General features: G+C 45.8%; 1 protein-coding gene across 1 annotated transcript; it reads left to right on the top strand.

Annotated features, from left to right (window-relative positions):
- Positions 1 to 37,041: 37,041 nt before the first annotated feature.
- EPAS1 (endothelial PAS domain protein 1) lies at positions 37,042 to 127,551 on the top strand. Its single transcript, XM_033175812.1, has 16 exons — positions 37,042 to 37,596; positions 87,918 to 88,108; positions 97,279 to 97,430; positions 97,849 to 97,933; positions 101,737 to 101,855; positions 101,982 to 102,187; positions 110,956 to 111,062; positions 116,715 to 116,862; positions 117,568 to 117,782; positions 118,900 to 119,090; positions 119,663 to 119,773; positions 121,200 to 121,690; positions 122,560 to 122,686; positions 122,855 to 122,969; positions 123,309 to 123,482; positions 125,369 to 127,551. Exons 1-16 carry the CDS (start codon positions 37,571 to 37,573, stop codon positions 125,518 to 125,520), a joined length of 2,610 nt encoding a protein of 869 aa, XP_033031703.1. The 5' UTR covers positions 37,042 to 37,570; the 3' UTR covers positions 125,521 to 127,551.
- The last annotated feature ends 16,628 nt before the right edge of the window (positions 127,552 to 144,179 follow it).

Genomic DNA, 144,179 nt, shown 5'->3' with positions numbered 1-144,179 from the left:
GTAGATGCAAAATAATTTTGAAAATTAAAACATTACAGCTAAACTGGACTTTTAGAAATAATATCATACTATCTACTCTACAGATGAGGAAACTGAGGCCCAGAAGGAGTAAATAAGTGGTGTCTTCCCATTGTAACTATAATTGAGCTTATACCTAATTACTTTGCATGCTGTCCCAAGTATGCTACTACAATCCAATGTGCCCAATATATATAGCTATAGTTCAGTGTAGCTGCACTTGAGCTATGTCTACACTAGTTTGTACACATGCTTTGGAGTGACAATGCTCTGCTTTTTATGAAAAATACAATCCTCACTTCAAATGATTATAAATAGCCCTTGGGCCCAGAAGCCAACAGCTTGCAGAGGCACTGGGGATTCCAATGCAGCTGGTCTCAGATTAGTGTTTGGGAACCAGGCATCTGGTTACTGTTGTACCATTGTCTCTTTTTGTGTTCCCAAAACACCTACAAAGGTGCTAAATAAGCCAAAGGTGACAGTCTCTAAATATCACTCCACAGATTGCTTATGAGTTAAAAAGGGAAAAGGGTCACTCTACAATGGATAAAGCCAGTGGAACCCACCTTAACAATGTGGACAAATTTGACATCACCAATCATGAGACAAACTGACATATTTGCCCCTGATGTGATGTACTGAGAAGGACATGAAATCACCTCTGTAATATTCTTCCCAAAAATGTCTGACCTTTTATCATGAGGATACATAATCAGGCAAATCCAGACTTAGTCTTCAAACAACTGGCCTGGGCTCTTCGAAACTGGCCATGATATGAAAGACAAAGAGGGCAAGGGAAATCTTAAAGATGAGATGATAGTAGAGGGGCTTGACATCTAGTACAATGTGTGATTCTGGACTAGATTGGGAATTTTAAAAAGAAAAAGGAAAGTATTATGACAATTGGGGAAGTCTGAATATGGACCATGCATTAGATAATATTATACAATGTTTAGTTTCTCGAAGCCAATTGTGTTACAATTATGTAGGAACATGTCCTTGTTATTGGGAGATAGACGCTGGATTATTTAGAAGTTAAGGATCATCATGTTTGTAATTTACTCTCAAATCATTTAGCCAAAAAAAAGTGTGTGTGTGTGTGTGTGTGTGTGTGTAGGAAGAAAAGGAGAGAAATGAAACGTGTAAACGTGTAAAATGCTAACAATATGTGAGTGTAAGGAATACAGATGTTCATCTTACTTGTCTTTAAACTTTCCTGGATTTGAAATTTTTTAACATAGCAAAGTTTGAGGAAAAATAAAATGATATCTAGCCCATAGAAATGTACTGTTTTAGCTTTACAGTGTTTAAAATTTGGAGGGACCAATATTTAAGCGTCAAGGAATTTCACTTACAAATCTAATTTTCAACTTTTTAGGGAAAACTATCAGATCTGGCCACACAGCCCACGTTTTTGGTAGGTGCTACTAAATGGTCTCTTTCTGCTTTAAAAGGTCCCCTGCCCCCACTACAATCCCAGGCTCTTACACCCATGGTATAGGAGCAGCATTTGGACCGAAAAGCTTTGAAGGTGGAGAATTTTACAGCAAGCTCTATATAGGGAAGGAGAAGGTTCTGGATCAAAAGCCCTCAGAAACCTATAGAGCAGGTTGGGTTGCCAGTACGGCCAACCAAACCAGCATGACCTAACAACTTGACCACATTCCTCCTTCCAGACAGATGGCTTGCTAGGATGGGGGCTGAGCCTCCTCCTTCTGAGTGGGGACTACCCCAGAGTCTTACCCTTATCAGATGAGGGGCTTCCTGAGAGCAGAGACTGTAGACTTCTGGCCTTACTCCAGAAGAAGGTGTTTGTTAGGCACGCATCTTTGACAGCAGACACTCAAATAACATTTTAGGAATCTTGACCACACTAACATCCATAGAGTACTCCTAACAAAGTGTTTCACTCAGAAGCATGTGGGTTATTGGTGACCAACCTATCACCATGGTGTCCATCATGGTAGCCAACCAATCATAGATCAAAGCAGGCTGGGGCAAGAGCAACACCTCATGTCTTTGCAGAAAATTTTGATACTTAATTGGCTAAGATGAATCCAATTAGGAGACACATACACTTGACCAACATGACATCATTTTAATGGGATAATGTCGTCATTGGTGGAGGAAAAGAAAATGTCAATTTTGGTCTCAACTTCACCACTGACTCACTCTACAAGATTGAGTGAGGCACTTAACTCATCTGAACCCTCAGATGCCTCACTGATCAATTGGAGACAATTGTCTGTGCAGGCCCTTTTCACTGGGATGTTGTGATGAGGTAATAAGATATGTAGGAAGGATAATATGTTGAAAAATATTTAAAAATACTGAAATGATATTAATGTACGATTTGGGGACGGTACTGTTATTTTTCCCCCCAGAGATATCTTCCCTACTTCAAGGTCATCTATTTTTTGTTTGTTTTGTTTTGGTTTGCTTGTTTGGTTTTTTTTTGTCTGTTTGTTTTGTTTTGTTTTATCTCGCTTTACTTCAAACTTTCCCTCACCCTATCCTGGAGTTCTTTTTTTTTTGAGACGGAGTCTCGCTCTGTCGCCCAGGCTGGAGTGCAGTGGCCGGATCTCAGCTCACTGCAAGCTCCGCCTCCCGGGTTCACGCCATTCTCCTGCCTCAGCCTCCGAGTAGCTGGGACTACAGGCGCCCGCCACCTCGCCCGGCTAGTTTTTTGTATTTTTTAGTAGAGACGGGGTTTCACAGTGTTAGCCAGGATGGTCTCGATCTCCTGACCTCGTGATCCGCCCGCCTCGGCCTCCCAAAGTGCTGGGATTACAGGCTTGAGCCACCGCGCCCGGCCAACCTGGAGTTCTTAAAGCTCTCAGGAATGGCTTTTCTTGAAGACTCTGGCACCAAAACATACACAGATGAGGCCTGGACACTCAAGCCACCGGACTCCCACAGGAGCAAGAATGGGCCTTATCTATCTCTGTCACTTTTGACAGATACGAAGAGGCTCTGCCCTGGATCTGGTGTTAAATAGGAGCTCAGTTTGTGTTTGTTGAGTGAATAAGTGAGTAACTCAGGAATGTGGGATGGACTGTACCTGAGGAGGGCTCAGTTGGGGAAGGGAGGAGGTGGGATGGGTACCAGCAGCCAAGTTTCTCTGCACAGCACGATGGCCCAGGGAGCAGAGAGGAGGGGCCTAGGTTTGGGGCTAAAGGAGAGAGAGACCTGCTTGATTATGTGGCGGAACTTCTGGCTTGGGCAACGTCCCCCCTCTCTCACACCTCAGTGATGTAGGAGCCAGTTGGGTAGTGTAAATGGATTAATAATGGTCTATAGCCAGCAGGGCTGAGACTCCATGCCTCACCTGCCACCTGGCAGGACAGTCTCAAAAGCCTCTGCGTTCTCAAATTCACCAGATGAAAGGAAAACAACTTCACTTTAAAGCTGCCCAGTGTCACTCTCTGGTTTTGTTTTACATTTCTTTGGTGCAGGAAGGCTTTGGTGTTCTACCTAGGTACAAAAATCCAACTAACTGGATTCAGCTTTGCAAACAATAGATTAATGGCCAGGTGCAGTAGCTCATACCTGTAATCCCAGCACTTTGGGAGGCTGAGGCAGGAGGATCGCTTGAGCCAGGAATTCAAGATCCTGTCTCTCTAAAAATAAAATAAAATAAAAAAAATAAAATCTGTTCGTGGTAGAGTCTGTCTGAAGTCCTAGCTACTCAGGAGGCTGAGACAGAAGGATCACTTGAGCCCAGGAGTTCAAGGTTACAGTAAACTATGATCATACCACTGAGTTCTAAAACAGGCAACAGAGCAAGATGAAAAGAAAAAAAAAAAAGAAGAAGAAGAAGAAAGAAAAAGAAAAGAAAACAATAGATTAAGGAAGGTGAAGTGGCCCACTGCTCTGAAAGCAACCATTCTCAATCCTGTAAAACTGGGTGTTTTTGACATCCAGAAAATGCCAGGCACTGTGTTGGACTCTAGAGACAGAGATTAAAAAAAAAAGACTTTCATACCCTCAAACCACTTGTAGTGACAAAAAAAGAGGCAAAAAATGGACGAGTGAATGAGTGGTCAGGGTGGGGCTTGGAGAAGAACCAGGTGCTGCAGGAGCCCGGTGAAGGCAGTCCTAACCCAGCCACCAGAGGACAGCTGGAGGCCTGTGGGAGCCGTGGAGGAGGGGAAAAGGGCATTAGACAGTGGTTGTTCAAAATCAGCCACTTTTTAAAAAGAACCATTTTTGTGTGTGTGTGTAGATATATATCCATGATAAAAATCATTACATAACACAATTGTTGCTTCTAATCCTAAACTCAAATGCTTCAAACACACAAGGAGTTGGGAAGATGTGATAGAAAGATGTGATTTGTGTAGGTATGCACGCAGAATTACAAAATAAGTCCTTCTCTCCTCAAATTATGACAGCTCCCCTCCTCCTCCCCTCCCTTCCTCCATGAAGCCCTCTTTGACTCCCTCCAATGTGATCCCTTCTCTTCAGCAACCCTAGCAACCCTTGTCACATTCTGCTCCTCACCTGTGACAAGAGGTGTTAGTCATTTTTATATTAGTTATTTTTATCATTTAGCAAGTACTTTCTAAGAGCCTGCCACGTGCCAGGTGCTGTCTCTAGTGTCTAACACAGTGCCTGGCATTTTCTGAATGTCAGAAACACCCAGTTTCACAGGATTGAGCACGGTTGCTTTCAGAGCCACTTGAGAAACAGTTTGGCAGTTTCATATAAAGTTAAACATGCACTTACCAGATGATCCAGCGATCCTACTTCAAGGTATTTACCCTGGAGAAATGAAAATTTGTGTTCACACAAAAACCTGTGTATGGATGCTTGTAGTAGCTTCATTTATAATTGCTAAACTAAACCCAGATGGCCTTCAACCAGAAAATGGACCAACAACAGTGGCACATCCACACAATGGATGAAATGCTACTCAGCCATAAAAAGGAACAAAGTATTGATTCAAACAACAACATGGCTGAATCTTAAACATATTTAGTAAACGAAAGAAGCCAGAACCAAGAGGCTCCATATTGTGTGATTCCATTTATGTGACATTCTGGGAAAGGCAAAACTTGAGGGGTGGTGAACAGATGAGTGGTTGTCAGAGGTCGGGAGGAGTTAATGACAAAGAGGCAACATGAGGAATTTGGGGGTGATGGACCTGTTCTGTATCTTGGCTGGTGGTGACACACTATTCTATGCATTGGTCAAAACTCTTAGAACTATACATTAAAAAGAATGAATTTTACAGTACGTAAAATTTAAAGATCAGTTAAGGTGTGGAGTGAACTCAAATCAGGACACAAACTAACAAATGAACCTAACTATAAGTGAATAACATTACCACACTGATGGGGATGGTGAAGAAAAGAACTGATCTAAGTAAGCGAGTGGTGTTTTGACTGGGAATTGCAAGGTTAAAGAAAAATGAACTATGCACAAATAATGTAGTCAGTAAATTTGTTTCTCATGAGGACACGTATTAGTAATTCTGAAAATGGATATGCTTGGGTTGAACAATAAGTAAATATACTATGAATAAGAAGAGCCCAATTTCCCCCACCAGAGAAAGAAGTTACAAATAAAAACAAAGGGAAGGGTAGAATGAACTCTATTACTGGATTGGATGCAAAAGTGTCACCATGAACTCATGTTTGTTTACGGTAAAATACACGCAACATAAGATTTACCTTTTTAACCTTTTAAATCGAACAATTCAGTGACATTAACCACATTCACAACATTGTGCCACCATCACCACCATCCAGTTTGGGAACTTTTTCATCATCCCAAACACAAACTCTGTAACCATGAAACAGTAATTCCCCATTCCTTGACCCTTCCCACCCCTCAGTAATCTCTGTGAATATGCCTATTCTTGTGCTTCAAATAAGTGGAATCTTACGCTATTTGTCATTCTGTGTCTCACTGATTTCACTTAGCATACTTTCTAGCTTCATCCATGTTATAGCATATATCCAAATTTCCTTCCTTTTTGAGGCTGGATAATATTTCATTGTACTATATATCACATTTTGTTTATTCATCTGTTTATGGACCCTGATGGTCTTTTAATATATATAGAGAGAAATAGCTACAAAAATAAATATAGATACATGTATATTTACATATTAGTGCACATACATAAAAATCTTATCTTGGCTGGGCACAGTGGTTCATATCTATAATCCCAGCACTTTAGGAGGTGAAGGCAGATGGATCGCTTGAGTTCAGGATTATAAGACCAGCCTGGGAAACATGGTGAAATGCTGTCTCTACAAAATATACAAAACTTAGCTGGGCGTGGTGGTGTGCACATGTAGTCCCAGCTACTTGGGGGCTGAGGCAGGAAGATCGCTTGAACCCAGAAGGTTGAGGCTGCAGTGAGCCATGTTCATGCCACTGCACTCCAGCCTGAGCAACAAAGTGAGACCCTGTCTCCTGGAAAAAAAATAATTATATATATATATATATATATATCCTATCTCTGTCTGCTGAAAGAGCCTAGAAGCAATAGCATCCCAGTGGCAATGAGCACACCAACTCCCACAGGTTTGTTTAAAATATCATTCTCCAATAAGAGAAACGAGGGAGAAGTAGATGATTCCAGGTCAGGGGCAGGGAAAATGCAAGATGATCCTGAAGTATCTTGTGGCGCCAGAAAGATGTGAGGCAATATGAAAGAGCTCCCAATAGCCAAGGCTGGAACAATGGGAGGAATACGATAAATAATGGTAATAATAATATTATTAGATTATAACCATATAAATATCCATAAGTTTATTCTGATATAAAGAAATAATTGGAGAAATAAATAAGTGGGAAGGAAAAGAATCTCTTCCTTTCAGAAGAATTTCAACTAATAAATGTGGAAGGAATGAAGGAAATAGAAAAATCACCATTAGGACACTACAGTAATAATATCAAAGGCAAGATCCACAATAGATATTAAAATTAAGGGGCACAAATTTGGGACGAAAGATATTTGCAAAGTGTCTTTCTCCAAATATTTATGAACTACAAAGGTTAAAATTGTAGCTTGACAGTAGGGAAACCCAGCAGACACCACCTCAACCAATTACCAAAGTTAACATCATCCTGTAGCTCCTGGTATGACAGACTCAGAAGAACGCATTGGCTCTATGCTATTCTTGCCAAAAATCTATAACCACAATATAAACATCAGAAAACCTTATACAAACCCAAACTGAGGGACATTCTACAAAATGTTCCAGTCATGAAAAACAACGAAAAACAGAAACTGTCACAGACTGGGCCAAGAGACTAAAATGACAAGACAACTGAATACAATGTGGGATCCTGGCTTGGATCCCAGAACAGAAAAAGGATATTAGTGGGAAAACTAGCGGAAATCCAAATAAAGGCCATAGTTTGGTTAGTAGTATTGTGCCAATATTACTATCTTAGTTTTGATCATTGTCGTATAATGATTATACAAGATATTAACATTAGGAGAAACTAGAAGAATGTATGAACACTCTCTTTTTGCAACTTTTCTATAAGTTTAAAATTATCTCAAAATAATACGTTTTAAAAAGAAGGCATAAATGCTTTGCTGCTCTCTGTATGTTTTTCAAATATACATAGTACATTAGTAAAGTGGTATAAATGTATTAATTTATAAAGTAATAACTATGACATACTGGTGGTATGTGTGCTAAGATATTTAACAGTGGGAGTTCATGGTTAAAAAGGTTTGAAGACCACTCTTCTTCAGCACAAGCAAGAAGTTCTAGACATACTTAGTGTAGTCAAGCTCACATACAGCCAGAAAGTAAAATAGTGGCTCCAGGGGCTGGAGGAGGAGGGAATGGGGAATTATTGTTCAGTGGGTGAAGAGTTTCAGTTTTGCAGGATGAAAAGAGTTCTGTAGATAGAGGCGGGTGATGTTGTGCAACAATGTAAATATTCTTTTTTAAGACGGAGTCTCGCTCTGTCACCCAGGCTGGAGTGCAGTGGCGCAATCTCGGCTCACTGCAAGCTCCGCCTCCCGGGTTTACGCCATTCTCCTGCCTCAGCCTCCCAAGTAGCTGGGACTATAGGCGCCCGCCATCTCACCCGGCTAGTTTTTTGTATTTTTTAGTAGAGACGGGGTTTCACCGTGTAGGCCAGGATGGTCTCGATCTCCTGACCTCATGATCCACCCGTCTCGGCCTCCCAAAGTGCTGGGATTACAGGCTTGAGCCACCGCGCCCGGCCTAACAATGTAAATATTCTTAATGTCACTGAATTAGACACTTAGAATGGTTAAAATGGTAATTTTACAAGTATCCTATCGCAATTTTAAAAAGAAAAACAGGGCTGCAGAGTTTATCACTCAGCTCTGCCCTATCTCAGTTTTACATATTTCTTGCAGGTTAGATTTTGCTTCCCCCAGGCTTCACATGATCTAGGTCTGGAATACACCTTGTTCTGGAAGGCATGGCACCAGGCTGATATCAGTTTATGCTTAGTCCATAGATAGAGATTGATAGGAGCTGGGAAAGGTCAGAGTGCACAAAGGAAAACTTACCACTTGTGTTCATTTGGGGGAAACTATTAACAAGGTTTCATTGAAGATTATCTCAATCTCCCAGAGACAAGACAAGCTTCCCTCAGGTCTTTGAAGCCTGGCGACTCCAGGCTCAGATGTAACGTGGGAGACGCATGCTCCTTCTCCATCCTCCTTGACCATCTTCCTGAGGGCACTCAGCCCAGGCTGTAGGTGTTCCTTGGTTCTGTGATATCTTCCTACCTGATTTATGTTTAACTGATTTGTATTTGTCATGAACCCATCTGTAGAGGCAAGGTTATGCCATGGTAATGAACAATCCCCAACATCAATGGTTTCAAACATCAGAGGTTTATTTCTTGCTCACTCTGCACATCTACCATAGGTTGGCTGGGGGTTCTCTGTGCTGTCATCCCTGTGGATCCAGGATGATGCCACAGCCACTTTCCAGAATGTTGTGGTGACCATGGGAGCTGGCTCTTGGAGTCTTTGCCTGGAAATGACCCAGGTTGTTTCTGTGCACATTTCATTGGTTAAAGTGTGTTACAGCCAAGCATGATTTAAAGTAGATAAGAATTTCTAATCCTCATGTTATCTATTATTGGTGAACAATAATATAGTCCACCACTCTTGTACTTTCCCCACAACATTTCCCTACTCCCAAGGGGAATAAGTTTTGGGGCTGGAGAGAATGGCATCCCCACTCCCAGCCCACCCCCACCCCACACACCCTATATCACTGAAAAAAATCCTTAGTGCCTCTGCCTCCTGGAGGTAAGGCCACAAAGTCCAATTAAGATCATTTGTTTTGGGTTTAGAGGTCTCTGTTGCTACCCTGGGAGCAACAGAGACCTCTAAACCCAAAACAAATTTAGTTCTATTTGCATGCTCCAGGCTGAGTCCATCCAGATGGTTGTGAGGGTCCCACCCTACTCCTTCTGGGAGAGGACTCATGGCCATTGATGAAGAGCACTTGTGGGCTGCCCACCGTGGCCCCGTGTGACTCACTGGTTTCCCAGAAGCTAATCAGCCACTGGTGATTAGTGATTCTCCAGCCCTTTTCCCCTCTACCCCTACTGGGAATCCGTAGCTGAATCAGGAGCTGCAATCCCGGAAGATTAGGAGAATCCCTATCCATTATTTGCATTTTTAAAGGCAACAGCACTAGTGAATTTTTTCCCCTTGTTTTTCTTTTAAGATAATGTAATGTAATCCTTATTTTAAGATTGAACCCTTAGCAACAGAACACATGGGAGGGTGCAGTGGGTGCAATGTGTCCGTATGTATGCATAATTTCTGTGGTTTAGCTGGGTTTTACCTTACACTGATTTAACAAATTATTCACTTCCTATACAACTTCACTGCATTCTTAAAATAACCAATTCACATTGTGCATTTAAAACACTAAATTGTCTCATAAAAATCCAACTTACACCCAACTTTTTGGGAGCATTGTTCCTTCATAAAGCAAAACATTACTTTGTTGATGTTTCTCAGCAAATTCCTAGAACTACAGACAATATGGAAATGGAGAGTCTTGGATATAACAATTGGAATATTTGTGACTTGCCCACAACTTGCTTCCTTTTAGGATAGGGGATTTCTAGCACGGAGGAAACAGATTCATATATTTGTTTAACAGACGTTTGTTTGACTGAGTGTCTTCTAAGAGCTGAGCACTCTGCTAAGTACCCTAGAAGATAGAAAGAGTGATTAGCACCCATCTCTCTCTGCTAGGAGTTTACAGTGTGGATGAAGGATCACATTTCACTTGCAGGACATCCTCCCTAGAGAAGTATTTTCCTACCCAAAGACCCAGTGAGGAAAGTGAGACCTAGAGAGATTAGGGCTCTGGCCCCAGCCCACACAGCCCCTGGCTGAAACCTCCTTGTGTCCAGCTCCATACTTATTCCACTGGACAGGTCCCTATGCAGGTGGGAGCTGCAAATGCAGCCCTTACCTGACAAACAATCCCTACCCTTTTGTCCCAGGCACACATCCCCTTGAAAGTTATCCTTGGCAGGTATGACTCTCTCCATCAATCCTGTGGCCTCCCAGGACCCAGCCCTGCCAAAGGACAGGCTGTGGCCCCAAATCAGTTAGACACATGGAGCATCTAAGCTCAGGTTTCTCTATTTGCTTAAATTAATCCTTTGTTATTGTTCGACATTAATGTCTTATTAAATCAGGGTGGGCCTTCATTGGCATGTGAATGCTGGTAAGGGTTGGCAGAGCTGAGCATAACTGTGCTCTGGGTACAGAAGTCAGCATCTTAGTTTGCCAAGATGGGTGTGGTGGCAGCGGCAGTAGCCTGGAGCAGTCTTTCAGGATGTGGGAGATCTTGTCCATCACATAGCCAGGAGGTGATGGGACTGTCCTGGCTGAGAAAGGCTGCTGGAAAAATTGGTCCCTCCTTTACAGTCAAATCACGTTTCCCACAAAGGGAAGGCGATTCTAATGTTAATGGCGCGATACTAATGAATTGAGAAATTTCTCCAAACCTGACCTGCCATTTGGTGTCAAGACCTCTTCTGTGGAAGTTCTAAGAAGGAGTTGGGAAGATAAGCTGGGCTCCCCTGGAGGCTGATCTGAGGCCCTCAAAACTTCTGCAAGAACCCTTGGGGAGCCAATCATCTTAGAAAGCCAGTGAGAGTGCACACACCCCCACACACGTAGGGGGATAATGCCTTTTGAATCCCTGCAGAAAGCAGCCACCTTGAGCGCAGAGGTGCTGGACGAGGCAAACTGGCTGATGTGGTACTTCTGTGGGATTGCTGTTTTACTCCTTGAAGGGTTATGGCTCTAAACATAAACACCCCTGCAGTTATAGTTTAGAGTTTAAAGAAGTGGTCTAACCAGCGTAGTCCCCTGGGCAGGATGTTATTTAAGCTACATGGTTTTTTCTTTCTTTCTTTCTTTCTTTTTTTTTTTTTTGAGACAGAGTCTCGCTCTGTTGCCAGGCTAGAGTGCAGTGGTGCGATCTCGGCTCACTGCAACCTCCAACTTCCTGGTTCAAGCAACTCTCTTGCCTCAGCCTCCGAAGTAGCTGGGACTACAGGTGCATGCCACCAAACCTGGCTAGTTTTTGTATTTTTAGTAGAGACGGTGTTTCACCATATTGGCCGGGATGGTCTTGATGTCCTCACCTCATGATCCACCCGCCTCAGGCTCCCAAAGTGCTGGGATTACAGGTGTGAGCCACCGCACTTGGCCACTACATGGTTTTTCTAATGCTTCCATGTATTCCCTCTCATCAGGCCTCCGCTGTGTCTGCTCACCTTCTTTAGAGTGTCTCCCACAGAAATACTGTCTCTCCTCTCTTTCTGTACTTTGTTCATTCCTCAATTCCAGGCAGCACAAACGACTTGCCTCTAGTTGAGAATGTTGAAGGCATTCTCTTCATCTTGCATTTCTCGTTTTAAAGTAGATAAGAAATTCTAATCCTCATGCTATCTATTATTGGTGAACAATAACATAGTCTACCACTCTTGCACTTTCCCTGCAACATTTCCCTACTCCCAAGAGGAATAAGTTTTGGGACTGGAGAGAATGGCATCCCCACTCCCAGCCCACCCCCACCCCACACCACTGAAAAAATCCTTAATGCCTCTGCCTCCTGGAGGTAAGGCCGCAAAGCCCATTGCACAGATCATTTCCAGATGGTAGCATAGTGCCAAGCACCAAGTGGCTGCTCAGAGGGTTTCAGAATTGACTAGAATGCTTCCCCCGAGAGATTCGATGGACTCTGTCAGTGGCTGCTTTCCAACTCCCCTGGGAGCCAGTTCCTAATCCAAATTCTTTACCCCAGATCTCAACCTTCTTTCCCTTAGAAATAAATTACTAGAGATGAAGGACAGCTTCTTCCTTAGTCTTTGGTTTCAATGAGGAGGGAATTATCTGTGCACTCCTGGCAGTTTACTCCACCATGCCTGACACCTGACAGAGGTGAACTGTGGTAGTGACTGAGTGAACAGTTTGGGAATGGATCAGGACCCAGTTGGGTGTGCCTCACAGCAGGTAGTTTGCACTCTAAGCTGCTCTGATAGGGGTAGGGGTAAAGGATGTACCAACTGAGGGGGGGCTATAGCAGGTTGGGGGTCTGCTGAAGCTGGTCTTCTCAAGGGCCTCCTTGGAAAGTCCCTGGTCCTCAGCAGCTCAGTCCATAACAGAGCCAACATCTTTCCATCCATCCGCTGATTCTATATTTTAGAACTTTGGGCCTGGCACAGTGGTTCACACCTGTAACCCCAACATTTTGGAAGATGCAGGTGGGAGGATTGTTTGAGGTCAGCACTTCAAGACCAGCCTGGGCAACATAGTGAGACCCTTGTCCCTATAAAAAAATTAAAAAATAGCCAGGTATGGTTGGCATGCATCTGTAGTCCCATCTACTCAGGAGGCTGAGGTGAGAGGATCACTTGACCCCAGGAGATAGAAGCTGCAGTGAGCTATGATCATGCCACTGCACTCCAGCCTAGGCAACAGAGTGAGGCTCTGTCTCCAAAAAAAGAAAAAAACAGAATTTGGATGGGGAAAACATGATTGTTATGTATCAACCTCCTCAGGCTCCAACAGGCCCAGAAAGAAACTTAAGAGGCATTTTTAAGAACTGTTTTGGGGCCCAGAGGCACATGGGAAGCTGGGTGCCCAGGGTCTGGAAGCCTGTTTTACAGAGTGGTTATCTGGGTCTCTAAATCTGTTCTTGGTTGCTTTTTCTCCTTAGGGCCTCTTGACACATACAGACACTTGGCTGAGTCCCGGAAGCTGCAGTGTTGACTTAAACACTGTTCTCAGCCCAGTGTAACTACCCAGGGTCAAAATGAGTCAGCAGGCACCCCAGGCCCTCATTCATTTTCCACAGTCTCCTGAAGGAAATCTCTGGGCAGACAGGGAGGTATCAAGGAGCCACCAGGGAGCTGGACTGAATTCTGGGTAAGGCAGGAAGGATGATGAGGTATCTCAGGAAGAAAGTCAGGACACCCCCAGCACCCATTCTCCCTTTGTAATTAGAGCCCCCACCCATCTAGCTCTCTGGAGATCAGGAGTACTGGCCAACACTTCCTGTTTAGAACAAGCATTTGCTATAGCTGAACTTTGTCTCCAATCCCTGAAATGGGTACATAGGAAGGGCACCCTGAAGCTGAATAAAACATGTATCTTAGGGATTTAAGTCAGGCTAAACTTTCAGTGTGTACTTCCTGAGCCAATTGTGGAGAATTCTTAGCTTTCCATTTCCCTGAGGAGTTAACACTTGACAACTTTCAGAACGGAGGAGTGATTGGAAAAACACTGCTCTAAAGAAGTCTTGAAATTTCTGGGCCCAGTGTGAGCCCCAAATTAAACAATTCTAGTAGGTCACTCTATCTTTAACTGGCTCAACTCTATGACCCAGATGGAGGGAGGGAGCTGCCTACCTTGGGGACGTTCCTGCCTTATTCAGAATTTAGACCAGCTCCCTGGTGGCTCCTTGATAACTCCCCGTCTGCCCAGAGATTTCCTTCAGGAGACTGTGGAAAATGAATGAGGACCTGGGGTGCCTCCTGACTCATTTTGACCCTGGGTAGTTACACCGGACTGAGGACAGTGTCTAAGTCAACACTGAACTTCTAGGACTCAGCCAAGCGTCTATACATGTCAAGAGGCCCTAAGTAACTGGCACTGGGTGATATTACAACTTGGTTAAACCTAAGTTGTCACTTCCATGGCTAGTGGATTGATCATTTACCAATCTTTAAAGAACAGTTCTGTCAAGCAAACCTAACCAATCCTTCTCTGATGTGTCAGACGTATTTCAGGATCTCTTGGGGTTTCAGAGTACTCTTGGAACTATCATTCCCATTGCACAGATCTGTCCACTAAGAGAGTAGGAAGTTTATGGGAGGAGCTAGGGCATTTAGTCTAGAGAAAGGATGACTCAGTCTACAAATACAGGAAGGGCCAGACAAATTTGGTCTCTCTCAGAGAGCAGAACCATGTCCAATAGATGGAGGGAGGGAGCTGCCTGCCTTGGGGATGTTCAAAGAAAGACTGTATATGCATCAGCCAGAAAGCAGAGAGGGAGTGTTTATGTCTCCCATGAGGGCTGGTTTCCAAGACACTCCCACCTGTTATGGACTGTGTTCCCCCAAAATGTATATGTTGAAGCTGTAACCCTCAATGTGATGGGGTTAGGGAGCAGGACCTTTGGGAGGTGATGAGGTATCAATGAGGTCATGCGGGTGGAGTCTCCATGATGAGGTTAGTGCCCTTATAAAAAGAGGATGAGATACCAGAGCTTCCCAGCCTCCAGAACTGTGAGAAATAAATGTCTTTGGTTTAAACCACCCAGTCTAGGGTATTTTGTTACAGCAGCAGGACTGGCTAGGCTACCACCCATGAGTGATGGGGCTGAGTCTACACCAACCTTATGAGATGACCTGAACATTATAAAAAAGAAAAAAAATGTGCTCCTTTGTCTCCTCCCAAAAGCAGGCAAAAAATTCCTGTGGTTTGTACTTTCATTGAATTATGGATAAACAGGAATCTGACAAATCTTCATGTGCTTTCCTGGGATCTGGAAGGTGCTATTTAGCGATGGCCTGGGGGCAGAGGTATTCTGGCCTTCACTGTATCTTATGAGTCCATGAGTATCCTCAAAAATCCCCCACTTGGAGATTGTAGTGACAGGTAGAAACCCAAATTACCAGGAGGTGACATTGGCTGGACCACTACTGCCAGAGACCACCTCTCAGGTTTTCTTCTTTTCTGTTCATGCAACTTCTCCACCATCTAATTCGTGTGGCAACAATTGAGGTCTAGGTCAGAGGCAAAAAATAAAACATGCAGGAAGCCAAGGAAGAAAGGCAGGCCCTTTATGTGGGAAGAGCAGGTGGCTCTCTGCATGGTGAGCCTTGAGAGACACTTAAAAGTGCCTTTGTCCCCACTCCCACCCTATCCATACTCCCTGACCCCTCATTCTGCAAAGCTCTGCCCTACCACACTGCCATGGTGCTTTGGTTTACCGACTGGTTATACAGCAACACCAAGGCTGGATCCAGGGTGTTCATTAATTCAGCAAAGTTCCAAGTAGTCATCATAGAAAAAAATATATGAATCTTGTTGATTCATATATTTATTTGCATTCTTCCTTATGTTCTTTGTTATGTTTCCTTTATTTTTAACCTTGAAGTGTTTTAAAGTTACAGAAAAGTGAAAAGAACCAGCATCCATATTTTCACCATCTAAAACAAGCCTTCTTTCTCTCATTTGCTTCTAATCACTTTATTTTGCAATAAATAAACATTTCAGATAGAGCTAAGCGTCCTTGTGTTCATGCCCCAATCCTACTCTTACATATCTGTTTGTGTCTCTTTCTTTTTATATAAATAAATATAAGTATAAAATTATGAATGGGTACCAGGACACTGGGATATTTTCAGTGCTTGGGACCCTGTTTAGGAGGACTTTGGGGTCCAGGAGAGACCTGTCATTCAGCAGTGAGGCGACCCGCCCCCTGGGTTTGTGCCCAGCAGCCAGTAGGGCCTTGTGAACTCAAGTTCCCTCTCCTTCTCCAGGCAGGCAAAGCAAGGCAGAGTAGGGCTGCTTCCTAGAAAGCTCCGCCCAGGCTTCCCTGGCTGGCTGGGGGGAGGTGTTTCCCGGATGCAAGACCCCGGCAGCCTGGCAGGGCCACCCCGCGGAGGAAGTGCTTTATTCTCCGAGTGGCACGTTCGCCCCAGGCCGTGCCAAGTGCCCCGCTGGGCGGCAGGGAGTAAGTGGAACCCGCACCACTCTGGGGGGCCCAACTAGGCCTTGGGGTTTGCAGGGAAACCCGAGGGCACTCACTTGCTGGCGCCCTAATGATGGTAGCGTTTCTTACACACATGCATACGTCTTACAGCTCTGTGCTGGGCACTGGAATTACAAAGACGGGTTTTTCCTTCATTCATTTGTTCCACAGATAGTCATTGAGCCTCTACCTGTGCCAGGCACAGTTCTAGGTATAGGGGAAACAGCTGGGGAACAAAATATATAAAGATCTTTGCTGCCCTGGAGTCACATTCCCCAGAGACAGACAATGAGTAATAGACATAAGAAGTGAGCATATTCTACTGTAGATGTTAAGTGCTATGGAAAGATAAAAAGAAAGGAAGAGGATAGCAGGGTCTGGGAAATTAATAATGGAGGGGGGAGTGGGGAGTGGGGAGAGAGTTGCCAAATTAGGTCTCTGGGGGAAGAGCATTCTAGATAGAAGAAACAGAGCATGCAAAACCCTGACAGGGGAACCCCCCTGGTAGAATGTGGTTTATGCAGAGATGGTTTTCTCCCTCAGACACTTGTGCCTCATCTGGACTCCCTAAGCTCCCCTAGAGGAAAAAATGTAAAACTTCCCCAAGGCAGGTCCAACAGTGAGTGGCCACATCTGAGCTCCAATGGCTACTATGATCTACAGGATAAAATTTATACACCTTGGGAAACCCACAGGTATCCTCATTACCTGGACCTTGTGTATCACTCCAGTTCCATTTCCCACCCGTTTCTACTTTCTCCCCTACAGCTTGACCCGTGACTTGTGGTTCTGTAGTTGCACCATGATGCTTTAGTCCTTGGCTCAGAGCATCTCCTGGAATGCAATAAATGTACTTTGCTCCTACCTGCATTTACCCGACAAGCCCTTTCTCTTTCTTTAAGACTGTTCAACATCACCTCCTCTGTGAAGCCTTTTTTCATTTCCCTCTGAACATTCCAGCCCCATCCTCTGCTTGTTTGACACCTGGCACAGATCTCAGCCGGCAAGTGTCTGACTACATTGCAGCCATGTGTTGACTTGTCTGTGGCCCCACTGGATGTGGTTCTGTCTCCCTCACCTCTGTGTCCTCAGCATCCAGCACCTGCCTCGTGCAAAGTAGGTCCTCAAGAAAGACATGCTAGGTGACCGAGTGGGCAGTGCTTGGTTGCTTTGGGCCCCTGAGAGGGCCCTGGAGGCCTGCACCAGGCAGCACCTGGCCCGTCTTGAGCTATTTAACAGACTGTATTCACAGCTGTAAACTCCCGGGACACGGATTTCCTGTGGGTGAGGGACTGGCGGGGAGAAAGGCCCTCCTTTTAACCACAGAAAATGGCAGGCTTGGGGGCATTGTTATCCAAGAGAATAGGAGGAGCCGCCCTTCTCCCTGACCCCACCCTTGCCCTGGGTGCCAGTCTGTACTGGTGCACAACTCCTGGAAACCCTGGTCAGAAATGTGCTTCCTCTCCCTCCCCCAGAGACTCTGAGCACTCCTGGGGCAGTGGCGCCTCAGCTGCTGAGACCAAGGTATACAAAGAGTGCACTGGGCTGGCAGATTGGCCACCACTCAGCCCCCAAGGCCTGCCCAGTCTTCCCTTGAAAGTCCTTTGCCACTGGTCCTTTTCTTCCCATTCCCACCTCCACCATCCTAATCCATGCTCCTGGCATCTCACCTGGATGGTATGAATGTCTCTGACTCACCACTTTGTTTATAATCCCTACCAGTTCCTACTATCACCTGCCAATGTTTAGAATCACCTTCAGATACCTCTTTTCAAAGTCACCTCTTTGTTTGGAAATTTGCAGGTGCCTCTCATTGTCCAAAGGACAAAGTCTGGACACTCAAACCTGGCACCCTTAGTCCTTTGCAAACTGACCCCAACTCCCTTGCGTGTAGTTTTCCCTACTCCTCTCCTTCACCAACATCCTTCCAACAGTCTACACACTGTCCCTCAAATGTCCCAGCTCTGTGCTTTACCTGTCCTGAAAGCCTTTCCCAGTCCTCTGTGGCAGTCCAGCTCTAACAATCCTTCTGCACTCCCAGACAGTCCTGGCTCAACCCATGTCTGAGCTCTGTGTCCTTTGTGATTACACCTCTACAACAGTTATTTGATAACCAATTAGAAGGTCAATCTTGAAAACTTTTAAGATCCTTTCAGTCCTGCAGTTCTATGCTACCATATGTTTTTGCTGTTATTTTTCACAAGTCTGTCTTAGTTCTCCATTTACAGAGTAAGAAACCTGAGGACCAGACCTTGTCTCATATTGGTCTGCATCTTCTGTGATATAGTAGTGTCTGGCACAGGGTAGCCTCAGTATGGGTTTACTAATGGAAAATTCCAGACCCCCATCCCCAGGTATGTCCATTCTCAGTAGTTCCCTGTTCAGTTCCCTTATGCGGGGGCTCTCACATACATGCCTTCTGAAGGGGAGCTGATAAATATATACATATCAATATGTGCATATTAATATATTTGTCCTCCAAAGGGAATCTGCATCATGAAAGGTATCTTGAAAGAACATTCAGCTTTACTGGTGGGATGCCAGTTATCAGCGAAGGCGAAATGCTTGGCGTAGGAACCTTCCTTAGAGCCATCTCCCTACCTTCTTTCCCTGGATGTTCTGCTGGCTTTAGACTGGGGGGATAGAAAGAGGAGGAAAAAAATCATTTACAAGGAAACTCCCTCTCACTCCTTCACTCTATGCAAACTTTACCTCCTTAGATGTCATCCTGAGAAGAAACCCTTAATATGGGTTGTCAGGGTGAAGGGAAGGAGAGATCATCCCTGTTCCTCCATCACTAGTCAGCAAGGCTGCCTGAGCTCCAGCTGGCACCATGCCTTGAAGGAAGGAGCTAGCTCAGTCCTCCTGGGCCAACAGACTTGCTGAGAAGACAAATGTTACTCGAGTAAAAGTGAGTGAGACAGACTGTCAATGGCACATAGGGTTCAGAGCAAGAAAGATGTGTGCAGGGAAGAAGAGGGAGGCGGAAACAAACCTGCATTTATTTGAGCATCTGTTATATGCCAGGCACTGTGCTGGTCACAATCATCATCTAATGTTCTCAACAATCTTGATAATTGTCCTTAGCTCCATTCTCCAACATAGAAGTTCGTTTCTTCTCAGACTCTTTCTCCATTGTTCTTTTTTCTGTTTTTTTAAATAAGCTCATGAAGTATTGATAGTCGTTATAGATATGGTATATAAAAGAATATAAAAGTATATGGAAGAAAATAAAAATCATATATAATCCCATGCCCAAGATAAATCATTGCTAGCATTTAAGTGTGTGCATTCCAGGTTTTAAAATTCATTTTAAACATATATTTAAAATATGTATATACAATTTTCCGTTCTTCTTTTAATGACTTTTATAACACAAATATTTCCATGTCATTAAAATTTCTAAAAAGCATCTTTAGTGCATTCACAGTGTCCTATTATGTGGAGATACAATTAGTTTCTTAACTGTTCTCCAACTGCTAGATACTTTGTTTTGCTATCTTTTAAAATTATTAGTGGTTTAATCACCATTGATTCTTGGCTCTTTATACCAACATGTTTCACTGAATTTCTGATTTTTTAAATACATTTGAAGAAGAGGAATTACTGGGTCAAACAGTGTAGTTGTGATTTTAAATAGTAGTTTATTTTTTCATTTTAAAAGTAGGCCGGGCGCGGTGGCTCAAGCCTGTAATCCCAGCACTTTGGGAGGCTGAGACGGGCGGATCACGAGATCAGGAGATCGAGACCATCCTGGCTAACACGGTGAAACCCCGTCTCTACTAAAAAATACAAAAAAACTAGCCGGGCGAGATGGCGGGCGCCTGTAGTCCCAGCTACTCGGGAGGCTGAGGCAGGAGAATGGTGTAAACCCGGGAGGTGGAGCTTGCAGTAAGCTGAGATCCGGCCGCTGCACTCCAGCCCAGGGGACAGAGCAAGACTCTGTCTCAAAAAATAAATAAATAAATAAATAAATAAATAAATAAAAGTAATGCTTGTTTACTGTGAAAAGCTTAGAAAATATAAGAAAACGTCATGTATGACCTTTCAAATTACTATTATTAACCTTGTGGGGTGTTTCTCAGTCTATTTTCTAATGGTATACTTAATATATAAGCATAAATATTAGCTGCATAAAATTGAGATTATACGTTATGTATGTTATTTCCTGCTTATCAGCAAATATTGTATTGTAATCACATATCATCAATCTATAAAAATATTTTTATTAGCTATATAATTCCACTTTAAGAATGCATTATAACCAATTTAAACATTCTTTTACTCATGGCCATTTAGATGTTTTTCCAAAAATTTCCTGTTAATAACTCTGTGATGAACATCTGAACATCTATGAATATTAATCTTTCACCTCATCTCTGATTATATCCTTCAAACAGATTCCTAGAAGTGAAATTACTAGGTCAAAATGCATGAGCACTGTTAAAGCTGTTGGTACATATTGCCAAATTGTGTTCCAAAAAGCACTCATAATAACCAAGTGGGGGCTCTCCATCTTATCACACCCTTGTCAATACTGATTATTATAGATTAAAAACTATAGTAGCTTTTCATAAGTGAAATGTGTCTCATTTCTTTAATTTTCACTTTTATTATTAAAGATGCTAAACATGTCTTAAAACGTTATTAGCTACTTGGATTTCATCTTTGGGAATTATCTGTTTGTGACTCCTATCCGCTTACTGTTTTTGTCTTATATTTCTTTTCAAAATTTATTTATTTAATTTTTTGTGACACAGTCTCACTCTATTGCTAAGGCTGGAGTGTAGTGGTGTGAGCTTGGCTCACTACAGCCTTGACTACCTGAGCTCAAATAATGCTCCCACCTCAGCTGAGTAGCTGGGACTACAGGCGCATACCACCACACCTGGCTAATTTTGGGGTTTAGAGACAGGATTTTGCTATGTTGTCCAGGCTGGTCTCAAACTCCTGGGCTCAAGCAATCTGCCTGCCTTAACCTCCCAAAGTGCTGGGATTACAGGCATGAGCCACTGCTCCTGGCCCTTAGTAGACTTCTTGTTGTTTTAGATGAACTCTTTGTATTTTAAGGATGTTAACTCAGTGCCCGTTATATTCATTCTTGAAGCGTTGTCCAAAAAAAGAAGAAAATAGCCCCATTTTTATAGAAGAGGAAGCCAAGACTCAATGAGGAAAGTGAATATCTAAGGTCAGCCAACTGGCAAGTGGCCTAGCTGGGATCTGAACTCAGGTATGACTGGCTCCAGGGCTCTTCATCAGAAAAAATAATAAGAGAAGGAGCAACAATAGCAGTAGCTGTGGAAGCCTCAGTGGTAGAACTTGAGTATGTTCTGTGGGATGACTAGAGATCAGCTGTTGGAGGGGTTGGGGACACATATGGGGAAGGAGAAGGAATAAAATGCTGTAGACTTGGGAGCCAGAAAGAGACCTGGCTTGGTGCCAGCTATGCATCTTTCTACCCATTGCCTCCAAGCTGAGGAACATGCTCTTGGCACCCCTCATCCCTTCACAACCCTTCAGAGGATTGTCTCCAGCTACTTACCCACGTGTTCTCCAAATCTGCCACGTGTACAGCACTGCAATCTTTGACTTGCCCTCAACTGTATATTCCCAAGGCTTTGAGGGGGTCCCTTTTATCTCTTGCCCCATTATTTAGGGATGAGAGGGGCCTCAGAGGCAATATTCCCTGCAGAGTTTAGAATCTAAGGACTTCTTTGATCAACTTTTCTTACCCAATCACGCTTATTCCAAGTCACAGTTCTATGATCCTTGCTAATTGGCAGGGAAAGAAAGGGGAAGAGGAGGGAGAAGAAACAAAAAAGAAGATTGGATTGATTTCCTTAGGAGGGGTGCCCATGCTCTCCCATCTAGTCTATAAGCTCCTTCACTTCCCTGCAGCCTCTCCACCTCTGCCTTTCTCTTCCCCTAGCAGAGGGTCTGCACCAAGAAGGGGGCTTAGTAAATACCTGAGGATAACTGAAGGGGATCAGACTGCTGCTGCAAAGGGCTTGATGCTCTCCTCCCTGGCCCGGGAAGGAAAGGAGGTAAATAACAATAATAACCATCATCATCATCCAGTAGTTTACTCTTGCATTGCAGTGTCAGAGAGGTTCCCTTTGGGGAGTATGGGGAAGGTGACGTAGGAAGGAGGAAGAGGAGAGGCTCCTGGTTACTTGCCCTCTCTTCTCTTTCATGGCTCCATCTGGGCCTGTCCTTAGGGAGTTTGGAAATGCCTAAAAATTTATCTTGGCATTTAACTGCACTGTGGGAAATGGTTGGAAACTTGCAGGTTTTGGAGCCGTATGGAAGTAGGGATGGAAGGGTAGAGAGGCTGTGGTGTCCCTGGTAGGGGAAGAGAATTGTGAAGTTCTGCAGGTTGAAGGGAAAGAAAACAGAAACATGACCTACAGAAATGAATGAAGAGCATCAATGACCTACAGAAATGAATGAAGAGCATCAATGACCTACAGAAATGAATGAAGAGCATCAGAAATTGTTAAGTGTAGCGGTAACTTTAAAAAAATACTTTTTCAATTCTTAATGTCTTTAAGACATAACTATCTAAAGCAATAACAATAACAATAATAGTGGGGCTTATGACATACGCAGTACTTAGGTATATGATAACAGTAGAACAAAAGATGGGGGTTATAAAAGGGAATGACACTGGTTTAAGTTCTTTTATGTGATTTCAATGTAGACTATGACAAGTTTAAGGTACATATTATAATCCCTAAAATAAACCCAAAATTGAAACAAAGAGGTTTAGCTAAAAAGCAAATGGAGGAGGCAAAATGGAATACTAACTAATGCTTGATTGATCCAAAAGATGGCAAGAAAAAGGAAAAAAGAACCAATGGGGCACATAGAAGATAAAAGATGGCATGTATTCATTGCAATATTATCCCTAAAGGGAAGAAATTCGATTATCTCTAAGGTCTTTTCTAGCTTTCAGTGTCACCAATTTTAGTCCATACCTCCCCCATCAGTTTCCACTCAGGGAAACTGAGGCAGATCTAGTTAAGGTTCAATATGGCAGGACTGGGATAACAGTCTGGCCTGCTTATGTCTAGGATTCTTATGGATCTTATGTCTAGGATTGGCCCATTGAGTAGAGGGGACTGTGCTTATGGATTTGGGTTTGCCATTGAGATTAGAGTGCCAAGTTAAGGCGGTTATTAGGGACAGGATTAAAGTTAGAAGAAGGTGTTGTTTTCACAGTCAGGCCTAGGGTTAAGGCCACATTTAGAGTCAAAGTCTGCTCTGGAGTTACTGCTGGGTTTGGCTTGTTGGTCATATTGGAGAGGGGGCGTGAGCCTAGGGCTTAGGAGCCTTAGATCAGTGGGGATGGGGTGACCCAGTAGAGCTTGTGCAATCTCTGATAGCAGCTATTCACTCATATTGGGCATATCGTTTCCCATCGTTAATAACTTCTTTTCCTTCACTCTCTCCCAGGACTTTTCTCTCTTTCTTTTATCAATACAGTGCAATATCCATTCATTCAAAAAAACCTTCACTGATTACCCTGTAAGTGCCAGGTACTAATCTAGGTACTGGGGATGCAGCATCAACAAAACAAAGGCCCTGACCCCATGGAATTGATGATCTGCTGATGGGAGGCAGGAAACAAACACATAAACAGATAAATGAGATGATTCCAGAGAGCGAAAAGCAGGCAGTGGGACAGAGTGATTTGGAGGACGAGGAAGCCCTGGGATTGAGGAGGCAGGCTGTGGAGAGTCAGTGGGGGAGAAGCATGATGGCAGCCTGGTGTGAGAGATGGGGAGGAAAGCAGCTTAAAGAAGGTGAGCCACCTGCACTGTGCTCTCTCTATTGGGAAGCCACGAAGAGTGTGAGCCAGGAGTGACATGGTCTCATTTGAGGTTTAAAAGATGACTCTGGTTGATGTGTACAAACTAGCCTATGGCAGAAGAGAAAACCAAACAAAAAAAGAATAATGGACTAAGAGAGAGGAGCCCTGGATCCCTCAGTATGCTGTGTGATCTTGGATATGCCACTTAGTCTCTAAATAAATGCTGATAGTAACATCTGTGTTGTTGATGTCCAGAAATAAGGCGGGAATCAGTGCTAGACTGTTTAAAAAGTTACTTTTAAAGAGCAAAGGGCTATATGAAAGCTAAGTCTGTGGTGATTTCCCTCCTCCTTGGTATATGGACACTTACTAAATGCAATTGATTATGTGGGGTGTGTATAATAATAATTTGAGTTAATTTCCTCCATGAACATTGGGGCATCTGAGACATCACTTGCACAGCGGCTGGTTAGCTAATTTGGTTAATGAGGCCAGACTCAGCTGTGTAACCCTAGAGCTAGCCAGATTCTTCCCCTCCATTCCCAGGCCAGGAATGCTCAGAGACCTTGATCGACAGCTTTTAACTGGATGTTGCTGGTCACTACCAGCCCCACTGAGAGAGTGAAGATTATTTCCTGTGCCTTCACTGCTGAGGCAGCCCCTGGTGCAAGGAATTCTCACTCCTCAACCTCTGGGATTGACACGAGCTTCAAGTCTGGTGGCCCCACATCTCCAAGGCAATTGTTGGGGGTGGGTGGGTGGGAGGATTCAGGGTCAACAGAAACCCCTGGGGAGGTGTCCACATGTTCATTGTGTTGTTGTTGATGTTGCTGATGAACGCTTCCCTGTCCTTAGTGAGAAATAAGAGAAATAAAAGCCTGTGGCACATCAAGAAAGGTTTTAGTGTTCCTCCAGCGGTGTTATCTGTGTCCAGCCCTGGCCCTGCAGGCCAGATCTCAGTGATAGGGCATTTTGTTTAACTACACACATGCACAATGCAGAAAACAATCAACTAAACAACAACAACAAAATGCAAGAAGCCAGACCCCGTCTGCACATACACTTTGAGTGGTGCTATAGGTGATTTGTGTGTCTGAACACTGTAGAGGCCTTGGAGATTATTTAATCCTTATAGCACCCTCTGAAGTGGATAACTTCATCCCCATTTTACAGATAAGGAAATTGATATCAAGAAAAGTTAATGGATTTGTCCAAGACTATAGGATGAATTACAGAGCGGGGAGGCTGACCACATCAGTCTGATTCCAAGACGCCGTGTTCTCCGATCCTCAGGCTTGGACAGTCCCAAAGCATTTACTGTACCTTTTCTTTCTTTCCATGAAGCCCAGAGTTCCCAAAACCCTGGAAACTCCTCAGGCCAGAGATGATGGAGGACAAGCTAAGACCTCATAGGGCTGTTTGTCATTCAATCCATCAAAAGACAAATGCTCAATCAGCTGGGCTGCATTAATTGAGGTCTGTGAGGGGTCTGGCAGGACAGGCAGGAGGTATGCATCCCTATAAATAATTTGAAAGCAAGATGCAGCCATGTCTGCACCCAGTGGAAGGGTAGTGCTGGCCACTGGGAAGGAGCTGACCAGGGGTTAAGGGTGAGGCAGAGCCAAGGGATGCAGGGTGTATTTGGAAGAGGGAATGCCATGGGCTCAGATGCCACCATGGTTAAGCCAGAGGTCTGACTGCTTCCCTTCCTGGGGCCTGGGACTCAGGGTCCAGGATTCCTCTGGATCCTAGGAGAGGCCAGGCCAGGGCCACTGGGAGCGCCAAGCAAAGCCTGCACCCAGATCTCAGGCTTGCCCAAGTGGCCCAGGTGCCAACCCTGGCCCCTGTCCTCCCCTCCAGAGCCATCCTTGGCACTGCCAGCTCCTAGCTAATGTCTGGATGAGTGATGGAGGTTGCCAGGATCTAGATACAGGAACGGGGCTAGGAGCAGGTGTTTCTTTCTATGTGCAAGGAGGCCCCAGGAGAAAAGGGAAAATCAGGGGAAGGAGAGGTTCTCATGGAAACACTGTGTGGGGCCAGGGCCATGCAGCACCCTCTAATTTGTGGGGCTGGGCTGACAGCTCCCCTGGGGTGACAGAGTGACTGGGTGTGGGGCAGGTGGGGAGAGAGGGCAGGAAAACCTGTCCTTCCTGTCAGGTGAGCCTCCCTGCCTGCCTGCCTCTCTCTCAACACTATTTTTAAAGCATAACCAGAGGCTTACCACACTCCCACCCAACTGCTCAGGGGGAAGGGGAGGGAGTTCACCCAAAGAGTCCTACACTAGTGGGGTGGGAAGGGAAAAGGGCCTTCTCCTCCAGAGGCAGGCCAATTTAGCAATGGCAAAGAGCAGGAAAAGAGTCTTTCCCAATACTTAGAAATGCTTCTGAATGTTAATAGAAACTGATTTTTAAATGATCTTAAATAGAAACTAAGTTTTAAAATGTACTGAATTTATATTACCTTAGTGTACAAAATTTAGTTTCTTTGGTTCCTTCTGAGGCTATTTTATCTTGCTAATGTTCTCCCTTTGGAAATCCATTACGGTATAAGAAACACCAAGATATTAATGAGGATATTAATAACCACATTTGTATTGTAGTTTATACAGTGACTTTGGGCTTAGTATTGCATTTGATTCTATCCCTAAGTGTGTGAGGTGGGATTAGAATTCTCGTCTTGCAGATGAGGAAGTGGGGACTCAGAGATGTTGTTCGGGTTGATGGAGACCTAACCTGGGCTCCAGGATTCAGGCTTCAAGCCCCGCTCTGCTCCCCTCCCCTTCTCCCACAGTGAGCTCCACAACATCATCTGATCCAGGGATTTCTAGGCCCACAGGAGAAAAGGGCAAGTGAAACTGCTTCCTATTCCAAGTCTAGCCCAGCTCGGAGCAGCTGAGCCCACACAGACCCAGTTTAGAGGGTTCAAACCCTTATATTTATATTGAGCTTTAGACTTTTCTTATCTTATGTCTCATTTATTTCTCCACCATATGAGGAAGATATGTTTCCTTTAATTTGGCAGAAAAATAAAGTTAGGAATCAGTGGGAAATGGGACTTCATTGCATGTCCTAATACCTTCTCTCAGGTTCTCTCTGCCATACCTCTGTAGCATTCCTTACCCTCAGGCTACCCCAGGACCACCCCCAAGGCCCAGCACAGTGTTGGGTTCTTGGGTGCTGGCCTGAGTGACTGAAAGCCATTCATCTTTCCCTCCAGCTCCACATAAGCAGTCTGGCCAGGCCTGCAGAGAGGAGCCTCTGCTGTCTGTCATCCAAAGACACTGATGGAAATAGCCTTCTTATCTCTGTAATCAACATGGTCATTGAAACCTTCAAACTCAGTAGAAACTTCTAGAAAAAAAGATATATTTACTGAGAAAGAGGAATGGGGAAATAAGAGAAGAATTGGAGAGGAGAAATAGAAGAGAAGGAATACGTACAGAGAACAGGTGGGGGCAGTGCCCAGGGTGAGAAATTGAATGGAAACTTGCAGGGTCCAAGGACTCCCCACTAGGTCCACTCTTTCCAACTCTGGAGACCTCTCTCATGTTCCCTATGCCTAAGAATAACTCCTGAGTTGGGCCATAAGGAGTCTGATTTGCTTTTGACCCCATTTAACATCCTCAAGATGCTGTGGCCTCCACAGCCATCCATCTGTACTTCCAGACCATAGATACTAATCAGTGTCCCCTCCAACTTCAGGGCTGCAATAATTGGCTCTTTGCTTAGAGTAAAGTACTCTAGGAGATTCCGGAACTCGTGGGAATGTTGCTCTGATGCTAATGGCTACTGTGCAAAATTTCAATTTTAAGAGAACATTAAGGTTTTATAAAAATTGGGCTGAACAAGAAAGATACATCTTCTTGGGAAGAACTTGAAGAAGGTGCCTGGTAACCTGAGTCAACTGCTGCACAGGTCAAAGGCATCTGCACTTGGTTCCACAGATGCTCCTGGAGTTTGCAGAAGAACACTCACTACCGTGCTTTGGTGTCACTCCTGCTGTGATGGCCACTTAATTATTGGGAACAAACCCAAGGTAGGAGAGCTGGAATGTCATGACTAAAAGATGAGGGTCACATCCCATTCACCTCCAGCACAGGCATTACTGTCATCCTCAAAATGCCCTATCAGGCACTAACTTAGGTGGTCTAAGTACTGCACAAAGTCGGTAGCAGCTGATAGTCTAGCATGGGCAATAATAACTAAATCTCTGCAAAAGGTCTTTGGAGTTGCTCCTGTATGACCTGACATTTGCTTTGTGGATTATAAGAGAAGACTCTGTCCTAATTCTCAACCCAGAATGCTCTTCCTTCCCTGTTGTAACTAGCAAACTCCTGGTCACCCCTCAAGATGCAGCCAAAATGTCACCTTTTCTAGAAGTCTTCCCTAAGTTCTCCTCCCTCCCACCTCCATCCCCAGGCAGAGTTATTTCCCATTCTGAGCTCCCAGAAAAATGGGGTTTTCTCTTTGGAGGCATGGTATTTTGTTTAGAAGTCTGTCTCCAACAGGAGAGAGTGAGCTTTAGAGGGTAGGGCCATGTGTCATTCAGCTTTCTCAGCTGAGTTTCAACCACAGCCATGCATATGGACTGCACAGTCAATAAAGGCCAATGAATAGAGGAATTAATAGACGAAATTTATTCAACAAAGATCAGAATGCATGCAGTCAAAGAGGATGGTGCCTCAAGCACAGTGGAATTTGAAAAGGAAATTAGAAAGCTGCGTTGTGTAAGCACTATCATTTTATTACTTATAAAATGAGTTTTCTACTCTTAACAGGCAAAGCTAACTTGGAATTGTGTATGGCTCTTTTCAGTGCTCTTATAATTAGGCTCTCAATTATTCTTTAAAACCTTGGGCACATGAACTTCACTCTGTAATTCTTTCATACACAGTGCACTCTGGGCTCTCTGCCTTGAGGTCATCTACTTAGAGATTTACCCCTGACAGGTTTTTAGGCCAGAAGGCATCTCTTCACCATAAATTACTATCTGATCAGGATGCATTTTAATCTAGCCTAAGATGGAAGTAATTAGGAGAGCTAATCTGGTATCATATAAAATTAACAATTAAAATTAAAATTAACATTTTAATCTAGCCTAAGATGGAGGTAATTAGGAGAGCTAATCTGCTATCATATAAAATTAACAATTGAGATAGGGCATGCTGGCTGGGTGCGGCAGCTCACATCTGTAATCCCAGCACTTTGGAGGCTGAGGTGGGCGGATCACTTGAGGCCAAGATTTCGAGACCAGCCTGGCCAACATTGTGAAATCCTGTCTCTACTAAAAATACAAAAAGTTAGCCAGGTATGGTGGCGCATGCCTGTAATCCCTGCTACTCAAGAGGCTGAGGCACAAGAATCACTTGAACTCAGGAGACGGAGGTTGCAGTGAGCGGAGATTGCGCCACTGCACTCCAGCCTGGGAGACAAAGTGAAACTCTGTCTCAAAACAAAAACAAAGAAGATAGGGCATGCCAAGACCCATTGCCTAAAGGTTTTGAAATGTCTGTGTCTCATCTTCCTTCCACTGGGTAGATCATTGAGCACATAGGGGCCAGATGGCCTTGAAACCCCAGGATTCATGCACCACAGACTACAACCCTCTGAGGAAACCAAGAGAAAATCTTCGGAGTTTAAAATCTGAAGTATTTACAGTCACATTCTCAGCATTGCATCCCTGGTTTTCTTCAAAGGGCAAAGACAGAGGTATGCACTTAAGAGAAATGAAAAGTTTACAGGGAGGTTTGTGTAGAACCCTATTTCTGAGCTTGGCGGCAGGGAGGTATATGAGCATGTACAAGTGTGTATGTGCAGGTGCATCTGGGGACATGTCAGTGTATGCTTTAGACATCACCCCTGTATCTCTGTTCTATAACACCATGACATCAGAAGGACCCACATTCAGTCCCCAGAATGATGCAGATATAGAAGGGCCTTACAAAGTCACTGGGAATCATAAAGGGGCAAACATTTTCCTCATTGTTAGTATATTATTTATTGAGTGTCCATTTTATGCCACGTGCCCTGCTAGGCATTGAGGATGCCAAGACATTTTCCCATCTAGCACCTCTACCCCATCCCCTTACTGGCCCCATCTTGGCCCCTGTAGAGTAGGAGGGAGAAAAAAACAAGGAGTAGGAGAGGCCTCCCTGTCTGCCTTCCTTCCTTTTTTCCTTCCTTCCTTCCCTTGATCCTTCCCTTCCTTTCTCCCTCCCTGCATCCTCCTTCCCTCCTTTGTTTCTAGCATGGATGAAATATCTCTTTGATCTTCCCTGGCCATGGCTGGTACTTCCCTCTTGGGTATCTTTGTTACCTTGCATGTAACCCTCCTGGTCCCCTGGGACCGCAGTCCTCATGGCTCCAAAGGGGCCTCTCCTTCAGCTGGTCACTTATGGTCCTCCTTCAGCCTCTATCTCTAGTTGCACCTCCACCTTTTTCTGCCAAGGTCTTTTTGAAGAAGCCCATGTGGACAGAGTCCCCTTAAAAATTGCTGGGCACAGTGACTACTTGGGAGGCTGAAGCAGAAGAAGTGCTTGAGCCCAGGAGTTCAAGGCTACAATGTGCCATGATCACACCTGTGAATAACCACTGCACTCTAGCCTGGGCAACATAGCAAGACCCTCACCTCTAAATTTTTTTTAAAATTCTAGGTGGTTATTCTTTTCTTTTTTTTTTTTTTTTTTTTTTTTTGAGACGGAGTCTCGCGCTGTCACCCAGGCTGGAGTGCTGTGGCCGGATCTCAGCTCACTGCAAGCTCCGCCTCCCGGGTTCACGCCATTCTCCTGCCTCAGCCTCCCGAGTAGCTGGGACTACAGGCGCCGCCACCTCGCCCGGCTAGTTTTTTGTAGTTTTTAGTAGAGACGGGGTTTCACCGTGTTAGTCAGGATGGTCTCAATCTCCTGACCTCGTGATCCGCCCGTCTCGGCCTCCCAAAGTGCTAGGATTACAGGCTTGAGCCACCACGCCCGGCCCTTTTCTTTTTTTTTTTAGGTGGAGTCTCTGTTGCCCGGATAGAGTGCAGTGGCGTGATCTTGACTCACTCGACTCACCGCAACCTCTGCCTCCCAGGTTCAAGCAATTCTCCTGCCTCCTGAGTAGCTGGGATTACAGGCACCCGCCACCACACCTGGCTAATTTTTGTATTTTTAGTAGAAACAGCGTTTCACCATGTTGGCCAGGCTGGTCTCGAACTCCTGACCTCAAGTTATCTGACTGCCTCAGCCTCCCAAAGTGCTGGGATTACAGATGTGAGCCACTGTGTCTGATCCTAGGTGGTTATTCTTCTTGCAGGTTCCACATCTGGTACCCGCATGCCATGTGCCATACTGGACCCTGTGATCACTGCCCAGATCTCCCCTTAGGAATGAAGGACACATTCCCCCAGATGCTGTTGCTCAAGGTCACAGCCTTTCCCCAAGCTCAGCCAGAAACAATGATCGATCTATGGCAGGGGTAGAAAGGTCCCTTGGCTCTGTCTTGGGACAACTCTGAAGGGCCATCCCAGCTTCAGATCTGGGCAGTGGGGGTTCACTTCTTTCTACGATCCTGCTTCTTCTCTTTTCCTCCTCTGGGTGCTATCCCAAGAGCACTCTCTAAAAAACCTTCCTCACACTAATCTTCCCCCTCAGAGTCATCTTCCAGGAAACTCAACCTGCCACACACTCCCTTGCCATGATATAGGCAAGAGGGAGTGACTTCCAAATGGAAACATCCTCTACAATAGGCGTCTTCAGCCAGCTGTTCACCAGTAGGCAGTCTCCTGTGTTCCACAAGCTCCAGGGACACACATCAAGCTCTGTGTGTAGTCTCAGGTAAGCCCTAGTCACTGGACTTAAGAGACAGGAGCAAGGCATGTCCTCTCTCCATGGTATGGGGAGGAAAACTGATCACAATGTTGACAACTCAATCCTAGAACTCCAACTTCGAGTCTTCTTCTGTATCAATCCATGCACTCCCTTGAGGTGGACAGTGGCTGGAGAAGGCATGCAAAATCATTTTCAAGGAGCTCTTTCTTGTGTTCTACATTTTGGAAGTGGGAGTAGTTGGCATTGATTGTCTTGGGAACTCAGCTTAAACTGAAGTAGGAAGAGGCCATTTTAACATTTTGCTACAGGCCAAAGCAATGCCACAGGATAGGGAGGGTGTCTCTGACTATGCCCCCACTGGCCCTGTCCTCTATGCTTGTCTTAGCCAGGTGCCAGAGAAAATTGGATGCTTCGGGCCCAATGTCATCATTTTTAGCGATATAGCACCTTCATTTCTACTCATGCCTTTTTCTAAGGTGGGGCTGGCATGTGCTTCTTATCGGCCATTCCTTCCACACGGGTGTTATTTTATCACCTCAGAGGTCCCATTCATTAGCCCGGCAGCTGGGCCAGTCCAGGCTAGGCTTCTCCGGGTCCTAGCAGTGGACATGGCTGGGACTCCAGATTTTCTGGTTGTTCACCACCACCAAATTCTTACCACTCCTATTGTTTAGGCTATAAGATTTTGCTCTCGAGTTTCACATTAAACAATTTTAAGAGCATATCAATTGTATATATTTACCAATTTAAAAATTGGGGGAGGAAAAGGAATTACCATGTCAAAAGATACCTGATTTTGGAAGCCTTAAAAAGTGTGTATTCAAAATCTTGGAAATGCAGTGTGTACCCAACTGAACTATGTTGTCTTGGAGAGAAGAAAACCACCAGTGCTCTCTTCCACAGACTAATGTCTTATGCTGTGGCTGGAGGCAGCAGAGCACATTGGCCCTGGACCAATGACTCCTTCACCATTGGTTGAATGACAGTTGTAAACGCACAAGCCCCTTCATAGGCAAAACTTCATCCCTAAGCCTAGGAATGGAAGATGTTAGTCTCCAAGTCATCAATATATAGGTGTGAGGAATGGAGAAGCTGGGGTTCTTTAAAACTGCATCCTTCATACCAGTAAGTACTTAGGAATTCAAGTGGAAAAAAAGGTTTGACTCTTGCCTCAAAAAAAAAAAAAAAAAAAAAAAAATCACAGAACTCTTTTTGAAAGATGACAAATTCTAGATTTGTGGAGTCAGAAGTCACAACATTTAAAAGAAGATACAGCACATGTCTGTGTGGAATATCTCACAACATTGGCCTAAAGCCAAACACAGGGGGCAGAGTTTTCTGGACCTGGAGTTCAGTGACAGGGAGTGTGAGGATAGATTTTGTAAAGTCACAAAAGGGGCTGGTTTCGTTTGGAAGGAGTAACATGCAAGTGCGAGGGAAGGAGTGACTCAGGCAAGGCTTTTCATAGAGGAGGAGCCTCTGCCAGCTTGTCCTCTCTCCCATCTCTGCTCCCTACCTCCCCTGCTCTCTCTACCCCCAAACTAACGAAATAGACAGACAAGGGTCAGTTGGGTATTACGTGAGATAACGCATGTGGCAGGACAGAGGCCAGTGTACTTGCAAGGCCTCTCTTGCCTCACCCTGGTCCCAACTCCAACATGTGACAATGCATTGGAAGTTGTAAGGTACTAATGAGAAAGCCCATCCTTCCAAGAGCTCTTCCTGTTAGATCCCACTCATTCCAACCTAATTTCCAACCGCATCCTGGAACATACTGTTACTTCGATGGGACTACTGAGGCCATCTTTCTTCCACCAGCCCACTGCATCCCAGGTGCTTGCTCTCTGCCAGGTTTGTAAGTTCATACTTTATTCTATCCCATCCTCCTGAGGGCACACCCTACAAAGAAGAGAGGAAGCAAGAGAACCAGATTTGTCCCTTGTCAAAACAAATAGGTGTTTCACTGGTGCCACAGCTTTTGTTCCCAAACCACCCAATCCAGAGCTGTGGGGCAGGTAGGGAGATTTGCTGGGAGGTGGGCAGTTTGCTCCTATTTTAAGCAGCTTGGAAGCTTTGCTTACTGGTGTCCTCTGCTGCCCTCTGTGGCCAAAACATCAGTGTCTCTAAAGACACCCCTCTAAATCCGGGGACCCAGCTCCCCATCCCCCACTCCCTCCCCCAGTATTACCTTTCAAAGTTTTTCTCCTTTAGTTCTCTACAGGCTCTAAAAAGTAAAATTGGATGTACCCTAGCCACAGCCTGCATCTGGTTTACACGCTCAGCTCCTTCCTGCAAAGGTTATTGAGCTGAGTCCTGGAAGAAATCTTAGGCCACCCAGCTCTGCTCTAAGCAAGAGCTTTTGAGAATTTATATACAGTTTTTGGTGAATCTCAGACACTGCCAAAATCCCAGACTTGGCAAGGCACAGTGGCTCACGCGTATAATCCCAGCACTTTGGGAAGCCGAGATGGGTGGATCACATGAGGCCAGGAATTCGAGACCAGGCTGGCCAACATGGCAAAACTCCATCTCTACTAAAAATACAAAAATTAGCTGGGTGTGGTGGTGCACATCTATAGTCCTAGCTACTTGGGAGGCTGAGGCACGAGAATAGCTTGAACCCGGGAGGTGGAGGTTACAGCGAGCCGAGATTGTGCCACTGTAATCTAGCCTGGGCAACAGAGTGAGACTGTCTAAAGAAAAAAAAAAAAATCCCAGACTCAGTGCCAGCTGTTTGTCTTAGCTTGGGGAACTTTCACTTACAGGGTACAGCCAAGAGGAAGGAGCTATATAATATGGTTGATGAAATTTCCAACCTTTAAGTTCAGGGGTGTGCAGGTTTGTTACATAGGTAAACGTGTGCCATGGTGGTCTGCTGCACAGATCATCCCATCACCCGGGTATTAAGCCCAGCATCCATTAGCTATTCTTCCTGATGTTCTCCCTCCTCCCACCCCTCACCCTCTGACAGGCCCCGTGGTGTGTTGTTCCCAAGTGTCCATGTCTTCTTAGGTTGATGTGGTCTTGAGTGACCCCTCCTTGCCTTTCCTTTTTAAAAACAAGATCTAAAAAGCTATGTTCTCTATGCATTGGAGGTGTTGCCTTAATCTGTCAAGCACAGTCCAGGATGAAGATGCTGTTGTGGTGAACTGCTGTAGGCACCTGGAAGCCACCAAGGTGCCCTTTTCCCGCAGCCTAGTCCCAAGTAAGGGAAATAAGCTTATGGTTAAGGGAGAACTGTCTACCAATTTGAATTCATTAAAATACATAAATGTGTCCACTAGAAATGGCTGGCTGGAGAAGCCCAGTACGAAATCACCCTATTCCTGAAACCCACCAGCCCCATGAAATAGTTCACTAGAGAGCGATTTGCAATCTTTGAATTCGTTGTCTATCAACCCGTATAGGTGCTCCATGGCCCCGAGATCTGAGAAAATGACAAAATACGTCTACTTCCCGGCCGGGCACAGTGACTCACGCCTGTAATCCCAATACTTTGGAAGGCCAAGGCGAGCAGATCACTTGAGGTCAGGAGTTTGAGACTAGCCTGGCCAACATGGTAAAACTCTCGTTTCTACTAAAAATACAAAAATTAGCTGGGGGTGATGGTGGGCGCCTTTAATTCCAGCTACTCTGGAGGCTGAGCTACAAGAATCGCGGGAGGCAGAGGTTGCAGTTAGTCGAGATCCGGCTACTGCACTCCAGCCTGGGCGACAGAGAGACAGAGTGAGACTCAGTCTCAAAAAAAAAAAAAAAAAAAGTACTTCCTAATTCTTCGTCCGTTTTCCCCTGTCCCCACTTTGCCTTCTCCAGGTTCCTGAAAAGTATCTCCCCCAACCCTTTCTGTGTACACGGGGAAAATATGCGTTCATTTTTGTTGGGCCACTGAAACCTACCCTTCTCTTCAAATCGTTTACATAGATTGTTCTAGCATAAAATGTGGCAAGAGGTTAAAGGGAGAGATATAGACCAGTTCTTTGGCCCTCGCTTTCCCTTCAAGTTACACCTGTGAAACTCATGCGTCCTTCCACAGGCTTCAAAACCTAAGGGCGTCCCCTGTCCTCTCCCCAGATGTCCCTTCCCCATCGCCAGTAGCGAGTGGGAGACAGCTCAGCGCGGCGGAGGGGGGCCCGGAGATTGAAGGCAGCGTCAAAAGCGCTGCTAGAAAATCCCAGAGCGCTAACCGTTGCCTGCGTAAGCCCTTAAATCTACGAATTTCCAACACCTGTAGCCTTTGCGTTCCCCAGTGCTTCAATCGACCCTGGGCAGGCCTGAGATGCAGTGACTTGAGGGCACATGGCCAACCTGTCACTCCAAGATCACACTGGGGAACCAGACTGACTTCTCCAATTCTGAACTCGCCCCGGCCCGCGCAGGAGCGGCGGGGTGCCGAGAGCAGGGACAGAAGATCGGGCGGCTCAAAGGGCCTCCTCGCCCGCATCCCCGTCAAAACCAAACCGCCTGGCACAAGCCCGTAAGCAACCACTGTACTGGGAGGGGGAAGGAACGGCAGGCGCAGCCCTAGATCAATTTCCTTGCGCTGTTTCTCCCAGACAGTCAATTCAGCTGCGTCCCACCGAAAAGAGCGCATCGCCCACGCCCGAAACGCAGCCGCTGGGGCCAGAGAAATCATCCCCACCTGGCCCGAGGGCCACGTCACGGGGCCAGGGACGCGGGAGCGCAGCAGCGTGAAGGGGCTCCCCGCCGGCCAGGCGCTGCCCGCGGTCCTGCCCTCGTTCCAAGGGCACAGCGCCGGTAGGAGGACAACGACGCTGTGGCGGAACTGCCGCCCCGCAGCAATCCCGGAGCCCGGCTCCCGGCCGCCCCTCAGCCCCGTGCAGGCCGTCTCCCTGACGCGGAGTCCCACCCCACTACCCGCCGCCCAGACGACCTCATAAACAAGTCCTGGAAGTGCGGAGGCAGGAGGCGGGGCGCAGCGCGGGGGCAGGGGGCGGGCCGGGGTCAGGGCAGAGGCTGCGGCCGCGCCTCCCCATTGGCCGGGACGCAGAGAGCTGCCCGGAGCGCGGCGCGGGCGGGGCCTGCCGGCGCGTGCCCGCCCCCACCCCTGCGCCGGTGCCCGCCCCCCGCCCTCCGCGCCCGCCCAGTGCCCTCCCCGAGCCGGCCGACGGAGTTTTTAAAGTGGGCTGGCGGCCGCGGGAGCCTTACACTCGCGAGCGGCCCGCCACACAGCTCCGGCGTCCGCCGCGCTCCCGCCCCAGCGCTACTGAGGCGGCCGTACAATCCTCGGCAGTGTCCTGAGACTGTATGGTCAGCTCAGCCCGGCCTCCGACTCCTTCCGACTCCCAGCATTCCAGCCACTTTTTTTTTTTCCTTGAAAACTCAGAAAAGTGACTCCTTTTCCAGGGAAAAAGGAACTTGGGTTCCCTTCTCGCCGTCCTCTTTTCGGGTCTGACAGCCTCCACCCACTCCTTCCCCGGACCCCGCCTCCGCTCGCAGGTTCCTCCTCGTCACCTTTCTCCACCCCCACCCCCGCACCTAGCCCGCAGCGCGCCACCTTCCACCTGACTGCGCGGGGCGCTCGGGACCTGCGCGCACCTCGGACCTTCACCACCCGCCCGGGCCGCCGGGAGCGGACGAGGGCCACAGCTCCCTACCCGCCAGGAAGCCCAGGTGCTCGGCGTCTGAACGTCTCAAAGGGCCACAGCAACAATGACAGCTGACAAGGAGAAGAAAAGGTAAGCGGGCATTGGGGCCGGTCGGGGGCCGGTCCGAGGCCAGTGCCGGGCTGCGCTGGGCAGGCGTGACCGAGAGTGTTTGGGAGAAGAGTGCGGAGAGGTGTTCGGAACTCGAGGCTCGGTTTGGAGGGCTGTGAGGGGGAGAGCATGTGCCCGGTTTGGGGGCGCGGAGCAGCAGCTTTGCAGTGGAGACTTCTGTGGCTCGGAGGAGTCGGGGATCCGCGCGCGCAGCGAGGCCAGGAGGCCGAGGGAGATGGCCTGGAGGTCGGAGGTGCTTCCGCGGTGCCTTTGAAAATCTCCCAGCCACCCGGCACCAGATTACCGTGGCCACTGGCGCTTGGAAATGTTTGTGGGTGCATGTCCTCGACTTTCTCTGGTCTCTCATGTTGGGACAGCATCCACGTCTCTATTTTTCTCTGGATTCCCGGGATCCTTCCAAATGCGCTCCTACGCCCGCGCCGTGGCCCAAATAGGCAAGGGGGGCGGGAGGCGGAGAGCGGCTCAGGGACAGGATTCCACCGAAGAGCCAGGACCCTTCAGAGCGCCCCACTGCCCGGCTCCACACCCCACCGAAGGTTGGAGAACCCACTTCCCTCGTGGCGCACCTTAACTCTGGGGATAGTAGGTAGTGAGTGACCTGGATTGCCCTGCGGGGGCAGGTGGTTCGGTGTGTAGGGAGCGGACGGCAACACTGGACGTCCCTGGCAGGTCTGGGTGTCTGTCTCCTAAGAGGACAGGGAAGGGCAGCCACGATCTGCCCGCCTGGCCTCGCGAACCTCTCGGCACTGGGTGAGAGGCAACTTCGGCCAACTCTTGCTGCCCTCTCGCCCTCTCCCGGCCGCTCCCAGTCCAGCCGGGCCTGGCGCTACCCGAGCCAGGGTTCGAGCCCTCTGCGCGGCCGGGCAGAAGCAGGTAGGGCCTCATCTTCTGCATATGTGTGCGGCTCGCCGCCTGTCCCCTTTCTCCTCCTGTCTCCACCCCTGCGGCCCCAGTGGCCTGGAGCTTCCCGCCCTGCGCTCGGCCGAGGCTTGGCGAGGCTATGCTGCGGGAAGCTGGAATCCAACGCGCGGCCAGCTGAACCGCCTGAGCCGCGGGAAACCAGCGGCGGGGCGGTAGTGAAGAGGTGCGAGGATGAGGAGGACCGACCTGCGAAGGAAGGGAGGTGACTGGCCGGGAGGGCTCACTGCCGATGTTGTTTTGCTCTTGGTCCAACTTCCATTACGGGACTGGAGCCAGAAACCGTGTATCCTCCGGTCGAAAGCGGCGGTTCCCACCTCGGGGCACCGATAAGGATTTGATAAACGGGAGCGAATCGCGCGTGTCCTGGCTCGGCGCCCGGGCCCTTCATTGCGGGATCGCCAGGGTAGGGGATTGGGTCCTGCTCCCCTTTCCTGGCCGCACTTCCCCCTTTCGCGTCACCGTCGCGCCCTCACACCCAAGACAAGTGAGGGAGCCCTGAGACTGCAGCCGGCACATCCCCAGGGCCCTCGGAGCCGTCCTGGGATTCCGTGTCTTTTGAAGGCAGCAGAACAAGGAAAAGACTCTAAGATTCCAGTGGGTTTTGTGAAAACCAATCATAATGCTAATAACGACTGAACCATCGAAAAGCAAAATTATAGACAGCTCCTCTGCAGGCGCTCTCGGGTCCAGAGCCGGCGAGGGAACTTGTGTATTTTACAACTGCGATGCCTATCGGGAATGTGCCAATCGCCAAGGTGGGGCCTGATAGTAATCTTGACAAATGTGTGAAGTGTCAGCTCCTCCTGCGCGCCTTAGCGCCGGGTTTTGTGCAGTTTTGTACCGTATATACCGAGAAACTTGGGAGCAGGGGAAAAATTATTTCGACACACCCGGCTACAGTACCTGCTTCGTTAGCGGGCTGTTGGAGAGAGAGAAGGAGCGGGAATGGGAGCGGGAAGAACGCTGACTCCCAATTATTGGCGAGAGCGGCCGCTTTAAGAACCACTGTCGGGACTGCCTGCGAAACCCCTTGGAGGCCGCTGTGTGAGCTGCGGCTCCGGGCTGGTGGCCACGCCAGGGTGTCCGCCCTTTTCGACCTGCCTGGATTTTTGTGCTGCAGAATGGCAGGGCAAACAGCGTGTCCTTCACCATCTAGAGCCCCTTAAGGGGCTGTCCAATTCCTGTTGGACTAATCATTTTGAGACTCATTTACTTTTCGTGCCTGGGTCTGTTTGCTGGCTGCAGCTTCTTTAGGGACTAAGATGTAATTAAAATATGTGAACCAATGCACTGAAAGTTGGTGTTGTTATGTAAGTGGCTGCTGTAGCTTTCCTGAGTGCCTCACAAGGGCGATGTGACGGTGAGGGGGCTCTCGGCTGATGATTCTGCCCACTAGTTCTTACATTTTGTGTTTCTTTGGTTTAGCAGAGCAATTTCTTCCCCCAAATGCAATATGGGCAGAACATTTGGAATATTCCTTCTAACAATGGCCCCTCAATAAGTGGGCAGATGATTTTGTCCCAAAACGTTCACGCGTCGATAAATATGTTAATGTTTAATAATAAAGAGTTTGCTTTCTAATCGGTAGTTGGCTGGCTGGCCTCCATAGTACCAGTTTTGGTGGTAGTGGGCATTTGCGATGACATCACAAATGTCAGAAACAAGCCTGGTGGGTGGGAGTACTGCACTTTCACCTTTTTGTGCATGCATCTATCAGGAATGCCCAAGTCCTTTCACTGGGAAAAAATGTGGAAATTCTGGGGTGCATGGCGTTTGGGGAGTGGTTCAGGCAAATGTAAATGAGATCCTTGGATAATCAGGGATCAAAGTCCTGTCCCAAAGCCAGACCTAGGTCCAGACACCTCCCCAGAGTGCTTATACAGTAGTGCTCAGTACAGGTCTAGCATGGAAGGGGAATTGGGGACACCTGGATCAGAAGTTTTCAAGCTCTCTCCCCGTCCTTCTGACAGCTGGACTTAGTTGTTCCTCTCCTAAAATCAAATCAAACTCCATCATTGTTCCAACTCTGAAGGGAAAAAATATTGCTGGACAGTTTCTCTCAATTTAAACATATATTTTAAATAAATATTGCCTCAACACTTGATATGTTTCCATTGTATTACCAGTAGTGCAGGATGATACAGAATTGATGTAACACATTGTTGGCTTGAGTATTTAAGTTTTAATTCATACAGCTTTCATGAAGTTCAAAAGAATGCCATCATTTCAAGTTTTTTCAGTGGTGCTTATAGGGAGCCTAGAAATATTTTATAAGAGACCATGGAAACCATCTAGTTAGACTTTTCTCTTTCTGGATAAGGAGACTGATGCCCAGAGAGGTTAAAAGACTTTTCCAGTCATAAGGAAAATTAGTGCTGATAAAAGTCAGGGCTGGTAGTGGTGGCTCACGCCTGTAATCACAGTACTTTGGGAGGCCCAGGCGGCGGATCACCTGAGGTCAGGAGTTCAAGGCCAGCCTGGTCAACATGGTGAAACCCCGTCTCTATTAAAAACACAAAAAAATTAGCTGGGTGTGCTGGTGGATGCCTGTAATCCCAGCTACTCTGGAGGCTGGGGCAGGAGAATTGCTTGAACCCAGGAGGCGGAGGCTGCGGTGAGCTGAGATACCGCTGCACTCCAGCCTGGGCAACAGAGTGAAATTCTGTCTGAAAGAAAAAAAAAAAAAGTCAGAACCCTGGTTTATTACTTTCAATTAAGTATGTATGTTCCTATTGTTCACAGGAGAGTACCTCAGCCCAGAAATATCTCTAGATAGTGAGGATGATTTCCAAAGGATTGCCCTCCCCATCACAACTCTCAAACCATTGAACCTTATAGAAAGGAGATTTGCTTTTCTAGATGATTAACACCTTTAGGCTGCAGTAGAAGTGATTCTGTTTGCTTTTTGTGGGGAAAAAAAAAAAAAAGAAGAAGCAGAGTTGGAATTGATGCTGTTCCCAGTGTCTGTAAACTTTGGGAAGTATGAATTCATTGTTTTAGTTAGAAAAAATCTACTTATATAGGTAGACCTCATTAAACAAAACCAATGCAAGGACCACTCCCCAGTGGAGCAGATTGCTGTGGGAGGTAGAGAACATTCAAGCAGCTGCTAGATTGATTTTCGTACTGGGTGAGTTGGCATTTTCACTAGGAGTGAAAACCATGAGACTAAAACAGTTTAATTTACTTAGAATGTCCCTCTTTCTTTCTCTGCGCGTGTGTGCGCGTGCGGGAGGGGGGTGATTCTCAACTTTCTAGGAATTTATTAAGTGAAGTGTTTAGAAATGGAAGGAACCAATTAGATAATTCTCAGTGCTCCAGGATTTTAGGCTCATACATTTGAAAATACTTGCTGTCATTAATTGTCTTGAGATTTAGGCTTTTCTACTTTTCAGGAAATCTATCTAGTAGTTTTTTGGGGGTTTTGTTTTGTTTTCCCTGGTTCTGCCCTATGCCAACCTGCTAGTTTCCCTTTTCATTTTAGCCTGATGAATCTTCCCTTTTGCTTTCAGTACTGACCATCGCTGGTAGTTCATAACAGGTCTTTTACCAATATCGTCAAGTTAGCAATATTGGCTCCTGGGGCCCTAGTACTCTATACTTCCACCGCCCTCCCCACCAATACCATGCTGCCTGTTCACATGATGTACACCAGCTCTGATACTCTCCCTAAGATATAATCCATAAGACAACAAACTTGTATTGAACACCTACTCCTAATCTGGCTAAAATGCTGAAGAGAATACTAAGAAATAGGGGACATGGTCCTGGTTATCAAGTTGCTTAGTCTGATTAGGAAAAAAAAAAAAAAGATACAGGGAAGCTTAAGTGAAAATATAAGGGGTTGGGCACGGTGGCTCATGCCTGTAATCCCAGCACTTTGAGAGGCTGAGGCAGGCGGATCATGAGGTCAGGAGTTTGAGACCAGCCTGGCCAATATGGTGAAACCCCGTCTCTACTAAAAATATAAAAAATTAGCCAGGCATGGTGGCACGTGCCTGTAGTCCCAGCTACTCGAGAGGCTGAGGCAGGAGAATTGCCTGAACCCGGGAGGCAGAGGTTGTGGTGAGCCGATATCACACCACTGCACTCCAGCGTGGGTGACAGAGCAAGACGAAAGAAAGAGAGAGAGAGAGAGAAAGAAAGAACATAAAGAGCTGACAGCTTACATGCTTTTCTGTAGAAATCTATTATTTTGAAGCAAAAGATAAGCTCTGAGTAGCATTTCAGGTAATAACCACCCCCCCACACACACACATAAGCACACACGATTATTTAAGAGTATTATATGTATTTAGAGGTGGAGAAATTTGTTCCTAGGGTCCCTGGAACCACACAGGGTAGGTGCTGACCACCAGCTTAAAGACTGGCTCAGAAGGAAGGTCAAATGGGAGAAGGCAGTGTTTGGGGGATAACGAGAAGAAAGAAAATACACAGGGCTCCCTGTGATGTATTCCTTATCATGTACTTCGACACCATACACAGAAAGGCCCCTGAAATGGAATGTTTCCTGTTCTTTACACACTTGCTTTGGGTGGGGACATGGAGAGGGAGCTGGTAGGGGTCCACAGATGACAGGGGTAGTAATTTCTTTTCCCCCGAGAATATCAGTGGAGACAGCTATGACTCCAGGAAGGCCAAGAAGGCAGAGGGAGCTTCTTAACTAGGCTTTGTGAATGGGTTTCAGAGGCTGGCGTGTAAATCTCTGAAACTGTGTGCAAGGCATTATGTATAGAAGCAACTTGTTCTGAAGGAAGTCTGTTCAGCTCTCAATAGCCTTTCGAAGGTTCTAGGATAGGGAAAAGGCAAGCCCTTGCTCTTGGATGTCTGATTTGGTGACTGCCTTATGTTTCAGAATCTTTCTATTCAGATCCCAGACAGTTCTTGTGTTTCACTGCCATTGCCGCTCCCTGTGGCGGAGAACAGGGAGGAGGATGGTGTATCTAGTAAAGGTTCTGAGGTGCCGCCTAATCTTCCCTGTCCCTGGCTGGTTTGTCTGTCCACCTACATGTCTGCCCTCAGTCTTGGAAGGACGGGAAGCTGAGTGCCCTGCACAGGGTAAATACTAGTATGATTCATTTTGTTAATGCTTCTGAAAAATGACTGTGAAAACAAATTTATCCTCAAATATTCCATCATCCTCAAACAGTTATCTGGAGGACCTTCATGTACTAGGAATATATGTGTTCTTAATAGAAATTGTATTTTGCGGCTAGGCGCGGTGGCTCACACCTGTAATCCCGGCACTTTGGGAGGCCAGGGCGGGTGGATCATGAGGTCAGGAGATCGAGACCATCCTGGCTAACATGGTGAACTAAAAATACAAAAAATTAGCCGGGCGTGGTGGCGGGCACCTGTAGTCCCAGCTACTTGGGAGGCTGAAGCAGGAGAATGGCGTGAACCCGGGAGGCGGAGCTTGCAGTGAGCTGAGATCTGGCCACTGCACTCTAGCCTGGGCGACAGAGCGAAACTCTGTCTTAAAAAAAAAAAAAAAGAAAGAAATTGTATTTTGCATCAGGACAAAACAAAAAACTGACAGTCTTATTTGTGCCAGTGCCGTCCTCAGAACTTTATATAGATTAATAATCCTGTGAGATAAGCCCTGTTATTATCCCCACTTCATTGATGGGAAAGCTGAAGTCTAGAAAGGTTAACTGCCCAAGGTCATATAGGTAGCATGGGCAGAGCTGCATTCAATCTGAGTAAAGGAGGTCCCCAGAGTCCATACTCTCAATGGGTGTTCCATATATCCTTTCCTTACTGAAGATATCTATAAAGTATGTAATACCGCTTCTGACTCACAATAAGTGCTCTATAAGTGAGAACTGCCTTTGTTGTTTTCCTTATAATTATTATAATTACTTTTCTTTTTGTGATTTATCACTTGCATCAAACCTCACAAGCAGATAGGGATGGAAGATCTGAAAGGCCAACATGGAACTCCTGGAATTTCTTATTTTTCATGGGTTTTCCTAGACCCTGACAAGAGGTGGTTCTCTCCTGCCCCAAGAAGTTCAAAGCTTTCCACCTCCCACCCTTCGCTGGTGGCAAGACTTCAATAATTACTTCAGCCTTCGGACTCCATTGTGCAGGAGAACCTGTTAGAAGTTCTTCCTCTGTGCCTTCTGAAGAACCATCAAGATGCACAGGACTTCCTGTGGCTCTTTTGATCCTTTTGAAATTGCAAGCACAGGAAGGAAAGAATGGATAGGGGGATAAAGAATAGCTATGATTATTGTGATAATAGCATGTTGCATTTCTATAGAGCCCTTTTGCTGATGAGTCCTGAGCCTTCACAGCCATCACACTGTTGGCCTCTGCACTGTGAACGTAGAGGGTACCTTGAGTTTTTCCAGTGCTGTCAAACAGAATTGTATTGACACATACCTTAACCAAGAGAGAAGCAAGCCGTGTTGGCAACCGTGCGTCACAGTCCATGTGGTGGTCATCCATGGGGTGCCCCTAACAGCATCTGTAATTTTCAAGTAGATGTTGGGTGTAATTTGGTGATCATTGTCTGTTCCCCCTGTTGGAAGCCACAGAACTGATCTGATGAAAGCATAAAGTGAAGAAGAGTGGCGAGATCCTTTATGAGATCCCTGGAGCTGAAGAGTCAGGTGTGGAATGGACAAGAATGTTATCCACTTCTAAGTGACCTTGCTTTTTCTAATTTCTTAAGAAATACCTGTTTGCTTGACTGCCTTAGGCTGTTTGCAGGGGCCACTTGTACGTCAGCAAAACTCTTACTAGATGACATCACTGCCAGAAGTTCCACGTTTCCAGGAGGTACATTTCCCACTGCCCCCACTCCCCCGAACTTGGAAAGATTCCTCAGTTTTAAAGTTGTAAGTAATTTCCATGCCAGACAATGATCCTGTGAACAGATCCTTTTCTCATGTGGAAAAATATTTCAGAAAGGGTGTCTTGTCAATGAGAAAAATGACCCCATTAAAACACGTTTATTTGCCATGTACTCATCTGACATTTTCTGAATTCTACAAAGCCATGGACTTGGATTGTTAGAAGTGTCTTATACACCCCTAGTGACTTCTTGAACTGTCCCCCCCATCCCCAGCCATGGAACTCTCCAATTAAAAAAAACTAAGAGATAAGTGGTTGCAATCATAACAAATTAGTGATTTTATCTGGTTAGGCTGTGTAATCAAACACATGGTCAGGAAAGTGGGTCCAGTATGTTGTACTCTTGATTGTGGTGCTGAAGGTAACCCCCATTGCCCTATAGGCTGCCCCCAGAAGCAGGGGGTACAGCCGATAGTATTCTTACAAGTTAATCCATTCTGTAACAGCTTTAGTTTTTTGGTCTCATTTTTAGTCCGAGGTGCCCTGATGTTGGCCTGCAACTATGGGGAGTCAGTGGCTTGTTGTGAATAAGAGGACACATGAGCTGAATCTGAGAAAGTTCAGAAACATTTTATACGTTGTTTAAAATACATCTGTTAAAGTATATGATTATTTTTTGGTAATCACTTAAATCATTGTGCTGTGTGTCTACCCAGGCAGTATTTATCTGTCTCTCCATGTTGTATTAGTATAGTATTAAAAAAAACACATATTTTACTCTCGATAAAAACTTTGCATACTGTCGCTACTTTGTATAAGATTTTTCCTGACTGCCTCTGGGTAGGGGGCAGGGAGCAAGAAGACCATCATTCTTTCCTTCCTTTATATTTGGGAAATGGAGGTGCTGAGAGAAACAAGCCACACTGTCTGAAGTAAAACCTACAAGTGGACCTGGGTGTCCATGGTGAGGGAAGGCCCATATGTACCACCTTGGGCTCCAGTTACAAGGTAATGAGCCGTGAGCACAAAAGGGTGACTCAAAATTCAATGCCAACCATTCTCATTACTAATGAGTAATTACAGCAAATATTTACAGGCCTCCTTCCTACCTTTACGACTTCCTGTTACTGAAGCACTTTGGAGTATTGAGAAAGATTGTCCTGGAAAAATACGTCACACACAGTTGCAGGAAAGAGTGCCTTTAAGCACACAGAAAAGAGCGGTTACTTGGCTTTGTTTATGAATTCCACATAGAAACAACAGAAAATTGTGCCTTTTGAGGGACTGCTTAAGAATCCTTTCTTCTGCATTTCAAGATAAGATTTTAAAAATCACATATATCAAATATATGGGGAAATGAGAAACAATGTTTTTAGAGAGTGTCTAGAAATAATAGGACTGTGCAAGTTAGTACAGCAAAATTTGGGATCAAAGCACGGGTCATTTGATAAACTCTCTTTTATGAACATTACCTCTACAATATTTTTCTAAATGAAAACAATCACGCTTAATAGAATTAATCAGGATGGGAGCTAGAAGCATCTAATTCACTTTACACAGATTGGAGTAAATCCTCATAATGCCCCTTTCCTGTATATTTAGTTAAAAAAGCACTCCAGTGAGATTGCTTTTGCAGTAAGTTTCTGTAAACCACTGTACCCTTGTATTTCTCTCCTGTGTTTCCAAGAGTTCTCAGATGCTATTTTCGAATGGCAGCGTTCACTCCAGTGCTGGCTGAGGTCGACGAAGCTAATTTTGGTGCCTTGGTGCCCAGGGTGAAGGGAGAGAGAAGTCCTCTGCAGAGCTAAAAGGACTCTCTGGGGCCTGGGTTTGGAGCAGTGTGGTGTTGTTGGACACACCACATTTCACCTTTAGAACCTTTATTTGTGTGCTTGCACAACAAATGTTTACCCAGATATTAAGATAAGGAAAGTATGAAGGTCACATTTCACTGGTGACAAGAGAGCTTCTATAAATGTAACCATATTGTGCGGCAGGAGTCTGTCTTTTATTCTGTACCTGGGACTTAGGGGGAGTTATTGGTGGGTGGGGCATGGGAGTTGAGGCTCTTCTTGGTTTTTTGGTTTTCTTGCCATCACTCTGTTTGTCTTGCCTCAGCTGACGTGCCCCTCCCATTTGGTGAGGGCCTTTGTCATGGCCAAGACGTCTAAGGAAATCCTAGTCGGTGTAGCTGGGCACTGTGTGGTCCCCTGACTCTCTAGAGTCTTCCGGAGTTCCATGGAAATTAGTGCCCCCGTGCATTTCCCTGCTAACTGACTGGAAGGCACCCTGGCTGCTGAGATTGCTCTCCTAGTCCCCCAGAAGAGATCTGCGAGGTGCTGATCCTGCAGCTGTTTTGGGCCTCCTCAGCAGGATTGTCCTGTCCTCAGAGAACAGAGAATCCTGAGTGGGACAGGGGTTTCTTTTGTGGATTTGGGTGTTTCTCTTAGGGATCTCCAAAGACTAGCTAGACACTCAGGGCCTCAGTGAAAACATGGGTCCTCGGTCTAGTTTTCTTCCCAAGGGCAGCCACCATGGCAGTGGGAGTTCACCTTGTTAACTACAAGGGACCCTACCCCACCTCTGTCGCCCATTCACCATCATTCACTGTGCCTCCTAAGTTCCTAATACACAAGCCTCCTCCCACAGCCTCAAAGGCAGTGCTTCCGTACCCATTCCCACTTGTGTTCCCTCACACTAGCTCCTCCATTTGGATGCTTTTCCACTCTCTTCCTATTCAAATAGCTCCTACTTTTATATTGTGAGCCCAGGCTTCCCGAAATCTTACACAAAATCACTAAGGGAACGTAGAAATTTCCACAGTGGGACTCCCACTCCCTGCATTACTAGCTTTTGGTTGTTTGCCAAAGAGCCTGCTTATATTTCCTTGTTATCTAATGACACTTTATTTGTTTTTGCCTTTCTAACAATATAGCATGTTCCTGAAGGCCAAGGATGTCTGATTTTCTGATGTGCCCTAATACCTTACTTTTTTTTTTTTTTTTTTTTGGCTCTGAAATCGTGCTTAGTTTTTTTTTAAAAAATAACAGAATTGCTTTGTTCATGCCCCTTGGGTTACTTGGAAAGCTTGCCTCTTGTGCTCTGCTTTCTTCATTTATGTAGATTTGACCTCTTTACTTATTTCCCTTTAAAAAGAAAAAAAAAAGGAAAAGAAAAAATTGGGGGGACCACAGTCAGGTCTTATTGATATATAACTATATCAGATGCCAACATCAGGCTAGTATTACATTAGTTCTTCACTTCAAGAATGCCTTATTCACTAAGGTGAGTACAGCCAAACAAAATACTCCAGCTTAATCTCAGAGTTAAAAGCAAGATGGGGAAGTTGTGCAAGAGGGCACTAGCTCTCAGTTCAGAGATCATCTTCCCTGGGAAGCCTTCCCTGATTAACTGCACATTGGTTACCCCTGTGTTTGTATATGGTCTTCAGTCTGTTTTGTTATTTGTATGACGCTTTTACAACTTGCTTTTGAAGGCTGGGGGTGGCATATGTCCCTGATCACCACTTAAGTGGTAAGCCCTTCAAGAGCAAGGACCTAGTCATTTTTTCCTGTTCTTTTTTTCCCCACAGAAGTCAGAATAGAGGTCTCTTTAGGTGCTCAGTAATTATTTGTAGACTGAGTAATTCTGTCTGTGTCAGGAACTTTGGGAGTTTGGTGTAGAGAACTGGAAGCACAGGTAGACACTTTGCTCACATCAACCTAACTTATCCTCATTGGTTATCCACCATCCATATAGCAGGGTTTGTGGGGATCATCACTGTGTGTAGACATTTATAGGTTCCCTCCCAAATTCAGGTGCTATGCTGTACGGTGAGGTTACAAAGAGGCGTTAGATGGACCCTGAACTCAGGATGTCCTAAAATGATTTGTTTAAGCAATGTAAGATGGTTTATGTTAATGGATGTCCAAGCTCTGGCTTTACAATGTTGCCATCTTGTTAGGAAGTCAAAACCAACTCTGATAAAACATTGAGCAAACAATGGAAGATTGATAGTAATAAAGTGAGAGTAAGGGTAAATAGATCTTGTGTGCTGGGAATAGTTAGGGAAGTGATTAGTGGAGATTAGAGGGAGGTTTCCTGGAGGAGCATGAAGATCTAGGTCTGTCTTGAAGATTAGGTAGAATGTGGATAGGCAGATGAGTATCGGGCATTCCATTTGAGGTGAATTGCATAAGTAAAACGAGGAGGCAGGAATAAACAGAGTGTGCAGGCCAGGACTGGTAAGCCAGTTCCTTCCAGCAGAGACGAGATGAGGACCAGGCCTGGGCTGGCATTGGGAAGTTTAGGGGTTGCCTTCCTGAGTCATGTTGTGATGGAATCTTTGGGTTGCCTTGGGGCCATGGGAGCAGTGCATGCCTCTTCTGGCACATGAGAAGCTGCTCAGGACATCTCCATTAGCCCTCCAACCAGAAGCCTGGCTCTAGTGTGAGCACCAAGTGGGTGGCTGGAGGAGGCCATGATTTGTCTTCTATAATATTGACCTCAAAGCCTCCCCTGCTAGCCCTTAGTAAATCAGTCATGTGTGAATGTGCCCAAATCACTCTGATACATGTTTCTTTTTGGCCTGTACCACTTCTCAGGGTAATAAACGCCATGTCTGAGTCTCCTAGTCTATGGAGTGGGAGCTGGAAGAGGACAGCTTGCTGTATCCTAAAATAGCAGTGACCCTCATCCCCATGTTCTCTTTCTGATGGTAAAACCTTTGTCCCTCTCATTATTTGATGAGGCTCTCATTTTTTTCTCATTCTGGATTCTAGGTTTTTGAGTCTAACCATTATGGAAAGATAGAACAGTCCCTTCAACATCCCACTATTTGTAGGGCACGAAACAGCCAAATCCAAGTCAGACCATCCCTTTTATGAGTTTCTACCAATAACTGTTCATTGCACACCCTGTACAGAGCACTGTGACCAAGTTGTTCCTTGACTTTCTCCTTTCCTAGTGTTGATCACAACATTCCCTAAAGCCCTAACTCAAGTTCTTGGGATGGTACTGCCAGAAGAGGGAAAAAAGGAGCCGTCTTCCTGAAGTCACCTGGGTAGAGCAGCTGGGGGGTTTTCCCTCCTTGAGCAGGTGTAACCTTTTCCCTAGAGGAATTTAGAAGCACTTAAAGTCACAGCCGAACACTGTGGGCCAGGCCTTGGCCAGAGATCCCAAATCACTGGAGAAGATTCTATTCCAGGGACCAGTAGAGGCCAGCCGGTCTCATCCAAGTCACTTTAGCTCACTCTGTCCACTGGTACTTCGAGGGAGGCTATATAACTCCTGAGTACTTTTGGCTTGGAATTTAACCTCACAATGACAGCTGCATGTTTGGTCTTTTTTTTGGGGGGGGGGGACGGAGTCTTACTCTGTCGCCCGGGCTGGAGTGCAGTGGCGCGATCTCGGCTCACTGCAAGCTCCACCTCCTGGGTTCACGCCATTCTCCTGCCTCAGCCTCCCCAGTAGCTGGGACTACAGGTGCCTGCCACCATGCCTGGTTAATTTTTTGTATTTTTAATAGAGACAGGGTTTCACCGTTTTAACCAGAATGGTCTAGATCTCCTGACCTCGTGATCTGCCTGCCTTGGCCTCCCAAAGTGCTGGGATTACAGGTGTGAGCCACCGCGCCTGGCATGTTTGGCCTCTTATTCCTTTTCTGTCCCTCTAGTAATAAATGCCTGTAGAACTGGGAAACTGCTGCCTGGTCCAGGCAGGATTGGTTGGTTCAATCACCCACTCCACAGTCATTCTCTGCTCATTGCCTACTCTGTGCAGGCTGCTGAGCCTCAGGTCTGAGAGCAGGGAAGGGCCCTCTGCAGTTAGGTGGAAAGGAGCCTGGACTGTCAGAACCAGGAAAGGACTGCAGGTCCTTTCCTGCACTGGAGCACAGTGCAGCCCAACCTAGGGAACTAGTCTCAAGAATCTCCTAAGAACTCCCCTAGGCCAGAAAGTGTTGTTTACCCAAATCTTGCTATGGCTAGAAATTTGAGTCTAGTCGGGCGCGATGGCTCACGCCTGTAATTCTAGCACTTTGGGAGGCCGAGGCGGGCGGATCTCGAGGTCAGGAGTTCGAGACCATCCTGCCTAACACGGTGAAACTCCGTCTCTACTCAAAATACAAAAAAAAATTAGCCGGGCGTGGTGGTGGGCGCCTGTAGTCCCAGCTACTTGGGAGGCTGAGACAGGAGAATGGTGTGAATCCGGGAGCGGAGGTTGCAGTGAGCCGAGATCGTACCACTGTACTCCAGCTTGGGGGACAGAGCGAGACTCTGTCTCAAAAAAAAAAAAAAAAAGAAAAGAATTTGAGTCTAGCATCTACCTTCTCACAGCTCCAGGTGGACCTCCAGAAGGAAAAGGAAGATGTCCTACCAAGCTAACCTGTGACTAGATCTCTGTTAGGGTGTGAAACCTATGAACATATCCATGTCTATTCCATTGTGTTCCTTTTCTCTTCCTTTTTAAAGTAAAACATCCTTTTGAAAAGTTCCAATGTTGCCTTTGCTGAACTCCTAGGAAGTACTTTTCCCCACCTTGGCTAGTGAGATGTTGAGACACGGGCACACCTGAGGGTGGTGTGGTCACTGTGGCCATCAGCCAGCCCAAGGCCTTGGGAAAGCCTGGTGAGCAGAAAACCCAGGCAGAAAGGAGTCTGGGTGACTGTGAGCATTGATTCCTTTGTTCCTGAGCCATCTATTTTGAGCACATTTGAAACCATTTTCCATACCCAAATCAACATAAGCCTGGTGATTCCAGGCCACCTGTATCTCCTTGTATGGCTCCAAATATTACCAGGGCAATGACGACAACTTAATTCTTCTTGAGTTAGATCTTCAGGGCCAAGGCAGAGTACATGTTTATTTTGGAGAGAGACAAACTTTCACCCACTTGAATTTCTTTGCCTCCAAAATTAGCGTTGGGATGACCACAGGGTTCTGTGTTTCTTGGCTTTTATCTTGCCAAACGGATTGTAAATGCTCCCGAGTCACCTTTTCTTTTTTTGTGTCCCTGGCAAAGCCTACCTCCACATGGGGTTCAGAGGAGCTCTCAAGTCTCTAGGAGTTCGAAAGACTTTTCTAGATCTTTCTATGATGCGTGTGACCTAGGACAGGTAATTTAACCTTTCTTTCTTTAACCCCTTTCTAAATGGGGTTAGACATATTTGCTGCTTTCTCGGAGTACTATTATGAGTTTGAAATGAGCTAGAGTTTCATAAAAGCATGCATTTTTAAAGTCTATTATATTTTAAAAATCACTTTTGCAACAATTATCTCAATGGAACTTTGACAAGTATAAAGGGCAGACCTTCAAGGCATCATTATTAACAAGCACAGCAATATAATCATTAGGTACATTATTGCCTGTTGATGTGATTCGGCTGCAGTTGGAAGGGAGCCTTAGGAAAAGCTAGGAGACTCTTGCTCTCAGGCCTTTAAATTTCTTACCTGGCTGGGATTTTCAGAATTATTAGTTTTTGCTAACAATGATTTTTGGGTGTAAGTTCTATTTTTGCCCATACCCTGAGATGTGAGGAAATCTGATTATACCAAGAGACCAAGGACACTTCCAGGATTCTGGATAAAGGGTCTGACCAGTTATGCTCCTTTCCACATCTGACCCGTTTTTCCCTCCCTTGTGGAGATGGAGATGGTTTGTGCCAGATGTGATTCTGTCGAGAATGGGAATATCCCTTCAACTCAGCACACCCAAATCGCTAAACCTAAAGAGCTACATCTGTACCATGTCTGCTCAGGTCCTACTTGTTGCTTTGCATCTTATAAGCAAGACCTAATTGTGGGCTCCCAAAGAAAGCAGATGACTTGCCCACGGTCTTTAAGAGGTCAGACGGCTACTAGCCAATAGAGAAATAGAGTGAATGCTGACACCTAAAACACACCTTGTCCTTCTGGTGTTTCTAACAGTGGAAAAAAGGCTTTGAGTGCAAACGTCTGGCTGTGCTACATACTGACCATGAGATGTGACAGGCCACTCAGCTCTGGCCTCTGATCCTTCATCTGTAACATCTCTGATGCCCCTAATGCCTAAGCTTGCTCATCCCTCAGCCCCACCCATGAGCCTGGCCAGCTGACTTCGGCTTTCAGGTCTCAGCTTAAATATCACCTCCCCAGGGAAGCATTTTCTCACCTCTTTTAGTTAACCTCCCTCCTGTTTGGTTGTGTTTTGTTTTGTTTTAACAACATTTCCCACTTATTTATTTATTTATTTATTTAGAGACAGTGTCTCACTCTGTCGCCAGGCTGGAGTGCAATGGCGGAATCTCAGCTCACTGCAACCTCCACCTCCCAGGTTCAAGCGATTCTCCCACCTCAGCTTCCTGAGTAGCTGAGATTACAGGCGTGTACCACCATGCCATATTTGTATTTTTAGTAGAGATGGGGTTTCACCATGTTGGCCAGGCTGGTCTTGAACTCTGACCTCAGGTGATCTGCCCACCTCGGCCTCCCAAAGTGCTGGGATTACAGGCGTGAGCCATAGTGACCAGTCCCACATGTCGTAATTGATTTGCTTATTATCTGTCACCTTTGCTGCCCCCTAGTTTGTAAGTTTCATGAAGGCAGGGACCGCACATTACGTACTTACTGCCATATCCTCTGGGTTTGGGGCGGCACCTGCACACAGGAGGTGCTTCTTAAATGTTTCTTAAGTGAAATAATCTGGGGTTGTTGGGTCTTTGTCTTCAACATTATTATTTCCTTTTTTTTTTTTTTTGAGACGCAGTCTCACTCTGTCACCCAGACTGGAGTGCAGTGGCCGGATCTCGGCTCACTGCAAGCTCCGCCTCCCGGGTTCACGCCATTCTCCTGCCTCAGCCTCCCGAGTAGCTGGGACTACAGGCGCCCGCCACCTAGCCCGGCTAGTTTTTTTTTGTATTTTTTAGTAGAGACGGGGTTTCACCGTGTTAGCCAAGATGGTCTCGATCTCCTGACCTTATGATCTGCCTGTCTTGGCCTCCCAAAGTGCTGGGATTACAGGCTTGAGCCACCGCGCCCGGCCTATTATTTCTTATATTTGTTCAGTGCTTATTTTTTTTCAAAGCTCTTTATATAGATTGAAGCTTTTGTCATTTTTTGTCAAATAGATGAAACAACTGAGGTACAAAAATGTGATCGCAAAACCAGAGAGTGGCAGTGCCTACCTGAACAGCTCCCAGACCCAGACTCTTTCCACATACCCCTGCTGTCTCTCTTGGCACCTTCTTTTTCTGTCGTGGTGATGTTATTGTTTGTCTTATTTGGCACTGTTTACACCAGAGGAGTAGAGGCCATTGTGTGTTGGTGGCGTCTGGAAATACACAACATAGTCCCAGGAGAATGCCACTGTCAGTTCTTACCACAATTAGCAATTGTCAGGCCAGGGGCAGTGATTGGGTGGGTGTCACTCTCTACATGGCTGGCTCTGCATGTTGAAACGCCACCGCCTGCCCCTCCACAGATGCCAAAGGGATTGGAGGTCCTAGGACTACAGCCCCATTTCTACCCAGCCCTGGCTATCCGTCCACTCAGATCTAGGTCCTTTCTGTTCGGGAAAACATCCTATTTGCGTGTCTATTCCTGTGGCCTGCTAGTCAGCAAAGGCAAGTGCTAACCAGCTGGATGATATCTCTGGGCCTCAGTTTCCCCGTCTTCAAAATGGACTAGTACATGGGAACCAGTCAAAATTGGCTCAGAGATCCCCAGTAGGGTTCCAGCTCCATTGTGAAGTAAATTTCAAGTGGAGCCTGGTCCTGACTCCTGTTTTCACATGCTCCCTTAGAGGGAAGGAAGGTGGATGATTAAAGTTAATTGGTGGGAGGTTGTAGGAAGGAACTCCCCGTTCTCCAAGAGGAGGTTCTGTTGTAGAGGGGCAGAGACTTGGAAGTCACTGTTGGGCATGGCCCAGCCCACTTCCATGACAGCAGCAGGACCACCACCCTCAAGAAGGAGGTGGGCTAGGGTATGAGAAGGTGAGCTGCCCAGTGGTTTCTACAAAAAGGGATAGTTGTGCTTGCAGGAGGGGTAGTGTCTCCATCTCTCGATGCCAGGGAGAAGGAGGCAGGCTGCTGGGGTGATGGAGAGCACCCTCAACTAGGTCACACTGCACTCCCTCTGTGCCTCAGTTTCCACTTCTGTTAGATGGTTGATATGATCTCTGCCCTGCCAGTTAGATTAGGGCTTCCAATATCAACTACTGCAAAAGAAGAGGTTGTGGCCACTGTGACTCATGTACACGTACATGAACGTATCTGAGGTTTTCAGCGCTGATACTGATGTGAGCCACCCCCTGCAGGCAAGCCGGAGGAACTGTGTCCCTCACTCTGAGACAGTGAGAGAGGACTGAACTGGAAAGCTGGTGGCTGTGAGAGGAGCAGGTTTGAAAATCACTGAATGAAGTCATGTTGTACAGAGGGGGCGGGGTGCGTACTGTGGGATGGAGGTGAGTCACAGTGCATAAGTGTCGGGGAGTCACCTTGAACTTGGGCCAGAAGAGTAGAATATTGAGACTTGGGTTTATCTGCCTCACATCAGGTACATCAAGTTCTGGATGGCTGCCCACTGGCCAGAGACATGAGGTGGACGGCTCCCTTTTGCTGCCCTGGGAAGGCTTTCTGCTGGCTTCGGCCCCACTGAGCAAAGTCTGCTTGTTCACTGGAGTTCACACAGACTCCTTGCCAGGCCTGCCCAGAATCCTGTCTCCTCTGACTTCCTGTGCTCTTGCATAATATTTCCTTGCTCCTTGAATGGCTGGCCCCAGTGCAGGAGCAGCTCACTCACACGGCTGGACTGAGGGCAGGATGTAGAGGGAGGACAGGGATCTGCAAACGTCACCCAGGGGTGCTCTGGGCTCTGAGGGTAAAAGGCAAGAGAGGCAGAGCCCCCTCAAATTCTTTGGAAGATTATAGCACAAGGGGAGTTAGGGAGGCTCTGGGACCATGTGCACATACATCCATCTCCATGAATTGTCTCTCCTGTAAAATTATTTTTAAAGTTGCTACGTTTTCTTCTGATCATAAAAAATACACATGTTGCCCATAAAAAGTCATAGTAAAAGAAGGCATGGAGATAAAAATAAAAATCACCAAAATTCCACCACCCAGAGATAACCACTGTTAACTCTCTGGTGAACATACTTTTCTCTGTATCATGAATATTGATATATAATTACAGAATACAGGCATACTTCTAATATATTGTAGGTTTGTTCCAGGCCACTATAGTAAAGTGAATATCACAATAAAATGAGTCACATGATTTTTTTTGTTTCCTTGTGCGTATGAAAGTTATGTTTATATTTTAGCATTATGTCTAAAAAAAGTATGTACTTTTTTTTTTTTTTTGAGACAGTTTCACTCTGTTGCACAGGCTGGAGTACAGTGGGGCAGTCCTGGCTCACTGCAACTTCCGCCTCCTGGGTTCAAGCGATTTTGGTGCCTCAGCACCCCCGAGTAGCTGGGATTACAGGCATGTGCTACCACACCCGGCTAATTTTTCTATTTTTAGTAGAGATGGGGTTTGCCATGTTGGCCAGACTGGTCTCGAACTCCTGACCTCAAGTGATTTACCTGCCTCAGCCTCCCAAAGTTTTGGGATTACAGGCATGAGCTGCCGCGCCTGGCCAACAATGTCTATACCTTAATTTAAAAATATTTTATTGCTAAAAGAAATGCGAACAATCATCTGAGCCTTCAGCGAGTCATAATCTTACTGGGAGAGGTTCTTGCCTCCATGTCGGTGGCTGCAGAACTGATTAGTGTGATGGTTGCTGAAGGCTGGGGTGGCTGTGGCAATTCCTTAAAATAAGACAGGAATGAAGTTTTTTACATTAATGGAGTCTTCTTTTCGTGAAAGACTCTGCAGCATGTGATGCTGTCGGATAGCATTTTTACCCACAGTAAAACTTCCTTCAAAACTGGTGTCAGTCCTCTCAAACCCTGCCACTGCTTTATCAACTTAGTGGATGTAATATTCTAAATCCTTTGTTGTCATTTCCACAGTGTTCACACCATCTTTACCAGGAGCAAATTCTATCTTGAGAAGCCACTTTTCTTTGCTCATCTGTAAGAAGCTCTGACTCATCTGTTCAAGTTTTATCATGAGGTTGCAACAGTTCAGTCACATCTTCAGGCTCCACTTCTAGTTTTCTTGCTATTTCTTCCACATCTGCAGTTACTTCCTCCACTAAAGTCTTGCACCCCTCAAAGTCACCCATGAGGCTGGGAATTAACTTCTTCCAGACTCCTGTTAATGCTGATATTTTGACATCCTCTCACAAATTACAAGTGTTGTTAATGGTATCTAGAATGGTGAACTCTTTCTGAATGGCTTTCAATTTACTTTGCCCAGATTCATCTAGGAATCACTATCTATGGCAGCTGTAGCCTTATAACATTTCTTGAATAAGACTTGGAAGTCAGAATCACTCCTTGATCCATAGGCTTCAGAATGGATCTTGTGTTAGCAGGCATGAAAACAACATTAATTTTGTACATCTCCATCAGGGCTCTTGAGTAACTAGAAGCATTGACAGTGAGCACATACCCATATGTGCTGTCATCCAGGTTTTGTTGTTCCACTGATAGAGCACCAATGAAGTAGATTTGGCATAATTTTTAAGAACCCTAGGATTTACAGAATGGTAAATGATAAGTGGCTTCAGCTTAAAGTCACCAGCTGCACTAGTCCCTAGTAAGAAAGTCAGCCTGTCCTTTGAAACTAGGGATTGATTTCTTCCCTCTTGCAGTGAAAGTCCTAGATGGCCTGTTCATCCAGCATAAGGCTCTTTCATCTACACTGAAAATCTGTTTAGTGTAGCCACCTTCATCAATGATCTTAGCTAGATCTTCTAAATAACTGGCTGCCGCTTACATATCAGTACTTGCTCTTTCACCTTGCATTTTTATATTATGGAGATGTCTTCTTTCCTTAAATGTAACGAACCAGCCTCTGCTAGCTTCATACTTTTTTTTTTTCTTTCTGAGACGGCGTCTCGCTGTGTCACCCAGGCTGGAGTGCAGTGGCTTGATCTCAGCTCACTGCAAGCTCTGCCTCCCGGGTTCACATCATTCTCCTGCCTCAGCCACCCAAGTAGCTGGTACTACAGATGCCTGCCACCTCGCCTGGCTAATTTTTTTTGTATTTTTAGTAGAGATGGGGTTTCACTGTGTTAGCCAGGATGATCTTGATCTCCTGACCTCGTGATCTGCCCGCCTCGGCCTCCCAAAGTGCTGGGATTACAGGCGTGAGCCACCTTTCCCAGCTGCTTCATACTTTTCTTATGCAGCTTCCTTACCTTGCTCAGCCTTCATAGAATTGAAGAGAGTTAGGGCCTTGTTCTGGATTAGACTTTGACTTAGGGGAATATTATGCCTGGTTTGATCTTCTCACTAAGCTTAATCATTCCTTAACTAAAGTGAGAGATGTGTGACTCTTCCTTTCATTCGAACACATAGAGCCCATTGTAGAGTTATTAAAATTGGTCTAATTTCAATATTGTTGTGTCTCAGGGAATAGGAAGGATTGGGGGGGTGGGGGGATGGGGAGACACACACACACACACACACAAACAATCACTGGACCATCAGAACACACACAACATTTATTGAGTAAGATCACTGTCTTATATGGGTGCAGTTTATGATGCCTAAAAACAATGACAGTGGTAACATCAGAGATCACTGATCACAGATCATCATCATAATAGCTATCATAATGAAAGTTTGAAATATTGCAAGAATGACCAAAACGTGACGCGGAGATATGAAGTGAGCACGTACTATTGGAAAAATGGCATGGATAAACTTGCCTGACAAACCTTCAATTTGTAAAAAGTGCAATATCTGCAAAGTGCAATAAAGTAAGGCATAATAAAATGAGGCATGCCTATGTTTCTTAACCACTTAACATGTATAAAACTGTGCTATCATTTTTATCAAGTTCCCATCTTTTTGTGTTGCTGAGAAAGTTTTTGAGTGTTATACTCTAACCTCTTCTTTCCCATAAGCTCTGTGGTTTTTATGTTTGCATAGTGTAGTGATTTTTAGAAGCTCATATGCCATGTTGTAGCAGAACTACTTGTAAATTCACATGACCTGTCTCCTCTAAATTCACCATTAATTATTAGTTATTAATATTATTAATTGTGAGTAGGCCTGCATTATGTTATATGCTATTGTGAAATGCATTTTTTATATAGCAATATATCAGAACTATCTCTTGCTACTAAGTTACAAAGATTTAATACATAGTTGTATTAAGTTCCACTTATAGAGGTATCATAGTGAAACTCTTACTCATTGTCCAGGCTCAGAAAACAAGCTGTAACCAGCCCAACATTATTTTCAAACCTGAAAAGCAGCATCTTTTCTATGTGTCTGACCAATGTGTTACCTGAAAAGTGGCATCTTTTCTATATTTCTGACCAGTGTGTTAGCTATGGCGCCCCAGAAATAGCTACAAAATAAAAGGTTAAGTGCCATGTAGGCCTTTCTCTAGACTTAGAATAATTCACTTGATTACATAGGAAGAGGCTGTAATGATGACAGCTTCCAGGGCTGGGCCAGACCTTATTCTGGGTAAAATGATCCTCCAGTGTGGCCCATATGTATGCTTTGAGCCAGGAGCTGCTAGCTGGGAGAACAAGTTCTTCTTCAGTGGTGTTCCTGTGACCAAGATTTCAAATAAGCTCCATTTTTAATTTTAATTAGTTATTGTCCTCCTGAAATTTTATGACACAATCTTTAAAAAGGCACTCTTTCTTCTTTATTCAATTGTTTCCATGATATTGAAATCTTTAAAGAAAGTATCATTCAGATTTGCTGACAGTTGGAAGATTATTTTTAAAACCCAACTAGTTTAGCTGAAAAAGGTGCTATCAGTGTTTATATCTCATCCTTGGACATGGTATATTTTTAAGGGTTGTGATTAGCTTTTTCTCCTCCATTGCTGATCGTGGTTGGAAGTGTGGCATAGATTTACAATAAACTTTGATATTCTGGTGATTCCTCTTCATTTGGGGGCCAGGTGTGTGTGGTATTTGCTTATTTTCTTTGATTCATTTTTAAACTGAATTGAATGTTTGATTTAATCAGAAGTTATAGTATGAGGCTGGGGACGATCGCTTGTGGTTGGGAATTGCTTGTAAAGTTTACTGTTTAGTCAAGACAAATCGTTTCCTAAGCTCTCTTTTTCAGATTTTTTTGTCTCTGTGGGAAAGCATGATAATGCCAGTCAGTTTAAACATATTTAAGAGTTCCCAGGCATCTTGTAAAACAAAAATTTGCAACAAAATTTGGCAACTGCAGAATGCGAGGATTTTGCCTCATTTTGTTTATAGTTGTCTGCTCTTCAGGCAAATGACTTATTACAACAATTTGAATAATTATAGTCTCTCCTTCAGTTTATTCACCCTGGACTCCTTTTTGTAGAATTACTGGCCAGACTCTCTCATTACATCAAATTCCTTGACTCTGTATTCCCGAGGAATGAGGATGGGAGTAGGAGTACAAGTTAAAGAGAGGAACTAATTGTTGCCTGCTTTTAAAAATTTTCGGTGTGCAGACATTTGCTGATTTTGTCATTGCTCCCTTAGTTGGTCATTACCTGATTCTGGTGGGGTCCTTGCCATGTGTGCACATTTGGGGAGTGCAAAGGGACAGTAAGACTGAATTGGTCCTGAGAATTGTTGAACGGGACTTTGTTGAAATGGCTACTTCTGTACAATGCACATGGAGCAGCTGTTGGCATAGCAACTCCTACGTGGAAAAGTGCACGCCGCTTGCAGATGACTTTTGCAGTACTCAGTGTTAATTTGATAAATGGCTTTTCTAATAGTAGTTTGTGGGCTAATGGAAAGATCGAAGCAAACCTTCATTAATGGAAAGGAGAATAGGGATTTTGAAGCCACTGGATGAACACACTGGACAGCCAGAGCTAAATCTCCATTTTCAGCTGTGTCTCTTTTTTCACAGCAGATATGCTTGGAGTGTGGCAGATGAAAGTACATTAAGAAAACTGTCTGCCCGTGCCATTATCATCTTAGATTTCAAGCAGGGAGAGGTTTTGAAGTCTTTTCTATTCAAGATACTTACTTCATGTGAGAGTTTAGTTTAAGAGTACTGTAGAAGCTTTGCATTGTGTTGTTGTTTTCCTTTGCTGGTAGTGGTGGGGTTAAGGTGGTTAAATCTTCTTTTTTTATTGTGGTAAAATATACATAAAAAATTTTTTTTACCATTTTAACTATTTTTAAGTATGCGATTCAATGGCATTAAGTCCATTCACATTGTTGGGCTACAATCACCACTGCTCATCTCAATAACTTTTTCATCATCTCAAATGGAAACTCTGTACTCATTAAATAATAACTCTTTATTCTTCCCCACATGCTCCAGTCCCCGATAACCACTATTCTACTTTCTCCATGAATATGACTATTCCAAGTAGATTGTATATATAGACATATAAAATATTTGTCCTTTTATGTCTGGCTTATTTCACTTAGCATAATGTTTTCGAGGTTCATCCAAGTTACAACATGTATTCAACATTTTATTTCTTTTTAAGGCCGAATATCCTATTGTGTGTAGACACTATATTTTGTTTATCTTGTCTTCTGTCAAGGGACATTTGAGTTGTTTCCACCTTTGGGTGTTGTGAATCATGGTGAACATGGTGTACAATTTGAGTCCCTATTTTCAGTTTTTTTGGGTGTAGACCTAGAAGTGGAATTTCTGGATCATATGGCAATTCTGTGTTTGTTTTTTTTCAGAAACTGCTGTACTGTCTTCCATAGCAGCCATAGCATTGTACATTTTCATGAGCAATGCATAGGAGTTCCAGTTTCTTCATTTCCCTGCTAACACTTGTTATTTTCTGGGGTTTTTTTTTTGTTGTTGTTGTTGTTGTTGTTTTTAAGATATCAGCCATCCTAGTGGGTGTGAAGTGGTATCTCATTGTGGCTCTGATTTGCATTTTCCTAATGATTAGTTATTTGTCTTTAGAAACATATTGCCTGTTTTCCCCGGCACCCCCACAACAGCCTGTGCAGGAATGGAAACAAAGACTATATCAACATCATGATATTTGGGAGTGAAGGGTGTCAGGGAGAGAAGGATGGAGGCACCATAAGTTTATTATATATAATACCTGGTATATAGGATATAGTACAGGCATCTCAGTAGACCTATTTTCAGTTCGTCCTGTGGAGCATGTGAAACTATTTTAAATAGAGGCCTTTGGGACTTAAGTAACTTCAACTCTCTGAATGAGGTTTAAGGCAAGCTTACTATGGGCTGGATCTGTCCTACATAATCCTTCCTGATTTGGGTGATGTATAGGTACCCTTCCCTGAAATTGTTCCCTGAGAATAATTATTGTTGTCAGCTGCTACAGAATCCTGGGCCCACTTACTTCCTTCTTCTTGGAGGGGGAAATCTCGCAGACATCTTGCCAAGCATTTGCTTAAGTCTTTGAACCACCACACTAGCTAATTTCTCCACCTGAAGCAATATACAAACCCCTTCTCTTCCCCATCCGCTAGGTTCTTATGCTGGCAGCTCATATTTTTACAGGAAAAAGAGGTTAGAATGTATTGAGCACCTGCTATAAGCCAGGCTTTGCTAGTCACTGTGTGGCAGATGACTACATCAGTCATGACTGATAAAACATAACTTCTATCCTTGTAAGTACTGCAGGACTTATTTGTGACTCTTTACAACTAGGGTTCCAAGCCTTAGTGTGCATCAGAACTGCCTGGGGCTTATTAAAACTCAGACTGCTGGACCTCATCCCCAGAATTTCTTACTCAGCCCGCAGGTCTGAGGTGGGGCCTGAGAGTGTGCATTTCTAACAAGTTCCTAGATGATGCTGATGTTGCTCGTCCCTGGACCACACTTTGAGAACCACTGCTTTCCATCAAGCCTGTGAAATAGATATTCCCATTTATAGATGAGGAGCTGAGATGTAGAGAGGCCAAATGACTTGCCTCAGGTCTTGTAGACAGAGCCAGAGCCCAGATTTGAAGCTGAGAGGCCTCACTCCAAAGCTTCTGCTGTTTCCATTATATCGGGGATGGCAAATGCATGGATACCACTTGTGCTTCCCTCACCCAGTCCACCCCCAAAACAGGCAATATTAATCAGTCACAGCACCTCTGAGCCCAGAGAATCTTTCACACACTGCTCCTGATAGCCAAACCTACCTGTCAGTGGGAGCTGAAGTTTGCAATTTCTGTACTAACCTGTATGGCCTTTCTAAAATGGAGACATTACCAAGGAATCAATCTATTAACAGCTGAAAACAAACCTTGCGTGAGCTCCAGTCCTGTCTGCCTAGGAAGGAAGTGGGTGGCAGACTGTGGGCTGTGTGAAGCACAGCACTCCCAAATTGTATGGCAACCTCACGGATCATAACTAGAGTCTACACTCAGCACACAGGCAACATGGGGCCGTTACCCTTGAAAAGTTTAAAAATCTAGACGAAGTTAATGAGGAGACTTTTTAAAGCTGCTATATTTTGTCTAATTCATATATGCTACATTTTATTCTAAAAATAGTTATTCTACTATTTGGTGCTAAGTTTGGTGATGGATGTAAAAGAGTGCTCAATAAACAGTTGTTAAGAAAGGTAAAATAAAGTAGGTGCCAGAGGCAACTGTGTCCACACCTGATGAGGTCTTTTAACAAATGGATGGAAGGAATAAACAAGACTGAATAGGGAATAACACCTTGAATTTACAGAGTCATCCACAGATTGATGTCTTGCTTCTCTTCTTATGGCATAAGAGACTGGTAGAAAACTGACCAAACTCATCAAGAGAGTAAGATTATTTTTTCCTCTGAAAGTTGTGAATTGTATCAGATATTGCCACTATTATGCCCCTATGTCACTTGCTCATCTGTTTTCCACAGGGAAGTCAAAACAGAATTTTACAAAGATACACATGAGTAATCAAAGGAAACTGACTATATCGGGTGTGATTCTCCTGTCTTCTGAAATAACCCACCATGATCTTTTGCGTGTTTCTGCCAGCCCATACAATGTCTGGTCTCACCACCAACAAATATTTAGTCTATGGTTACTGTGTATACAGGGCAACCTCTTGTCTCATTTGCTGTTTGTGCAGCTTAAAAGCAAGGGCAGGATGAATTATGGGGTTTTTTTGTTTGTTTTTGAGATGGAGCCTCGCTCTGTCACCCAGGCTGGAGTGCAGTGGTGCAATCTTGGCTCACTGCAAGCTCTACCTCCTGTGTTCACACCATTCTCCTGCCTCAGCCTCCTGAGTAGCTGGGACTACAGGCACCTGCCACCACACCTGGCTAATTTTTTTGTATTTCTAGTAGAGACAGAGTTTCACCATGTTAGCCAGGATAGTCTTGATCTCCTAAACTCATGATGCACTCACCTCGGCCTCCCAAAGTGCTAGGATTACAGGCGTGAGCCACCACACCCAGCCTGAATTACGTTTTTATATGTCTCACGCCCCCCACAGTTCTTAGCAAGGCCCATGGGCAGTAGATGCCCAATAAATATTTATCATCTGAAACTACAAATCTTGCTTGTGAAAATACAAAGCATAGATGCATGCCGGAGGTAGGGAACAGTAACCCTGAGAACAGACTGGTTTAAGGCCATCTCTGGCCAAACCAAGACACAGTTAGGGGGAGCATTTTTGTCCCCATTTGGCTGTGATATGCATATAGACTGGGGCAAGACTGTGGCAGCCTGGCCAGGATGAAAATGCTCATCCTTGAGCTGACCCTAGATGCCAAACTTTTTCCACGTAAGTTTTCAAGGCACGTATTAAAAGCAGTTATGTAAGTGGGAAACTAACTGCACCTTATAAAAGGCTTAACAGGAGAGACAGAGTTCTCCGTTTGGAGCCGTTATGTTAAATGTTGAGAATAGAGAAATCCAGAAGTGGTTGGTGTTTCTGCTCTACACTGAAAATGAATTGGGTTGGAGCCCATCTCACAGCCTTCCTTTCTTTCTTCTATCTCACTTAGCTTGGGCACAGGCTTTCGCTATACTGTTGGATTGGGCAGTTCCCCATTGATAGAGATGTTGTTTAATATTTAAGTATGTTGTGTAGCTCTTAACATCAAAAGAGAAGAAAAAAGGTCCAGTTTATCTTTAGGGTGAGCTGACCTTTCCAGATGGAGCAGGGAAATCTCCTAAGGACAGGACCCTGGGAGGAATCCACTTCTCTGCTTAAAAAGCACAGCGAGGAAGGTTCCCTTGGGCCTGTTGGATCCAGTACTCTCTAGTGGGCAGTGCTCTGTATGTTCTAGGTTAGAGTCTTAGATAATATGGGATTTGAAAACCAGTATTGTATTACATTAGAATATTAATGCCCTTGGGAATTTTTTAAATAGTTCCTTTTGGGGAGAGAACTGTTTTGTCCTACCCATTTGGAGATGAGAGCAAGAACATACAAAAGAGCATAAAGAAAAATTCTGCCACTGTGGGCATTTCCTTGAGGCTGAGGGACTAGGAGAGGCACCAAAGGGTGTGCTTCATTCATGGTAAAAGCCCTAATAGCCTCGGTGTAAGAGTATCCTGTAGGCAGGCTAAGGATGACATGACTCACTTTGGTGGTGACCTCCTAGTAGTTCAACTGAGAATCCAGGCGGGATAAGATCAGTGCAGGGTAATTGCATGGTAGCTAGTCAACCTTTCCATTGCTTAGCAGGAGAATTCTGGCTTTTGTGCTGGTGATGTCAGGCAGGTGTTGGAGGAGGAGTTCCATAACCATTTTCTCTGTTCCTGCCAACCAGAAAGCTCCACTGGGACGTGCATGCTCACTTCCAGGGTGTTTTATATTCATCCATAGCTGCTGCATGGATAACAAATTTGGTGAAAAACTTGAAATCCTATTACCATGATGATCATTAGAACTCATGTTAGGGCTTTTTGTTTTTAAAACAGGGACACAAAGAAGAAACAGAAGGCTGCTATATACAAGGTTAGTGAGAGCCCCTTACCTTCACCCTATTTAAATCCTGAAGAGAGAAAATAGCTAAGCTGTAGTGATTACTTCCTGCAAAGAAAACCATAATTATGGCACCCAGTTATTCTTCCTAAGGGGCAGCCTTGGAATAGTGTGGGTGCTATTTTGAATATTTGAGAAAAGAATGGCATTCAATATGAAATGGAAATGATTCTGTGCTGCTGGGATTGGGTCAGTTCCTTCTAGGCATCAGTTGCCCCTGGGGTTAGCCTAGTTCCCCCTCCTGTGTGAATCTGGGAAACACTGGACTCTTATAGTTGTTGCTGACTCTCCCACCAGCAGGGAACCAACTTATGCTCTTGGGAGAAGTAGGGGGAGTGGAGAATCTGCTTTTCTGTTTTAAGCTTCCAATCTCACCTGCCTAATAACAAGGGAATTAGACTATCAAGATTTCCTGGAGTGACCTAACTTAAGTATGGGAGCCAGGATGAAGTCTTCTATACAGAGTGAAAGAAAATGGGGGTAAAAACCATGATGAATAGGTGCAGAGAGGAGTGGCTAGATCACCTGCCTGGGGGATGAGCCTCCCACGTGACTTTAAGGTTGTGCAAGAATTGGGCAACATTTGGCCAGGGTGGAGAGGCCTTGGCAAAGGCATTTGTACTCCCAATAGATTCCTATCTCCTCCATGGGGAAAAACAAGTATTTAAAGTTCTACACAGTGTTTTAGGAGGAGGAAATGGATTGCCTTCTACCCTAGCATACTTCATCTGTACATATTTGGAGTTCTATTCACTAAGCACCCACTGTAGGAAGGGCACTGGGCTGAAGATCCCAGAAAATTAAAGGAGACACCTTTGTTCCTGCCCATGGGAAGTATAGTCTAGTGGGGGCCAGGTAGGGGTAAGACGAGCATATAGGTGATCATACTGAAGACAGGAGATAGTAAATACCCTGATATGGAAAAAGGGGAAATGGTTTAGGGGTTCCAGAGAGGAGAAGTGAGAGGGAGGCGGTAAGCCTGCAGGCGCTGGAGCCAGATTGCCTGGGTTCCAGTCCTAGATTTACCACTTACGAGTTGTGGTATCTTGGAGAAGTTACTTAAACATGTTGTACCTTTGATTCCTCAACTGCAAAACGTGGATCACTGTTGTACCTATGTCAGTAGGTAATGGTTTACTGCCCGTAAACATTGGTCTCAGCTTCAGGACCAGGAGGGGCTGTGCTGACCTTGAGCTCGTGACTTCCAACCTCCAGGTCTCAATTTCCTCATCTGTACAATGAAGGGATTCGACTGGATAAATGCTAACATTTTCTTTATTCTAAAGTGCCATGATTTCATGGTTGAATATGTATTAAATGCCTGCTGTGCCCAACACTGTGTTGGCATAATGAAAAAGAGAAAAAGTAGAATATTGGTCCCTGCCCTCAAGGAGCTATAATCTAAATGAGGAGAGGACATTAATATACAGGAGAGTATTAGAGAATTAGAGAATATTAGAAATTAAAAGCTAGGTGGTATGGGCAGTGAGAAGATAGGAAGAGATTTCAGAATGGACCAGAGTAGTGAGGAGATTTGACAGCGACCTATCTACTGTTTAGAACCACAGAGACTTTAGATAGGAGCTCAGACTTGTTTACAAAATCCATGAATTCTGAAGCTTGGAACACTGCCATTAATATTTAAATTAAAGTTGAACTGCAGAAAAACAAAAGTTACCTATTTGGAATGTAAGGTGGGACAAAGTTTATAAAACATGTCTAAAACCGGCAGTGTGGATGGAAGCTATAAAGAGGCTCAAACCAGCTTCCCATATGTCCTTGGGTGACAATTCCATTAGAATATAGCCCCTGGCACAGAGTAGGCACACACAAAAATTCATCTGTTGAGTGACTTGTGGGAAAACAGTGTTCTGCCCTATTCAGCTTTGAACAGCTGTGGGCACCCTAGTGGTGGTCTCAGCTCCACCTCCAGAGGGCAGTGCACAGAGGAGACCCCGCCAGAGCCCTCCTGCCAAGTCTTTGGGAAGAGCTTAGTATTGCCTCATGCCTCCTGAGCCAGCCCTCTATCAAAGGTGAATTCTCTGCTCCCAAATGTTAACCCACCTACAGGGGGGGCTACACGTAATCCCTCCCCACCATTGTCTGAACTTAGGTTTTGAGAAAACTTGGCAACAGCCTCAAATTTTTCTTCCAGTCTAACTATCCCATGGTCCCCCAGGGTCCATATGCAGATTGGGCTGTTAGTGACCCTGGCTTACACGGGTAAAAACAGACTTAACGAAACTTGGCAGAGACTGCTAAGTGCCAAAAGAGTGGTGTAGATAGTAAGTGAGGTCACCCCGGCCAGGAAATTGGGGGCACCTCCTGGAAGAAGGGAGAGCTAAGAGTTTGAGTGGGTCTTGAAGAATGAGTAGAGGCCACGCTGGCAGGTAAGACAGGTGGAGGCATGACATACTTCTGTCCCCATGACCAGTCCCCCCCATACCACTCTTCATTAACCAAACATGGGAGGTGGCAGGCTGTTTAGATGTAGATCTGCTGCTTTATTCTAGGGGAGGAAATGAGATGGAAATGACAGATGAAGTGCAAACTTGAACTCCCTGGCCTCAACCTGTCACTGAGAATGGCTGCCCATCACCCAGTCAGTGATGGCCTGCCTTGATGGGCCAGTTTATGACCTCCTCGCTTGAGAGCAGCAGACCACAAACCTTCACAGAGCTCTCTGCTGGATTTCCTTCCCAGTACAGAACCCAGAAGTCCTGGTTATACATGTCACTACACTTTATTTATGTAGCATCCTCTGTGAAAACACGAGTATATATCATATCTACCATCAGAACACACCTTCAGCACTCACTCAGAATAGTGGGGAGGACAGGGTGGGTCTTGGAGGTTCAGGAAGGTGAAACGTACAGTATCTTCCCATGGTAACTCTTCAGAGCAAATCAGAGGTGAAAATGTTCAGAACACAAGTCTGCCTTCCAGGCCAGTCTTCTAAGCACCTTTTTCTTCTCTTTCACATTTTACCCTTGTCTCAATCCCTGTTCCCTCCTCCTTTTTGTTCATAAAAAAGTTATTTTTTTTCCAAATAAGCAAAATGGAATCAAACTTTGCAACCTCAAAATGTATGAAGTAAACATTATTCCTAATGAGCCTCTGGGAAAGTGCTCACCTTTGAACTTGGCCAAGGATTATGGAGCAAAGAAAAAGTCTTAAGAACTTGATAGAGTATTAGAGCTTCCTGGGTTTTTAAAGTCAAGTTGCATATTACATTTCTTTTCCTTAATAGGGGCAGTTCCAGAAACCCTTCCTAGTTGAGTAGGCCAGTGTCTCAAAGTGAAGCGCTGGGGTTGGTTACTGACTCTGGTTCAGGGATTGTCATCTAGGTGCCAGGCAACCACAGGGTAGGAGGCACCATTTCTAGAATGCTTGCTCTTTCCTAGGACTCAGCACCTATGCCGACAGTCCTTGCAAGACAGGAGAGGAATGTGTGGCTATCCTATTTATGGTAAGGGGAGTCCTAGGAAAAAACAGGAAGATGGTCAAGGGAAGCTGGCAGCAAAAAGGCAGTGAGACCAAGGAGTTCTCCCTCTAAGATAAGCTCTTTTCTCCTTGGAGACTTTGCCTATTCATTGGCCTGTGCTCATCTCTGTAGGCTTTCTTACTGAAACACACACAAGGCCAGGTGCGGTGACTTGCGCCTGTAATCCCAGCACTTTCGGAGGCCAAGGTGGGTGGATCATGAGGTCAGGAGTTCGAGGCTAGCCTGGCCAAGATAGTGAAACCCTGTCTCTACTAAAAATACAAAAATTAGCCAGGTGCTATGGTAGGTGCCTGTAATCCTAGCTACTTGGGAGGCTGAGGCAGGAGAGTCGTTTGAACCCGGGAGGCGGAAGTTGCAGTAAGCCGAGATTGCACCACTGCACTCTGGGTGACAGAGCAAGAGTCTATCTCAAAACAAGCAAACAGACAAACAACACACACACACACACACACACGCATCCTTCTTAAAGACAAAAACACCACTGGCTGTCTGCATAGCTTCTGCCTGCCTCTGTGGAATATTACACATTTTAAATTCCCCAACTATTGCCTCACAGCCAAGAAGTTCACTTATAAGCATTGAGATGAAGCATTCACAGAATGACTTAAATCCAACTAAGAATGTGTAACTGCTGAACACATTCTGATTGAGGTTCCAGACCGTTTATGCCACATGTTTGTTGTAACACGTAGAAGCATCAGTAATATTTTGTTTCTCTTTTCTTGAAACTTTCCCTCCAAGTATCCATCTTAATGCTTTAAATCATGACCGAATCAAACAGGCTCTGTGCCCTCTGCCCCGGCCCCCCCGTGATGGCATGAGCTTCACCAAGCACCCCCATTCCCACAGAGATCTGGGATAAAAGGCTTTACAGAATCCAGAATCCAGCTCCGTTTCTGAGCTGTTATGGCTTCATAGCACAGGCTGCCTTTTTCTCTTCCCTCAAATCCCTGCACATAGAGCTAGCCCCACACAGACGTGTAGTGCACTGTCCCTGAATTGAGGCTCTCTCAAGTCCAGGCTACCATCTGCCCAGCACCTACTTAGTGTAGCTTATCTTTTAAAATAAGCCATCCTGCAAAGAGCGGGGTTCCCAGTGGCCTTGAGGTTTGTCAGAGGTTCTCTAGAATTGGCAACTTAGCTGTGACCTCAGAAGTCTTGGCTCTGGCAAAGCAAGGTCTTTGCGCTAAAACAGGCTCAGTGCCCATGGAGATAATCACCTCTTGTAATATCCACACAATCATCTCATTGTCAAGGCACAAGGAATGCAAAAATAGAAGAAATGCCACAATAGGGTTGCCCCAGGGTTCAGCTAAACCAGGATTCTGCTTCCGGCTGAGGGCACCTTGGGACACCTCAGGAGGGACGGTCCGAACATTGTTCTGGAGTTTAGCCCCTGTTGGCAAGACCTGTGCTCCTACAACCATAGCCTCACCAGGCCTGATTTTGCCCCATCTTTTTGGGACTCCTTTACTACTTCCTTGTCCTGGCTAACTCTCCTTTGTCCTTAAATTCACAACTGGGGAAACCCTCGAGGAATCTTTTTTTTCCTCCCCACTTTGGGTTATGTCATCTTTCTTGCTCCCTGGAGCACTTGCTCCTGACTTCTGTGGCAATGGCCTCAACACTGTTGAGTGTGTAGTATGTGTTAGACATGGTTCTCAGCGTGTTACATGTATATATTATTTATTCCTCACAAGGGCTCTGTAAGGCAGGCACTCATAGAGTAACTGTTTTTATAGGATGCTGAGGTTTAGGGAAACTTAAGTAACTTGCCCCAGGTCATACAGTAAGTGCCCAAGCCCTCAAGCCCAGGCAGTCCAACTGCATCTGCATGGCACATGCCCTTGGCCTGGTCTGCTCAGTGTGTCTCCTTGACTGGGCTCTCAGCTTCTGGAGGGTAGGGATCTGTCTTCCCTTCTCTGTCCCCAGTGCCTGGCATGTAGTAGACACTCGGTAATTGTCAAATAAATGAAAGCCATAGCTCATCAAACAAAGACCAGATGTGATTTAAATTCCAAGGAGCCATACGTTTTACAAAAATGTTAAATTGCCAAGAAGTACTTTTTCATTAAAACAAAACAAATCTGTTTTAGCTATGTAAGGGTGGCCTTTTAGAACTCTGATTGCTTTAGATCTTTCCTCTAGGTGGCATAGAGTGGTGGGGTTTGGCAGACCACCATGGGAAAAGAACAGATGCATTTGTCAGAGTCTCTGTGGCCATCAGACATCCCTCCAATGAAGCCAAAGCTCCAAGGCTTAAAAATAATTAAGGGAAATAACTAAGCAGAGAGAAAAGACCACTTCTTAGTTGATTCTGGAAAAATGAACCTTTTCTTTCTACCAACCGGCACCAAAATTCAGAGTATCCTGGACACAGCTGAGAGACAACTCAGGGAGAGCCACTGTAGTCACACCCCACCTCCACTTAGGTCTCCCTACAAGGCTAATCTTCTAAATCGTTTAATCGAACACGGCGCTGCCTCTGAGGCTTCAGGACTTTCAGGCTGTTTCTCCCCCGGGCTTAAAGTCTTTCTCTGCTGCTGACTCACATGTTAATTATTGCTTTGCACAAAGTAGAATTAACAGTGCTCCTGCACTCACCTGCCTGGGTGTTATACAACTGTTTCATCTGCTGGGCAGAACTGAGTGTGCATGCCAGCCGGCCGCGGTATCACCAGCAGCCCCTTCTTGAGCTGCCAGGGCAGTGAGCATCACGAACACAGAAACCAACCATTGCTTTAGAGGCTCTGGGGAAGAGGCTGTAGGGTGTGCTCTGCTTGTCCCAGGAAAAAGAGGGTTAAGTACCAAGTTTTGACCAAAATCTTAGAAGAATGGCCCAGGAGTTCAGTTGCCTGTCACCTGCCAGTGTTAATGGACAGAACTGGTGTTTCACAGAAGAAAAATATATATATATATAATATATATATATATAATTATATATATATATATAATAATATATATATTATATATTATATATATATTATTATATATATATTATATATATTATATATATATTATATATATTATATATATATATTAATATATATAATATATATATATATATTATATTATATATATATCTCAACTTGTTCTCTCTTTGACCGCTGGACTGGATAATGAAGTAAAGATGACATTATCTCTAATAAAAGTGATTTGCAGAAATCACTGACAGGACCTCAGTAGCAGAGATTCGCCATTAGCGGACTAGCCAGATAAGAGGGGCAGCTGGGTTCTGTTAACCCCCTCCTGGTCTGATGTGTGTCTTGCAGGGAAGTCAAAGGCTGGGGAGTGGAGTGGAGTAGACTTTTTGAAGTTTGGGCTAATGGAGGGTGTTTTTTCCAAAGTGTGGGCTGTTCTTTAGCCCTACTTGCTGATCTTTAGGGTTGTCATTGGGTTTTTAATTTTTGTTTTGTTTCTTAGGATTTTTGTGTTAGTGGCTTTTTCCCCGGGGGCTTGGCCCATTTTCTCACCTCCATGTTATATCACCAGAAGGGTGGAACCCTGGCCAAGCCCTGGCATCCTCTCTGCCAGAAATCGAGTCCAAGCAGGGCACCTACACATGTGAGGTGAGGGCTCTGGGCCATGGGTGTTGGGCAACAGATTGTTCTGTAGTGTTGAGGAGGTGGGATCTGAGGCAGAAACCTCCCTGGCCTCTTAAGGATGGAACCGGTCGGTGGGGGAGGGGTCTGCCCTTGTCAGGACTTGTTCACCTGTGTCAGTGAGAGCTGACTAGTAGCTGGCTCATGAAACACACCCATGATGTGGACAGCAGGCACAGCCAGCTACTTCTGTGTGAAAACATCCTTAGGGAATAGGGATTTGTTTCCTGGGGACAGTGAGGAGTCATGGGGTGTTAAGCAACCTAATGATGAATATAACCACCATCACTCCCCTTTAATAATCCACTTTCTACTGGAAAGCACTAAAGTATTGGAACTCTGCAATACTGATCCACAGCTGGGGGACCATGACTGATTTAATCTTCATGTCAGCTCACCATACCATAACTGAAAGGGCCATATGACACTATTATTGTTGGAATAAGGTACTTGGATACATGAGAAGTTTGACATTTTGCCTGTGCCCTCAGAGAACCTTAAAACAAGGACTAACAAGGTGACGGTGACTTGCAGTCAAGTAGCACAGATTGTCTAAGTGTTCCAGGCAGGAGTGAGGAGGAGACACCAGTGTGGGCTCAGTGAGATGCTCAGAAAAGCCTCTGTGGAGCTGACAGGCCTATGTTGGCTCTCAAACTATGGGGTTTAGAAGGTCAGAAAGGAAGAAGCATTTCAGGTGGAACAAATCAAGTGGGGACATGGCTGGGCCGCAGAAAGGGGTGCTGAGTTTGGGGGTGGCAGGGCATAGTGCAGTCTGGCTGGAGTAGGCATGGAGCTACAGGATTTTAGGAGCTAAGTTTGGAAAGGGCTGGGAGACCTCAAGGAGCATGTCCAGCTTGAACTTCATCATGAGGATAGTCAGGAGCAATTTTCATTTTAAAATGGGGGAGTGACAAACTGAAAATGGTTTGAGGGAAAGAGTGGTGGGCTGGCGAGCTGTTCCTTGCTCCAAGGTCTGACTCAAATTTTATTCTTGGTCAGTGGTAAAGAAAGTGAGGGGCAAGGGAAACAGAAGATGGGGACTAAGGTCTGTGGAAAGAAAGAAAACACCACCGGAGCCAGAGGAGGCGTGTGCCCTGGGTGAAGTTTGTTTTCGTCCCATGGGTAACATTTATGAGTTACTGTTCAGCAAGAAGGCCTTGCGGAGGTCTCTGTGGACTGAGCTGAGGCTCCAGCCTGTGGCAGCCCAAGGGTTGCTGCCATATTTAGAGCTTCCAACAGAGGGTTTCATTTTCCTTGGCTTTGGTGCCAAGAAAAGAGGGGTTCTCACACTTGCTGTCCAGCAGGGCCAAAGCATGGCTAGCAGGAGGAGCAGGGAGGTTGGGTTCTGGCACTGCCCACCACCTGGCACCTTAGCCACTAATCAGACAACAGGCTAGGCACTTATCTGGGCATCTGACTTTAGCTACCTGTCCTTTTGTTTAAAGCCATTTTTTGTGCTTGGCACCTTATGGATACTCAACAAGGGCTGTTTAATGAATGCGTTCTCCCCACCCCTGTCTTGCTCTGTGTTCTCTGGCCTGTCTCCCGATCACTGGCACCTCTGCTCACTCCTACAGTGTGTCTTTGTCATCCCTCTGCCATCCCGATTGCCTCCCCATATCCTGCTCTTCCTTCAAAGCCTACCTCCAGCAGAGTTCTCCCTCTCTTCTCCAGTCTTGCAGGCTTTCTCCTCCCAAACTCCTAAAGCCCTGACTATTCAGCCCATTCTTCAGGACTTGATTCTTCACCTCTCTGCAAGCTCCCTGAGGTCAGGGATAGTTGTTCCACATTGCATTCTACTGCTCACAGCCCCAGCATAGGAAAAGGGAATCATTAATATATGTTGAATGAGCAGAGGGAATAAGCCATTGCTGGGGGAAAAATACAGTTTTATTTCCCAAATTGCTCAATGTTATTTGAGAGCATGATAATAAATTTGGAAAAGACTTTTAGCATTTCCTGTGGCTTTTGATGACTTCTTTACAAAGGAATGGAAATGTGCACAGACATCTCACTTCTCATCAGAGCAAGAGGGGGCAGAACTAGGGGAAAGCAAGTGTTTGCGCTGTGGCATGAATCAGATCCCACAATGCTGGACATGTGACCATGTGAACAGGCCTCAGATCAGGGTTCTTTATAAAGGAAACCCAGGAGAGATTTTCTACCAGCTCATTCCTCTTTCACTTTTCCTTTTTCTTTGCTTTCCTTTTTCTTCTTTTTTTAATACGGAGGGGAGAAGGGGTTATGGGATGGGGGTAGGAGAGTGAGGGATCTGTGTTTTTTCCCCCTTCTCTTGCTGTTTTGAAATACTTTAAATTCCAGGAACCAGAAGTTCTGGCAACATGTTGGGATTAGTAAGGCAGATCCTAGGATATTTCACTATTAGCATGTGATCAAGCACCAGTCCTGATTAAAAGGCTAAACAAATGTTGTTTTCTTTGAAATTAAAGTGTCTGAAATAAAGAAGAGAGAACTGACCCTTCAAATCATATTCTGTACTTGAAAAGAGTCCCTACAACTGTCTGTCCCGGTTATGCGCACCCCCACCCCCCGCCCGTCTTTTTCCATCCAGAATGTTTGACGACACTGCCAGGGGAATTTCTGCCCCCTCCTTCCTGTATATACCCAGTGCTGGCCTCTGAGGCCGTCCAGCTCTGTTTTCTCATGACACAGTGATTATTTTTGGCATTGCAGATATTTTCTCTAATGTTATTACCCACCCCCCCCCTTGGTTGCCTTTTGTGGAACAATCTTTTGGGTAACTCCCTGTAAATCTGAGGGTTAATTTTAGTTCAGTGTGGTAGAGGAGGCAGTAGGAGAGAGGAGGAACGACTTCTACTCCGAAGCGCCCCACCCCCACCTTAGAAGAGCCGGAGAGGTCCTCTCACGCCCTGCTCATGAAAGAGCTTGCTTTCACCAGCTCTATGCTCACCATTCATCCTTTCTGCCGGCGGGCTTGAGGATATGGATATCCAGAGGTGACGCTGGGGGCTGCACCTCGGGGATGGCATCTTAATGACTTGACTTGGCGGGTGTTAGAACAGCCCCATTCAGAGTGAGTTCACTCCCTGCGCAGTTGGCTCACTCAGCCTCTGTCCATAGAGTTCTCTTGTTCACACTGCAGGAGGAAATGGAGATTTCCAAGTGGGAAGGAGCCTTCCCGATGCTTTAACTCTTCACTGAAGGGAAGAGGAGCTGCAGAGAGCGAAATAAAATCTAAGCCGCCCCAGCTGCAGCGCCTGGGAGAGGAGCGAGGCTGGGCTGGGGATGGAGCCCAAGGCAGCTGGGATCACTTTTTCTTGCCTCCTTGAGAGGGAAAGGAAAAGAGTAAAGGGCATTTTTGATTGTCTTTCAAAATCAGCAAATATTTACGCAGTTTGTCTGCCCTAGCCCAGGTTCCAGGGAAGGATACACAAAAGTGGAAGCTGTTGTGTCTGTGCCCTTCCTCCAGTACTTATAATCCAGTTATAGGAGCAGGACGTTTGCATAGAAAAGCCACCAAGACAGGGAGGCCTTTAATAACGGCCTGTGAGTAATGTGGGCAGAAATACCCTGGAGAATTGCTAAGGGGCCAGGGACACTGCTGGAAGAAGTAGGGCTTGAGCTGGTCTTGAGGGGTGGGTTCTGAAGAAATAGGAAGGAATAAAATGATACAAGTAAGGAAGACGTGAAGGAGGAGAGGGACATTAGTGTAGGGCTTAGTAATTGGCCGGGCGCGGTGGCTCAAGCCTGTAATCCCAGCACTTTGGGAGGCCGAGACGGGCGGATCACGAGGTCAGGAGATCGAGACCATCCTGGCTAACACGGTGAAACCCCGTCTCTACTAAAAATACAAAAAAATTAGCCGGGCTAGGTGGCGGGCGCCTGTAGTCCCAGCTACTCAGGAGGCTGAGGCAGGAGAATGGCATGAACCCGGGAGGCGGAGCTTGCAGTGAGCTGAGATCCGGCCACAGCACTCCAGCCTGGGCGGCAGAGCGAGACTCCGTCTCAAAAAAAAAAAAAAAAAAAAAAAATCTCATAAAGATACAAAGAGAACAGGATTCTTCCTGGCAAGAGAGAAGATTGGACTTGTTGGACTTTACGTGCCTCAGATTAGGATGGCAGCAGGCAGCACTAACCCTGCCAGGTGGCATCTTCAGTCTCAAGATCGCATGTGTTCCTGGGTCTCTTTCTACTCAAAGTGTGAGGTCACAGACCAGTAGAATCAGCATCATCTAGGGGTTGTTAGAAAGGCAGAATCCCAGGCTCCAGCCTAGATCCTACTGAGCCTGCACCTTAACAAGATCCCTGCGTGATTCCTGGCCACAGCAAAGGTTGGGAAGTGCTGCTCTGGGTGACCCCACAGGCAGCTGTCAGCAGCACTAGTTCAGACACCAGATTTGATTCACAGAGGCGAGAAAACACCGACAGACACACACACACCTTGAGTGTCTGCAAGGTGACTCTTCCCAGATGGAAGCCGCCTATTCTAATTAAGAGCTGAATTAGAATTCTTAGGAAAGATCTAGAACAGTGAGTAGCTTTGAGGAATCCACCGAACTGAAGTCATTGAAGTGGTTTTTATCCGATGTCTCCAGTTGGTACCACTTTGTACTACTGATGCTTTAGAGGACACCAAAAGAACAGGTGCGGGATTCTTTCCCTGAAGAGTATGTGGTCTCCTTAGGGAAAGAGAAGCCACGGAAGTGAAATCAAGGGAGAGCAACACAGGGCCGAATCGTGCGTGTGTAATCTGTGAAGTGGGACTTGGAGGAGAAGTCAGTGCAGGTGAGGCGTGAGGCCTTCCTAGGGAAACGGATGCATGGGAGACCTTGAAATATGAGCCTAGTTCAGACAGGCCTAGGACATGGAGAGAGTATATTCCAGGCAGGGAGGGGGAGGGGCAGCAGCAGGAGCTAAGTCCCCCCTAGAGGCTGAAGTGGGGTGGGAAGCTGCTCCCCACTTGTCCCACGGGGTTTCATGCCGAGGAATCCGTTTTACATCTCAGGCCCTTTCTTCTTGATTCTACTGCTGTGCAATTTCCTTGTCAATTTTCTTAGCTGAAGGCAGTGTTGTAGGAACAGGATGGCAGCACAGGCAGAAGGGTTTGAGCCAAACCACAGATTGTGCTGTTGGAAGCTTGTGAGATCCAAAGGAAGAAGGCTGCTGATGGGTAGATGCCCTAAGGAAAAAATCTAAATCAGATCTGGTAACAGCCTGGGTGTGGGGAAATACCTTCAAGCCCAGAGAGGTGGCACCAAAGAAAACAGTCTAGTGAAAAGGAAACAACCTGTGGCAGCTGAAGACTCCGCAAGCAAAGCACAAACCTTTTTTTTTTCTTTTTCTTTTAAAGGCAGACTTCTCCAAGCTGAGAACTATCCCAAGGGGGCTGGTCTGCCAGCTGAGGGGCTGACCTCAGGCAAAAGGGTGGCCAGCGTGTCTCACTTTGCTGCTTCCCAGACCCAAGTGTATATCTCAAAAAGCTCATCAGATTTAGTATCCTAGAAGGCTCCACCCTCAAGATGCCCAGCTCCCCTAAATCTTTTGAACCTGTAAGAGGGACTTGCTTATTGGCCTTGTAGGGAAGGTCACCCAATTACAATCAAGAATATGGGATTTAGGGTCAAATGATCCAGGTTTGAGTGCTGGCTCCATCACTGGGTGATGGCTGGGCATGCCACTAATATCCGTGGGGTCTGTCTCCTCATGTGTAAAATGCGAGTGATATACCTGCTCCGCAAGATTGATTCAAGATTAAACAGAAGCAATATGCTGAGAGTTCTTTACTAACCAGAAAGAGTCACATGTGGTTGTTTCCTGGTTGTATAGTCAGTATCTCAGCTTGTGGAGGTTAATTAGTCCCTTAGCTGAAGCCTGTATGGTGTCAAGGGTCGGGCAGTGGCAGACATCAGAGGCCACAGAGAGCAATGGAGAGCCAGGCAAATGCCTCCTGCATCCGCTGGCTTTCTCCCTGCTTTTTCATGAGTGAAGACAGCACCAAGTCTTTTCTATACATCCCTGCAGTGGATAAGATGAGGGGTGGGAAAGATGGAAAGAACACTTTATTTTACACTGGGGGAAAAGGTCCTGCTCATCAACAAGGGTGACCCTCTTCTCAGAACTGGATTAGAGTCAAAGGAAGCCGCCAGTTTTAGCACAGCTGGTGTTCTCTTCAGATGCTTTGACCTGTGTCTGCATAAGGAAGAGAAGCAGTCTAGAGAGAGCTGGCCATGGGGAAAGGAGGCTGAGCCTGGTTCCAAGGCTGAGACTGTTGCATGTTCTGTCTTCTTTCCCTCTGATACTGCCCTCTGAAGCACCGCAACCCATGCTCTGTGCTCAGTAATGCTGGCCGTGGTCCTGAGGATGCCAGTGTTGCCAAATCTGCCAACTCAGCTTTCATGGGGTGGGGGTGGGGTCACTGTGAGGTGGCTATGGGGAGCTGGCAGCAAGCTGGATACATATCTTTTATTGTAAAAAAAATAAGCAATACCTGATGCCAAGGTAGTCGCCATGGTGTTATTTATAACAGCTAAAAATTAGAAACTATAACTGAAAAGCAATCAGGGAATAGTAAAATGCATTGTGGTTCAGCCACATGATATGATATTGCCGGCTATTATGAATATTTTGAAAGAATTCTTAATGGGACATCCTGTTAGTAAAAAGAGCAAAGTATTAATTTATAAATCCAATGAAATCTCTGTTTTCTTCATACCTTTTTGTATTTTTCAAGTTGCTTATGCTAAATATGCATTACCTTTATCTTCACCAAGGCATTTTTAAAAAGGAAATTATGTGTTGGGAAAAGCTAGGTTATAGATGGACAGATAATGAAGGTCTGTTTCTAATCGTGCCATATGTCCAGCGCTGCTTGTCAGCAGGCGCTCTGTTCACAGGTCCTTGAAAAAGCCAGAACTCGGGGCTTTTGTTCTAGTTCCACATATTCCCATTAACTTTCTAAACCTCAGTTTTTCCTTATCTCTAAAATGGGAATGATGGTAGCTGCTCTTCCTATCCTACTGTGTGAAATTTACAAGGTTAGTTATAGATTTCCAGATTCACTCACAAGTGTTTTACAGACTGTAATGTGTGATCCAAATGTAAAGTGGTATTATTCACTAATATGTACAATAAAGAATGCCCCACTGTCTTAGCCCATTTGGGCAGCTACAACATGATACCATAAACTGAGTGGCTTATAAACAACAGAGTTTCATTTCTCATGGTTCTGGCTGCCAGGAAGTCCACTATCCAGGTGCCGGCAGATTCAGTGTCTGGTAAGGGCCCACTTTCTGGTTCATAGCTGTGTCTCCACATGGTGGAAGGGGTGACAGCGTTCCCCTGGGCCTCCTTTACAAGTGCAGTAATCCCATTCATGAGGACTTCACTGTCATGACTTAATCACCTCCCAACGGTTCCACCTTCAAATACCATCACATTGGGAGTGGGGATTTCAACATAAGTATTTTGAGAGGACATAAACATTCAGACCTTGGCACCTACTAAGGCTTGGGCTTGAGGAAGCTCAGCACAGGGACAGTTCATTATGATTATTCCTGTGTATGCACAGCTTTTCTCAGCTGGGCTGGGGAGTCCATGTGTTCTCTGGTTACGTAAGGAGCTGGGTTATCTGGAGCCCCAGATGGGCTGCTTAGTAATTGAATCTGCTGCTTTCTTCTACAAGGCTGCCTGGGGCTGAGAAGGCCAGAAGATAAGTATCTCCAGTCAGCCCAAGCAGAATTGACCATTAGAGGGCCACGCTGGGTGAGCCCCAGACATTACTGTTAGCTCTGAATGCAGTCCAGGCTCTCTGCTCCAGGGACACAGACCGTCAGAGTAGGTCAGAGAGCTGGAGGCTCAGCCCCAGTGGAGGGGAGGTTGGGAGGCTGAGGTATGAGACGCTTTCCAGGATTCCTCTTTCAGGGAAGTGGCAAGTGAAAGCATTTGTCCCTGTTTCAGCCACTCCAGTCTCATGTCTTCTCTCTTCTTTGTCCCCTCTTGTAGACTTCTGATATACTAGTCTGGATTATTAGTCTTATCTGCCAGATGGTCTGTGGTCTCTTTCAGGATAGAGACCATGCCCCTCAGGAGAGGTGTGTATATTAAAGCATATTAATGCCTTTTTTCTCTTGTCAAAGTCTGTGTGATCTGGCCAGCTCCTCCTGAATTTGCTAATTTAATATTTTCTATTCTGAATTTGTAACTTTTTGTTGTTTTGCTTTGAGATGGGTTCCCACTGTCACCTGAGCTAGAGTGCAGTGGTGCATGGCTCACTGCAGCCTCGAGTTCCCAGGTCAAAGGATCCTCCTGCCTCAGCCTCTTGAGTAGCTGGGACCACCGGTGTGTACCACCATGCCCAGCTAATTTCTAATTTTTTTAGAGATGGGGTCTTTCTGTGTTGCCCAGCTGGTCTCAAACTCCTGGGCTCAAGCAGTCCTCCTACCTCAGCCTCCCAAAGTGCTGCGATTAATAGGCACGAGTCACTGTGTCTGGCCTATTTTCGGTGTTCACTATCTATCACTGATACCTTTCCTCCCCTTTGTGATAGATTCCCCTACTGATCACTGCAGCCATTGGACATCAGAGTATATCTAGAACACTGGCCACTGGAACACTGCCTGCATCTCAGACATTTTTGTCACTCCTTTGGAATGGCCCTCAGAGCCAAGACCATTCTTTTCAATACCTTCAATTGTGGCAAAGTCTTATCTTTTGAGGGCACATTTTATCCTATCAAACAACCACAATCCATCCATAGCTAAGTCTGGTGAATAACGGGGTGGGTAAACTGGATAATATTGTTTAGGGTTTGAAATGAAGTGTGTCCTTTGAAGAGTTGTGACTGATTTTCTTATATGGCTCTGAAGTTAATTGTAAAAAGACTTCCCAAAAGAGCAATGGCCACCAACCAGCATAAAGTTACAGGCTTCTCGCAAGGTGGCTTCTTTGAAGGGTAGCCACCTTCTGTGTGGCATCCATTTCAGATGTCTCATTACTTTAATCTCCCTCTTCCTATTAGCCATAGGGCCTGGTACAGTGGTGATCACACCAACTCCTAGATAAACAACTATTTGGCTTGTGATGGTGACTTCAAATTTGCTGGACACAGTGCATGGTAGAGGGAAAGAGTGTGGTTAGGTTTTGGAAGTGGATCTCGGCGTCGGTATTCCAGACACATGATCACAGGCCCAGAAATCTATGTATTAATAAGTCCTCCAGGTGATTCTGATGCAGGCTAAAATTGAGAACCACTGCTCTGCAAAAATGGGGCCAATAACACTTCATCATTTAAGTGAGGATCAGTTGAGACTGTTTATTAAATGCACCTGGCCCCAGTGCTAAATAAAGGTGTTTCCTTTTCTTCCTACTCTTTGAGAAGGTGACATAGCTGTTTGCGTCTCCAAAAACATTTAAGTCCAACCCCATCTGCCTCTCCCCACCACACACACCCACCCACCCACCCTTCCTTTAAAAACTGGCTGCTTTGGAACTGTGGTCCTCAGCCCTGGCTACACATGGGGAGCTTTTAATACTCCCATTGCCCAGCCCGCACCTGAGACTTATTAAATCTGAATCTCAGGGGTAGAGCCCAGACATCTGTTTTTTAAGGTTCCTCTGGTGACTCCAGTGAGCAGCAAAACTGAGAACCACTGACTTTGGTTCTGCCCCAATAAGTATGGGGACCAGTGACTCTTCCTCATCTCTGGAACCTGGAGCTGGGTGTGTTTCTCCCATCAGGCAGCCCCTGTACAGCAGCCACAAGCCTCATTGAAGTGTCACTAGACCTCTCCCAATTGCATTTAACCTTTATTTCCTCCATTCTCAGCTTCTTGCAAATTGGCAGCAGCTTAGAATTTCACCACCAACCAATAGACTGATCCCAGCTGGCTTAATTAGCTTCAGTCATCTCTACCTGCTGAAATCCATTCTGTTTCTAAGCCATTTAACCTTATAGAGTAATAGGCATATTGTTCCGATACCTGAATGGCCACAGGCATTAGGCATGTGAGTTCTAATCACTCTAAAAGTCTAGCTCATTAGGCAGCCAACCCCTCGGTGTTACTGGTGACAGACATCTTGGGGCCTCACTGCAGGCTATGTTCATATGAAAGTCAGGAACCAAGATCATCGTGACCAAGAACAGATCATCCTTAGATTCATGACTTAAGTAGGGATCCCTAAGCCATGCTTGGAGCAATGACCTGAAAGAAGATGTTTTTAAGATAATGAAGCTCTGGGCAAAGAGGTTTTTCCTGGATTAATTGTAGCATATCTCTGCTGACAATTTTTGGATGTTCAGTATTGTTTTATCTTTTGACTGGCTGCCTGGTGCTTACGTGGTTGTTAACTTTAGCTGGGATCGAATGTTTCAGAATGTGAGTTTCCACCTCAGGGAGACTAACTATAAATTTGTGCATATTAAAATGTCCAGGGAAAAAAAACCAAACCCAAAACAAACAAACAGCTTGTTCTCCACCTGCGGCATAGATAGATACTGCGGCAGGGTTGGAACTGCTGCTTTTATGGAGCACTGCCGAGCCACATCTGATAACATTCTACCACATTCCGAGCACTACTGTGACCGGCACCTGTGTCTGCTAAGGCCCACAGCACTGAGTCCCTTCTTCCCCCTCCTACCCCATCTGAACTCTGATGCTAGTTCTTAGTCCTACTCTTAACATTCCAGGTGTTCTCCTAAGGTGAATGGGTGCTCACTTAAAGACATGAGGCTCCCCTCATGAAATTTTTCTCACTGTATTTAAAAAAGTCTTAGCCTCTTCTTCCCAAAGTATATGTGAACATCCAGGTTGTGGGAAAGTATCAGCACAGCACTGGGAACATCAAAGTTGTACAGTAAATGATAGTTTCCTTGCTGCCAATGGAAAAACTTTTGATCTTGGACCCAGAAGAACTAGGTTTGAGACAATGTTTTTAGCAAATTATTTAATCTCTAAATCTCCACATCCTCATCTATTAAATGGGGATGATAGTTTCTATCTCTCAGGGTTGTGAGAATCAAATGAGATAACACATGTTAAGAAAAAGTGCTTTCTGCAAAGGTATTATTATTTGTCCTTTTAGTTTCAGCTGAAATCCCACCTCCCTGACTTTTGAACCAAGAGGCTGCCTTAGATTCTCAAGCTTTCTTTTTCTGGAAGTTAAGATGTTGCTGTTTCTTTATTTCTTGCTAAAGCCACTGTCTCCTACCATTAAGCAGTGAGAAGAGTATCCGCCTAGGAAGAGCAGGGTTCTAGCCCTAGCTCTGCCACTGATTAGCTGGATTGCTCTAGGCAAGTAACTTACCTGCTTAAGTGTCTGTTTTCAGATCTGTGAAAGGGGAACAGTGACAACACCTGTGTTGCCCACCTCACTTGGTTGCAAGGATGGAATTAGATAGGAATCCCCTGTGTATTTCAGGACTTTTACGTGTCTGCTCACTGACTACAAAGCCTTCAATGGCTTATGTAGGCGTTGGCTTTGCGACATTGGACAAATGACGTATTATGTCTGAGCCTCAGTTTCCACATCTCTAAATTGTGTAAACAATACCTACTTTATTTTGTTGTTAGGAAGAGTATAATGAGCTGATATATGAAAGGTTCTTGGTATAGCACCAGGCACAAAAAGCATAGCAAGACTCACATATCAGATACCATTGTCAGAGCATTGACTCCAGATTGCCTTTTCCCTACCTGGCTTTTCCTCTCTGCCTCTTCTACTCCAAGGAAGGGGCCAATGGCAGAGGGAAGCCGTGTGCATGCAGATATTGGCGTTAATGCCATAGCCTGTGCTGGGATTGCTTTTGCTTCAGGATGGCTTCTCTTGGCCCCTGATGACGAGGTTATGTGTTGATGATGCTTTTGTTGGAGAGCACAAGAGTTAGTGCTAGAGAATGAAATCCAGCATCTTTCACCTGACCCTCATGACCCAAAGGCATGATGTGTGCGGTTTCAGCATCCTGCCCTCTTCCCATCTTCCTTTCCTGTGCCAGAATACATGCAATTCTTTAACTTTTTCTCCATAATCAGGTCAGGATTAAAATGCAAATGGGAGGGACCAGTATAAAAACTGCCACTAAAGGTCTAATCAGGGCAATTCCTGAGAAGGTGGGGAAAGAGGGGTACAGGGGTAGGTGTCCTGAGGGTTGGAGGTCAGGGAGAGAGGGAAACAGGGATTAGGTAAAGGAAGCAGAAAAGGGAGCGAGGACAAGAAAAATAGTTTCACTCATTTCGCAATTTTTCTGAAGGTTCTTCTTGCCCATCAACAGCTGTTGGACAATTCGTCCTTTAATCCGAGTATATGATGCTCAATCCATCCGCAGAGCTGAACAGTCTGTCTTTTTAAATGAAGCATGTTGTAAAATCAAAACAGTGCTTCTGCCCCAAATCTTGAGGGATTTGAGAGGCATGTTCACATTCCATGAATCCCAAAATACAGACTTTCTGTCCAAATAACAGGCTGCAAAGCCAAACAAAAGGAGGAGCAGTCTCTGGAATCTCAGATGGCAGGACAGAGCAAGCCAGCTGGAGCTAACTGAATTGAGGCCTTGAAACCTATGAACCGCGCTGGACACTTTTTTATTTTATCTTATTTATATTTTTATAGAGATGGGGTCTCACTATATTGTCCAGGCTGGTCTTGAACTCCTGGGCCCAGGTGATCCTCCCATCTCACTCTCCCAAGTACCTGGGACTACAGGTTCAAATACTACTATGCCCGGCTTAGATGCTTTTTAAAAAAATAAAAAACAGATTTGTTTCTTTATTAAATATGCAATATAGGTTATTTATAGAAACAGAAGACACAGATAAGCACTATAAACCAAAACAAAAACCGAAGAAACTTCCTGTAACCTCACTACCCTGCAACTGCTAACATTTGTGAGTAGGAGGAGACAGGACAGTCATTGGTGGTTAAGTGCCATGATTCCTGGGGCCACCTGCCCAGTGCAAAGCCTGACTTCCCCATTTACCTGCTGGTGGCCACAGGTGAATTACTTGGCCTCTGTGGGGCAGTTTCCTCATATGTAAATTAGGTATAATAATAATAATGCCTACTTCCATGGGCAGTTGTGTGAGTTTAAATAAGCCAAGATGAACATCACACACTGGGTCCTATTGTGGGAAGGGGGTGCGGAGGGATGGCATTAGGAGATATACCTAACGTAAATGACGAGTTAATGGGTGCAGCACACCAACATGGCACATGTATACATATGTAACAAACCTGCACATTGTGCACATGTACCCTAGAACTTAAAGTATAATAATGAAAAAAAAAAAGTACTTGTAAGAACTATTTCTGTGATACCTATAGTAGTAGTTATACATCTAGCCTTTCTCCTATATAAGTTATAGGAAGTATTATGTATAATACATTTCTATGAAAATAGAATTGTCCTGTACTGTTTTGTAACTTTTTAACTCTCATGATTGCCTTTTCATGGCCATCTTTTTAATTAGTATTAGCTAACATCGATCGCTTGCAGTTGGTGGAACAGGCTTAGTGCTAAAGATTTTATATAAATTATCACATTTAGTCCTCACAATTAACTCTGTAGGGTAAGCACTATTGTTGTCATTTTACAGATGAGGAGACTGAGGCTAAGCAATTTAAATTATCTATTTACAGAGCTAACAAGCAGAGAAGTTAGAACTCCAATCTAAACATTCTGGCTTTTAAATTTGCCTGTGTTAGAACTTGCCATGGACTTTATAAGAAAGTCCAGGATTTCTTTAGGACTTCCTGAAAAGAGGCAAGCTTCAGTGCATGTCATCTTTCCTTCCATCCTGCAGCAAAGAGGAGAATGCGACTGAGACAGCCTGGCAACTTATGCTGGCAGTGCTTAGAAAATGTTTGTGCCCACTCCTTTTTAATCCTTGACAGAATGCACGTTGGTACTCTAGACTGCTGGGTGTCTAGCTGACTGTTCTTGGGCTGTAATGGTATTTTCAGTTTTTACTGTGGAAATCACTCTCTGATATGAAGCGGGATCTAGGGTTCAGTACTACTCTTAATTTTTTCTGAATGTGTCTTATGCAGAAAAATAACCTTAAAGCAGTTTTTTATCTTGTTCTCCAGAGCCCTTGACAAAGCCATCTGAGCCACTGATCATAGCTTCCTTACCCTTCTCTTTCCATCCCTGGACATTCACCCCTGTCCCCAGATAATCCAGGGCCAGGTCCCAGGCACTGACAGTTAATTTAATCAGCAAGTCTTTGCCCAGACTCCACCCATGTGAAGCCCTGTTTTGGCCTTCACAGGGCATGCAAGAGGAGGACATTGGTTGCAAAGACACCAACACACACAAAAGCAGAGCTAACAATACAAAGCAGCTGGTGTGTGGCTCAGATGACTGGTGTGAGCCCAGATCAGTCCAGTGGGGGAGTGTGGCTGCGCTGTGGGTTGGGACCGTGGGGATATCCTGGCCAGAGGTATGATAGGCTGACAGTAACCTTACCGGGACTAACCCCTTCTTCTCCACTTAGGAGTAGCTCGGAGAGGAGGAAGGAGAAGTCCCGGGATGCCGCACGGTGCCGGCGGAGCAAGGAGACGGAGGTGTTCTACGAGCTGGCCCATGAGCTGCCTCTGCCCCACAGCGTGAGCTCCCATCTGGACAAGGCCTCCATCATGCGACTGGCGATCAGCTTCCTGCGAACACACAAGCTCCTCTCCTCAGGTAAGGCCAGCAGGCTCCCCTAGGCTGGGCAGATGCCAGCCTTATCAGCATGTTCCTATATGCAGGGGACCCTTCTGCTGCCAGAGCTGGAAAGTCTTCCCATTACAGAACTTGCACCCACAGAATCACCATCATGAGTGCTTTATTCCTTTGTGTTAAACATCTCTCTTCCAGCAGTGACCTTCACCGTGAATCCAGCCGTGAGAGGAGGGCAGGGACAGGACCAGGGAAGAACACGGGCACCCAGAGGCTGGGGAGAACATAGGCTGGGGAGAACATGGGCTGGGAGAACCAAGGACAGCTTTTGCTGACTTCTCAGTTTGTTGCCATCTGGCCCATAAGACCCATCTTCCACACTAGATTGAGTCTGTAGGATGCCTTTTCATCCTTAACTTCCAGTGCCTTCTCCAGAACAGCAAGAAGGCGTGCCCAGATGATCTTTTCCCTCTGAGAAGCCAGTTAGGCCACGCAAATCATTTAGTCTCTCTGAACATTGGTTTCCTCATCTATAAAATGGCGTTAAACATACTTCTTGCCCAGGGTGTCAGTGAGAATGGACTGAAATGATGTCTGTAAATCATCTGGCCTGGCTGAGCTCACTCACACTGGGGAGTCCTTGACAGCTGACAGCCGAGAGCATCACCCCTCCCCAGAAAACAACTGGTTTTCCCGTCCCTGGTACCTCTGCAACTCCAAAGTTCACACAGCATTTGCTTTTTCTCAGTTACATTCTTCAGGAAACCATTTCCTATGCGTCCTGACCAGAAACAGGTGTCCTGAGAAGTCTTCTGGTTTCAGATTCTATGTGACATTCTCGTCAGGGGTGTCAGTTCTGTAAGGATGCTAGGCAGCGTGTTGTGCTCCTCCCCGCCTGGTCTGGTGCCACAGGTGGGGACAGTGTCTGATGGGTGAGCGTGAGGGAGGCACTCAGGGAGGGAGGGTTCTTTGGTGGTTGTTTTTCAGTTTTCCGGCGTAAGCCTGGTGCCTTGGAGACGGTGGATTCCGCCATCCTGTTATGAAGTGGCTATTCTGGGAAAGAGGGAATCCAGTGTGAGGCTGGGAGGCCAGACCAGAATGTACTATTCTAGTCCCTGGAGTACAGGAAGGATATGGGGGGCAGACTTTCAGAAAATAGGACGACAGTTCAGTGGGCCTGGGGTTGGAGGGTTAGGCCTAAAGAGGCGAAATGTGCAGACAAGAGCAGGAGAGCCAAGGGGGGAAGATATGGGCTATAAATACTTTCAAAGAACAATGCAAGACAATGGCAGATACATGGTCCTAGATGCTGCAGAGAGAGAACAGTGGGCTGAGCGCTGGCAAGGGTTGGATTGCTGGATATAAGAAAGGCCGGGAGACTCCATCACAGGGCATTTGTGCACCCCTCCCTTTAAAAAGGCTTGTCTTCCTGGATAACCGAGGGCAAAGTCAGCTAATGTTGCAGTCATCTTTACATATAAAGAGTAGACAGTGGAGGATTTCATGACTGGATGAAGGCCCCTTCCCCACAATGAGACCCCTCTCCCCTGCTTTCCTGCTGTGGTACTTGAGATTCTGCTCTTAGGTATTAATTCCTTTGGATTAATCATTGCTTCCTTCATCACCACTCCAATTCCTCCACCAACACACAGCCCCAGAAGGGGTAATACAGGTTGAGTATCCCTTATCCGAAATGCTTGGGACCAGAAGTATTTTTGATTTTTTAATTTTTTCAGATTTTGGAATATTTGCATTGTATTTATCAGTTGAGCATCCCTAACCCGAAAATCTGAAATTTTAAATGCTGCAATGAGCATTTCCTTTGAATGTTGTGTTGGATTTTGGAGCATTTCAGATTTTCAGATTAGGGACAGTCAACCTGTATATTAATTGTAGAACACCTCTGACTAAATTTGGACTCGTTGAGTGTTTCTCCTTGTTACACAGATAAGTGAAGCACAGACAGGTTAAGATTGCTCAAAGTCACACATTTAGCACATGGTGAACCTGCACCTGGAATTCAGGTCCTTTTGAATTTTGGTCCATGGGAAAACAGACATGGGACGGCAAGAGCATTGTGTAAACCTGGTCAGGCTAAGATGTTAACAAAGATGTTGACAAGGGCTGGGGTATTGGGTGTGGGGGAAGGGAGAAGGTAGGGGAACGAAGGTCAACAGAGGCAGCTGGGGGCCAGTGCGATGGGGAGGAGGTCCTCACACATTCAGAGAATTATTCCTGTCCTTCCCCCTAGTGCAGGGCTTCGTTTTCCATGCTTGCCCTCCTGGGCCTGGCTGTCCATCTCAGTGGTTCAAAGGTTGGCCTGGAGAAGGCCAGGAGTTAGGCTGGGCTCTCTGAGCACATCTACCCGTGTGCGTGCTGGTGTGAGCCCTCGTGTGCTGATGAGAACCCTTGTGTGCTAAACACACCCATAGAGATAGGACCAGAGTGGCCACACTGGGACATCCCTTATCTATCCCATCTCAGGAGCCTGTTGAAAGCTGTGGACACAAACTTGCCTGCCCTCTGGCTGGGCTTGGCCCTATACCAGCTAGAGCCCTGTCAGCTCAGCTTAGCCTGTCAGCTCTGGTCCTCTCTGTCCCAAGGAAAGAAAGGAAGAAAAGGGATAAAAAGTTTCTACTTTTGGCCATGTGGTCCTGGTGTCCTTGAAGGAGAAGTTCTCACTGAACGAGCACAGCCCAGGGAGGAGGAGATGGTTTCTCAGCACCCGCTTTTCTCTGACTTCTCTCCTAGGCTCCTGCTACGCATTCTCTAGACTGATTGTTGAATTATTTTCAGAAATTGTGAGACAAGATCTTTTTCTTTCTAAATCGTATTTTGCTTTTCCAACACATGTAGCATCATGAAGAAGAGTACAGGATTTGTGGGCAGATAGACCTGCACTGGAATCTTAGTTTGGCTGCTTTCTTTCTCTGCAATGTTGTAAAAATTTCTCTTTGAGCTTTAGTTTCCTCATCTGCACAAAGGGAATAATGGTGCTTACCCTGCAATGTTATTTGAGGATTGAGATAATAGATATAAAAGGCCTTATCCTTTAGCCTGACACATATTAAGGTCTCAATAAGTTATAGCTTAGAAACAAAAATTATTATAAACAAAATTATTATAAACAAATTGATTTTTATTAAATATAGGCTTCTGGAGAAATGATGTAAAAGAAAACCCAATGTAAATTCTTGCAATTTCTATCAAAATGCAGAGTTGTCAAGCTTTTCCAAGGCAAAACAACCCGCACATTCATTATTTAAGCATTTCTAACAAAGGTGAGTACCAATTTTGGCTCACTTTATAGTAGGAAATAGCTGGTTGCATACCTCAAAGTTCAAAAGGCTAAAAAATACCAGGTTTTTCTTTAGAAAAGTTTCTCTTTACTTAGTAACATGCTTCCCTTTGATTTTCACAGTAGGCTGTTCTGTGTGGGAATGTTGGAGAGGAAACCTCAACGTTGAGAAATTCAGGCTGTGGGTCTGGGCTGCCGATTGAGATTCATATCACAGGAAGCAAACTGAAACAATAGCTGTATGATATTAGCTTCCACGCTGGGCTGAGGACAGAACACACTCTTACAGGAACATCGGTGGAAATGCCACTTGATTGTCTTAAATCCTCTTTCAAGATGAGCCCCACAAACCATGAGCGAATCAGGGTCAACTCTGCATTCTGAGGGCATTAAACCGCAGTGAATATACAAAATTTGCTTTTCATTGTAAAATTAAATTTTGGGCTTGCCCAAACTCATGCTGGTGAAGTCAAATTCATTTTCCATGGAGCTGGAGATCAGCATGAAGCAGGGTTTCTAAAGAGAAGTGTCAGTTGCATTATGGATTCATCATTTGCTTAGCAAAGACATCAGTTATAACAAGAGGTGGTTTTCCTGATCTGTAGACTACTAAGGGAAAGATACTAAAATGTGATTTTAAAGTTTTTAAGGCTTGATATGACCTTCCCATGCAGGAAAAGTGGGACAAAGAAAGAACTGCGCAGGCAGATACATGTTCTGGTACCCTCTCATACCCTACTTTCAGACTTCTGTTCCCAGGCTTTCACCCCTACCTCCACCCCTTTGTCCCACCTACTCCAAATCAAGGCCTTTTTCTGTCCTGTTTGGAAAGAGCTCAATAAGCTGATTCATGTGAGGATGTTAATGGATGAGAACAGCTAATATACAATCTCTTCTAGAGATACTTTGTTCAGATCATTCCTTTAACTTAAACTAAAAAGTCTGCTCAGTCAATAGATGTTTGCTGAACCCAGTCCTGTACTACATCTTATGAGGGTAATACAGAGAGGCAAGATAGGATAGTAAGATATATGCAAAGAACAAAGGCATGAATCTCTCCTAGTGGACTTTCAGGGAGCCCAGGAAGATCAGGAAGGACACAGTGCCTTCTGTCAAAGGCATCAGAGAAGCCCAGGCCTGCTAATGGTGGCATTTAAAGGTATGGCTAAGGATCCAGTAAGCGATCCCAGAATGATTTCCCTGTAGTTTGACTGGCACTGTTCTTGCAGTCTGCATATCCGGGAGGGAGGGGATTGGGGGTCCAGGTCGTGGGTCAGGTGGAGGGGAGGAATCGGTTTAGGCAGAGCCTTAGAAGGAAGACCCCTGTGGTGGTCACAAAGTAGTGACCGCCAAGCACATCTGAACCAGGAAGACCCCATCAGAATGGCTTTAAGAACAGTCAGAGCAGTCCTGGAACTTCTCGGAGTAGGAAACAAGAGGTAAAGTGACCTTGGTCGAATAAAATTACAGCCAGTGTTCTGACCAGCAGCACCGTGGAGCAGCCTGGTCTCTGAGACCACTCAGGAGGCTCTGCTCTGCCACTCTGCCTGCTCTCTCCCAATGCACAGCCCCTGCCGCCCAGGAAGTCCCACCCTACATGGGCGGTGCTGCTTGAAGGAAATGAGCGATGCTCCGGAAAAAGTGCTCCAAAACCTCAGCCCGCGCATATCCTGGCTGTGGGGAGTCATCAAAGCCTGTTTACTGGGGCTATTTTTAGCATTAAAGAATCTTGTTATGCTCCCCAGGATGGGCATGCGCCGTCTCAGCAGAGCACCTCTGGTTTTAATGACCCATCTCTCGTCTTTGGGGTCAAACCCTGCAGGGTCCTCGGAAGCAAGTAACTGAGATCTAGAGCCCAGGATGATTTACAGACCCAGCTGGTGGCTTATTGAGCACCTACTCTGGGCTCCTCACTTTGTTCTGACCAAGAGTTGATGCTGGATTGTTGCATCACCTTACAGCAGTTTATCTCTGTCTTCCCCACCAGTCTGTCGATTCCGAGGGGATTGCTCTTACACCTTTCAGTATCCGTGATTCTCCTTAGGACAGGACTGAGCACACAGTAAGTGACACTTGTGGACAGATTACCTTGTGCCTAGCATAAAGCAGACATGAACACAGTAGAAACTTCATAACGGTGTAGGGAATGAGTGCATTTTTCCATGTCCCTAACACTGAGTAGGATATTAATGGTACATCAGGGAAGACACAGTGTTCACAGGGGAAGGGGCAGAGGGGTCTTCAACCGATTTGTGACATGAGCCTCTAGGGTGACTAATCTCCCCAAAGCAATGCTTTGAGATGCCTCCAGGGTGAGGGTCTACCTCCTGGCTCCACAGTTTTCATTCTCAGCTGCAAGCTGGGAGTGACCTGGCCAGGTTCCTTCAGAAGCTCCCAGGAGAATAAGCAGGTGCTGTGAGGGCAAATAGTTCCACAGAGGGAAGAGACCCTGCCCCAGTCCTGCCGTTGCAGGGTTTCTGGGGCCAACCTGGTGGCTTCCTGCTCCTCCAGCCATTGTGACCTTTGTCCCAAGACATTCTGTTTCCCTTTGTGGCCCTAGATTGCCCCTCTCCCTCCCAGAGGCCAGCTGACCCGAAGCTGCTGTAGCCAATTTCACCACCTCCTGGAAACAAATGCACTGGGCATGGGTGGAAACCAGTTTGGCTGTGTTGGAACTGTTAAAAACAGGAAATTTTAAGCAGGACTATTTCCTCTGGGACTAGTTAACCCAAATAGGGTTGTCTTGGGATTACTCCAGATTTTGAAGTTGGCGTTACCACTGAGATCAAAGAAATTGAAGAGAAAATATCTTCTCAGTTGGCTAGAAACCACAGGGTTGGCCTCTGTGTATCTATAGAAGGTGGTCACCTATCTGGTGTGATTGAAGTGGCGCTGAAAACCTCTCCTCACTCATCTCCAAAATAAGTCACCACCTGCCAACACAGGCTAAATAAGGTCACTCATAGGACCTTTGAGTTGAGGCAGTGGCTCTCAGCATATGGTCCTGTGAGTAGCAGGGTCAGCATCACCTGTGAGCTTTCTAGAACAAACAGATTCTCAGTTCCCACTAAAGACCTACTGAACCAGGAACCCAGCAGGGGCCCATCCAGGGCCAGCTTCATGGGCATGCAGCACAGGCGGTCTTAGAGGGCGCCACACTGAGAAGGTTCTCAGGCTTGGTTTAATTTTTCCAATGAGAGGTCTCGCATTTTTATTTTGCACTGGGTCACGCAAATTATGTAGCAGTCCTGGTCCCAGAAATTTTTCTTTTAGCCTGGCCTATAGATGATTCTGATGCATACTCAAATTTGAAAGCCCTGAGTTAAGTCATTTTCTCCCCTAAAGCCCCCACTCAAAAGAAGATTTTAGCTGGGAAAGCTAACATTCACAGTGGCATCACCCACACCTGGGACACTGGTTCATCATCACTTCAGCGGGCTGGTCAGCTGGCAAAGAACAGGTGTGTCAGCAGAAACCCCAAGCAGGGATCAGATGTGCATATATGTATGGTATAAGGCCATTCCCATGACCTGTGGTTCTCCCTTCTCCAGGCTAGCCACCTGAAACAGGGTGTGGAGAGGAAAGAATTTCCCTTATTTTGGTTCACCATTTTAGCAAAACAGAGGGAAAGCCACCGGGGCATTACTCTGTACAGCCCAACTCTTGGCTCTGAAGGCTTGCCCATCCCTGGACAGGACCCACTGTGATGCTGTGCAGAAGGCATCTGTGACTCCGGCGTGTTCTCTCATCCTGTGTCCTGGAAGGTAGCTGGTCCCCTGTGCCTCCACTGAAGCCTCTTGGTAGGAAGATCTTGTAATTTGGATTTGTTCTTCTTGAGGAATAACGGCAGGTAACCCAAAGCTTAAATTTAGAGGCTCGAGAAAACAGATAAAAGAGAAATCCAGTGCCCTTGCAGAAAGGCCCTTGAACGACATTTCACAGCATTGGTGTGTCCCTGGTCAAGTGGCCCATACACTGAATTGCATTTTACATTCCTTAGAATAGTCTCCATTTGAAAGACTCCTTTTAGTTAAGTGAATATTAATATTTGCAAGTGACAAATTATTCTCTAATCCCCTCGTTCTGTAAATCAAATGAGGCATACTTTGATGTTTGCACCGGATAAATACAAATTTTCATAAGTAAATGTCTTTGGAATTAAATAATGAACTAGGAGAAGAGGGCTGAAATAAAGTCTGTGGTCTGTGTATAACAACCAGAGACCTGGGGCCTACGAGGTTTCTTTGGTCTGGGACAAGAGCCGAGTCTGTGTTTTTCAGATAGCAGAGGTATACTAGACAGGCCAGGATACTCAAAGTGTGGGTGGTTCAGGGTGGAAGTTTTCCCAGGCTGCACCCAGCAACCACCTGTACAGCCTGCTGAGAATGCAGTTGCCTGCTCACTCTGTTTTGCACCTCTGGGCTTCACTCTCTCCAAGCCATTCTGTATGCCATTGCCAGACTAATCTCCCCAAAGCAGTGCTTTGAGATGCACTCCTCTGATCACATTTGCTTGACACGGGAGGCCCCTCCAGGACACTGGGCCTGTCTCACCAGCCCAATCTCTGAGACTGGGAGATGGATTCTCCTCTTGAGCCAGATGGGCCTCTCTTCAGTCTAGGAGGGAGCTTGCTCCAGGTGTTTTCCAGTGCTCACATAATCCCATCTGGTTCAGAAGGCCCTTCTTTCATTCCACAGAGTGAAATCTGTTTTTTCTAAGTCTCTGCAAATCTTCTTTGGAACAGTTAGTTGTCTGTGATCACCCCAAAGCGACCCCCTCATCCTCTGACCCTTAGAGCTCGTCCCATCTACACTTTTCCTTGGGAGCCCAGCTATGACACCCTTGAACTTTTACTTAGCTTTGTATCTCTGAGCGCTATATATTCCTCACCTGGGATCTGAGCAATTTGAGGGTAGTGCATGTCTTGCAGCAGAAAGAAGAAAGAATTTACTGTTGTTATAGTTTTAGGCACTTTACATACTTATCTAATCCTTACAATTCAGAGGTGGAAATTGTTATTCCCATTTAGCTGATGAGGAAAGTGATATCCAGAGAGGTTGATACTTATCCAGAGTCATAGCCTAATAGGAGGGTGATCTAGGAATAGAACCTGTGTTTAACTCCAAAGCCTATGAATGGTTGAATGTGGCTTCTGGATTCAGCTGTCAAAGCTTGCTGACTTTGCAATCTTTATACCTTTGGACAAATGGCTTAACCTCTCTACACTTCATCTGTAAAATGAGATTAAGAATAGTATCTACCTCGTAGGTCATTGTGAAGATTACATAGCATGATGCTTAGTGCAGTACCTTTCATGTAGTGATTGCAGTATATATTAGCAGCTAAAATTTGTTCCTACTACTGTGACTACCGTTATATTCAGGCATACTTTGATTGATGTTTGCACTGGGTAAATACAAATTTTCATAAGTAAATGTCTTTGGAGATAAATAATGAACTAGGAGAAAAGGGCTGAAATGAAGTCTGTGGTCTGTGTATAACAACCAAAGACCTGGGGCCCAAGAGGTGTTTTTGGTCTGGGACAAGAGCCGAGTCTACAGGCTGTACAGGTGGTTGCCAGGGGCAGCCTGGGAAAACTTCCACCCCGAACCACTCACACAGCAGCTCCTACTGCTCCCGTTACTGGTGCCAGAAGCACTGTTGTCACAACAAGCACACTGTCCTCACAGCCCCTGTCAGGGTGTCCTCTGTGCAGTGGTGCTCATCCAGTGCCTGCTGCTGGGCTGGGGCAGACATTCAGATGGTCGGCAGTGTGCATTTCCAGAAAAGTCCACCCGATGCCTTTGCGCCATCCCTGGCAAATGCCTATCTGTGCCAGTCACATCTGTTTTCACTCCACATTCATGTAAGCTGTCCCACCCCCCTCTCTTTCCAGTTTGCTCCGAAAATGAGTCTGAAGCTGAAGCTGACCAGCAGATGGACAACTTGTACCTGAAAGCCTTGGAGGGTTTCATTGCTGTGGTGACCCAAGATGGCGACATGATCTTTCTGTCAGAAAACATCAGCAAGTTCATGGGACTTACACAGGTGACACCCTCCTCTATCTCTTTCAAAAGAAGAAATGTTTCCATTTGGGGGTAGAAATGAGTAGAAGGTGCTAGCCACAATCCCACTTGACCTCTCCCTGTAAATGACCACTGTGACCCTCACTGACCTCAGGCCACATGCCTCAGGCCACACTCCAACCCCCAAGCATTGGATTTGGCTTTGCTCATGTCCATCCTGGTAGACAGCTCTCTACTGACTCATTAACAGACCAAGTCTCTGTCAGCAGTAATCCCCCATTACATCTTTCTGTCTGTGGACCTGACACTGGACTGGGATTATGAGAAAACCCAATTCAATCTCCTCCCTGCCTCCAAATCTGGAAGGTGGCTCAGCTTCCTCTTGGAGTCTTTTACTTCACTGTTAGGAATAATGATGCCTAACCTTGTTTTTGAAACAGGTGGAGCTAACAGGACATAGTATCTTTGACTTCACTCATCCCTGCGACCACGAGGAGATCCGTGAGAACCTGAGTCTCAAAAATGGTATCCTTAATTGTGTTTATTTCCTTCTTGCCCCCACTGGGTGGGAATCTGCCTCCCATTTGTCTACAAGTATAAGGGAGACAGCTCATGGCCTTGCGATGCAGGAAAAATGGATGTCCTTAAAAAAATTAGCTAGGCTGGCCCTCCATTTAAGTGTGTAGCCTGTGAGATGAGATTGGGGCATTGAGAGGACCCGGTACTCAGAAATATCTCCTGCTGGCCCCGCATGGTGCCTGGTGTCCCATTACTAGGGGACTCCTTTGGGTTAGGACACTGTCTCTAGGAGGTTTCATCACCCAAGAGTCAAGCATCTCTGCCAAATGACACCACCCAAACCAGTGAGAAACCAGTCTGTGCCAAAGTGCTCATAGGAACTACTGTAGTTATCTATTGCTGTGGAACAAACCACCTAAAACATAGGGCTTTGATGATTATCTCCCAGCGTTCTGTGGGTTCAGTGGGGTGGGTCTTGTATTCCATGTGATGTCAGCTGGGCTGTAGTCATCTGGGGGCCAGACTAGGCTGGGGTGATCAGGATAGCTCACACACGTCTGGGACCTTGTGGCAGGTGGCTGGAACCCTGGATTCAGCTGGCATGCTGGGACAATGGGACTGTTCTCTCACTCCATGGAGTCTCAGAGACGCTCCCTCTCCATACAGTGTCTCTAGGGTAGCCAGACATGTGGCAGCTCAGGGCTCCCAGAAGCACTAAAGTGGAAGTTGCCAGGCCTTCCCAAAGCTTTGTCCTCAAATTGGCAGAGCATCACTTCTGCCCCATCTTGTTGGTTAGAGCATGTTACAGGACAGCCCTGGCTCATTGTGGGAGGAAACTACACAAAGCCGTGAGTGTCAAAAGGCATGGCTTGTTGGAGCTACTTTTGGAGATGAGCTACCACAGGAAATGGTACCCTGATGAGACATAGGTCAAGTAGGTTTTGATAGAGAAGAGATTTAAAAAGATCTAGCGTACAGGACCTTACCCATGGGGATACCCAGCAGGTGCCAGTGGATGAGAGGACCCACACAGGCAGAAAGCACGTTGCAATGGCAGTGGAGCTTCCTCTCTTGTAACTGTGGCCATTCAACAAAGGCATGAATAGGGACATTGTTAAGAGGACTGAAGCTTTGGGCAGAAGTGGGGCTTAATGACTGTCAAGGTCGCTTCCAAACCTGAGAGATTCTGTCACTGGTCTGGGCAGATTCTGTGCATGTCTAGATGTCCTCTTTAATAATATCACCTGTCACTGCCATGGGGCTTATGCTTGTCCAACCTGAATAACAGAGGCAGTGAGGCTAAGCCTACAAGGTTTGGCTCTTATTACCACACATGCTGCAAAAGCAGATACTTCATTGGCTCACCTCCACCCTGTTACAGACTGAGCCTGCAAAGTACAGAATTACAACCACCTCCTCTTCTACCACTGCCACAGCTCCCTCACCCAGCTCCTCTGCTCTCTCATCTGCAGGCCTTAGGCCACCTGGGACCTAGAGCACACTGGCAGAGAGCACCCCATGGGCTGCTCAATGTCTTGTCTGGTTCTATGGGGAAAGGGCTACCAGACTTTCTAAATTTCTCTAAAAAGAGATTCATGTTCTGAATGGGTAGGTGCTTAAAGCTTGAGAAAGCCTGAGAAAACCAAAGATTGATTTCTTCTCTACTCCAGAAACCCTTGGGCCTTTGGGTTCTTAGTCTCAGTTCAACCACTGACCATAGTCTGAGTTTGAGTCTGTGACCAGAAGCAAGTACCCTATTTCTCTATTCCTCACAGTCTGTCTTTTCAAATTGCTGGTATTGAATTAGGCAAAGGCGACGACCTTTCAGTTCTCAAGTGCCATGATTCACAGCCAAGTGACCTCTAATTATCTGAGTAGAACTTTAGATCTCTTGACCTGCATATTGAGGACTTGAGATCAAACTCATGAATCAGCAAGTCTTCACTGAAGGTGCTAGCCTGTGGATGGACTCATGATCTAGACCTAAAGGGTTAGTGTGAGTTCCTAGAGGAAAAGAAAGCCATGAGGCAGATTGCAGAAGGCTTTGAAGGCCAGGTGGAGGGCCTTGAACTTTATTCCATAGACAATGGGGGAACTATTGAAGGTTTTTGTGCAGGGGTGGAGTAATCTGTGTGGAGCAGTGTTTAGAAAGAATGATCAAGGCCGGGCACAGTGGCTCACGCCTGTAATCCCAGGACTTTGGGAGGCCAAGGTGTGTGGATCACGAGATCAAGAGATTGGGACCATCCTGGCCAACATGGTGAAACCCTCTACCGAAAACAGAAAAATTAGCTGGGTGTGGTGGTGCATGCCTGTAATCCCAGCTACTTGGGAGGCGGAGGCAGGAGAATCACTTGAACCCAGGAGGCAGAGGTTGCAGTGAGCCAAGATCATGCCACTGAACTCCAGCCTGGCGGCAGAGCGAGACTCCGTCTCAAAAAAAAGAAAGATCCAGTGTCAGCATGGAGAGAATCCAGAGGTTAGCAAGTTAAAAGGCCTCAGTAATAGCCAAGGAACAGCCACAAATGAATCCCTCCAGCCCCCTCATACCCAACAACTGGTCTGATCCTGGTGGTGGGGCCAGATCCCAAGATACAGGTATATCTCATTGTATGCTAATCCCACCTCTGAAAATTAAAATGGCAAGAATCATAATTTGGTGTGGGAGAAATGGTTTTATAATCGTGATGAAGGAATGTTCTGTCCTTTTTTAAAAAAAGTTCACTATTCAGTCTCTTACTGAGTGGGGTCCCCTAAGGATGTTGAAGTTTTGTTCAAGGGTGCCACAATTCCTTTGACATATAACTCTTCAGGAATATGTCAGTCAAGTCAAGGTCCTCTGGAAGTTTAAGTGCAGGGGCTGGTGACTTCCTGGAGGAAGGAGTGTGACTATTTGAAAGAAGGCTCTAGATTGTTCTATGATGCTGGGTAGGGGCAGGATTATATCTTTGAAAGTAGGAACCAGAGATGGTGGTGTAGGCAGGATTTAGACACACACAAGTGGGATTCAGCTGGCACTCTATTCATTACTTTGTTTTACAAAAAGTGGAAAATGGTTCTGAATGGGTAGGCTGTTTGGCAACTATAAGGAAGGAAGCTATATTGCTGGTCTTGGTGATTTATATAATTCTTGCTGAGAGAGGATATGATCCAGGTTGAGTTAATCCGTAAAGTGGACTTGCTCACCAAATCCACTGTAAGGAGATTCACACCAGAGGTCTCTCTAGAGCCTTGATACATATGTCACTTCAGGGAGAAAGCTAATGGCATGGTATCCTGAACACAGCTATTGCATTTTGCAAATGGAGTACAGGAGGGGTTAAATTCCTCCTGAGAGACAGGTTATATAAAGGAAAGACGGGAGTGTCTGAGAGACATTTCTAACCTGTGAGGCTTACACTCTTGGAGTAACTGTGGTCTCACCCAGATTGTCTCTTGGAATTTCTGCAAGAACCTGGTCCTTGCCCCAGAAAAGGGTTGCTGAGTTAGTGGCTGGTAGGCACTCATTGTCTCGTTGCCCTGAAGGCACCACTGACCATGTTCCAGAAGCAACGGGAAATCAAATGATGGAGCAGCTCCTACCTTGTGGGAGTTAATGCTCCAGTGGAGGAGATAAGCTGGAGAGTGGGAACCATTAGTCCACAGGCCATGATGGAGCTCAGTGTTGATGGCAGACTACAGGTCCTAAGAGAGCAGATATTTGGAAAATACAAACAATAGGCTGCCAAGAAAAACTGCAGCTGGGCATCTCTCATGGATATCCATACAAAACTAACTTCAGCTGATTCTTCCCATCCTTCCACATTCAGGCTCTGGTTTTGGGAAAAAAAGCAAAGACATGTCCACAGAGCGAGACTTCTTCATGAGGATGAAGTGCACGGTCACCAACAGAGGCCGTACTGTCAACCTCAAGTCAGCCACCTGGAAGGTAGGGCAACATGAGGCCTGGGTTGGAGTCCCAGGTGTAGGGCGATAGCAGTGTGGGGGATGCCTAAGGCCCTACCCCCACCCCCAGAACTCAGCCCCATGTCTGACCCTTCCATGCCTATCTCAGGTCTTGCACTGCACGGGCCAAGTGAAAGTCTACAACAACTGCCCTCCTCACAATAGTCTGTGTGGCTACAAGGAGCCCCTGCTGTCCTGCCTCATCATCATGTGTGAACCAATCCAGCACCCATCCCACATGGACATCCCCCTGGACAGCAAGACCTTCCTAAGCCGCCACAGCATGGACATGAAGTTCACCTACTGTGATGACAGGTAGGGGGCCATAAGTGTGTATGCTGTGGGCAGAGATGGGTCTTACCTGTGTGTGGGGGGAGTTGTGCCTGCATTAAACGTATGGAACTGGACATAGACGTGGTATTGCCGGGTGCCATGTTCATGGACCTGTGCCACTGTTTCATTGCATCATTACCCCTCAGAGGTTCCCGGTACTGTATTTGGTGGTCTCCCATGGACAGAGTTACAGGGTCCATCTGCAGAGCTTTCCTGGTGTGCAACTCTTCTCATCATTGTGGTGTGAAGATATTTCTCCATACATGTATCAGGCTCCTGAGGAAATTCTCAAGGTGGTTTTCTGATGCAGGAGAAAGAGAAGAGTCTAAAAACTTCCATCTGTACTCCTGCTTCAGAGGCCAGTAAGGAGCATCAGCTTCTGCCCTGGAGACTGACCCTCTTCCATTACTGACTGAGCCTTTCCCTCTGCCTTATTCCTTCCTGCATGCAACTCCATTCCAGCTGTTGTTCAGCCATTTTGAAGGCTAAGATGAAGGTAGCTAAGCTAGACGCTAAACCCCCAGTGCCAGGCCCAGTGTCTCTTAGGAGTCACAGTAGTGATTAAGAGCATGGGCTTCAGGACTAGATGGCCTAGGTTCAAATTTAGTAATAAATGTTCAGTGTTAGCTCTTATTATCACCTTTATTAGAGTTGTTGAAAGATTGCCTAAGACTGCTTATGCAAGTCATGCCCTCTCGGGTTCTTACCTCATTTAGAAGATTGAAGCAGGTGGGGAAGAGGCTGGAGTTGTCATAGGTGGGAGTATTTAAACACCCTACAGCTCCTAACTCCCCCACCAGCCCTGCCTCTGGGACTGTGGCGCCTGATGATGGGAGGTAGGAGGAGGAAGATGGGGAGAACCAATGCCCGGAGCAATGCCCGGCCCCAGGGAGGGCAGGAAATGCAAAAGACTGGGCCCAGGGTAGGCCTGGCTTGAGTAAGTGCCACTGCGGCTTGCTGAGCAGCACACCCCGGATGTGCTCTTCCTGGCAGAGATCTCCCCGCCTGACCTCAGCTTTCTGCAGCATCTAGAGCCGCCATGTGTCCCAGGGTGATAGTTCCCGTCGCAGCTCTTTGCCACTCTTTTCTCATCTTCTAGGGTTTTTCCTCAGGAGACCCTGAGATCTCAGTTTCCCCTTCTCCAAAACAGAGATAACACTTTCTCAACCTGTTTCATGGGGTCGTTGTAAAATGAGATAATGACTGTGCAAGCACTTTGAGAAGTCCAGACACCACAACACGTGTGAGGCTTCTTGTTATTGCTTATATCTTACTTCCTGTCCTTGGCCACCTCCAAAGCAAAATCTTCCACTAAACTCAAGGAGCTGAAATCACTTCTGAAGGCAGTTAGTGGCTGGGGGGCAGGAAGAGGAAGAATCTGACCCCCAGATCAGCAAGAATCTGCCTTGTCTTATTCAGCCAGCAGGAAACCACGGAACCCCAGGAAAAAAGCTCCTGCTCAGCCTCCCCCAGGCCTATCCACTTTTCTCTTATCAGCTGGACATCCCAAGGGCAGCTGGTTTCTTCATGGGAGGGACCCTCCTCTCCAGGATGGGGTTTCTCTCCTCTGATTCCAGACTGGCCTGGTGTTGGTTGGTCGCCCCTTCTTAGAGTTGGCCACCACTTGTGGCACAATTTCAGAACTTTTGTAAAAGTATCCTTGAGTCATTCCTGTCCGTCAGTTCTGACCACAGTAGGGCCAAGACTCACAGCTTTTGCAGCTAGTCGGAAGTTATATAAGTAGAAAGAAATGCTCTAACCTCATAGGGAGAAAATGACATGTATGAAGCCTTTCGTCCTGGAACTTCGACACAGTCACCATTTATTGTAATTGTTAGTGATGGTGGTGGTGGTGGTGTGGTGGTGGTGGTGGTGGTGATAATGATGGTGGTTCAAGAAGAAGATCGCCCTTTTAGTGACAGGCACTGTAGGAATCCATGTTATAGGTACGGTTATTTATCAGATGCAGTCTTTGTATTCAAGTGAACGTTCTGGGCAGAAGACACAGCTTCATGCACCCCTCTCAGTAGTCTTGTGAGATAACATGGACAATCCCAGTGCATAGCTCCTGTGTCACTGGCTGTGAGGTGAAGTGGCTCAAGCCGACCTAGCCATATAGCCTGGGAGCATATATAGTGCTGTGGATGATGAAAGTCAGATACGTGCTTCACCCTGGTGAGTGAAGCACATCCGTAATGTGACTCCATAAGCACTGGGAAAACCCTACTGTCCTAGAAAATAACTTGGCATCCCTAGATAATAGAAGAGATTTTTTTTCAGTTTAAGATTTTGATCCTTGTTACAGTGAGAAGAAATCCTCTGGAAAGGGTAATTCAGCATTATCCTTTATTCATTATCTTGGTTTAAATGAGTTTCAGGTAATTTTCTTAAGGTACTAACCTTTGGACAAAAGAAGAGGGAGAGAAACACAAGGAATTGGATGTCTAAATGTGGCCGGAGAGGAAATGTACATAGAAAGGGGAAAGACGCTCTGCTGACTTCTTAGTTTGGCTCAGGGCTGGTAGGCAGGGTAGCTTCTGGCTTAAAGGAAGTATGAAGCCTCGTGATTTAGGACTTTGTGACTCATAATGTAGAGGGTGATATTGCTTATAAGTTCTGTGGGACACACTGCATTTTCAGCAAAATCTTGCCTTTCAAGAAATCTAATTACATGGCCCCAAGTCTGAATTCAGTGGTGCTGGAGAGCTGCATGTAGAAGCATTTAAAGACATAGAATGCTGTGTCACACAGAAGTTGTGTTTAACCGATTAGCAGATTAGTTAACAAGGGCACAGACGTGGCTTAGACAGTTGATGAAGTGACTATTTTAAGTCCTTAATCCCTAAGTGTTATATCTTAATTGCTTTGATGAGGCCTGGGATTTTTTGGTTTTGGTAGCTCGTTTTGTTTTCACTCTTTGTGTTGGGATGGGGAGAAGCATATGCACATGGACACATATACACACTCTCCACCTCAATTCCCCTTCAGAGACAAATGCTGCAAAAACCAATGCCTGTCCATGACACCTAATGGGGTGAGGGGTTCTCCATTTTAATCAGGAAATTCACTAGGTTTAATGACATCTGCACAAGGGGCTGTGATTCCCACAAAGGGGATTGTTTTCCTACCAGAAAAGTTAGAATCTGAAGAAAATGTATGGCAGTTAGAATCCACAAAATCAATTTTGAAACAGTTTGGTACTTGTCTTAGATATACTGAGACCACAGACACAATCAAGCAAAAAAAGAAAAAGGGTCATGGAGAAAAAGATGAAAGCAGACAGGAAAGAAGGGAGAGAAGTGGAAGAGAAAAAGACAACTCTAATTTTACACTGAACTCTCAGGTCAAATCAGTTGAATCTGAAACAACCTATTCTGAAACATCTGAAATTGAATAAAGGAATACAGATGGTTCAGAATGCATTTGTCCTCCTGTTAATGAGGGATCAGAGTACCATATTAAGTCCTGCATTAATTATTTTAAAAATAGTAAACACTTTAAAAAGTAAATTTCATAACAATTAATATGTCAATCACATTTATGTACCTATGGTCAACTGCTCTAACAAGGGAGTAAGTTGAGTAGCAGGGTAAAAGAAAAATGTCCTGATTATTGATGGAATTAATGATCTTTTCTTCATTTATGACTCAAATATAGGCATTATACTCTGTTTCCCAAAATACTGAGCAACCAGTTACGAGCTGTCATTTACTGAGCATCTGCCATGTAACTGTATGCTAGAGACCATTACATCAAAGTAAAAGAGATGATTCCTGATCTCCAGGAGTTGAGAGTTTGAGACATAAGCCATTTAATGAAACCACAGTGAATGGTACAAAATACAACGTTCCATTTACCCAAAAGGGAGACAAAAGTTGTTCCCAAGTAGTTTAACTTTAAAATAGGGTGGTTCTTAAATTCATGTGGAGGTGCCGTCTAGTGGTGAAAGAGAGAACTGTGAAGGAAACCAAGCCATCAGGGAGATAGAAGCAAAGCCTTTCTAATTATCATATAATCCTACTACGATTCTGTCAGTTGTAGGAATCTTCCTGTATCTTAGAAATAAATTATAAAACCAAATTATGTGGATAGGAGCAGTATCACGAGGGGAAAAGTTTTCAAAATTACAGTAAAAATTTCAAATCAACAAAGAAGGTCATATAATTTTTACAGATAAAGAATTTGAGGGCAACCCTGTTTTGTCATTGGATTCATGCAACACAGGACATACTAATATCAGGAGTTACAGTTTAATAAATCAAGATGCCTACATTCCAAGTTCTGTGGATAAATTTATGAATTGTTTTTGTACAATGAAGTTGAGAATAAGTAAAAATGGTAAAAGTGAGGGAAAGGTTGAGGATCCTAAAGATAATATCAGTAAGGATAACTATAAATAAAGAGCCGTAAGTTGTAAAAACACACACGCAACCTTCCTATGTATATACTTACCCCCACAGGTACCCTGTAACACTCCACAGATAGATAGGATAGAAATGGATTTCCCATTAATTACAGAGCTGGTTTTATAGATTTCATATAACCATGTAGTATTTGAGGAAAACACAAGGCTTAAGTACTGTTTAAAGCAAACAAAATCTAGATGAAAATACATTAAAACCAACCAAAGGCGCTGAAATCTGAGTTAGTGAACAGTGTAGGTATTAGTAAGGAAATGCAGTGTCAAAGCTTATAAGCACATATAGAAACCAAAATGAGATAAATCACGGGGTGCTGAGGAGAGGCGATGGGCAGAGTGTGGAAGGAAAGCAAGCCGACTTGAAGTATTTATTAGCAGATACATTCTTTGGAAAACAAATAGGTGGTTACGAAGTACTTAAAACTTTTATCCTCTTAAACAGTTTAAATACTCTCTCACCATCTTGCTTACATGATTAATTTACCTAGCAAATCCTTTACTCGTGTAGGGAACGGGGTAAAAACTGCAGCCAGATCTTGCGTGACTCCAGGCAGTGGCATCTGAAGTCAAGGACTGTGGCGCTGCACCACACGTGGATGGGTGCTGGCGATTACACGCGGGGAAGAAGAGCGAGCCTTCTCAGGCCTTTGGGTGGATTTCTCTCTGCCACTTGAGGTGGCAGCACTCACACTGAAGCCAAGAGAGAAATTTTTTTGCAAGCACTCTGCTAGAGGTGGTGTATTTTGAATAGAGCTTCTAAACAGTTTTAAGAGTAAAGGGCAATGAATCATTCATTTTACATTTTGAAGGCACATCTCACTCTGAAGTCTGGAGCTCAGAGAGCTGGCCCACATAGGCACTTGGGGTAACACCAACTTCAGAGTTTAACAACCCCCTTTAAAACCGTATTTCCTATTTCCTTTCATCCTTCCTCTGCCTCCTTGTGGCTGCCTATCTATCTGCATCTCTCTCCTCACTGCATCCTTGGTGTGCTGTTTTTTGACTTTATTATTAAAAAGTATCCTCTGTTCTTATGTTTGAAATCTGGTGAATTAAGTCCTTGTACATTTCTCTCTTCTCTTAGAATGGCCCCACTGAGTTGACTTTTACATTTATGGGTGACCTCCAACTGATTTTCTTTTTCCCAGTGAGTCAGGGGTCCTTAATTAGAAAGAAAGAAAGAAAGAAAAAAAAAAAACCAGTTCCCTGGCTCCTGATGGAGAGAGCAGATGAACCCGTGTTATCACAGCCCAGCTCGGAAGGCTTGTCTGGAGCCTGGGGGAAATGAGCGGGGAAGGCCCTTGTGTGCCGTAGGAGCGACCTTATAAACAAGCTCGGTTCATTAACCTCCCCACTGGCGTCTACGTGCCTGCACATGGGGGCAAATGACCATGAGCTTTAAGTTGGGGTTTCCTGGCTTTGTGAAGTTTGACAACTCAAATGTTCTTCAATTGTGTTTGGGATGTGGTGTATTTCCCAGTTTTTATAGTAGTCTGTTTAAAGGAATGAAGAAAGACATTAAATATTTATTTTAGTTGACAAGATAAATGAAAGCTGCTACTGGGAAGATATCTGGCAGTTCTGAAATCTAGGTTTGTTTGTCCACTTCCAAAACATGCCCATTGTGTGCCTTTGAATGGATGATACATTAATTAGATAAACATTTTATTATGAGGCTGATTGTAATAAACATCTACTTTGAACATTTTAATTTAAAGATTCTAATCTCGAAAGGAAATTTAATTCCTTCAGAGAGTAGAAAGACATCTTTCCTAGCATGCCAGTAGACTCATTTTGGAGGGTCTCTAGAAAATTCTATACCTGCCCAGGAACAGAAGCAGTTTATCTGGCAAGTCAGTGAGCCTGTAGATGGCCAGCCCATTGTCAGCAGGGCTCACTCATGCAGTTCTAGTTCCCAGGCTAAGCTTGAAAGTCATCTGACCCAGCAGCGAAGCTAGTTGATCGTAGGACCAGCACTGTTCTGTCTCCTTGTTCCCCCAGTCTCCACCTTTGCCAAGGTGTACTTGGGTGCCAGCCCCAGGGTCAGGTTGCCAGATAATGTATCCATTGCTAGTGAGTTCAGAGACCTCTCTGCTCAGGGTCAAGCGAAGGGACAGATCCTTCTGCTCTGAGACTAGCTGGCTGGCACAAATGAGCTGCTAGGATCTCACTGGAGAAATCTCCATTGGGCTGAATCAGCTGAGACCTAAGCCTCTCAGCCCTGTTGAGCTGCTCCTTGTTTGACAAAGGCTTTAACCTCCAAAGTCTCACCCAAGCAGAGAACTTGTCTCTTCTCTGCCCACTTCAAAACCAGATGCCTTATAGAATGAAGAAAGGATGGATAGAATATCATGACAGGTTCTGTGTGTGTGTGTATATGTGTGTGTGTGTGTGTGTGTGCATGTGCGCATGTGTGTGTGTGCATTGAGACAGTTAATCACATTATTCTAGAAAGAAAAGTAGATCCTTAGTGCCCAGGTTCCTTAGCAGTATTGGGATAGACAGGTGTCTGTCTGTACCGTAGGTTCAAAGAGAAAATCAATCTACTGGTCAGCTGTTGAGGTTTTTACTAAGCACCCATTATAGAGGAAGCAAAACGAGAAAGTGGTCCCTGAGTTCAGGGGTTGACAGCCTAGGATGTGAGGAGACAAATGCATAATTTTCTGTAATACTGTGCATACTCCTTAGGACTTCATGAGAGATGTCATGCTGGAGGAATTGGAGGGGGCTCTGTGGAGAAGATGAGGCTTTGAGCTGGTCCTGGAGGTGTCAGGGCTTGGAGAAGAGAAGGCATAAAGCTTCTGCAGCAAGAATGAGTTTTCCAGGCATGAGGAACTGAGGGGAGAGGGGTCTTCCATGACAGAGGGTGCATAACATTTTACAGATGAGTTGAAAATGGAATTGCTCAAAAGGTGGAGAGTAGGTTCTGGGGAGAACTGAAAGTTAGGCAGCATTTACTCTTGGTCTGGTTGGCAAAAGTGAAAGTTGTAGATACTTAAATAGGGGTGTGGCAGGGTGCAAATAGTATTTTAGGGCAATTTGGTCTGACAGACATATGAAAGCTGACCTGTTTGGGGGGTGGGTTGAGAGCAGAGACAGGAAATAAGGAGCCACTGCTTCCGCTTTCTGCTTCTGCTTTCCTCTCCATGTTATTGATCCCCTACAAGGATAAATTACAGGACTGTATCCAGGAGTCACGCCTTCTAAAGTAGAGTTGTAACAATGAGACTGTGGCATCACTTCTAACTTGTGATAGGCCAAGTAAACAAGACAGCGAAGCCATTATTTAAAGTCTGTGAGAGAACCTAGATTTTGAGAGAGAACATGGAGGTATTATACAGCCTAATATAGTAGGACATGATATTGGGTAAAGCAGCCAACCTGGTGGTTCTCAGGCAGGGCTTTTTTTATTTTAGTGATTCCAGCACAGAACAAAGGGTCCTAAGAGTGTTAAGTGATCCTTCATGGTTCTCCACATGTACCCTTTCCTCTGCCCACTTCCCATCAAAACCAGATACCTTACAGAATGAAGAAAGGGACACTGAAATGACAGCCAAGTGCTGTCATCTCAGAGCTGCCTATTCGAGTATGATAAGGGACATTTCTGTGACTATGATTTAATATTTCTTCCTCTCAGCACCTCCTTGCCGCCCTCCTTTCCTTGAAATGTGAGGGACAAGTAGAAAAAGTCGTGGAAGGCAAACCTCATGTCTGAAGGCACCTGAGGTCACAGGCAGGCCCTGCAGAAAAGTGAAGGTTTAAGCACAGACTGCCTCTGCCTGCCTGGACTCCCTCTCACATGCTGGTTGACACAGAGACAAAGGTGGCTCTACCTGGGGCCACATAATTTTCATGTTTCATTTATACTGCCTTCTACTAGAATGAGCTTGACACAGCAACTAGAGGCCCCAGTTTTCATTCTTGCTCTGTCCCTGGACACCTGTGTAGGCATCAAGCAATTGTCTGCCCTTCCTGGATGTCTACTCCCTCATCTGCAAAAACCTGGGGGTGAGCCCCTTCCAGTGGTACTTGGAGAACAGACGTGTGTGTACCGGGGTGGTGGGGAGAGGGAGTCCTCAGAACTGGTGCTTTTCTCTCCTCCCAAACATGGCTTCAGGAAGGGCAGGAACAACAGAGGTTTGGTTAAACTTGCAATTGTAGATTGAGCACAGTGTTCTTTTGCTTGGATACATGGTACAACAAGAAAGTCTGGATTGTGTTCGTCTGCATGTGTGTGTTTGATTTGCCTTCTGGGGTTAGGTGCTGCCTACATGCTGTGCTAAGTTAATATGGTCTTTTTTCCTTACATCCTGCCTTTTTGAAAACTCAGAATCACAGAACTGATTGGTTACCACCCTGAGGAGCTGCTTGGCCGCTCAGCCTATGAATTCTACCATGCGCTAGACTCCGAGAACATGACCAAGAGTCACCAGAACTGTGAGTTCCAGGAGTGCCCCTTGTGGCTTCCTTGTGTCTGTGGTATCTGGCCTTGAGTGGGGGGTGATTGGTGAGACAGAAGACCAGGTCACTTCCTCCACAGAGCTGCTGTCTTGTGTGGCAGACAAGACTCATGCCCTCAAGATGGTTAGAAAACCAAGGCTGGCCACCAGCCTATAGACTCCTTGGTGCATATCAGAAAAAGGACACTTCCTCCAGGGAGACACATCCGTGCCAAGGTACACAGCTGAGACACTAGAGGGTGGGTTGAGTCTCAGTCTCCCATACCTCTGTGGTATGGGAGTGCCTATGTGCAGTCAGTGGTTTGTACACCCTGTAGCACAGCACTGTAGAGAGTAACATGTAATTCAACATATCATTAACTTGGGTGCATGCTGTAGATTCGAGTACCTACGCTCACAGAAGAGGAGGGCAGGGGGAGTTGAGGAAAGGACACTCGAGTTGGACCTTGAAGGATCGGGGAGGCTCAGGCTGAACAGAAGGGAAAATATTATGGGTCCAGCTTACCACATGTGTTGAGGTAGGCCACAGTTCTCAGAGAGCTTGCTTGCTGGATCAAGGGAGCTTTAGAAAAGGCTGTCCAGGCAACCCAGGGATGGCGTATGGAAACTCTGCTTTGCAGTTTGAAGGAAGCCTGAGTTGTGCAAGGACTCTAGAAGAGGGCTGCCCGATAGAACTTTCTGCAGTGGAAGTGTTCTTGAAATGTGGCCAGAGAAACCGAGGAACTGAATTTTATACAATGTAGTTTTAAATGTAAATATCCACACTTGGCTTGTAGCTACCATATTGGACAGAGAAGTTCTAGAGTGTATCCTTGGCTATGTTCCCAATTCAGGCTTCCTATAGGCAGGTGATCCAGGACCATTCCCTTGGATCCATGCAACTTATCACTGTGCAAGGGCTCTGGGCCTATAACCCTGTACTTGGCCCACTGGGGGTGATGTAAGTTGGTAGAATTGATTCCTGCCCTAAGGGATCTTATTTCTGAGGAAAAAAAGAGGACTATGGGCTCCATGGGAACAAGTGGCTCATATCTTTAACCTCAGTATCTAGCATAGGGTCTGGTACAGAACAGGCACTAAATGTACTATATAAACCCATGGGCAAAACTACATTTGGAAAAGAATGCGTCAAAACAAGTGCCCACAGTGGTATAGACAGTGGTGCTGAGAGGATTATGGGAGGATTAAAAATTGGTAAAGTAAGTCTGAGAAGATTCCCATTGGCCCTGCTGGCAATGGAGAAAATGAAGTGCAGCCATTTGTCCATGGTTCCTAAATCCATCCATCTACCCCAAGGCTAGGACAGCCAAGTTCAGAGCAGCCAACAGAGTCACAACCCCACAAGCTGTATGTGAACATGGTTAACACTCTTAAGGAGTGAGATATTTTCTTTCTTATTGGTTCCTCTGCCTCTTCCTTATGGCTTTGGGTTTGACAGTACAACAGGGCCCATTATGATATCTCAGAGAAGCTTCTCACTGTGCTCTCTGGCAAAACACACACACAACAACAACCACCACCGCCACCACCACCACCTAGATTCAGCCCCACTCAGGAACCCAGAAATGGGGTAGGGGTGGAGGTACTCTTTTATGCTTGTGAATGTGACCCCACCTTAGCCTGCCCAAGCTTTGAAATTGTAACATCTGGTTCCAGCCTTCCCTTTGGGATTCCTTCATGCTTCCTGGTCCCTGAGGGGTTCCTGTTTTCAAAGGCAGGTGACAGAATCATCCAGGCACTGGGACTCAGGGGCCCAGGCTCTGGTCCAGCTGACCCACTGATTCCCCAGGGCCTGGCTTTCTGGACCTTCCTGACTTTAGATGTAAAACTAGGGAAAAAAGTCTAACCTTCCTTCCAAGCTAAGGGTGAAGCCAAAGCAAGGGACAAATGTAAAAATTTCTGGGACTTCTTGGAGGACAGTATCGTCTTTTATCTTCCAGGATGGGAAAGCAGAAGAAGCTACTGTCAAAGGAAAGAAAAATTGTGACTTCTCACTAGGCATATAAAAAGGATTTTCCCTCTCATTCTTCTTAGAACATCTTCAATCCATAAAAAGGGTTAGGATAAAAATGGTTCATGTTTTCTGCTGACTCTAGAGAAAATAAGGTGCTTTTCACTGAATCCATGTATTTACGCATTAGGCACACTAAAAGGTAATTCACAGCCCAAATAGAAATCACAGGCTCTCTCTCCCCCTGATAGAGCCAAGTAAAGCTGCCCTGAGCTCAGAAACCCATAGCTAGCAAAGGGACAAGCCCACAACCAGCCAAGGGAAATCTGCATGGGTTGGAAATTGGGTTAATGACAGTTATAACTGACAGGAGCTTGCCCCTTGCCCCTGACCCGTGTCTCTCGTTTGTCCTTGAGGTTTTGCAAATAAAGTTGCACTACAGAGTCACACACATGCTCTAGAATAACTGGACGCTCAGGTTTGAGATGGGTCCAGAGTCACACACTGGGGTCCCCCATTGCCACACATGTATGTCTTAGCCTGTAAAGGTTTACCATTGAAATGCCTGGAGAAGCTCAACCAGATTTAGATCATTGAAAGCTGTAATTTCCAAATGGATTAATAATTTGTACATTGTTACTCTGGGGGCGAGGTTAGGGGTCAGTTTCCCTTTGTTATATGAGGATATTATGTGCTGTTAGGCTTTTTATGGCCTTTAATCTTATTTTCCTATCTATTAAGCAGCAGGCCCTTCACTAAGGCTGGCATTAATGACCAGATGATTAGAAAGCTGGCGTTAATTATATTCTACTGACAGAGCAGGCCCTTGCCTGCAATTGTTAGAAATGCAGTTAAAACCTTTGCTTGCTGCACTGTTTGATCAAAAAGAGTAAGAGCCCTGAATTTGGTGTGCATTAAGGACCGTCTAAATAAGTTAAATACAGGCACTTGAAATTGTGCAAGAATCATTTTACTGCAGCAGAGGAGCCTCTGGCACAGCTAAAGGGAGAGCAGAGAGGATAAAAGTTATTTCCTTGGCTGAGTCCATGATGGTTTAGGACAGTGGCAACAGCAAATTTGGTCTTCCCAGTGATTTGTAGACCCAGTTAACCAAGAGACCATTGTACTAGGAGCCACAAGACGTGTTGTGTAGCTCAGACTCTCTCACTATTGTCTTGTAAGCTGTGAAGCAAATCATAACCCTCTGGCCTTAGTTTCCTTGTATTAAAAGAAAATACTTATCCTTCCTGTGGCACAGGATTTTGTTTAAAAGATTAGACAAGATGATACAACCACTTTGGAAATAATTTGGCAGCTTCTTGCAAACATATACTTTACATGTAATCCAGCAATTGCACTCCTAGCTGCACCCACGAGAAATGAAAATATGTCCATACAAAGATTTATGCATAAATGTTTACAGCAACCAAAAACTGAGAACAACTCAAACATCCATCAACAGGCAGATGGATAAACAAATTATGGTACATCCATGCAATGGAATACAACTCACTGATGAAAAGGAATAAACCACAAATGCCTGCAACACCATGATGAATCTCAAAACATGCTAAATGTAGAGAACCAGACACAAGAGTAGATACTCCTATACAATTCCACTTACATGGAAATCTAGAAAAGACAATTCGAATATATAGTGGCAAAAAGCAGAAGAGTGGTTGCCTGGAACCAGGGTGGGAATGAAGATTGCCTAGGGGCATAAAAAATGGGGTGGTGGAGGCGGTGATGGAAAAGTTCTACGTCTTCACTGTACGGATGTCAAAACTTGTTGAACTGTATACTTCAAATGGGTATGTGTTTTATTGAAGGTAAAATTTTTAAAAATCAAGAGCAAACAGAAAAAGCTTAGACTAGGAATCTTTAATTTGAACTATAATTCTGTCTACTGTTTCCACTGAGGTGGAATCAGTAGTTTTAAGCCTCAGTTTCTTCAGCTGTAAAGTGGGAATAATAACTGGCACCCCATGGTGTTGCCTATGAAATGCAGTGATGATGACCTAATCCTTAGTGAGTGCCCTATGTGCCAGGCACTGTTCTAAATGCTTTGCAGAAATGAATTCATCTTATCAGATAGTTTTGAACACTATACAAATGTAAGTTACAGGAATTCTTGCACCTTGCAGGTGCTTGTTAAATTTTGAAGAGGAAAGCAAAACATAAGTGTAAAGGATTACTAAACTGCACTAGTATGAAGACAGCCACATTCTTCAGCTGTATGGGGCTGATGAATGGGGAGGAGGCTTGCAAGCCTACCAGGAGAACCTGGATATCCTCCCAAGTGGCCCCTCATGACACTATCTACCAACCTATAACAAATTGTCTGTGACAGGGCATGGGCACAATACGTATTAGTACCTCTAAGAAAGAGGTAGCTTTTCCTATACAAAATTTGTTGGTGACAGTTGGTCAACACTTATGTACCTGATAAGCCATGTAGATACATTCGATCCTCAGTACAAATGGCAGTGGTATACTGGGTAGCTAATGATGACGATTATTACCATTACTACTGTTATTATCAATATCCTGTTTTGCAGAGGAGGAAACCAAAACCAAGAAGGATTGTTCCTTTCTCAAAATCCCCAAACTAGCAAGATTTCCCAATCCTCCCTCCATGCTGTTTCCTAATGTCTCTGTGATTTGGGAGCTTCTGAGCTGGAGTTCTATAAATTCACAAGGAATGGGCAGTTCAGAAAAATACCAAAAATTCTAACATTATTAGACTTTAAAGAGAGGTACTGATTCCTTTTGAATGGAAGAAGATGGAGCATTCTGCACTGGGGAAGGACAGTCCTGTGATGTGAAACCCTTCCCCAAGGTAGACAATAAAAGCACTTTTTAAATGAACACTTGGTAGAACAATCTAGAAGAGGAAAAACCTCACAAACAGGAAGCCTAGCTGGCAGTTGAGAAGAAGAAGGAGTGTAAGAGATTTATTACAGCTTATGAAGAGACTGTGTGTGGGCTGCCAGGGTCCCAGACATTTCTCAACCCCAAATGAGAAAGGGTGAGGTGGTTCGCCTCTGCCTTTGCTGTGGATCACAAACCTTCGATGCACCGAAAGGTGGCAAGCCTGACAGATGACCTGGAAAAATCAAAGATATCAATTTTTTAAATGCTTTTATTCATAAGCAGGTTTTGGTGGTGGGTCTGCTGCAAAGAAAAAAAAAAAAAAAACTGCCCTGAGGTCAGGCTTTCTCCAAGCTGCTTAGAAGTCCCCCAACCTGGAGTGCTTGACAGGGGATGGCTCCCCTTACCCAGTGTGAAGGGGCTTCTTCCCATTGAACCCCGTGAAGAAAGTAAGGCAGGTTCTGGTCTTGGTTCTGCTTATAGCCGAGCTGGTCTGTGAGCCTGACTTGTCCAGGGATTGGGGATGGGCCACTGCACAGCTGCCCGGTGAGTGGGTCCCTCCCTCAGTGGATAGCCTTGGGCGAGTCACTTCACCTCTTCTCACCTCTTTTTCCTAGATTTAAAATGAAGAGTTGGCTGAGGTGATCCCTAAACTCCCTCCCAGGTCACTCTCCCTGGTCCTCACTGTCCTGGTGCCCTGTTCTGTCTGTTCGTCTGTAGATTAGACTGCCCTCCCATGGGATCTGCTGAGCCTGTGGTGCCCACCCCTGCCCCACCTCCCTAAGCTCAGCTCTGTTTCTCCCCTAGTGTGCACCAAGGGTCAGGTAGTAAGTGGCCAGTACCGGATGCTCGCAAAGCATGGGGGCTACGTGTGGCTGGAAACCCAGGGGACAGTCATCTACAACCCTCGCAACCTGCAGCCCCAGTGCATCATGTGTGTCAACTACGTCCTGAGGTGAGTGTGTGAGGGCTGGCAGGCCTTGGTGCAGGGTATGTGGGGGTGCCCAAGCTTCCCAGACTGAGGATGACAGGCCTAGGAGATGCCAGGCCTCTCAGCGCCCTGGGAACCACCTCAGGGAGCTCTTGCAGGGCTAACCCTAGTGACTGAGAGGATTCCTGTGGATGTCTTAGAACAGTGGGATACTGGGTTGAGATTGGTTGGGATTTTTTTTTCTGCCCTTTCCCTGTCATCTGTCATTTATGCCATGCATCTGACCCAGGTGGGGAGGCAGATAGCACACAGTAGCCAATATTTTCTGAATGGGGAAAAAGGAAAGAGAATTGCTCATGCTTTTGGGAAAAAACAATGTCATGCCTTCACTCTATAGTACCTGGAAAGAAAGCTAGAGGAGGTCATTTCTAGTTGTTTCTAGAAACAGAAAAACAAAAGCATTCAGACCTCATACATACCACCCCACTCAAGTGCAATAATATTTAATAAAACAGGATCCGAAATGGACATACATTCAGAGGATACCTCTGTTGTCACTACCTCCATGGCTCACACACTTCTATTGTGTGGTTCTTTATAAGATGCCAGTGCCTGGGGGCCTACCCATTTTTTGTCTGAGAGCTTAGCCATCAGGGTTTCCATGCATCTGGGGGAGCAGAATTTTTCTAGAAAATGTGGAAGGTCTGAATGGCTCTTTTCCTCCATTAGTGAGATTGAGAAGAATGACGTGGTGTTCTCCATGGACCAGACGGAATCCCTGTTCAAGCCCCACCTGATGGCCATGAACAGCATCTTTGATAGCAGTGGCAAGGGGGCTGCGTCTGAGAAGAGTAACTTCCTATTCACCAAGCTAAAGGAGGAGCCTGAGGAGCTGGCCCAGCTGGCTCCCACTCCAGGAGACGCCATCATCTCTCTGGATTTCGGTGGGTGCTTCTTAGCTAAGCCAGGCCCCTGGAACCCTGTTGGGGCTGGGAAGAGTTCTTACCGTAACAGGCCTCCCTGGCTACAGCTTTTTCTTAACCAGAGCTACCCCAGCCCCTTCCCCAAGTCTTGTTAATCACCTGTTAGAGGCCAGGCTCTGCTGAGCACAAAAGAACACCACACGCTTCTGCCCTGATAAGACCATCCCATATCCGACCTCAGCAAGTGCTGTACGAGGAGGGGTTAAGAGAGGACACTCCCCTGAGGAGTCGATTCTCCACCATGGGTGGTGAGAGTCTGAGATGAGAGGGAGGGGAGAGGTGAGGGATCTGCTCCGAGGCAGTTTGGACACTGTCAAAGAGAAGGGGCCAATTCCTACCAGGGTCTGGAAGGATAGATTGCTTATTTAGGCAGAGAGCTAAGTTGGAATAATGTTGGGAAGGATAATTCCAAAAACACAGAGAACATATTGAGGCCTGGGATTAAGCTCTCAAACCAATGACTTCATTCAAGTGTCTGCCTGTCTCTAGGGATTTAAGTCACTGGGGACCCTAGCAGGGTTTTCAGCCCTCTGCTGCTCCTATCCTGGAAACACCCTTGAAGCCCCATGATCCCCAGTTAGCAACCCGCTGCCACCCTCTTCTGGCCTTGCTGTGGCTGCAAGAGTGGTGCTCACCCTGGACTGTGTCAGCCCCTTTTAGATGTGTTCTACAGCAGTCACGTGAGGATTGCAGCTAAAGAGAATCTCAAATGCAGCGGGCCCTTGGCCAGTAGGTCTCGCAGCTTGTTTGTGGCAGTACTGAGGCAAATAGCCCAATTCTCCTCTCATACCTTCCTTGTCTACCCTTCCGGATTGCTCCTTAGGGAAGAGTGGCTCCTACTATATTTAGTCTCTGAAAATTAAATGTTCCAGGAGACTGTTCCCTTTACAGGGAGTCTCTACATTGACTCAGCCAGAGTCAGAGGCCTGTGTGTCCCAGCTAAGCCCCAGGGTGTGCCTAGCCCCAGGCATGCCTTCCAGACCTTCTTAGGGCCTTCTCTGCAGTGTTTGGGACTCGTCTGCCTTGGGGTGAGCCTGATGGTTGTGGGTGTTCACCTCCCAGGCCCTTGTCTCCACAGGGAATCAGAACTTCGAGGAGTCCTCAGCCTATGGGAAGGCCATCCTGCCCCTGAGCCAGCCGTGGGCCACAGAGTTGAGGAGCCACAGCACCCAGAGCGAGGCTGGGAGCCTGCCTGCCTTCACCGTGCCCCAGGCAGCCGCCCCGGGCAGCACCACCCCCAGTGCCACCAGCAGCAGCAGCTGCTCCACGGTGAGCAGCCCTCTTATGGCGAGCACACAGAGAGGGCTCCTTATGTATGACTGCTGCCAGATGGCTGAAGGGACATTTGGGACAGGTACTGTCCTTCTCCTTCTCCAGTTATCACAGAGCTCCCTAGAGTGGCCGTGACACTTACCTACCAGGTATCAGAGCTATTTCCTTCCTTTCAGTGTTCATCCCCCCACCCCACTGAAATAAGCTCCCTGAAGGGCTTTGAGCCCCCAGCTCAGTCCCTCTGCAGGGCAGTAACATCCCGTATGTGGCATAGAGCTGCAGTTTGCACAGCCTTGCTGGCCGCAGCCTGTATTATGTTTGTTCCTCAAGAAGGACAACCTGTGAAGCGATAGTAGCCTCATTTTATGAGGAGGAGACTGGAGTTGAAAAAGGTTGATGAACTGACCTAATTCATACAGCTTGTTAATTAGTGGCCCCTCTACAAATAGTTATGTGGTGGAATGGAATTGAACCTTTGGGTCCGGGAATGCATTTCTTCTTCCGTGCTGGAGTTCTGGGGAGACCAGTGCCATATCTTTGACTCTGTCCCCCTCCTTCCTGGCCCCTAGCCCAATAGTCCTGAAGACTATTATACATCTTTGGATAACGACCTGAAGATTGAAGTGATTGAGAAGCTCTTCGCCATGGACACAGAGGCCAAGGACCAATGCAGTACCCAGGTAGGTGGCTGTGGAGATCAGGGTAGGGTGTGTGCCTGCTGTCTGGTGGGCAACAAAGGCTCGCATCCATTCTTGTAGCCTCATCCCTTTGTTGCAAAGAGCAGTGGAGATGCCTGGCCAAGGCCCAGGTCCCCTAAACAAGGTGAGGGTGCAGGCTAATGGGACCTGTGGTCACCCCCTCCTCCCACTGTCAAATCCAGTTCTTCCAGCATATCTATCTCCTACTTAGATAACTTTCTTAGTGCACATGAAAACCGAAATACCACTGCACCTTTCTTTAAACAGGCTCTGCATTTAACAAGCACAGCCAAATGCATAAAACATGTATAAACATAGGGGACAATCCCTTTACAAACACATTCATCTTGTGATTTAAAAAAAATAATCATTTTATATGAAATGCATTTTAAAATAACATCGGTTTGACAATTTTTCATTTACATAAACTTTTCAGGAACACATTACATAAGGCCAGTGTTCTTGCAAAAACTATGTAAACAAGGATAAGGTAGAGGGAGGGGTACGTGTTTTACAAAACCCCAGGGAAAACCATTAATCCCCCATTTATCTTAGTCTTGAGTTCAACCAGATTTCTGCTTTACCATTTAGTTTGTATCTTGATCCTACTTGGCACAAATCCCAGCTACTCTGCAAAATGTTCCCTATTTTAGCTTTTCTATCACCCTCCCTCCTCAGAACTCCTGTAGTATGTATCATGTGGCACTTAATCACAACTATCTGCTTCTGCTCCTTAAAGACTGCTTAGTATTGCAGTCATTAGTCAGCTGACACCCAGTGAGGGCGTCAGTCTCTGAAGGTAGAAACTGTTTTCCGCATCTGCTTACATTCCCTGTAGCGTCCATCATGATACTGCCACGCTAAGGGATGATCTGAGTATCTGCTGATTGGAACCAAAGTCTTTCTATCCCTGGGGTCTGGCTATTCCTCTGCAAGAGTCCACAGATGGACCTGGACACTCATTGCTTGCTTAGGCCCGTGCCAGCTTACAGGAGGGAGAAGAGGACAAAAAAAGCCACAGTGTGCACCACAGGCCTAAGCATTGTAGGACACGGACAACCACCACAGGCTGGAGTAGACAGGGCTGTCTCTGTGGAAGAGGGGCTGCCTTGGCTTCGAGAGAGAAGGCGGGCTCTGGCAGGTGGGATGGAGAGAGGAGAACATTTCTGAATGTGCAGGGTGAAGAGGGGGTAACCTCAGGAGAAGGCTGGTACATGATACAAGGTCATGTACATGACACAGCCAAGTCTGAGGTTTTCCTGATAGGCCCTAGGGAGCCAGTGGAGGTGTTTGAGCAGCACTGTGAAATGGTACTTGAGATGAATGGCTCTGCAGGAGCCAAGTTGGAATAGTGGTTGTGAGGTCGTACCAACCCCCTTGCCTCTTTGCCTGTGCTCTCTCCCCTCAGACGGATTTCAATGAGCTGGACTTGGAGACACTGGCACCCTATATTCCCATGGACGGGGAAGACTTCCAGCTAAGCCCCATCTGCCCCGAGGAGCGGCTCTTGGCGGAGAACCCACAGTCCACCCCCGAGCACTGCTTCAGTGCCATGACAAACATCTTCCAGCCACTGGCCCCTGTAGCCCCGCACAGTCCCTTCCTCCTGGACAAGTTTCAGCAGCAGCTGGAGAGCAAGAAGACAGAGCCCGAGCACCGGCCCATGTCCTCCATCTTCTTTGATGCCGGAAGCAAAGCATCCCTGCCACCATGCTGTGGCCAGGCCAGCACCCCTCTCTCTTCCATGGGGGGCAGATCCAATACCCAGTGGCCCCCAGATCCACCATTACATTTTGGGCCCACAAAGTGGGCCGTCGGGGATCAGCGCACAGAGTTCTTGGGAGCAGCACCGTTGGGGCCCCCTGTCTCCCCACCCCATGTCTCCACATTCAAGACAAGGTAAGTGGCAGACACTCGGCTGTACCAGTAGGGCCGGAACGAGAAGCACCCACTAGTGAGATAGCTGGACCCCCAGGGAGGCCCCTGCCCCTCTCCACAGCCATCTGATACCCCATTTAGCCCTTCTCTGAGCTCAGACTTCGGGGAATCACCTCGAGCCATGTGAGGCCTAGTGTAGGACAGGTTTTTATCTGGGCTGGAGGAGACTAAGGGCAGGCAAAGAAGTGGCTTGTTGCGAGCCCTGTACCTCAGTGTCTCCCTTCGAACTACCACCAGAATGCCTTTCTTATCTGGGTTCATCATCTGAGCCACAGAACACAGAAAACTGAGTGATGATTTTCCCTGGTGGGAAAAAGCAAAAAGATGTCCATGCCTCCCCCTTGCCTTTTGACTGCCCCTGGGTCCCCACCACTGCAGCCTCTCCGAGCTGTGCCCAGGCTCCAGAAGTGCCTTCCCATCTCCCCAGCATGCTCATTTCACCAGCTGAGAGTTCACTGGGCTAAGCCACAGTGGTTGGTACATGACCTGCCACTCCCAGGGGCCAGTGGTACTTGACCTTTATAGAGCAGCCTAACTAGTTTTCAGTGGGAGCAAAAGGCAGGGGAGAGACGGAGCAGAAGAAACTCTCCTAAGGACTACCACTGCCCAGCCACCGCCCCCAGACCAGGAGGCTTGAGCCCTTCAGCATCTTACAGCGGAGGAAGGAGGCAGAGCTCGGGCTTGGCCTGCGGGTGCACAGCCTGCTTCTGAGACTGTCTTTTGGGTCTTTGAGTCATCATAGGCATAAGCATTGGGCCCCTAAGATGAGAAGGCACTGGGTGGCATGAGGCTTCAGACTCCCTCATAGCCTGCTCTCTCGGGCTTGGCAGGTCTACAAAGGGTTGTGGGGCTCGAGGCCCAGACGTGCTGAGCCCGGCCATGGTAGCCCTCTCCAACAAGCTGAAGCTGAAGCGACAGCTGGAGTATGAAGAGCAAGCCTTCCAGGACCTGAGTGGGGTGAGGCATCCTGACTGGCCCCAGGGGCCGGTCCACAGACCTTGGGAAACCCAGGGCTGCTGAGAGGGGTGACAGTGACAGCCCTGTTCCAGGCCCACCCAACCCATCCAGTCTGGGGACCTGGTTCTCTGGCCCTTTCCCCTTTCCATCTGCCCTTCTTACTCCTAGGGGGACCCACCTGGTGGCAGCACTTCACATTTGATGTGGAAACGGATGAAGAACCTCAGGGGTGGGAGCTGCCCTTTGATGCCGGACAAGCCACTGAGCGCAAATGTCCCCACTGGTGAGCAGCGGCCACAGGCCTAGGTCTCCCGGGGGTTCTGCTGGAAGGACTGGGGCTCAGGAGCCTATCCTGGTTCTTCCATTCACTCACCACACACCGTACCTGCCTCTCTGAGCCTTGTTAGAATGGGGCGATATCCTCTGTCCCTCCCCCAGTCCCGCACACCCAACTTTTCCATTTCCACTCTGACTTAGATGACGCCATCAGAGGGTCCTGAAGGCTGGCTGTAGTTCTAGTGACTCTGGGCACCTTTTATAAAGGAAAGGGATGCTAGGGCTTCCTGGCCTCTCCCCTCCCTCAGGCCAGTGCTACCATCACCCTCTGACTTTGGTCTTTCAGGTAAGTTCACCCAAAATCCCGTGAGGGGCCTGGGCCATCCCCTGAGGCATCTGCCGCTGCCACAGCCTCCATCTGCCGTCAGTCCCGGGGAGAACAGCAAGAGCAGGTTCCCCGCACAGTGCTACGCCACGCAGTACCAGGACTACAGCCTGTCGTCAGCCCACAAGGTGTCAGGTGGGTGTACTCAGGATCCAATGCCGGGGAAAGCCCACCTCTATTTTTTTCTTTCCAGCGTCTGCACAGTGCCAGGCACAGGGAAATGCTTGACTTGAAGTCACATGTCCAGGGCTCAGGTCTCCTTGGATTTAGGGAACCTCTTCACAAATTCCTCGTGACATCAGTGACCAGGCCCCCTAGGGGGTGGGTCTGAAAAACTCAGGCTAGAATACTGAAGGAAAGAATCCAGACCACTACTTGCTGCCCACCGAGGGCTGAACACAGGGTTGGCCACCCCTAGAACACCGTACCACTGTTGACTGACAGGAGCACTTTCAGAAGAAAGAGCAGGCAGCCACAGTGGTGAGGGCCTGTTGAAGAGAAAGTTCAGGGAGCTGGGAAGGGGTCTGGGCAGAGGCAGGGGATCTCTGGTCTATGCAGGGATGAGCTTGCCGCGTGAAGAAGGGAGTGCTCCTTCCCTGGGGCTTCAGAGGGAATCCTGCCATGATCAGGTGCCATCCAGGGCTCTTTCCACCCTGAGAATCCCGGAGCCTTCCCACTTCCTCAGTGCTTCATGTGGATGTGTTTTTTTAAAGCCCCTTGGGCACACTGGGGTGTCACTCTGAGTTCAGGCAGGTGCTGAGAACATGCCGAAACTTGCTGCAGGGAGAGCAGCCTGGAAAGCTCTCGTAGGCCCACCCCACTGGAATTGGTTCAACTGCAGGCACCGATGCCTGCCTTCAACCCTGGGCCACCTTCGTCTTGATAGTATCTTGTGAAACACAGATGTCTTCATGAGGTTTCTGTTTGGCAGGAAAATAATTCGTGGTTTACGGAAAAACAGACCGGCCCCTGTCCTAAAAGGCAATTTCCTCAGCAATAGAGTTTGGGGAAAGTGATAGTTCTGTGCTTCAGAGTCCAGGCTGTAGAACCGCCAGACAGCCCTGGCTTAAATTCTGGCTCTGCTGTTGAGTTCAGTGACTAGTATACATTTATGTGCAGTAAGAGGTAGCCAGCACTATTCTTCCTGTTATGAAGCCCACAAGTTACCTTGAATATTGAAATCAAGGGGAAATCATATTCTTTTCAAAAGAATTGAATCATATTAAACTCTTTTCTGACCATGAATAAGAGGAGAAGTTAGCAAGGGATGGTGAGCAGGTATCCATTGATACCGTCCACAGGAGCAGTCAAGTTGGGGAGGCAGGCATGGACCCCAGCAAGGACCTGGGCTAGGAAGTGCAGGAGGGAATGGCCACTGGAACGAGGCTCTGCAGATAGGGCAAGGGAAGGAAGGTGGGCATCTCACATGGGACGGGCAGAACGCAGGGCTTCCAGGCTCTCTGCTGCCACCCAAGCCTTTCCTCCCTGGGATGGGGCCTGTGTGCGTGCTAGGAATGTCCCCTCTGCCACTCACTGGTCTGCCTCCTCAGCAGAAGAGCACAGAGGCAAGAAGATAGGACTGCTGAGGGTGGTGACTGGAAACTGGATTTTCAGACCCTTGAATCTTGAGGCAGTCTGTGTGTGCGTGTGTATGTATGTTTGTGTTCTGTGTATGTGAGCATAGGTGCCAGGTGGTTCAGAACTCCCTCTCAGCCTTTCCTCTCTGTTGCCAGCAGGCATGGGGTCAGCAACCCCAGGCTTTTGTTGAAGCCTCCACCTCCCTGTGCTGCAGCCCGCACCTCACGCTGTCCTCTTTCTTGGGTCCCAGCACCCCACCTGAGGCAACGGGTCTGGAGGCAGACACGTTCCCCGGGCATGCAGCAGACCATGGGGGAGACACCACTGAAGGAGCAGAGTGACTTTAGGGCTGCCCTATTGGTACCCCCCAGTCACAAAGGAGTAGACACTTTTCCAGATGTTTGATTTAGGCCTTTAAGTTATGGTACCAACCCTTCTTTCAGGCATGGCAAGCCGGCTGCTCGGGCCCTCGTTTGAGTCCTATCTGCTGCCTGAACTGACCAGATATGACTGTGAGGTGAACGTGCCTGTGCTGGGAAGCTCCACGCTCCTGCAAGGAGGGGACCTCCTCAGAGCCCTGGACCAGGCCACCTGAGCCAGGCCTTCCACCTGGGCAGCACCTCTGCCGACGCCGTCCCACCAGCTTCACTCTCTCCATCTGTTTTTGTAACTAGGTATTTCTAACACCAGCACACTATTTACAAGATGGACTTACCTGGCAGACTTGCCCAGGTCACCACGCAGTGGCCTTTTTCTGAGATGCTCACTTTATTATCCCTATTTTTAAAGTACACAATTGTTTTACCTGTTCTGAAATGTTCTTAAATTTTGTAAGATTTTTTTTCCTCCCCACCTTCAATTACTTCTAATTTATATTATCTATAGGTTTCTCTCCCTTTCTCTCCTTCTACACACACAACTGTCCACACTAACAAGTTTGGTGCATGTCTGTTCTCCTGTAGGGAGAGTGTTAGCTTCATTTCACTAAAAAGATTCCTCGTTACTGTTGTTGCCAAAGAGAAACAAAAATGATGTTGCTTTCCAAGCTTGGTTTGTGGCTTCTCCCTCGCAGAGCCCTTCTCCTTTCTTTTTTAAAACTAATCACCATATTGTAAATTTCAGGTTTTTTTGGTTTAAGCTGACTCCGCTCTAATTTTGGAAAAAAAGAAATGTGAAGGGTCAACTCCAACATATGTGGTTATCTGTGAAAGTTGCACAGCGTGGCTTTTCTTAAACTGGTGTTTTTCCCCTGCATTCGGTGGATTTTTTTATTATTATTCAAAAACATAACTGAGTTTTTTTAAAAGAGAAAATTTATATCTGGGTTAAGTGTTTATCATATATATGGGTACTTTGTAATATCTAAAACCTTAGAAACGGAAATGGAATCCTGCTCACAAAATCACTTTAAGATCTTTTCGAAGCTGTTAATTTTTCTTGGTGTTGTAGACGCTGCAGACTTGTCCAGTGCTCCCACGGCCTGTATGGACACTGTGGAAGGCCTCCCTCTGTCGGCTTTTTGCCATCTGTGATATGCCATAGGTGTGACAATCCGAGCAGTGGAGTCATTCAGTGGGAGCACTGCACACTATCCCCTCATGTTCTCTATGTACTATGTATGTATGTATTATTATTATTGCTGCCAAGAGGGTCTGATGGCACGTTGTGGGGTCGGGGGGTGGGGCAGGGAAGTGCTCTAACTTTTCTTAAGGTTTTGTTGCTAGCCCTTCAAGTGCACTGAGCTATGTGACTCGGATGGTCTTTCACACGGCACATTTAGACATTTCCAGAACTACCGTGAGATGGTTTAGATGGGAATTCATGCAAATGAGGGGTCAGAAATGGTATAGTGACCCGGTCCACGTCCTCCAAGCTCACGACCTTGGAGCCCCGTGGAGCTGGACTGAGGAGGAGGCTGCACAGCGGGAGAGCAGCTGGTCCAGACCAGCCTTGCAGCCCCCCCTGAGCTGGCAGCCAGATGGCCCTGCAAGGCCTCCAGGGATGGCCCCTAGCTGCGGCCCTGGCTGAGGTCTCTGGGTCGGGCAGTGACAGGTATAGGTAGGAAGCACTGAAAATAGTGTTCCCAGAGCACTTTGCAACTCACTGGGTAAGAGGGACGACACCTCTGGTTTTTCAATACCAATTACATGGAACTTTTCTGTAATGGGTACAACGAAGAAGTTTCTAAAAACACACACAAAGCACATTAGGCCAACTATTTAGTAAGCCCAGATGGACTTATTGCCAGAAACAAAAAGTAGCTTTCAAAAGAAATTTAAGTTAATTGAGAAATTCCTTAGTCATGGTGTTGTCTAAATCATATTTTAGCTGCACAGCGTTACCCCACGCAGGGTGGCAGAACTTGAAGGGTTACTGACATGTAAATGCTGGTATTTGATTTCCTGTGTGTGTTGCCCTGGCATTAAGGGCATTTTACCCTTGCAGTTTTACTAAAACACTGAAAAATATTCCAAGCTTCATATTAACCCTACCTGTCAATGTAACGATTTTATGAACATTATTATATTGTCGAATTCCTACTGACAACATTATAACTGTATGGGAGCTTAACTTTATAAGGAAATGTATTTTGACACTGGTATCTTATTAAAGTATTCTGATCCTACCACTGCTGGTGGCTCTTATTTCCTGTGGATTTATCATGGGCTATGCTAATGTAAAGTGAAATATTAAATAGTTTATAGAAATTGAACACTAGCACAGACCTTTATGAGACTACTGAAGTGAGTTGATAAGACTGGTGAAGGAAAGACTGTTGTTAAATACTCGGCAGTTGACTACGTCTGAAAATTCATACTGTATCTTCCTTATTTCTGCAAGTATTTTTCTATCTATCTGCCTCAGAGCCATTTTTTGTATCCTATGGGGAACCAAAGGAAAGAAGTCACAGTCTCTGCTTTCAGAGAATTACATGAAGTCGTCTGAGAGCCACGCTGCTCTGTATCTTCACATACCGCACTTTGGGATGGAAGTCCCGAAGGGAAAGGGGAAGCCTGGGCATTAGTACTTCAATGTGGAGGTGGCTGGGCTTGAGTAGGGTCTTCTCAGGTAGACTGTGGTCGGGAAGAGCAGAGATCCCTTCTTCGGCCAGAGACAGAGCACAGTGAAAGCCCAGAACTGGACATGAGCATGATGTGTTCCCTAATTCAGATTTCACTTTTCCAAATCATGACCTGCTTGTGAGCAGGCCGTTGTCTCCATGGAGAGATGGGGGCAAGGGGAGAGCTGTGCAGCAGCCTGTACTCTCGCTGTCCACCCTAGAACCAGCCATTCCAACAGCATGTACTTTGCCTACGCATTTGGTCCATATAGTATAGTCTCATATGTTAGCTTGTTAGCTCACTGGATCCTAGGTCTAGGCAATGCCATGAGCGCCCATTCTACAGCTGAAACTGAGGATCTTATTAGATGACTTAGCAAATCACAGCTTGTTGATGGGAGAAACAAAACTTAAACCCCTTCCTGGCCAGTGCGTCTCTCTTCTCACACCTCAGACTGATGGCTGGGAGGTTGGTTTTATGACAGGACCCTGTTCTCATTTCTAAACAGAAAACTCATGTCTTTATTACTTTAGCCTTTAGACTTCCTTCTGGTTCTTTTGCTTACTCTTCTCTTCCAAAACTTGGGGCCTGGACCTTCAGATTGGAGTTTCTGGGCTCTGTCAGGTTCCTACCCACCTTTGCCTGCCATCTTGGACTTCCTGAAAACATCATCTGTTCTTTTCTGAGGGTTTTCTGTGAATGACACATCTCAGCCCATCCTTCAGGAGCACAGTTGTCTCTGAGCACTGGCAAATTCAGTATTCAGGCCTGGAAAGGTGCTATCCCAGCCCCCTAACAACTGCAGGGTCCCATGGGGTCCACAGTGCTGTCCTTGGGCCATGATTGTACCCTCCTGCCCCTGGAAGTGCTGGGCAGCTGAAAGCTTCTCTTGCTTCCAAGTCCAGCCAGCAAGCCAGAGAGGAGCACAACGAAGCCATTGTTCCTGATGGGTCAGAGGAGCTCAGCCTCCAAGCACAAGACACAAGACCCACACAAGCCATCACTGCTTCACGTTTTGCCTCAAGCAATCCAGTGAAGACTGACTTAAATGTTCCTGATTTTATATTTTCAAAACATAGGTGACTCAGGAATAGGTACATGCCTGTGTGGCCAGATGTGCAAAGACCAAGGCAGGGGCCTGCACAGAATTAACAATTGTTCAGCCACTGGGGGTCCTATTGACGCTAGATATGTTCCCCTCCAGGCAAGCAAATCCTGGTGGGCTGCGACAGCATCTCAGCACTTGTCTTGGTTGGCAGGCTTATGGATAAAAAATCTCTCTGGGAGAGGGACTCTGACCCAAGGCTGGAACATCAGAAGGCCCTACCTGGGAGAGAAGGGCCAACCCTGCCCCTTCTGATCATGCAGGGCAAAACTGATCCCACTCCGCAGCATGGGCTTGGAATGCCCATTTTCAGTTGGGGATGGAGAGTGAATGAACTATGTTTTTTTTCTGGAGATAAAGGAAAGGCAGATTCATTTCTTTTACAACATACAAGATTCAACCACTTAACATCCTTCCTTTCCAAGATCCCGCACAAAAGACTCTCTGCTGTTTTGTGAAAAAGAACTTTTACCAGGAGGCCTGTAGAAGAACGGTCAGGTTAACCTGGCTCTTCCTTCCTCAAGGCAGTGGCCCAGGGTAAGACAGCACAGGATGTGTTATCTCAGATGCACTCGGGATGCTGAGAGGAGCTGAGAAACAATGTCACCCAACCCCATCACTTCTTTTTTTCAACCTCCTCATTTTAGAGATGAGGAAACTGAGGCCCAGGAAAACAAAGCAACTTGCCTGCAGTCACACAGGGAGTTAGTAGCAGGGCGGGGACCAGAGCCCAGGCCAGCATCATGGGAATTGGGGCTGAACTCACGTAAGTGAAAGGGCAGTGTTGTCTGCCCCAGAGGTCACTACTCACTGTCTCAGCCAGCACTGGGCCTCCCACATGGCCCTTCCCACTTCTTCCTTCCAGTCTCCTGCTCCTCACTTCCCTCCAGCACTCTCAGTTCTTCCAAAAACGATCCTGTCACCCCCGTTTCTTCCAAACATTCCTTTGAGCTCAGCGACCCCTGTGGGAACTGCTCGGCCTCTCTGTGACCTCAATGAAGTCTAAATTAATTCTTTCACTACCAGACTGAACTTTCCTTGGCCCCCCAGGACCCAGGAGAAAAGGATTTTGAAGTACTTCCCCAGGCCCACCTAATATACACAGTGTTTAAAAATGATACTTATTCAGCACTCATGATCCTTCTTTCTAGAAGCTTCCCAGCTAGTAGGTGAAACCAAACAAAGCCCGCCTGGATGACTGAGACCCTGTCTGAGATGGTGTGTGATGATGGAGGCCCATGGCCCAGTTTTCCCAGCCAGTCCCAGCGTTAGATCACGTGCTTCCGCATCCCCGTGGGTGCAGTTGTACTTGGGCCAAGGGCCCCGTCGTGGGTTCAGAAAGCATGATAACTATTGATGCAAATGAACCCTTGGTTGTTTTAGGGTAGACTCCAGCACCTGCAAGTGTCCAGAGGAGGCCAGCAGAGATCGGCCTGGGTCTTAAGAGTGGAGAAACTCCCACCAGAGCTGGGATGGAAGAGGATTAGACAGGCAGGGGAAAAGAGGTTATTCCAGGAGAAGTGGACCAGGGAGACAAAGGCCTGAGGCCACAATGAGCAGGACATGCAAGAGGCCCTGGGGAGCAGGTAGGACGGGGGCTGGGAAAGGAGGGGGCGCCTGGGCAGCCTGGCAACTCAACAACACAGGCCTAGAGTCAGACAGACCTAGGTTCAAATCCCAGCCCTGCTGCTTCCTGCTGTGTAACCTCAAGGAAGTCCCTTAAACATCTGATAGCCTAAATCTGCTGTTCCGTAGAATGGTGGTGACAGCAGTCCCTACCTCATAGGGTTTAAAGCTGGAGATACAAATTTGGGAATGTGCAGTAGGTAAATTGTACTGAACTCCATGAGATGGGATGAAATATGCCTATGAGATAAGAGTGCAGTCAAAGAAGAACAGAGGTCTGGAGACAGAACGTAGGCCACTGGTAGAAGCCAGACGGAGTGGGAGCAGCCAAGGAGCAGGAAGAAATCCAGGGGTATAGTATCCCAAAAGACAAGTGACAAGGGTGCTGTGGGAAGGAGGGCATAGTGAACTGGGTTACACACACGCTAGACTGAAAGGTAAGGGAAGGGGAAAAAATGGACTCAGATTTGCCAACATGGAGCTTACCATCAACCTTAACAAGAGCAGTTTTGGTGGGAAGCTAAGGACAGCAGATTGGAGTGGACTGAGGAATGAGCTGGCTGGAGTGGGGAGATAGAGACGGTAGCAATATACAACTCCTTTGGGAAGGTTCCCTGTGCAGGAAAGCAGGGAAGTGGAGTGAAGCAAGAAGATGACATGGGTCAGGGGAGTGTGTGAGTGTGTCTGTGAGTGTGTGTGGTTTCATATTTAATCAACTTTTATCTTAGAATAGTTTTAGGTTTACAGAAAGCCTGTGAGATTATTATAAGAGTTCCCTGCACTCAGTGTCCTCTGTTATTTTATTTTAATTTTAGAATAGAGACAGGGTTTCCCTATGTTGCCCAGGCTGGTCTCAAACTCCTGGGCTCAAGTGATCCTCCTGCCTCGGCCTCCCCAAGTGGTAGGAATATAGGTGTGAGCCACCGTGCCTGGCCTTCTCTATTGTTAACATTACTATGGTGCATATGTCACAATTAATGGACCAGTATTGGTACCTTATTATCTAAAGCCTGTACTTTATTCCGGTTTTTAGTTTTACTTAATAGCTTTCTTTTTCTGTTCTAGGGTCCTATTCAGAATACCACATTACATGTACTTGTCACGTCTCCTTAGGCTTCTCTTAGGTTTTCCCTGCTTTTGATGGCCTTGACAATTTTGAGGAGTGCTAGTTAAGTATCTTGTAGAACATCCTTCCATTTGGATTTGTCTAGTGTTTTTCTGGTTGGACAGAGGTTGTGGGTTTTGGAAAGGAAGACCACAGAGGTACAGTGCCATTATCACCTTCTCACATCACAGCAAGGGTACATTCCGCCATCATGACTCATCGCCTTGATCACCTGGCTGAGGTGTTTGTCAGGTTTCTCCACTGTAAAGTTACTGGTTTTAGGAGGCCAGGAGGGACATTATTTTTGAAGATGCGCTACATTAGGAAATGTATATATGGTGATGGCAGAAAGAGAAGTTGATGAAGACAGGAAAGAGAGGAGATAATTGCAGAAGGAAAATGATTGAAAAGGTGGGATGGGCACAGATGGAATCCACTGCACCATCGAGGGGCTGGCTTCAGACAGAAGCATGGACAGCTCATCATTTTAAAAGGGGGAAGGCAGAGAAGGGAGTAAAACCTTAGTCCATCAGGTGGAATTGATGGTGGGAGGATAATGAGCAATCTCTAGTCTGATCGCTATTTCCTCAGTGATATATGAGGCTGTCAGAGGGTTTGAAGAGATACAAGTATGAAATAGTCACTAGAAAGTCAGACTGATCGATGATCAGTATCAGAAGCTCAGGTGAGATTTACGGTCATGAACTGGCCTGCGGCACAGTTGCATTTTCTTCTAGCCACACTGTTCTACTCTAATGGAGGCTGAATGGGTGGGTAGTTGAGTTTACCAGGTTGTGGTTCAGCCAGGAGGGTATGTTTAAGGGAGTGAGGAAAGTTTCCAGTAGAATGACTATTATGATGGATCACTAAGTTGTGTGAGAAGGAAAGAAAACAATGAATAGGTTCATGATCAATGAAAAAAATGGCAGGCTCAGTGAACTGGAGGTCTTAGTGAAGTCACAGCGGTCACTGTGATATGTTAGAGAAAGGAACCATGTGGATGGGGGCATAGTTGTCAGAGGAGAGGAAACTTACAGTTGAGATCTCACATACATAGGACCCAGCAATGACCACTTCTAGGTATCTTAAAGAAGTCAAGGTTTTAAGTTCACACAAAATCTGCACACAAACGTTCATCCTCACCAAGAACTGAAAAGACCCAAATGTCCTTCAGCAGGGGTAGATTTTTTTTAAAAAACTGTAATATATCTACACAATGGACTACTACTCAGCAATAAAAGTTAACACGCTTGATTCAAACAACAGCATGGATGAATCTCAAAGGTATTATTCTGTTGAACAAAGGAGGCCAGTACCAAAAGGGCACATTCTATATAATTCCACATATATGGCATTCTAGAAAAGGCAAAACTGTAGGAACAGAGAACAGCTCATTGCTTGCCAGAAGGCAGGGGTGAGGAGAGATGAGGGCGTTCTCTGGAGTATTGGAACTGTTGCATGTACTGTCTGTGGTGGTGCTGTGAGAATCCATGCATGTCTAAAAAACCATAGCCTTGTACATCAGAAAAAGAATTTTACGTACGTAAACTTAAAACATTTTTTAAATAAAAGCAAATGTTGAGATCTCAGAGGTGGCTGAAATCAAATGAAGGCAAGAGTCTGAGGAAGTTGGGGAGCCAGGATGTCGTCAGAGTGCTCCAGGTAGGTGTCAGCGCCAGTGAGAGTAAAGGTGGACGGAGAAAGCAGCTGGGGACTGAAGTCACTGGGGGAAGAAACAAGAGTCTGAGGACTGAGGGGGAGGAATGAGTAACTCCTCCACGTCCGGCCCTGCCCGACACCTGCCTGTAGGCAACAGAAACCAGCCTCAACCTGAGTGGTTGCAGGGAGCAGGGACCTTGAGGACAGGCAGGCTTCAGTGAAAGAAGGTGAAGGCCCCGTCAGAGGAGGGGAGGCTCTAGGAGACAAGAGTTCCCAAGAGTGCAGTGGAAGGGTCTGGAGGGTGAGGAGGGGTGAAGGAGGCGTGAAAGAGGAGCTGATGTGCAGAACTCTCCCAGAACAAGGGCCACGTGGTGACTGATGACCTGGAAGGCTTGGTCTGCAGTGGTGACTGAGGCAGACAATTAGGAGGGATAGCATGTTGCCCAGAGGTCTCTCAGAGTTTCGAGCAAGCAGGCCAGTGGGGGGAGGAGGCTGACCTCTTCTGTAGCTGGAAGGAAGATCCAGCATGCTCCCCACACATGAGCAGAGCTTTCGAAATGGCCCTCCTCTTGTCCTGCAGCACCTAGGGACCAACATACATGCACACTCACGGAACGCAAAGTGGGTTTGTGTTTGTTCGTTGATTTCCAACAACAGGTATCAGGGTGGCCAGGGGACAGCTCCCTCCCTCTCTGTCCTGATCTTGGCTTTAGACTATGTGGGTGGGCCCAGCACTTGTAGGAACAAAAAAAGAAAACAGCTGCAGTTAGAGAAGACCCATTTGGCCTAAAACAAAGAACGTTTTCCCCATCCTCATTAGCCTGGTTGAGGCGAGGGCAGCTGAGCATGAACGCTGACATCATTTTGGGGGCCTCACTAAAGGCCAAGGCAGTGCTCTAAGACTCAAGTCTGGATGGGAAAGATGACTCAGACCGGGGTGGGTTGGCCTGCACGGGTTTGGGAGATCCTGGGTATGTGTGACCCGGTCTCTGCTCAAGGTTCCAGGAGCCAGCTGTGGGTGGCATCTGCAGCTCTCCAGGGGTGGGGATGGGGAGGATATGACTGACAGATCTTTAACTTTCTGGGTCCAATAATGACTCACATGGGTGAAAGATGAAATTCCAGGCATCAAAGCAGGATAGCAAAAGGCATCTTCTAAACAGCAGGAGGTGGACGGGGTCTTCTGGGTATTCCTCAAGTCACTCCAGGTGGACCCATCCCCTCGCATAAATCTGCTCCTTTTTTTTCTACAAGCAGAGGTGGGGGTGGACTGGTAGCAGTACTCACAGTCAGAAAGTAGAGACGGTCACAGTGACTTTATTATTTATTAGGCTGAGCTTGACCAGAGTATCTCATTCATTCATCATAACAGTCCTGTGAGCTCATAGTATCATAATTATTGCCATTTGGAGATGAAGAAACCAAGACAGAGAGAAATGCTTTGCCAAGGAAGTGCCTTTGGTATGGAGTATGGGAATTTCTGAAAAATATCTTATTAATAAATGAGTACTAACCTATAAAGTAATCATAGTAATAATGTGACCCTAAAATGCATTAATAGAAGAACAATGCTGAGAAAAAAGGAACGGGTAATCCTGCAGTACTATGGGCTAGGAAGCCACCCTGATATATTATATCCCTCTCTGGGCACCAGGTTTTAATAAACAGGAATGTATTCAAAGAAGGATGACTAAAATGGTGAGGAGACTCTTAACTATGTTACAGACACTGACTAGAAAAGCTGAGGAAGTTTGTACTGGAGAAAATAAGGTTTGGGGGAGCTCAAAAGCCCATCTGCAAATATCTGGAGAAGCAGAAGGTGTAGAACTTTTCTGGGTGGCTCCACAGGATAGGATCAGGCCTATAGGTGCAGGAAAACAGAGTCCAGCTGAATGCAAATACACTTGGAAACAAACCTCACCCTTTCCCTAATGTTTCAGTGTTTACGTGCTCGGAATAACAGAGAAATCTCTTTACTCTGATCACCAGAGAAAGCTATTTAGAACATGATGGGCTAAGAATAACAGGAAAAGGTAAAGAAAAACTAGGATTGCAAAACTTCACTCACGTCTCTGTGTAGATAAAGCCTGGTCGTGAAAGACAGACGGCCTGTATGCAACCCAGGATGACCGGAGGGGAACTGGCACTGCCCCTTAACTGTGAGCCGGAAAAATGGTGCAAATTATGGTGAATTTAGATTTTAAAATGTGTTTCTTCCTTAATAGAGATTTAGACTGCATGGCCTTCATGGACTACTGTTTCTCTTTGGGAGGTACTGTGGCATTGCATCTGAAGTTAGGAAGAAAGCAAAAAAAAACCCACCAAGTCAGAATTCCCCTTGAAAACCCCTAAGGAAGGTGTGAGCACGCTGAAAACCAACACCCCACTTCTCCAGCACAGTCAGCTTTTCCTCCAGTGTCAGAACAACTGTGGTTTCTTTGGATAAGCACCAGATGAAATAGTTGGCTCATATCTAGAGATCACCTTGTAAAGAAAACACATCTTTAAACACAGCTATACTCAGCACAGCAAGATGCTCACATCTCCAGAGGGATGTGGTGACTGAGATTCCCTAAAGAAACATAGGATCCACAACTCCTTTCTCAGGGGCATATGGTCATTTCCCGGAATGATCTATTAGCATACTTAACCGTATTCAGAGGGAGATCTAGATTTTGAAGGGCTTGTTAATGGTATGTGCCTTTAGCTGGGCATGGTGGCACACACCTGTAGTCCCAGCTACTTGGCAGGCTGGGGCAGGAGGATCACTTGAGCCCAGGAGTTCAAATCCAGCCTGGGAAACATAGCAAGACCCCATCTCAATTTTTAAAAAATGGTATGTACCCTTGACATGATATAATAAAAACCATATTTTACCTCTATGATTCTTCCCCCTAAAAATCTTTAGGGAGTCTCAGTCTAATAATGAGAAAGAGAATCAGACAAATCCCAACTGAGGAACATTCTACCAAAAAACCTCATCAGAATTCCTCAAAACTGTCAAGGTCATGGAAAACAAGGGCTGCACATGTGGCTCACGCCTGTAATCCCAGCGCTTTGTAGGGCCAAGGTGGGAGGATCACTTGAGCCCAGGAGTTCAAGACTAGCCTGGGCAACGTGGCAAGAACCGATCTCTACAAAAGAAATTTAAAAATTAGCCAGGCATGATGGCACATGAATAGTTCTACATTTACTTTGAAAAGTGAGTCTTTAAATAAAACCTTCTCACTAAGAAAACTTCAGTACCCAGATGGCTTCACCACTAAATTCTCCCAAACATGTGAGGAATATCATTCTGTCTCCAATACACTTAGAGAATAGAAAAAGAGGGAACACTTGGAACTCATTAGTGAGGCCAATATATCCGTGACATCAAAGCTTGGCAGACATACAACAAGAAAAAAAAATTTGCAGGCCAATCTCTCTCACAAGCCTCAATTCAAATACCTTCAAGAAACTATTATCAAATCAAATCCAGCAGTACATGAAAAGGATGATGCATTCCAAGTAATCTGGGTTTATTACAGATACATGGTTAGTTTAATAATGAACAATTGGATCAATGTAATTTACCATATTAACAGAATAAAGAAAAAACCTATCTCAATAGATGTAGAAAATACATTTGATAAAATTTGAAATGCATTATTTTGTTAAAAAAAATTCTTAGCACACTTGGCATACAGAATAACTTCCTGAATCTTATAAAGAATATTTATTTTAAAACTTATATCAAACATCATACTTAATGGTGAAATCTAAAAGCTTTCCCTGAAAGAAACAAGACAAGGATGTCAACTATTGTCACTTCTATTCAACATTAAATGAGATAGAAAAAAACAAAGTCAGTTTCTCCTATTCTTTACTTTCACAGTCACTCAACACAAAACTTTCGACACACCAACCAACCAATTTTCCAGCAGACACCAACTGGATGTCCTATAATTCAACACAATTCTGACACGACCTATTTGGAGATAGTATCAGATCCCACAGGTTGAGGGCTCAGTCCCACAGTATTGCCTCCGACTTCAGATGCTAGTCGCAAGTAATAAGCTCTACCTATACTTCTGATGGACTGGCAATACATTGGGGGTTCTCGTAAACCCCTTGTTGGGCTCTATTAATTTTCTAGAGCATCTCGCAGAACTCAGGGAAACACTTTACTTATGTTTACCCATTTACAATAAAGGATACTACAAAGGATATGAATGAACAACCAAATGAAGGAGATGCATAGGGCAAGGTATGAGAGAAGGAACACAGAGCTTCCATGCCCTCTTCAGCAGTGCCACCCTCCAGAAACCTCCATGTGTTCAGCTATTCAGAAGCTCCCTGAACCCAGTCCTTTTGAGTTTTTATGGAGTATTCATTATTTAGGCATGATTAAATCATTGGCCACTGGTGGTCAACTTAACTTTCAGCCCCAGAGGTTGGGGGGATAGGGCTGAAAGTCCTAACCCTCTAATCATGTCTTGGTCTTTCTGGTGACCAGTCCCTACTCTGAAGCTATCTAAGGGCCCTCCACCACCAGTCATCTTCTGAGCATACAGAAGACACTCATCAACACTCTGGAGATGTCAAAGTTTTAGGACCTGTCAGGAAAAGGGGATGAAGACTAAATATATATTTCACAATATTACAAATATTGTACTAAAAAACCTAACCCGTGTAATAAGACAAAAAAAAAGGTATGTAGATTAGAAAGGGGAAAAAAAAACCTATTATTTACAGTCTACACGACTGTATATACAGAAAATGCAATAGGATCTTCAAATAAATTATTATGGTTCATTAGTGAATTTAACAAGATTGCTGAATTCAAAGACTATATACAAAAATCAACTATCTCCAGCAACAAATAACTGAAAAGGTACATTTTTAAATGACTGTACATAAAAATGTACATTTTTATTGCACTAATTAAAAATAAGAAAAAAATCTAAAAGACATACAAGAATGCTAAATACAGAACTTTAGAAAATATGGAGAAACATAAAACACCAAAATAAATCCCATATTCACAGATGTCATCATCCCATGTTTAAGATGTCAGTTCTCCTCATATTTGGTTATATTATTAAGAACATTCCCAATCAGAATACTAGTAGTTTATATGTATATGTATGTTCATAGTCAAAAATTTATTCTAAAATTTATGTGGGAATGCTAACAACCAAAAGTATCCAAAACAATATTGAAAAGGAACAAGCTGGAGAATTATGCTACTGGATATCAAAACTTATTTTATTAGCTGGGCCTGGTGGTGTGACCCTGTTGTCCCAGCTACCCTGTAGGTTGATGTGAGAGAATTGCTTGAGTCCAGGAGTTCAAGACTGTAGTGCACTATGGTACCTGTGAACAGCCCACTGCACTCTGGCCTGGGCAACATAGTGAGATCCAGTCTCTTCATTAATTAATAACAATAAAATTCAAAACCTTATTTTAAAATGACAATAATTTTGACAGTGGGGTATTGTGTATGGATAAGTGAATACATCAAATAGAAAAAAAAAACAAACTATCACTGTTATCATTATTAAAAAATTATCACTAGCCCAGAAATTAACCTACTCATATATGGACACTCTGTATGACAAAGGTAACACCACAAAGCAAAGAGGAAAGGTCAGTCTTTTCAATAAATGCACTAAGTCAATAGGACATTCATATGGGAAAAAAATTATTCTTGACTCCTACCTCACACTAAGTATAATTTCCAGGTCAAGTAGAGATCAAAATGAGAAAAATAAATTAGACTTCTAGAAGATAACATAAGAGAATGCCTTCATGACCTCAGTAGGCAAGACTTTTTGAATATGAAAAGATGATCCACAGAATGGGAGATGATATTTGAAATATTTACATCTAACAAAGGACTCATATATCCAGGATATATAAAGAACTTCTCAAATTAGTCCCAACAAAAGAAAAAAAAAAGACAAATGACCCAACAGAAAAATGAACACGAGACTTAAATAGTTACTTCACAAAGTTTTTATGGCCCATAAAAGTAGTGCTTAAACTCAGTAGTCATTAGGAGAATGAAAATTAAAACCGCAATCAGAAACCGCTTACATACCCACTAGAATGGCTACAGTTGAAAAAACACAGTCATAAGTACCAAGTCCCAGAGAGGCCATGAAGCAACTGGAGCTCTCAGATATTACTGCTGGAGGTGAAAATTGGCACAGCCACTTAGGGAGACGCTGAATGTATGCATACTCTCTTACGCCGTTATTCTACTCCTGTGTATACCCAAGAGAAACGAGTGCATTTGCCCTGCAAAAGACAGGTTTAAGAACACACCTAGCAGCATTATTTCCAATGACCCCAGACTAAAAACAGCCCAATTGTCCATCACTAGTAAAGTGGACAAAAAAGTCATGATCTATTCATAAAATGGAATATGCTATAGCAATGAACATAAACGAACTACTGCCACTTGCAAGAACATGGATGAATTTCATATATGCCATGTCAGAAACCAGAAACGACAGATTACAAATTGTGTAAATTTCATGTAACAGTACAGGTAAAACTAACCTAGACCATTAAAAGTCAAATATTAGTCATCTTTGGGCAAAAGGGTGGGTTGTGACAAAGAGGGACAGGAGGAGGGCTTCTAGGACGTTGTAAATAGTCTAGTTCTGACCTAGAAGGTTATACAGATATGTTTCACTTTGGGAAAATTCATCTAGTCAAATACTTACAATTTCTGTGCTTTTCTGTGTGAATTTTATACCTCAATAAAATTTTATCAATAGAAAAAAAGCTTTGATAAAATATTATTGATGAGTATGTAGTGAGACAGGCACCCTATATGTGGTAGAAGTATAAACTGTAAATATCTCTGAAAGGCAAACTGGTCATATCTACACAAACTGCAATGCTATATATATCCTTTGAACCAACAATTCTACCTTGGATATTTACAGTTCTACTTCCACATAGGCAGAAAGATACACATAAAAGGATTTCCATCCTTTCATGGCCACATCATTTTTAAGCCTAAACATCTAAAGGCTTGTCTGAAAAAATCACAGTGCATTTAAACAGCAAAATACCAGTGTTTAAAACAAACAAATGAATGTCAACCAAATCTGGCCCAAATCCATGAAGTCACATTCTAGGTTTACATATGTTAGGACATCTCTGAAAGGGCACACAAGGAGCTAGCAGGCGTGGTGGCCTCTCTGGCATGCACTAAGCGATGGAACCTCAGGGTAGGAGGAGGATGATCCCTTGTACCCTTTGCAATTTGCACCATGTCAGAATATAAACTTGTTAATCAAAACAGAAACATACTCCTAGCCTTACAGTGGAGTCCAGATGTGAGAGCATATAGGATGCCAGAGGGCAGGGTTTCAGAGGCCATAGCATCCAACTTTTCCTTACACAGGTGAAGAGACTGAGGTACCTATGATCTGCATTCCTTCAGAATGGAAAAACACATTACCTGGGAGGTAAACACACCCAAGCCCCACCACCCTCCTATCTAAGTGCAGATGAAGCTATCAGATAGCAGCTAAGGCCCCTGGAGATGTGCACAGGAAAAGCAGGTTTTCTGGGGAAGCAGGGGGTGGGTGGGGGGTATGGTTGCAGGTGACAGCAGTGGGGATAGGAGGCAACCACATAAGGTCCCGGTGGCACCCTTGGCAGACTGGAGGTGGGAGAAACAAGAGGCAACTACTGATAAAGTTCTCCTGCTTCAAAGTGGGCTCGGGATACAAGAGCTGGTTTCAAATCCAGTCGCTTCTCTTAAATGTCTACATCCATTCATTCACTCAATTAATCAATTATTCATCCATCAATTTTGTGCATGAGTGATATGCACTAGGATGTGGGCTGGGCGTGAAGAATATAATCAAAAACAGTCCTTGCAGAGCTCAGGAGTTACTATAGCACTTACTGGCCCAGCGCAGATAAACTGTGGTGGTCTATTGAGATGACTATTGACAACCCCCTCTCCTCTTTTTGTAATTTAATGAAATGTGAATGTAGCATGAACGTATACTTTCATCCTTTGTGCTCAACTGAAATATCTTTTTAATCTTTTCCCAAAATTTATTGTGGTATAATTGAAATTCAATGAACTGCACACACTTAAAGTATACAAATTAATCACTTTTGACATATGTATACAGCTATAAAACCATTACCACAATTAAGATAGAGAACATTTCCATCACCCCAAAATGTTTCCTCATGTCCTTGTGTAATTACTCCCTCCTTCCATCCTTATCCCCAGGCAACCGCTCTCCTCTAGAAAGCCTTTTTGGAAATAAGGAAGACTTCTGACTGCTATCAGGCCAATCCTTGGAGGGCAGAGGTGAGGGAGGATAAAGAAGTATCAGGAAATGGGGTAAGTGTGGAGATATCACAGGCCCAAGGCCTAAGGAGACCTGAAGGGCAAATAGCTTTAGCAACATATAGGCATTTAACCCTTGCAGCCAACGTAAGGGAAAGGTTCATGATCCCCCTTTTTAAGAATGAGGAGACAGCCTCACAGAGGGTAAGGAACCGGGACAAGGTCACACAGGTAGCATGTGGCAAAGCTGCAGTCCAAAGCTCACACCTGCCCAGCTAAGTGCTTTCCCTCCAGGACTTGCTGAGGTCCCCACCTGTGCCCCAGGGGTAGCCTTCCCAGTGTGCACTGAGCCTAGCTGTGTCCAGTGGGATTCCTAGCACCTCTCCCCCATCAAGAACACGGACTTCCCACCCACCCCTCATATCCTAGCCCCATCTGATGCTGGGACCAAGGAGCCCCAGCCACGCAGGGAGACCAGCGCCTCCCCAGGGAATTCCCCAAGCTGCAACACTCCGGCACAGGACCGATGTTGGAACAGTTTAATGCCACCTAAAACCAAAACAACAGCAGGCACATGCATCCAAAATTTAGCTCCTGAAAAGTTACCAAGTAATATGCAAATGCTTTCTTCTTCCCCACACCTGCTTCATCATCATGTGAAGATCAAGCAGGGGCTGGGAAAGTCAGGGTCAGGGCAGGGTTGAGGAAGAGGAAAGGGAGAGACCAGGTGGGGGTGACATGGCTTACAGAGATCCCTGGGAGATACTACTTGGTAACTTAAACAGAAGTTTAAGTTACCAGTGGTTTTGCATCTGGGCAAAGTCATTTTGACACAACCACACCAAAATGGCTACATATAGGTGGCTTGAAAGAATATTCCAGAGCCCTCTCTGAGCCTCAGCTTCCATAAGCAGTGTTGGGTAGAGGCTGCAAGAAGCATCTGGGAATGAAACATGTCACAGGATTCCATTCCTCCAGAAGCTGAGAGACAGAGGCGGGGGACACATCCACTTGGTGGGACAGAAAACTGAAATGAGGAGGAGACATGTCCTAAATTTTCAGTGACTAGCATTAGAGTTACCAGACTTTCTGGGGTGGACACTTGATGGGGAAAATGATTCCTGGCTCAGTTTCCTTCTCTGCACAGTGGACACGATACCCCAGCTCCTAGGCTTTCAGGACTCAGTGAAACCAGGTGTGCCATTTGCCAGGCCTAGCACCAGCACAAGACCTTCAGCAGTAGCTCCCTCCTGCCGCACTGCCACTCTTGCCCACACCCCTGATACCCAGGTCATCAGTCTGAGAGGAGCTCTCTGGATGCTGTGGGAAGTTGGCATCAGCCTCTCAATGCCCTTCCTGGGTCCATCTCCTTTGTCCTGCGTATGGATTGGTTATAGTCATGGGGACAGGGTGGCTGCTTATTCCGCATTTGGATTCCTTGTTACTCTTTTCATCATTTGAATTGGGAAGCAAGGGGCTGTGGTGACACAAGAATATCCCAACAGGATGCACTGCTGGTGTGTCTCCTGCCCTTACCTCCAACACCTTTCTGCACTCTCCCTTCCTCACCCAGCTGGACAAGAGCATTAAGGTGTGATCTGACCCACTAAGCTGCCTTCTACCAAACAAAAAAGAGCCAGAGCTTCTCCCCAGCCTGCTGGCAACGTATGGCTCCTCTGCCATCAACCAACCTAATCAAGAACTGACCACCAAGAGTTCAAGACCAGCCTGGCCAACCTGGTGAAACCCTGTCTCTACTAAAAACACAAAAAATTAGCTGGCTGTGGTGGCAGACACCTGTAATCCCAGCTACTTGGGAGGCTGAGGCAGAAGAATCGCTTGAACCTGGGAGGTGGAGGTTGCAGTGAGCCGAGATTGCATCGCTGCACTCCAGCCTGGGCAACAAGTGCAAAACTCTGGAAAAAAGAAAAAGAAAAAGAAAGGAGGGAAGCAGGGAGGGAGGGAGGGAGGGAGGAAGGAAGGAAGGAAGGAAGGAAGGAAGGAAGGAAGGAAGGAAGGAAGGAAGGAACCAACCAACCATATACACATGAGCCTTTTGCAAGAGAGAAGGCTTCCAGCAAAGGAAGAGAGTGAGGGTGAGTGAGGGTGAGTGAGGGTGAGTGAGGGTGAGTGAGGGTGAGTGAGGGTGAGTGAGGGTGGGTGAGGCTTCAGGAAGGATAAGCGTTGGAAACAGAGGGCCAAAGGCTGATGGAAGCAAGAAGGCATTCTGTTAAGTCCTACAGATGACACTTCATTCACCGGCTCTTTTGGTTTAACAAACATCTATTGGGCACACACCAGGTGCCAAGCACTGTGGGCCATGAGGATGTGAGAATGAACAGAACACAGTCCTTGCCCTCCAGAGGTTCGTCGGAAAAAGCACTAT

This window comes from Trachypithecus francoisi, unplaced genomic scaffold, assembly GCF_009764315.1.
Source record: "Trachypithecus francoisi isolate TF-2019V2 unplaced genomic scaffold, Tfra_2.0 Lachesis_group17, whole genome shotgun sequence".
Classification (NCBI taxonomy): domain Eukaryota; kingdom Metazoa; phylum Chordata; class Mammalia; order Primates; family Cercopithecidae; genus Trachypithecus; species Trachypithecus francoisi.
Note: the sequence above shows the minus strand (reverse complement) of the source record. Positions and strands in the feature narration are given on the sequence as shown.

Excerpts from the sequence above, each read along its gene's own strand:
- EPAS1 (XM_033175812.1), top strand. The coding sequence starts at position 37,571 with ATGACAGCTGACAAGGAGAAGAAAAG. Across the intron at positions 116,863-117,567 it reads TGTGTCAACTACGTCCTGAG|TGAGATTGAGAAGAATGACG; the intron begins GTGAGTGTGTGA and ends TTCCTCCATTAG. Across the intron at positions 119,091-119,662 it reads GCAGCAGCAGCTGCTCCACG|CCCAATAGTCCTGAAGACTA; the intron begins GTGAGCAGCCCT and ends CCTGGCCCCTAG.